This window comes from Oncorhynchus clarkii, chromosome 23, assembly GCF_045791955.1.
Source record: "Oncorhynchus clarkii lewisi isolate Uvic-CL-2024 chromosome 23, UVic_Ocla_1.0, whole genome shotgun sequence".
NCBI lineage: Eukaryota > Metazoa > Chordata > Actinopteri > Salmoniformes > Salmonidae > Oncorhynchus > Oncorhynchus clarkii.
The window spans coordinates 47,324,537-47,468,715 of record NC_092169.1 but is presented as its reverse complement, the minus strand read 5'-3'; the positions used below and the strand labels follow the sequence as shown (position 1 = coordinate 47,468,715).

At 43.6% G+C, this 144,179-nt stretch overlaps 1 protein-coding gene across 1 annotated transcript; it reads right to left on the bottom strand.

The window, feature by feature from the left end:
* Positions 1–75,286: 75,286 nt before the first annotated feature.
* Positions 75,287–131,693, bottom strand: LOC139381777 (potassium channel subfamily K member 12-like). Its single transcript, XM_071125528.1, has 4 exons — positions 131,354–131,693; positions 80,851–81,214; positions 75,966–76,113; positions 75,287–75,809 (listed from the first exon to the last, which is right to left on the bottom strand). The coding sequence occupies exons 1-4, from the start codon at positions 131,691–131,693 to the stop codon at positions 75,414–75,416; spliced, it is 1,248 nt and encodes a 415-aa protein (XP_070981629.1). The 3' UTR covers positions 75,287–75,413.
* Between the last annotated feature and the right edge of the window lie 12,486 nt (positions 131,694–144,179).

The window sequence follows — 144,179 nt, the reverse complement described above, 5'->3', positions numbered from 1 at the left end:
CACTTCCTTACATCTGAAACACAGGCTTCTAGTGAGGGGGATTTTGGGGCTTCACCATGTTTCATTGATATGTACAGCTGTGTGTCATCCGCATAACAGTGAAAGATAACATTATGTTTTTGAATGACATTCCCAAGAGTTAAAATATATAGTGAAAACAATAGTGGTCCTAAAACGGAACCTTGAGGAACACCGAAATTTACAGTTGATTTGTCAGAGGACAAACCATTCACAGAGACAAACTGATATCTTTCCGACAGATCTAAACCAGGCCAGAACTTGTCTGTGTATACCAATTTTGGTTTCCAATCTCTCCAAAAGAATGTGGTGATCAATGGTATCAAAAGCAGCACTAAGGTCTAGGAGCATGAGGACAGATGCAGAGCCTCGGTCTGATGCCATTAAAAGGTCATTTTCCACCTTCACAAGTGCAGTCTCAGTGCTATGATGGAGTCTAAAACCAGACTGAAGCATTTCATATACATTGTTTGTCTTCAGGGAGGCAGTGAGTTGCTGAGCAACAGCCTTTTCTATCATTTTTTAAAGGAATGGAAGATTCGATATAGGCCAATAGTTTTTTATATTTTCTCGGTCAACGTTTGTTTTTTTCAAGAGAACCTTTATCACTGCCACTTTTAGTGAGTTTGGTACACATTCGGTGGATAGAGATCCGTTTATTATGTTCAACATAGGAGGGCCAAGCACAGGAAACAGCTCTTTCAGTAGTTTTGTTGGAATAGGGTCCAGCATGCAGCTTGAAGGTTTAGAGGTCATGATTATTTTCATCATTGTGTCAAGGGATATAGTACTAAAACACTTGAGTGTCTCTCTTGATCTTAGGTCCTGACAGAGTTGTGCAGACTCAGGACAACTGAGCTTTGAAGGAATACACAGATTTAGTCCGTAATTTGCTTTCTAATAATCATGATCTTTTCTTCAAAGAAGTTCATGAATGTATTACTGCCTGAGTGAAAGCGATCCTCACTTGGGGAATGCTGCTTTTTAGTTACCTTTGCGACAGTATCAAAAATAAATTTCAGATTGTTCTTATTTTCCTCAATTAAGTTGGAAAAATAGGATGATCGAGCAGCAGTGAGGGCTCTTCAATACTGCACGGTACTGTCTTTTCAAGCTATTCGGAAGACTTTCAGTTTGTGTGGCGCCATTTCCGTTCCAATTTTCTGGAATTTTGCTTCAGAGCTCGGGTATTTTCTGTATACCAGGGAGCTAGTTTCTTATGAGAAATGTTTTTTTAGGGGTGCTACTGCATCTAGGCTATAGCGCAAGGTTAAATTGAGTTCCTCAGTTAGGTGGTTAACTGATTTTTGTCCTCTAACGTCCTTGGGTAGTCAGAGGGAGTCTGGATGGCATCAAGGAATCTTTGTGTTGTCTGTGAATTTATAGCACGACTTTTGATGCCCCTTGGTTGGGGTCTGAGCAGATTATTTGTTGCAATTGCAAACATAATAAAATGGTGGTCCGATAGTCCAGGATTATGAGGAAAAACATTAAGATCCACAACATTTATTCCATGGGACAAAACTAGGTCCAGAGTATGACTGTGACAGTGAGTAGGTCCAGAGACCTGTTGGACAAAACCCACTGAGTCGATGATGGCTCCGAAAGCCTTTTGGAGTGGGTCTGTGGACTTTTCCATGTGAATATTAAAGTCATCAAAAATTTTAATATTATCTGCTATGACTACAAGGTCCGATAGGAATTCAGAGAAATCAATGAGGAACGCTGTATATGCCCCAGGAGGCCTGTAAACAGTAGCAATAAAAAGTGATTGAGCAGGCTGCATAGATTTCATGACTCGAAGCTCAAAAGACAAAAACGTCTTTTTTTTTTAAATTGAAATTTGCTATCGTAAATGTCACTAGTGTAACCAGGAGGTGAGGCCTCATTTAACACAGTAAATTCATCAGGCTTAAGCCATATTTCAGTCAGGCCAATCACATCAAGATTATGATCAGTGAATTGTTCATTGACTATAATTGCCTTTGAAGTAAGGGATCTAACATTAAGTAGCCCTATTTTGAGATGTGAGGTATCACAATCTCTTTCAATAATGACAGGAATGGAGGTAGTCTTTATCCTAGTGAGATTGTTAAGGCGAACACCACCATGTTTAGTTTTGCCCAACCCAGGTCGAGGCACAGACACGGTCTCAATGGGGATAGCTGAGCTGACTACACTGACTGTGCTAGTGGCAGACTCCACTAAGCTGGCAGGCTGGCTAACAGCCTGCTGCCTGGCCTGCACCCTATTTCATTGTGGAGCTAGTGGAGATAGAGCCCTGTCTATGTTCGTAGATAAGATGAGAGCACCCCTCCAGCTAGGATGGAGTTCGTCACTCCTCAACAGGCCAGGCTTGGTCCTGTTTGTGGGTGAGTCCCAGAAAGAGGGCCAAATATCTACAAATTCTATCTTTTGGGAGGGGCAGAAAACAGTTTTCAACCAGCGATTGAGTTGTGACACTCTGCTGTAGAGCTCATCACTCCCCCTAACTTAGAGGGGGCCAGAGACAATAACTCGATGCTGACACTTCTTTTTAGCTGATTTACACGCTGAAGCTATGTTGCACTTGGTGACCTCTGACTGTTTCATCCTAACATCGTTGGTGCCGACGTGGATGACAATATCTCAAAATTCTCTCCACTCGCCAGTTTTAGCTTTAGCCAGCACCATATTCAGATTAGCCTTAACGTCGGTAGCCCTGCCCCCTGGTAAACAGTGTATGATCGCTGGATGATTCGTTTTAAGTCTAATACTGCGGGAAATGGAGTCTCCAATGACCAGGGTTTTCAATTTGTCAGAGCTATGGTGGGAAGCTTCGGCGTCTCAGACCCCGTAACGGGAGGAGTAGAGGCAAGAGAAGGCTCGGCCTCAGACTCCAACTCGCTGCTTAATGGGGAAAACCAGTTGAAAGTTTCTGTCGGCTGAATTGAGCTCCACTGGTTGAGGATTCCTACAGCAATTTCCTCCAGAAATCATGAGAAAGTTATCCGCCTCCGGGGACTGTGCCAGGGGATTTATACTAACGTTACTATCTGTACTTGTTGGTGGCACAGGCGCTGTTTCATCCTTTCCTACACTGAAATTATCCTAGACCTCAACAAGTCTGGTTCATCCTTGGGAGCAATTTCCAAACTCCTGAAGGTGCCACGTTCATCTCTACAAACAATAATACGCAATTATAAACACCATGGGACCACGCTGTCGTCATACCGCTCAGGAAGGAGATGCGTCTGTCTCCTAGAGATGAACGTACTTTGGTGCGAAAAGTGCAAATCGATTCCAGAACAACAGCAAAGGACCTTGTGAAGATGCTGGTTAGAGTCCCGCACCTTTTTTCCCCCTCTTTTGCACATTTAACATGTTGATAGAGATTTGGTAGAAGATATCCCGCTATGCCCTGCGACAAACCATCAAACAGGCAAAGCGTCAATACAGGGCTAAGATTGAATCGTACTACACCGGTTCCGACGCTTCTCAGGTGAAAATCATCACTCCCCAATCAGTCACCCACAATCATCAATCAGAAGACACACCTCCTCCTGTTTCCTACCCAATCACAGTTCCTTTCCTTTGGTTTAAAAACCCTGTCAGTTGTTTGCTCTAGAGCTCAATCTCTCTGTAAATGCCATATGTCTGTAGATCACTCTGTTTCATCCTCTCCTACTATGTCTCTATCTCTCTTTATGTATTGAGCTATCTTTTGTTTGAGCACCTCCATATCACTTTGTCCTAACCTGTGAGTATTGTTTTTGGTTATGGTGTTTGTTTGCTGGTGGGAAAAGGGGGAACCAAGACAAGTCGCCAATGGGCATACACTACCCGTAGGTAAACTTTGTTAAATACACTAGTTAGAACTGGGCAAACCACCCACTGTATTTTTGGTTAGTTTGTTAGCTGTTGTTGAAATAGGCTAGTCTAGCTTAGGAGTTATGTTACGGGTCTCATTACCATCCCCCCCTAGACTGTCGAGCCAAAAGGGATTCGTAACATAAGGCACGACTCCAACACCATCATTAAGTTTGCAGACGACACAACAGTGGTAGGCCTGATCACTGACAACGACGAGACACCCTATAGGGAGGAGGTCCGAGACCTGGCCAGGTGGTGCCAGAATAACAACCTATCCCTCAACGTAACCAAGACTAAGGAGATGATTGTGGACTACAGGAAAATGAGCACCGAGCACGTCCCCATTCTCATCAACGGGGCTGTAGTGGAGCAGGTTGAGAGCTTCAAATTCCTTGGTGTCCACATCACCATCAAACTACAATGGTCCAAACACACCAAGACAGTTGTGAATAGGGCACGCCAAAGCCTATTCCCCCCCCCCAGTAAACTAAAAAGATTTGGCATTGTTCCTGAGATCCTCAAAAGGTTCTACAGCTGCAACATCGAGAGCATCCTGACCGGTTGCATCACTGCCTGGTACGGCAATTGCTCGGCCTCTGACCGCAAGGCACTTCAGAGGGTAGTGTGTACGGCCCAGTACATCAATGGGGCTAAGCTGCCTGCCATCCAGAACCTTTACACCAGGCGGTGTCAGAGGAAGGCCATAAAAATGGTCAAAGACCCCAGCCACCCCAGTCCATAGACTGTTCTCTCTACGGTACCGGAGTGCCAAGTCTAGGACAAAAAGGCTTCTCAACAGTTTTTACCCCCAAGCCATAATACTCCTGAACAGGTAACCAAATGGCTACCCAGACTATTTGCATTCTGTGCCTCCCCCAACCGCTCTTTTACGCTGCTGCTGCTCTCTGTTTATCTTATGTGCATAGTCACTTTAACTATACATTCATGTACATACTACCTCAATTGGCCCGACCAACCAGTGCTCCCACACATTGGCTAACCAGGCTATCTGCATTGTGTCCCACCACCCACCAACCCCTCTTTTACTTTACTGCTACTCTCTGTTCATCATATATGCATAGTCACTTTAACCATACCTACATGTACATACTACCTAAATAAGCCTGACTAACCGGTGTCTGTATATAGCCTTGCTACTCTTATTTTCAAATGTCTTTTTACTGTTTTATTTCTTTACTTACCTACACACACACACACACACACACACCTTTTTTTCTTCGCAGTATTGGTTAGAGCCTGTAAGTAAGCATTTCACTGTAAGGTCTACTACACCTGTTGTATTCGGCGCACGTGACAAATAAACTTTGATTTGATTTTTAAAGTGATTAGTGTTCCATTCCTTAGTGGCCAGTGATTTCTAGTCAATGCCTATAGGCAGCAGCCTCTAATGTGCTAGTGATGTCTGTTTAACAGTCTGATGACCTTGAGAGAGAACATGTTTTTCAGTCTCTCTGTCCCAGCTTTGATGTACCTGTACTGACCTCGCCTTCTGGATGATAGCGGGGTGAACAGGCAGTGGCTCAGGTGGTTGATGTTCTTGATGTTTTTGGTCTTCCTTTGACATCGGGTGCTGTAGGTGTCCTGGAGGGCGGGTGGTTTGCCCCCGGTAATGCGTTGGGCAGACCGCACCACATTGTCTGTGTGGGTGGTCCATTTCAGTGTTCCCATATACGTGTGTGGGGGTCGCAAGCTTTGAACCACTGCTATTTGGGGGTCAAAGGTCATTACAGAAAATGCAGTAATTTGCTTTCTCATGGTAGGCATAACTTCCCTCTTTCTTTCTTTCTCTCCATTGTCTCTCCCACTCTCTTTCTGTTCTTCTCTCCCTCCTGAAAAATAAATGAAGCACTGTGGCTCGTTCTCTCCCTATTTTTAGGTTCTAGATCTTTCTCAATTTCTCACTATTTATAGTTTCTTTGTTACAATGCTCCCTACCTCTGCTGTTGAGCGATGGTGATTTCTGAACCTTCCTACTAAGTCTGGTTTCACTCTGATTTAGTTTATTTGACCGCTCCATAGAGCATGTGTGTTTAGCTTGATTATGTATTACATGATTTTAGAAGCTCTTACTGATTGCATGATAATTGAAGCTCTGCTATGCATGCATAAAATTGAGTGGAATGGAATGTATTTACGTTTTTCTGTAAACCCCTATATCTGGGAGGGATGATCGCCCATACCGTTTCTTGTGGAATTTGAACCTATTGAAATTGCTCTCAAGGATGAACCCGACTTGTTGAGGTCTTGGCTGATTTCTTTTGATTTTCCCATGATGTCAAGCAAAGAGGCAGTTAGTTTTTTTTAGGTAGGCCTTGAAATACATCTACAGGTACACCTCCAATTGACTCAAATGGTGTCAATTAGCCTATCAGAAGCTTCTAAAGCCATGACATTCTCTGGAATTTTCCAAGCTTTTGAAAGGCAGAATCAACCTAGTGTATGTAAACTTTCTGACCCACTGGAATTGTGATAGAGTGAAATATAAGTTAAATAACCTGTCTGTAAACAATTGTTGGAAAAATTGTGTCGTGCACAAAGTAGATGTCGTAACCAACTTGCCAAAAATACAGTTTGTTAACAAGACATTTGTGGAGTGGTTGAAAAACAGGTTTTAATGACTCCAACCTAAAGTTTAAGTAAACTTCAGCTGTACATATCTACTTCAAATACAGTGGCAAGAAAAAGTATGTGACTCTTTAGAATTGCCTGGATTTCTGCATAAATTGGTCACAAAATTGTATATGTTCTTCATCTTAGTCACAACAATTGGAAAACACAGTGTGCTTAAACTAATAACACACAAATTATTGTATTTTTCTTGTCTATATTGAATACATCATTTAAACTTTCCCAGTTTAGGTTGGAAAAAGTATGTGAACCACTAGGCTAATGACATCTCCAAAAGCTAATTGGAGTCGGGAGTCAGCTAACTTGGAGTCCAATCAATGAGACTAGAATGGAGATGTTGGTTATAGCTGCCCTGTCCTATAAAAAACATTCACAAAATTTGAGTTGCTATTGACAAGAAGCATTGCCTGATCTGAACCATCCCTCAAACAAAAGCGATCTCAGAAGACTTGCATAAAGCTGTAAATGGTTACAAGAGCATATCTAAACGCCTTGATGTTCATCAGTCCATGGAAGACAAATTGTCTATAAATGGAGAAAGTTCCGCACTGTTGCTACTCTCCCTAGGAGTGGCTGTCCTGCAAACATGACTGCAAGAGCACAGCGCAGAATGCTCAATGAGATTAAAAAGAATCCAGGAGTGTCAACTAATGACTTAAATCTCTGGAACATGCGAACATCTATGTTGACAAGTCTACGATAGGTAAAACACTAAACAAGAATGGTGTTCATGGGAGGACACCACAGAAGAATCCACTGCTGTCCAAAAATAAACTTTCTGCACGTCTGAAGTTCGCAAAAGAGCACCTGGATGTTCCACAGTGCTTCTAGCAAAATATTCTGTGGACAGATTAAACTAAAGTTGAGTTTTTTGGAAGGAACACACAACATTATGTGTGGAGAAAAAAAGGCACAGCACACCAACATCAAAACCTCATCGCAACTGTAAAGTATGGTGGAGGGAGCATCATGGTTTGGGGCTGCTTTGCTGCCTCAGGGCCTGGACAGCTTGCTATCATCGACGGAAAAATGAGTTTCCAAGTTAATCAAGACATTTTGCAGGAGAATGTAAGGCTATCTGTCCGCCATTTGAAGCTCAACAGAAGTTGGGTGATGCAACAGGACAACGACCCAAAACACAGAAGTAAATCAACAACAGAATGGCTTCAACAGAAGAAAATATGCATTCTGGAGTGGCCCAGTTAGTCCTGACCTCAACCCGATTGAGATGCTGTAGCATGACCTCAAGAGAGTGGTTCACACCAGACATCCCAAGAATATTGCTGAACTGAAACAGTTTTGTAAAGAGGAATGGTCCACAATTCCTCCTGACCGTTGTGCAGGTCTGATCTACAACTACAGAAAACATTTGGTTGAGGTTATTGCTGCCAAAGGAGGGTCAACCTGTTATTAAATCCAAGGGTTCACGTAGTTTTTGCATCTTGCACTGTGAATGTTTACATGCTGTGTTCAATAAAGACATAAAAATGTATAATTGTTTGTGTGTTATTAGTTTAGGCAGACTGTGTTTGTCTATTGTTGTGACTTAGATGAAGAGAATATCACATTTATGACCAATTATGCAGAAATCCAGGTAATTCCAAAGGGTTCACATACTTTATTATTCTCTATCCTGATGCCTCGTCACTTTACCCTACCTACATGTACATATCTACCTCAAATACCTTATTATTATCTATCCTGATGCCTAGTCACTTTACCCTGCCTACATGTACATATCTACCTCAAATACCTTATTATTATATATCCTGATGCCTAGTCACTTTACCCTGCCTTTATGTACATATCTACCTCAAATGTACCATGTATATTTATCTGGTACTCCCTGTATATAGCTCCACATTGATCTGGTACTCCCTGTATATAGCTCCACATTGATCTGGTACTCCCTGTATATAGCTCCACATTGATCTGGTACTGGTACTCCCTGTATATAGCTCCACATTGATCTGGTACTGGTACTCACTGTATATAGCTCCACATTGATCTGCTACTGGTACTCCCTGTATATAGCTCCACATTGATCTGGTACTGGTACTCCCTGTACATTGCATTCGGAAATGATTTCAGACCCCTTCACTTTTTCCACATGTTACGTCACAGCCTTAGTGTCTCCCTACCCCTCCTGTTTCAGCCTCAGGTATTTATGCTGCAATAGTTTGTGTAGGGGGGCTAGGGTCAGTCTGTTATATCTGGAGTATTTCTCCTGTCTTATCCGGTGTCCTGTGTGAATTTAAGTATGCTCTCTCTCTAATTTACTTTCTTTCTCTCGGAAGATCTGAGCCCAAGGACCATGCCTCGATTACCTGACCTGATGACTCCTTGCTGTCCCCAGTCCACCTGGTCGTGCTGCTGCTCCAGTTTCAACTGTTCTGCCTGCGGCTATGGAACACTGACCTGTTCACCGGACGTGCTACCTGTCCCAGATCTGCTGTTTTCAACTCTCTGGAGACAGCAGGCGCGGTAGAGATACTCTGAATGATCGGCTATGAAAAGTCAACTGACATTTACTCCTGAGGTGTTGACTTGTTGCACCCTCTTACATCCACTATGATTGTTATTATTTGACCCTGCTGGTCATCTATGAACATTTGAACATCTTGGCCATGTTCTCTTATATTCTCCACCTGGCACAGCCAGAAGAAGACCCGGTCACCCCTCATAGCCTGGTTCCTCTCTAGGTTTCTTCCTAGTTTCTGGCCTTTCTAGGGAGTTTTTCTTAGCCACCGTGCCTCTACACTTGCATTGCTTGTTGTTTGGGGGTTTTAGGCTGGGTTTCTGTACAGCACTTTGTGACATCAGCTGATGTAAGAAGGGCTTTATAAATACATTTGATTGATTATTATAAAATTAATTTAAAAAAATGTTTCCCTCATCAATCTACACACAATAACCCATAATGACAAAATGAAATTGTTTTCACAAGTATTCAGACCCTTTGCTATGAGACTCGAAAATGAACTCGGGTGCACTCTGTTTCCATTGATTATTCTTAATATGTTTCTACAAATTGATTGGACATGATTTGGAAAGGCACACACCTGTCTATATAATGTCCCACAATTAACAGTCCATGTCAGAGCAAAAACAAAGCCATGAGGTCAAAGGAATTGACCATAGCTCTCCGAGACAGGATTGTGTTGAGGAACAGATCTGGGGAATGGTGGCAAAAAAAATCTGCAGCAGTGAAGATCTCCAAGAACACAGTAGCCTCCATCATTCTTAAATGGAAGAAGTTTGGAACCACCAAGACTCTTCCTAGAGCTGTCCGCCCGGCCAAACTGAGCAATCGTGGGAGAAGGGCCTTGGTCAGGGAGGTGACCATGAACCCAACGGTCACTCTGACAGAGCTCTAGAGTTCTTCTGTGGAGTTGAGAGAACCTTCCAGAAGGACAATTATCTATGCAGAACTCCACCAACCAGGCCTTTGTGGTAGTGTGGCCAGATGGAAGCCACTCCTTAGGAAAAGGCACATGACAGCCCACTTGGAGTTTGCCAGAAGGCAACTAAACGACTCGTAGACCATAATAATCAATATTCTCCTGTCTGATGAAACCAAGATTGAACTCCTCCTTGGCCTAAATGCCAAGCATCATGTCTGGAGGAAACCTGGCACCATCCCTACGGTGAAAGATGGTGGTGGCATCATCATGCTGTGAGGGCTGGGAGACGAGTCAGGGTTGAGGGAAAGATTAACGGCACAAAGTACAGAAAGATGCTTAATGAAAACCTGCTATATATAGCTCCATTCTTGTGTATTTTGTTTACTATCTTTTCTTTTTTATTATAATCTTTTATCTCTGCATCGTTGGGAAGAGCTTGTAAGCAAGCATGAATATACATGAATATATTCGGCACATGTGACAAATATGATTTGATTTGATATGATTGATTTGATTTGAGAATTGGGTGCGATTTGGGACTCAACTTCAGACCAAAATAATTCTCACAATTAACATTTCTGCCAGAAGGGGCTCATAGCGCTCTGAATGAATATTTCTCTTTGATAATTACACCTAATTAGATCCAACCAAAGCCTGAATGCATGGATAGCAGCTCCCTTGTCCCTGGAGTACAGTGCATACAGTGCATAAAACCAGACCTGGGTTCAAATACCTATTTAAAATACTTTGAGCTTGCCTGTTGCAATGAAACCAATAGAAAAGCCCTAAAAGAGCAAACCCGACTAACCTGTCACTTCAGGTAGGCTAAACCAAATCATCAAAGTATTTTAAAGATTTCAAATAGTGTTTGAATCACAGTAGGTTAGTAGCACCTTAATTGGGGAGGACCTTCTTGTGGTAATGACTGGAGTGGAATGGTATAAAATAGATCAAACGCGTTTGCAATTCAATTCTCTTCGTTCAAGACATTATTATGAGCCATCCTCCCCTAATAAGCCTCCTGTGATTGTAACCCAGATCTGCATGAAACTAACTACGCCAACTTTGTAATGAGTCACCCTCATCACCTCAATTGAACAATGACTCATGAATACAATATATCTCTCTACCGTATAAAATATAACATGTGTAAATACCTGTTGTTAAATGGGAAACAGCACGTTAGTTGTGCAGGGCTTAACGGTATTGATGGCTGTCGATGGCAAAATCTGTAGCATGAAGACAACTGTGTTAGCAGTGGCTTATGTGACCATTAAATCGGTGTATGCTAGCTAACACACTTATTTACAGCAATCATATGCCAAAGCACATCCCAGAAAGCCCCTCAATCCCTAACAGGTACCATATACCCACACATGTATAAATCAGTAACGTACAGCAAACTTGTACACATTGTAAAATAGAAAACAGTATTCAGAACGTGACCTACCCCTTGCATCACATTTTCATACTGGGAAGACCTGACTTTCGCAATCTGCAATCGGGGCCAATCACAACACACCTTATTGTCATCAGAGTTTAACTAACCAATAAGAATGCTTGAACATTAAATACACATTTCTTTAGAGGCAAGTGGAAAAATAACCAACCCTGTTACACATGGAGGAGGAGGTGTGATGGTGTAGGTATGCTTCGCTGGTGAAACTGTCAGTGATTTGTTTAGAATTCAAAGCACACTTAACATAGCACTGAGACTGCACTTGTGAAGGTGGTAATTGACCTTTTAATGGCATCAGACCGAGGCTTTGCATCTGTCCTCGTGCTCCCAGACCTTAGTGCTGCTTTTGATACCATCGATCACCACAATCTTTTGGAAAGATTGGAAACCCAAATTGGTCCACACGTACAAGTTCTGGCCTGGTTTAGATCTTATCTGTCGGAAAGATATCAGTTTGTCTCTGTGAATGGTTTGTCCTCTGACAAATCAACTGTAAATTTCAGTGTTCCTCAAGGTTCCGTTTTAGGACCACTATTGTTTTCACTATATATTTTACCTCTTGGGGATGTCATTCGAAAACATAATGTTATCTTTCACTGTTATGCGGATGACACACAGCTGTACATATCAATGAAACATGGTGAAGCCCCAAAATTGCCCTCGCTAGAAGCCTGTGTTTCAGACATAAGGAAGTGGATGGCTGCAAACGTTCTACTTTTAAACTCGGACAAAACAGAGATGCTTGTTCTAGGTCCCAAGAAACAAAGAGATCTTTTGTTGAATCTGACAATTAATCTTAATGTTTGTACAGTCGTCTCAAATAAAACTGTGAAGGACCTCGGCGTTACTCTGGACCCTGATCTCTCTTTTGAAGAACATATCAAGACTATTTCAAGGACAGCTTTTTTCAATCTACGTAACATTGCAAAAATCAGAAACTTTCTGTCCAAAAATTATGCAGAAAAATTAATTCATGCTTTTGTTACTTCTAGGTTAGACTACTGCAATGCTCTACTTTCCGGCTACCCGGATAAAGCACTAAATAAACTTCAGTTAGTGCTAAATACGGCTGCTAGAATCCTGACTAGAACCAAAAAAATTGATCATATTAATCCAGTGCTAGCCTCCCTACACTGGCTTTCTGTAAAGGCAAGGGCTGATTTCAAGGTTTTACTGCTAACCTACAAAGCATTACATGGGCTTGCTCCTACCTATCGCTCTGATTTGGTCCTGCCGTACATACCTACACGTACGCTACGGTCACAAGACGCAGGCCTCCTAATTGTCCCTAGAATTTCTAAGCAAACAGCTGGAGGCAGGGCTTTCATCTATAAAGCTCAATTTTTATGGAATGGTCTGCCTACCCATGTGAGAGACGCAAACTCGGTCTCAACCTTTAAGTCTTTACTGAAGACTCATCTCTTCAGTGGGTCATATGATTGAGTGTAGTCTGGCCCAGGAGTGTGAAGGTGAACGGAAAGGCTCTGGAGCAACGAACCGCCCTTGCTGTCTCTGCCTGGCCGGTTCCCCTCTTTCCACTGGGATTCTCTGCCTCGAACTCTATTACTGGGGCTGAGTCACTGGCTTACTGGTGCTCTTTCATGCCGTCCCTAGGAGAGGTGCGTCACTTGAGTGGGTTGAGTCACTGATGTGATTTTCCTGTCTGGGTTGACGCCCCCCCTTGGATTGTGCCGTGGCGGAGATCTTTGTGGGCTATACTCGGTCTTGTCTCAGGATGGTAAGTTGGTGGTTGACGATATCCCTCTAGTGGTGTGGGGGCTGTGCTTTGGCAAAGTGGGTGGGGTTATATCCTTCCTGTTTGGCCCTGTCCGGGGGTGTCATCGGATGGGGCCACAGTGTCTCCTGACCCCTCCTGTCTCAGCCTCCAGTATTTATGCTGCAGTAGTTTATGTGTCGGGGGGCTAGGGTCAGTTTGTTATATCTGGAGTACTTCTCCTGTCTTATCCGGTGTTCTGTGTGAATTTAAGTATGCTCTCTCTAATTCTCTCTTTCTTTCTCTCTCTTGGAGGACCTGAGCCCTAGGACCATGCCTCAGGACAACCTGGCATGATGACTCCTTGCTGTCCCCAGTCCACCTGGCCGTGCTGCTGCTCCAGTTTCAACTGTTCTGCCTGCGGCTATGGAATCCTGACCTGTTCAACGGACGTGCTACCTGTCCCAGACCTATTATTTGACCATGCTGGTCATTTATGAACATTTGAACGTCTTGGCCATGTTCTGTTATAATCTCCACCTGGCACAGCCAGAAGAGGACTGGCCACCCCTCATTGCCTGGTTCCTCTCTTGGCTTCTTCCTAGGTTTTGGCCTTTCTATTGAGTTTTTCCTAGCCACCGTGCTTCTACACCTGCATTGCTTGCTGTTTGGGGTTTTAGGCTGGGTTTCTGTACAGCACTTTGAGATATCAGCTGATGTACGAAGGGCTATATAAATACATTTGATTTGAATTAACCAGCATGGCTACCATAGCATTCTGCAACAATACGCCATCCCATCTGGCTTGTGCTTAGTGGGGCTATCATTTGTTTTTAAACAGGACAATTAAAAAAAAAACATTTTTACAGTACATTTATTTAACTAGGCAAGTCAGTTCAGAACAAATTCTTATTTTCAATGATGGCCTAGGAACAGTGGGTTAACTGCCTTGTTCAGGGACAAAATTACAGATTTTTACCTTGTCTGCTCAGGGATTCAATCTTGCAACCTTTCGGTTACTAGTCCAACACTCTAACCTCTAGGCTACCTGCCACCCCAATGACCCAAAACACACCTCCAGGCTGTGGAAGGGTTATTTGACCAAGAAGGAGAGCGATAGATTGCTACATCAGATGACCTGGCCGCCACAATCACCCGACCTCAACCCATTTGAGATGGTTTGGGATTAGTTGGACCGCAGAGTGAAGGAAAAGCATCCAACAAGTGCTCAGCATATGTGGGAACTCCTTCAAGTCTGTTGGAAAAGCATTCCTCATAAAGCTGGTTGAGAGAATGCCAAGAGTGTGCAAAGCTGTCATTACGGCAAAGAGTGGCTACTTTGAAGAATCTAAAACATATTTTGATTTGGTGAACACTTTTTTGGTTACTACATGATTCCATGTGTTATTTCATAGTTTTGAAGTCTTCACTATTATTCTAGAACATAGAGAATAGTAAAAATAAAGAAAAACCCTTCAATTCTTTATTTTTTATTTTTTATTTCACCTTTATTTAACCAGGTAGGCTAGTTGAGAACAACTTCTCATTTGCAACTGCGACCTGGCCAAGATAAAGAATAGCAGTGTGAACAGACACCACAGAGTTACACATGGAGTAAACAATTAACAAGTCAACAACACAGTAGAAAAAAAGAGAGTCTATATACATTGTGTGCAAAAGGCATGAGGAGGTAGGCGAATAATTACAATTTTGCAGATTAACACTGGAGTGATAAATGATCAGATGGTCATGTACAGGTAGAGATATTGGTGTGCAAAAGAGCAGAAAATAAAATAAATATAAACAGTATGGGGATGAGGTAGGTAAATTGGGTGGGCTATTTACCGATGGACAATGTACAGCTGCAGCGATCAGATAGCTGCTCAGATAGCAGATGTTTGAAGTTGGTGAGGGAGATAAAAGTCTCCAACTTCAGCGATTTTTGCAATTCGTTCCAGTCACAGGCAGCAGAGAACTGTCTTTAGGGATGATCATTGAGATACACCTGCTGGAGCGCAGCAGGTGAGTAGGTGTGTCCAAACTTCTGACTGATACTGTACATATATACATAATACATGCATACATACATACTTACACACTGTACAAGTACACATACATACATATACAGATAAATAAATACAGATAAAAGAAACAGAAGGCACAAAGAGAAGATTCATGAAGGAGACAAGCCTGTACACAATCTATATATACACGTGCCATTTACCACATAGAAGATTCATGAAGGAGACAAGCCTATGCACAATCTATATATACACGTGCCATTTACCACATAGAAGATTCATGAAGGAGACAAGCCTATGCACAATCTATATATACACGTGCCATTTACCACATAGCTAAATATTTGTGTAATTCAATTATAGCTAGCCCTTTTTCTTTTATTCCAGGCTTTATCTAGATATTCCGCAAACGGATATGCACAGTGGACAAAAAACATTTCGGGTTCTCCTCATCGCTCAGCCACATAATGCTAGGGTATATCTAGTGTGCTGTCTGGAATAAGAGCGAGCGTATATCGTAGTAGAATGGGCAATAGAGGATAAAATGAGTTTCATTCTCTATTTCTTCAAGGTCACAATAGTGGAATAGTCTTTCCTCTTCCATTTTACCACAATACTGACCTGTTTCAATACTCAGAGGCAAAATTCCTGATCTTACCTGTTTCAATACGCAGAGGCAAAATCCCTGATCTTACCTGTTTCAATACGCAGAGGCAAAATCCCTGATCTTACCTGTTTCAATACGCAGAGGCAAAATTCCTGATCTTACCTGCTTCAATACGCAGAGGTAAAATCCCTGATCTTACCTGTTTCAATACGCAGAGGCAAAATCCCTGATCTTACCTGTTTCAATATGCAGAGGCAAAATCCCTGATCTTACCTGTTTCGATACGCAGAGGCAAAATCCCTGATCTTACCTGTTTCAATATGCAGAGGCAAAATCCCTGATCTTACCTGTTTCGATACGCAGAGGCAATATCTCTGATCTTACCTGTTTCAATACTCAGAGGCAATATCCCTGATCTTACCTATTTCAATACGCAGAGGCAATATCCCTGATCTTACCTGTTTCAATACGCAGAGGCAATATCCCTGATCTTACCTGTTTCAATACGCAGAGGCGATATCCCTGATCTTACCTGTGTACATAGATCTCTTGAGAACTCCCCCTTAATTAAGCAAAAGGTTCTCAATTTGGGTTTATGGTTAATCTCCACCACCCATTCTTTTTTCATATTGCATCAACAGTTGTTTTTTAATAATATCTATGTCTCCCTTAATTTGGTTTTCATCCAGATGTTCACAGATATAACTTTTATTTTTGGATTGACCTCTATACTATGTTGGGACAGCACTGCAAACTCCTGTCCACATTGAATGTCTTTCTGTCTGTCGTTCTTGAGTGTTCTGTGACTTCCTCTGATACCTCCACGACCAGAACAGTGTGTAAAAGAGAGGTTGCGGTGCGGTTCATTTTATGGACAGAGTTTGTTCAGCAGAATCCCAGGCAGCGTCCTCTTTTAATTGGCTTCAATTTAAATGTATGTTTATAGCAGACGGTGTGATAACAGGGAAATGTAACCAGAAGATTGTGTGTGTCTGTGTACAAGCATTAGCCCTCCCTCCCTCCCTCCCTCCCTCCCTCCCTCCCTCCCTCCCTTCCTTCACTCCTTTCTATCACTTCTCTCTCCCTAACTCCCCTCCTCCATCCCTCCCTCCTTTCCCTCCCTTCATCCCTCCTTCTCTCCCTCCTTTCCCTTCTCCCCCTTCCCTCTCTCAGTATGTAAATCATGTGTTTATCTCCCCCTGTAATTGTCTGTTCTAATCAAATCTTGTCAAATCAAGCAGTGCTTCCATGGCCCCATTTCTGAGTCATTATGGCTCAGAGGACAGGTGTGTGTGTGTGTGTGTGTGTGTGTGTGTGTGCGTGTGCGTATGTGTGTGTGTGTGTGTCTGCACTGCTTGTTGGGATAGTAGGTTATGGGTTCATTCTCTCTCATTTGGAACAACAGTTTGTATATTCCTGAGCAGATTGTTTTCATTATTCTGTCCCTGCCTCAGCACTTTCCTTCTGTAATATACTGCAGACTGGATGCACTTTGTCAACCAACACCTCCTATCATGAAAAAATCTTCTGGGAATTTGGCATATTGTATTATTATTTTTACTTCAGACTTATTTTGCCTATCAAATATTAGTGATTATTTCTATCATTACTATATGTTATTCTAGGAATTTGACATTTTGTTATTTTACAGACTGTTTAGTGTGTCTGTCGGTTGTGGACCTGATTATACATTTTCTTCTGGGTGTTTCTGTGACAGCGCAAACCCATGTTTCAGCCTTGATGGACACTTTCCACACTTTCACCTTATTCACTTCACTCTGATCGCATATACCCTGTCCTCCTCCTCCTCCACATATACCCTGTCCTCCTCCTCCTCCACATATACCCTGTCCTCCTCCTCCTCCACATATACCCTGTCCTCCTCCTCCTCCACATATACCCTGTCCTCCTCCTCCTCCACATATACCCTGTCCTCCTCCTCCTCCACATATACCCTGTCCTCCTCCTCCACATATACCCTGTCCTCCTCCTCCTCCACATATACCCTGTCCTCCTCCTCCTCCACATATACCCTGTCCTCCTCCTCCTCCACATATACCCTGTCCTCCTCCTCCACATATACCCTGTCGTCCTCCTCCTCCACATATACCCTGTCCTCCTCCTCCTCCACATATACCCTGTCCTCCTCCTCCACATATACCCTGTCCTCCTCCTCCTCCACATATACCCTGTCCTCCTCCTCCACATATACCCTGTCCTCCTCCTCCTCCACATACACTACCGGACACAAGTTTTAGAACACCTACTCATTCAAGGGTTTTTCTTCATTTTTACTATTTTCTATACTGTAGAATAATAGTGAAGACATAAAAACTATGAAATGGCACATATGGAATTGTGTACTAATCAAAAAGTGTAAACAAATCAAAATACATTTTATATTTGAGATTCTCAAAAAATAGATATATATTTATTTTATTTCACCTTTATTTAACCAGGTAGGCCAGTTGAGAAAAAGTTATCATTTACAACTGCGACCTGGCCAAGATAAAGCAAAACAGTGCGACACAAACAACAACACAGAGTTACACATGGAATAAACAAACGTACAGTCAATAACACAATAGAAAAATCTATATACGGTGTGAGCAAAAGAGGTAAGATTATGGAGGTAAGGCAATACATAGGTCGTAGTGGCGAAGTAATTACAATTTAGCAATTTAACACTGGAGTGATAGATGTGCAGAAGATGAATGTGCAAGTACAGATACGGTGGTGCAAAGGATAAAAAAATAAATAATAATAATAACAATATAGGGATGAGGTAGGTGAATGGGCTATTTACAGATGGGCTATGTACAGGTGCAGTGATCTGTGAGCTGCTCTGTCAGCTGATGCATAAAGTTAGTGAGGGAGATATGTCCAGCTCCAGCTTCAGTGATTTTTGCAATTCGTTCCAGTCATTGGCAGCAGAGAACTGGAAGGAAAGGCGGCCAAAGGAGGAATAGGCTTTGGGGGTGACCAGTGAATAGCCATCCTTTGCCTTGATGACAGCTTTGCACACTCTTCATGATTCCATATGTGTTATTTCATACTTTTGATGTATTCACTGTTATTCTAAAATGTTGATAATAGTAAAAATAATGAAAAACCCTTATATGAGTAGGTGTTCAAGAACTTTTGATCGGTAGTGTATAACTTGTCCTCCTCCTCCCCATATACCCTGTCCTCTTCCTCCTCCGCACATACCCTGTTTTCCTCCTCCTCCTCCATGTATACCGTGTTCTCCTCTTCCTCCTCCTCCTCCTCCACATATACCCTGTAATCCTCCTCCTCCTCCACATATACCCTGTCCCCCCATCCTCCACATATACCCTGTAATCCTCCTCCTCCTCCACATATACCCTGTCCCCCCCTCCTCCACATATACCCTGTCCTCCTCCTCCTCCACATATACCCTGTCCCCCCCTCCTCCACATATACCCTGTAATCCTCCTCCTCCTCCACATATACCCTGTCCCCCCCTCCTCCACATATACCCTGTAATCCTCCTCCTCCTCCACATATACCCTGTCCCCCCCTCCTCCACATATACCCTGTCCTCCTCCTCCTCCACATATACCCTGTCCCCCCCTCCTCCACATATACCCTGTAATCCTCCTCCTCCTCCTCCACATATACCCTGTCCCCCCTCCTCCACATATACCCTGTAATCCTCCTCCTCCTCCTCCTCCTCCTCCTCCACATATACCCTGTCCCCCCCTCCTCCACTACTACCCTGTAATCCTCCTCCTTCACATATACCCTGTCCCCGCCTCCTCCACATATACCCTGTAATCCTCCTCCTCCTCCTCCACATATACCCTGTCCCCCCTCCTCCACATATACCCTGTAATCCTCCTCCTCCTCCTCCTCCTCCACATATACCCTGTCCCCCCCTCCTCCACATATACCCTGTCCCCCCTCCTCCACATATACCCTGTAATCCTCCTCCTCCTCCTCCTCCTCCACATATACCCTGTCCCCCCTCCTCCAGATATACCCTGTAATCCTCCTCCTCCTCCACATATACCCTGTCCCCCCTCCTCCACATTTACCTTGTAATCCTCCTCCTCCTCCTACTCCTCCACATATACCCTGTCCCCCCCTCCTCCACATATACCCTGTCGCCCCTCCTCCACATATACCCTGTAATCCTCCTCCTCCTCCTCCACATATACCCTGTCCCCCCATCCTCCACATATACCCTGTAATCCTCCTCCTCCTCCACATATACCCTGTCCCCCCCTCCTCCACATATACCCTGTCCTCCTCCTCCACCCCATATACCCTGTCCCCCCCTCCTCCACATATACCCTGTAATCCTCCTCCTCCTCCACATATACCCTGTCCCCCCCTCCTCCACATATACCCTGTAATCCTCCTCCTCCTCCACATATACCCTGTCCCCCCCTCCTCCACATATACCCTGTCCTCCTCCTCCTCCACATATACCCTGTCCCCCCCTCCTCCACATATACCCTGTAATCCTCCTCCTCCTCCTCCACATATACCCTGTCCCCCCTCCTCCACATATACCCTGTAATCCTCCTCCTCCTCCTCCTCCTCCTCCTCCACATATACCCTGTCCCCCCCTCCTCCACAAATACCCTGTAATCCTCCTCCTTCACATATACCCTGTCCCCCCCTCCTCCACATATACCCTGTAATCCTCCTCCTCCTCCTCCACATATACCCTGTCCCCCCTCCTCCACATATACCCTGTAATCCTCCTCCTCCTCCTCCTCCTCCACATATACCCTGTCCCCCCCTCCTCCACATATACCCTGTCCCCCCTCCTCCACATATACCCTGTAATCCTCCTCCTCCTCCTCCTCCTCCACATATACCCTGTCCCCCCTCCTCCAGATATACCCTGTAATCCTCCTCCTCCTCCACATATACCCTGTCCCCCCTCCTCCACATTTACCTTGTAATCCTCCTCCTCCTCCTACTCCTCCACATATACCCTGTCCCCCCCTCCTCCACATATACCCTGTCGCCCCTCCTCCACATATACCCTGTAATCCTTCTCCTCCTTCTCCACATATACCCTGTCCTCCCCTCCTCCACATATACCCTGTAATCCTCCTCCTCCTCCTCCACATATACCCTGTAATCCTCCTCCTCCTCCTCCACATATACCCTGTCCTCCTCCTCCACATATACCCTGTCCCCCCTCCTCCAGATATACCCTGTAATCCTCCTCCTCCTCCTCCTCCTCCACATATACCCTGTCCCCCCCTCCTCCACATATACCCTGTAATCCTCCTCCTACTCCACATATACCCTGTCCCCCCCTCCTCCACATATACCCTGTCCCCCCTCCTCCAGATATACCCTGTAATCCTCCTCCTCCTCCTCCACATATACCCTGTCCCCCCCTCCTCCACATATACCCTGTAATCCTCCTCCTTCTCCACATATACCCTGTCCCCCCCTCCTCCACATATACCCTGTAATCCTCCTCCTCCTCCTCCTCCTCCACATATACCCTGTCCCCCCCTCCTCCACATATACCCTGAAATCCTCCCCCTCCTCCACATATACCCTGTCCCCCCTCATCCAGATATACCCTGTAATCCTCCTCCTCCTCCACATATACCCTGTGCCCCCCTCCTCCACATATACCCTTCCCCCCTCCTCCAGATATACCCTGTAATCCTCCTCCTCCACATATACCCTGTCCCCCCCTCCTCCACATATACCCTGTCCCCCCCTCCTCCACATATACCCTGTAATCCTCCTCCTCCTCCTCCACATATACCCTGTCCCTCCCTCCTCCACATATACCCTGTAATTCTCCTCCTCCTCCTCCACCATTACCCTGTCCCCCCTCCTCCACATATACCCTGTAATCCTCCTCCTCCTCCACATATACCCTGTCCCCCCTCCTCCACATATACCCTGTAATCCTCCTCCTCCTCCTCCTCCACATATACCCTGTCCCCCCCTCCTCCACATATACCCTGTAATCCTCCACCTCCTCCTCCTCCACATATACCCTGTCCCCCCCCCTCCTCCACATATACCCTGTCCCCCCCCTCCTCCACATAAACCCTGTCCCCCCTCCTCCACATATACCCTGTAATCCTCCTCCTCCACATATACCCTGTCCCCCCCCTCCTCCACATATACCCTGTCCCCCCCTCCTCCACATATACCCTGTAATCCTCCTCCTCCACCTCCACATATACCCTGTCCCCCCCTCCTCCACATATACCCTGTCCCCCCCTCCTCCAGATATACCCTGTAATCCTCCTCCTCCTCCACATATACCCTGTCCCCCCGTCCTCCACATATACCCTGTAATCCTCCTCCTCCTCCTCCACATATACCCTGTCCCCCCCTCCTCCACATATACCCTGTCCCCCCTCCTGCACATATACCCTGTAATCCTCCTCCTCCACATATACCCTGTCTCCCCCTCCTCCACATATACCCTGTAATCCACCTCCTCCTCCTCCACATATACCCTGTCCCCCCCCTCCACATATACCCTGTAATCCTCCTCCTCCTCCACATATACCCTGTCCCCCCCTCCTCCACATATACCCTGTCCTCCTCCTCCTCCACATATACCCTGTCCCCCCCTCCTCCACATATACCCTGTCCTCCTCCTCCACATATACCCTGTCCCCCCTCCTCCAGATATACCCTGTAATCCTCCTCCTCCTCCTCCTCCTCCACATATACCCTGTCCCCCCCTCCTCCACATATACCCTGTAATCCTCCTCCTACTCCACATATACCCTGTCCCCCCCTCCTCCACATATACCCTGTCCCCCCTCCTCCAGATATACCCTGTAATCCTCCTCCTCCTCCTCCACATATACCCTGCCCCCCCCTCCTCCACATATACCCTGTAATCCTCCTCCTTCTCCACATATACCCTGTCCCCCCCTTCTCCACATATACCCTGTAATCCTCCTCCTCCTCCTCCTCCACATATACCCTGTCCCCCCTCCTCCACATATACCCTGAAATCTTCCCCCTCCTCCACATATACCCTGTCCCCCCCTCCTACACACATACCCTGTCCCCCCTCATCCAGATATACCCTGTAATCCTCCTCCTCCTCCACATATACCCTGTGCCCCCCTCCTCCACATATACCCTTCCCCCCTCCTCCAGATATACCCTGTAATCCTCCTTCTCCACATATACCCTGTCAGCCCCTCCTCCACATATACCCTGTCCCCCCCTCCTCCACATATACCCTGTAATCCTCCTCCTCCTCCACCACATATACCCTGTCCCTCCCTCCTCCACATATACCCTGTAATCCTCCTCCTCCTCCTCCACCATTACCCTGTCCCCCCTCCTCCACATATACCCTGTAATCCTCCTCCTCCTCCTCCACATATACCCTGTCCCCCCTCCTCCACATATACCCTGTAATCCTCCTCCTCCTCCTCCTCCTCCTCCTCCTCCTCCACATATACCCTGCCCCCCCCTCCTCCACATATACCCTGTAATCCTCCACCTCCTCCTCCTCCACATATACCCTGTCCCCCCCCCCTCCTCCACATATACCCTGTCCCCCCCCTCCTCCACATAAACCCTGTCCCCCCTCCTCCACATATACCCTGTAATCCTCCTCCTCCACATATACCCTGTCCCCCCCTCCTCCACATATACCCTGTAATCCTCCTCCTCCTCCTCCACATATACCCTGTCCCCCCCTCCACATATACCCTGTAATCCTCCTCCTCCTCCACATATACCCTGTCCCCCCCTCCTCCACATATACCCTGTCCCCCCTCCTCCAGATATACCCTGTAATCCTCCTCCTCCTCCACATATACCCTGTCCCCCCCTCCTCCAGATATACCCTGTAATCCTCCTCCTCCTCCTCCACATATACCCTGTAATCCTCCTCCTCCTCCACATATACCCCGTCCCCCCCTCCTCCACATATACCCTGTAATCCTCCTCCTCCTCCTCCACATATACCCTGTCCCCCCCTCCTCCACATATACCCTTTCCCCCCCTCCTCCACATATACCCTGTCCCCCCCTCCTCCACATATACCCTGTCCCCCCTCCTCCACATATACCCTGTAATCCTCCTCCTCCACATATACCCTGTCCCCCCCTCCTCCACATATACCCTGTAATCCTCCTCCTCCTCCTCCACATATACCCTGTCCCCCCCCTCCACATATACCCTGTAATCCTCCGACTCCTCCACATATACCCTGTCCCCCCTCCTCCAGATATACCCTGTAATCCTCCTTCTCCTCCACATATACCCTGTCCCCCCCTCCTCCAGATATACCCCATAATCCTCCTCCTCCTCCTCCTCTACATATACCCTGTAATCCTCCTACTCCTCCACATATACCCCGTCCCCCCCTCCTCCACATATACCCTGTAATCCTCCTCCTCCTCCTCCACATATACCCTGTCCCCCCCTCCTCCACATATACCCTGTAATCCTCCTCCTCCTCCTCCACATATACCCTGTCCCCCCCTCCTCCAGATATACCCTGTAATCCTCCTCCTCCTCCACATATACCCTGTAATCCTCCTCCTCCTCCTCCACATATACCCTGTCCCCCCCTCATCCACATATACCCTGCCCCCCCCTCCTCCACATATACCCTGTAATCCTCCTCCTCCTCCTCCAAATATACCCTGTCCCCCCCTCCTCCACATATACCTCCCTCCACCACATATACCCTGTAATCCTCCTCCTCCTCCTCCACATATACCCTGTCCCCCCCTCCTCCACATAAACCCTGTAACCCTCCTCCTCCTCCACATATACCCTGTCCCCCCCCTCCTCCACATATACCCTGTCCCCCCCTCCTCCACATATACCCTGTCTATCACGTCTTAGGGAAGACCCAGATGCAGACAATGTTGAAGTAACAAAAGTGTATTACTAGAACAGGTGCATGCAAAATGACAGGCAGAGGTCAGTAATCCATATCAGAGTCAAAAGGTACAGAATGGCAGGAAGTCTCAGGGACAGGACAGGCAGAGGTCAATAATCCAGGGTGGTGTGACAAGTTACAGAATAGCAGGCAGGCTCAGGGTCCTGGCAGGCAGAATGGTCAAAACTGGGATAACTAGAAAACAGGAACTATAGAAAAGACAGTAAGGGTAAAACCTCTGGTAGGCTTGATGGACAAAACGAACTGGCAACAGACAAACAGAGAACACAGGTATAAATAGACTGGGGATAATGGGGAAGATGCGCGACACCAGGGGGGGGGGGGGGGGGGGGTGGAGACAAGCACAAAGACAAGTGAAACAGGTCAGGGTGTGACACTGTCCTCCTCTCCTCCTCCATCACCTCTCCAATCAACACATGTGCGAACACACACACACACACACACACACACACACACACACACACACACACACACACACACACACACACACACACACACACACACACCTCCCATCACCCCTTTCCTCCAGCTTGTTAGTCACAGTGTATAGTGTTGTCACTAAGAGACTCGCATGGCCTGACAGGTCATTGCCTTGACCGCATTGCATCCTGGATAAGAATTGCTGGAAACGGATGTGTGGACAGGAGAGGAGACCCTCTCCATCTTTGGCAGATTGGCTGAAAGACCTACTGCTGCTAGATGCTGCAGTAACAAAGAGTAATCTATGGTGAGTAACCTTGCCTCCTTCAGCCCCCCGGAAGGCAACATCTGCTTATGGAGCGACTGATGAATAAACAGCACCAGGAGTTGTTGTGAAGGAAGTTACATGTTTCTAGCTTGCCTCAGTTCCACTCTGGTTAGAGCTCAACAAGTGTATTTGCAGTTAATGTGACATATAAGCCTCAGGATTTAGACCTGTTTGCCCACTCTGTCCTCTGTGACTGGATCACTGTGGGTCTGTGTGTGTGTGTGTGTGTGTGTGTGTGTGTGTGTGTGTGTATTTCTCTCTCCTTGTACGTTTTAGTATATAATTGGGGGCTCACACTGGGGCCCCCCAGCGGTGTGTACTCCCTGTTCACCCACAACTGCGTGGCCAAACACGACTCCAACACCATCATTAAGTTTGCTGTCGACACAACAGTGGTAGGCCTGATCACCGACAATGATGAAACAGCCCATAGGGAGGAAGTCAGAGACCTGGCGGTGTGGTGCCGAGACAACAACCTCTCCCTCAATGTGAGCAAGACAAAGGAGCTGATCGTGGACTACAGGAAAAGGAGGGCCGAACAGGCCCCCATTAACATTAATGGGCTGTAGTGGAGCGGGTCGAGAGTTTCAAGTTCCATGGTGTCCACATCACCAACGATCTATCATGGTCCAAACACACCAAGACAGTCATGAAGAGGGCACGACAAAACCTTTTCCCCCTCAGAAGATTGAAAAGATTTGGCATGGTTTCCCAGATCCTCAAAAAGTTCTACAGCTGCACCATCGAGAGCATCCTGACCGGTTGCATCCCCGCCTGGTATTGCAACTGCTCAGCATCTGACTGTAAGGCACTACAGAGGGTTGTGCTTATGGCCCAGTACATCCCTGGGGCCAAGCTTCCTGCAATCCAGGACCAAAATAATAGGCAGTGTCAGAGGAAAGCCCATAAAATTGTCAGAGACTTCAGTCACCCAAGTCATAGACTGTTTTCTCTGCTACCGAACGGCAAGCGGTACCGGAGCGCCAAGTCTAGGACCAAAAGGCTCCTTAACAGCTTCTACCCCAAAGCCATAAGACTGCTGAACAACTAATCAAATGGCCAATGGACTATTACATTGACCCCCCTCCATTTTTTCTGTACACTTATGCTACTCGCTGTTTATTATCTATGCATAGTCACCCCTACCTACATGTACAAATTACCTCTGACCTGTACACCCCGCACACTGACTCGGTACCAGTACCTCCTGTATATAGCCTCGTTATTGTTATGTTATTGTTATGTTATTACCTTTTATTCTTTTTTTACTTTAGTTTGTTTGGTAAATATTTTCTTAACTCTTCTTGAACTGCACTGTTGGTTAAGGGCTTGTGAGTAAGCATTTCACAGTAAGGTCTACACTTGTTGTATTTGGCGCATGTGACAAACAAAGTTTGACTTGATCTATGTTAATGTCAATGTGAGGTAAAACAGAATGAACAGATGCAAGGTAACATTTGCCATCTTCAATTACCTCCTCCTCCCCCCTCTTCTCCTCCAATTTCAATTTTGTTACATGGCCCTCCATCTCACTGACAATAAATCATTTTCGCTAATGAATTTCAAGAGTGGAAACAGTCATTCACTGCATAGGATGTCGAGGAAGTGAATATAGTCATTCACTGAAAGAGGCTGTAACCAACCAACCATAGGAGGAGATACTGTTGGTCATGTAGTGTATGTGGATAACTGCTATTCAAACCTATCATTTCCAAATCATGAGCATTAATAAGGCAAATCAAGTTCTTCCACAACGATCTTGACAAACCATTTCTGTATGGACCTTGGCTTGTGCACGGGGGCATTGTCATGCTGAAACAGGAAAGGGCCTTCCCCAAAGTCTTGCCGCAAAGTTGGAAGCACAGAATCATCTAGAATGTCATTGTATACTGTAGGGTTAAGATTTTTCTTCACTGGTACTAAAGGGCATAGCACGGACCATGAAAAACAACCCCAGACCATTATTCCTCCTCATCCAAACTTAACACTATGCAATGGGGCAGGTAGCGCTCTCCTGGCATCCGACAAACCCAGATTTGTCAGTCGGACTGCGAGATTGTGAAGCGTGATTCATCACTCCAGAGAATCCGTTTCCACTGCAGTCCAATGGCGGCTAGCTTTACACCCCTCCAGCAGCCGCTTGGCATTGTGCATGGTGATCTTAGGCTTGTGTGCGGCTGCTCGGCCATGGAAACTAATTTCATGAAGCTTCCAATTAACAGTTATAGTTAACAAACTATAGTTTTGGCAAGTCGGTTACGACATCTACTTTGTGCATGACATAAGTCATTTTTCCAACAATTGTTTACAGACAGATGATTTCACATATAATTCACTGTATTACAAATCCGAGTGGGTCAGAAGTTTACATACACCAAGTTGACTGTGCCTTTAAACAGCTTGGACAATTCCAGAAAATTATGTCATGGCTTTAGAAGCTTCTGATAGGCTAATTGACATAATTTGAGTCAATTGGAGGTGCACCTGTGGATATATAGGCCTACCTTCAAACTCATTGTTTCTTTGCTTGCCATCATGGGAAAATCAAAAGAAATCAGCCAAGACCTCAGAAAAAAATTGTAGACCTCCACAACTTGGTTCATCCTTGAGAACAATTTCCAAATGCCTGAAGGTACCACGTTCATCTCTACAAACAATAGTACGCAAGTATAAACACCATGGGACCACGGTGTCGTCGTGCCGCTCTCAGGAAGGAGACGCGTTCTATCTCCTAGAGATGAACGTACTTTGGTGCGAAAAGTGCAAATCAATCCCAGAACAACCGTAAAGGACCTTGTGAAGATGCTAGAGGAAACAGGTACAAAAGTATCTACAGTGCCTTGCGAAAGTATTCGGCCCCCTTGAACTTTGCGACCTTTTGCCACATTTCAGGCTTCAAACATAAAGATATAAAACTGTATTTTTTTGTGAAGAATCAACAACAAGTGGGACACAATCATGAAGTGGAACGACATTTATTGGATATTTCAAACTTTTTTAACAAATCAAAAACTGAAAAATTCAAGTTCAAGGGGGCCGAATACTTTCGCAAGGCACTGTATATCCACAGTAAAACAAGTACTATATCGACATAACCTGAAAGGCCGCTCATCAAGGAACATGCCACTGCTCCAAAACCATACGGTTTGCAACTGCACATGGGGACAAAGATTGTACTTTTTGGAGAAATGTCCTCTGGTCTGATGAAGCAAAAAATTTAACTGTTTGGCCATAATGACCATTGTTGTGTTTGGAGGAAAAAGTGGGGGGGCTTGCAAGCCGAAGAACATCATCCCAACCGTGAAGCACGGGGGTGGCAGCATCATGTTGTGGGGGTGCTTTGCTGCAGGAAGGACTGGTGCACTTCACAAAATAGATGGCATCATGAGGAGGGAAATATATTGAAGCAACATCTCAAGACATCAGTCAGAAAGGTAAAGCTTGGTCGCAAATGGGTATTCCAAATGGACAATGACCCCCAAGCATACTTCCAAAGTTGTGGCAAAATGGCTTAAGGACAACAAAGTCAAGGTATTGGAGTGGCCATCACAAAGCCCTGACCTCAATCCTATAGAAAATTTGTGGGCAGAACTGAAAAAACGTGTGTGAGCAAGGAGGCCTACAAACCTGATTCAGTTACACGAGCTCTGTCAGGAGGAATGGGCCAAAATTCACCGAACTTATTGTGGGAAGCTTGTGGAAGGCTACTCAAAACATTTGACCCTCGTTAAACAATTTAAAGGCAATGCTACCAAATACTAATTGAGTGTATGTAAACGTCTGACCCATTAGGAATGTGATGACAGAAATAAAAGCTGAAATAAATCATTCTCTCTACTATTATTCTGACATTTCACATTCTTAAAATAAGGTGGTGATCCTAACTGACCTAAGACAGGGAATTTTTCCTACGATTAAATGTCAGGAATTCTGAAAAACTGAGTTTAAATGTATTTGGCTAAGGTGTATGTAGACTTCCGACTTCCGACTTCAACTGTATAGTGGATGTTCCCATTCTGTATCTATTACCCAAATTGCACCCTATTCCCTATATAGTGCACTACTTTTGACCAGAGCCCCATGGGACTCTAACGGCATTGGGTGTACTCTGGACAGAACACATCGTAGCTATGATTGATGGTGAACTGGGGGAGGCATGGGAGGAAATAAGAAAGGAATCAAGGAGACAAACCTAATGTTGTTTTTCTAACTTGATCACTATGAATCAGAATAATTCCAGAGTGCTCTTCTCAACCTTTTATGGCCTGATAAATCCTACCCCTGCAAACCTATATGACTTTTCCTCCACGTGAATGTGATGAGTTTGCGGCATATTTCAGAGATAAGATAACCAACATTAGGCTGGGTATCAGTCACACAAGACCTGATGAGAAATGTTATGTCATGTGCCCTAGTCTACCACGCAAAGGCACTAGGAATTTATTTTCCCTGGTTGACACAGACATGCTCAGGAAAGTGATATCACAACTTAAGCCTTCTACCTGCCTTCTCGATCCTATTCCCACCGCCTTCTTCAAAACTGTTTTTAATTGCATATTTGAAGAAATGCAAGCTATTCTTAATTACTCCCTGTTCACAAGCACTTTCCCCACTGCACTAAAAACTGCTATGGTGAAACCCCTTCTGAAGAAAGGTAATCTAGATTCTTCAGCTCTTTCAGCTCTTTCAGCTCAAATCTGACTGCCTGTAGCTCAGGCCCTAAAGCAAGGATGTCCATATTCTAGATACCATTTGAAAGGAAACACTTTTAAGTCTGTGGAAAGAAACGTAGGAGAATATAACACATTAGATCTAGTAAAAGATAATACAAAGAAAAACCTGACTTTTTTTGTATTTTTTTTGTACCATTGTCTTTGAAATGCAAAAGATAGGCCATAATGTATTATTCCAGCCCAGGTGCAATTTAGAGTTTGGCCACTAGATGGCAGCAGTGTATGTGCAAAGTTTAAGACTTATCCAATGAACCATTGCATTTCTGTTCAAAATGTTGTTTCAAGACTGCCCAAATGTGCCTAATTGGTTTATGAACTTTTCAAGTTCAAAACTATGCACTCTCCTCAAACAATGGCATGGCATTATTTCACTGTAATAGCTACTGTAAATTGGACAGTGCAGATAGATTAACAAGAATTTAAACTTTCTGCCAATGTCAGATATGTCTATGTCCTGGGAAATGTGCTTGTTACTTACAGCCTCATGCTAATCACATTTGCCTACGATAGCTCAACCGTCCCATGGGTGGGACACTGATCTGTAGAGATTCTTCTATTGGGTTTTAAATCAATCCACAATTGTGCACCCCAATACATGTCAGACATGCTTTTTTATACCCAGTAGGTCCCCCAGGTCCTCTGGCACTGGCCTTTTAACTATCCCAAAGCCTGGGACCAAGAGGCAGCCTTTAGTTATTATGCCCCAGCCTCTGGAATAGCCTGCCAGAGAACCTGAGGGGGGCCGAAACTGTGGACATATTTAAAAGAGATCTTAAAACATATTTTTAGCATTGCTTTTCCTCAGGGTGCTTTTTGGTTGTTCAGTTTGTCATTCATTTGTTTTTTATCTTATGTTTGTTGTGTAGTAAATACTTCAGATTTTATTTCCATCGTTTTTTCCCGTAAAGCACATTGCATTGCATTCCATGTCTGAAATGTGCAGGATAAATAAAGCTGGATTTGATTTGATCACTTGGCAGCCAGGGGTTGATGCACGCACGCACACACACCCACCTCTCCTTCTTCTCTGTTTCCTGTGTGATCGCTGACCGTGGGACCGTGGCGTTTCCAGTCTGGAGTCATCCTAATGATATGCAAATGAGCTGTCTCTGAGACACATTGCAGAGCTGATAGTGAGAATGTGTGTGTGAGAGAGAGAGATAGAGAGAGAGGTCATGAGCAGATGAGCTCCTGAATTGTTCAACATGTTTTTAGAAAAGATTTAGCTGGATAAACTTAGATTTTTATGACATAAACAGGATACTACCCTCCAAACCTACAATCTGATTTTGGACAAAATTTCCCGCAAGGATTCCTACGATCAAAGATTCTTATTCCCATGGACTATACAGCAAATGCACTGGTAAACCAACGACCAGCGAAAGAAGCACAACAGAAATCTGAAAATACCATCCAACCTGGAACTGAGTGAGTAATGTTAAGTCTGAAGCTACTTTTAAAGCCCGCCCCCAAAAAAATCAATTTTACGTTATATGGAGTGCTAAGTTAAGGCTACCGAGTTTGCTAGGTCAGAACAGATCCGTCTGCAACTTCAATTAGCACTGAGGTGTGAAGTGAGAGGTGTCAAAGCCCTTCGGCCCAAAAATGGCAGGAGAGTTTCACAGCCTCCCCCACCCAAATGCAGAGGCCTTTGAAGCCCCCTCCCTCTGTGCAGAGGTTATTACAATACATTAACCCTTTGATGTAAAAAAAAAATAAGAAGGTACGGAAAGAGTACAGAAATAATCTCCTTGTGGACAATCCAGAGACACTTTTTGCTGACTGCTACAGAAATGGGAACGTAAGCAACTTAATCTACCACACATACCATCCTCTGGCTTGGCGCAGTGCTATATTAACACACTACCTCTCTGTCAAGAGGGGGGGTGTTAGCAATGGGTGGAAACTCAGGATACTAGACAACAAGTGATTGAAAAGCTTCTTCTGCTTTCCCCAACGCACAAGTGGTTATCTCCACTTGTGACAGTGCCCACCACTCCACCCTGGACTTGAACAGTCTTTACGACCAGGTCCATCTATACAAGGCTGCAGTGCTGACCTTTGACAGGACCCTAAAGGACATCGCCCTCAACCGCAGCCCAACAACACACACAGCAGCAACAGATCAACAGACACCCCTCCCAGACCAGCGAGACACTCTTTCCCCCCAGACCTAGACATAGAGGATCCACGCCGAGAGGACCTACATCCAAACCACAGCAACACCAGCCACATCCACACCCTCACCCCAACCAATCAATACCCCCCCAAACCAACCATGCCCACATCCCATATAGGCCCCTCAGATCAGACCTATGCACCTCCTGCCCAACACATGCCCCCACTCCCACAAAGAGGGCCTCAACATGAAAGGCACACATACGCCCAGGCCATGAGCAGGCAAACAGACCCCCACTCTTACACTAGTGCAAACCAATGGCATGTACCAAATGCTCAACGGGTGCTGCTCACACTTACTGGTCTGAGGCCAAACCACACAACCAACAACATTGGCCACTTTATGGAACACAAAGCCTTCACTATCTCATCCTGGATTTATCCAAGGCCTGAGGTCATCAGGCTTTGGCCTAAAGAGCAGGAATCTGGACTTGACCAAAGAAGTCAGAAATACAGACATTGTAATCCTACAAGAAACATGGTATCGAGGAGATGGACCCTCTGGTTGCCCACCATGTTACAGAGAGCTGGTAGTCCTATCCACCAAACTACCAGTAAAACAGGGAAGGGACTCGGGAGGTATGCTAATTTGGTATAGAGAAGACATAACTAACTCTATTAAATTAATCAAAACAGGAACAATTACATTTGGCTAGAAATTTAAAAGGAAATGATCTCAACAGAGAAACATTTCCTCCTGTGTGCTACCAATATCCCCTCACTAGAATCCCCATATTTTAATGAAGACAGCTTCTATTAAGAAATGCTACAGCTGGAAGGAAAGTAGTGTAGAAACCTACCAAAAAACAATTAGGCAACAACAAATTCAATCCCTTTTAGACAACTTCCTGGACAAAAGGTTTCACTGTAATAGTGAAGGTGTAGACTTGGCAGTAGAACACCCAAACAGTATATTTGACCTCTTAGCTACCCTCTCAAATCTAAAAATGTCAAGCAGACAACCTAAGAAGATTAAAGAATGACAAATGGTTTGATGAAGAATGCAAAAACCGAAGAAAGAAATTGAGAAAACTATCTAACCAAAACCAGAGTCCCAGAAAACCTGAGCCTACGCCTTCACTATGGTGAATCACTAAAACAATACAGAAATACACTTTGGAAAAAGAAAGAACAGCACATCAGAAATCAGATCAATGTAATTGAATAACCCATAGAATCTAATCACTTCTGGGAAAACTGGAAAACTCCAAACAAACAACAACACAAAGACTTATCTATCCAAAATGGAGATGTATGGATAAACCACGTCTCCAATATTTTTGGCCTTATAACAAAGAACAAACAAATATACATGATAAAATACAAATCTTAGAATCAACTTTTAAAGACTACCAGAACCCACTGGATTCTCTAATTACATTGAATGAACTACAGGACAAAATACAAACCCTCCAACCCAAAAAGGCCTGTAGTGTTGATGGTATCCTACATGAAATTATAAAATATACAGAACACAAATTCCAATTGGCTGTACTTAAACTCTTTAACATCATCCTCAGCTCTGGCATCTTCCCCAATATTTGGAACCTAGGACTGATCACCCCAATCCACAAAAGTGGAGACAAATTTGACTCCAAATGCAAGGACCGACGCTGGAGACGAGAAGCAAATATAGGGAGTGAAAATTTAATGGAAAACAAACATCAAACAAAACAAGAGCAGCGAACAAAGCTACATGACGACAATAATGCTGACATAGGGATCTAACTGAGGAACAGACAGATATAGGAGAGACAATCAATAAAGATGAAGGATTCCAGTGAGTCCAATGAGCGCAGATGCGCGTAATGATGGTGACAGGTGTGCATAATAAAGGGCAGCCTGGCGCCCTCGATCACCAGTGAGCGGAAGCAGGAGCAGGCATGACACCAATAACTATCATGGGATATGCGTCAACAGCAACCTTGGGGAAATCCTCTGCATAATCATTAACAGCAGACTTGTACATTTCCTCAGTGAAAACAATGTACTGAGCAAATGCCAAATTGGCCTTTTACCAAATTACTGTACAACGACCACGTATTCACCCTGCACACCCTAATTTACAAAGAAACTAACAAAAACAAAGGCAACATCTTCTCATGCTTTGTTGATTTACTAAAAGCTTTTGACTCAATTTCACATGAGGGTCTGCTTTGCAAATTGATGGAAAGTAGTGTTGGCGGAAAAACGTACATTATAAAATCCATGTACACAAACAACAAGTGTGCAGTTAAAATTGGCAAAAAAACACACCCACACATTTCTTTTCTTTCCCCAGGGCCGTATATATCAACGAATTGTCGAGGGCACTACAACGGCCTCACTCTACTGGAATCTGAAGTCAAATGTCTACTGTTTGCTGATGATCTGGTGCTTTTGTCCCCAACCAAGGAGGGTCTACAGCAGCACCTAGATCTTCTGCACAGATTCTGTCAGACCTGGGCCCTTTCAGTAAAATCTCAGTAAGACGAAATAATTGTGTTCCAAAAAAGGTCCAGTTGCCAGGACCAGACAGATGAGCCTGGAGAAGAGTCCCCTAAGCAAGCTGGTACTGGGGGTCCGTTCACAAACACAAACAGACCCCACAGAACCCCAGGACAGCAACACAATTATACCCAACCAAATCATGAGAAAACAAATAGATAATTACTTGACACATTGGAAAGAATTTACAAAAAAACGGACAAAACAATAATGCTATTTGGCCCTAAACAGAGAGTACACAAATACCTGACCACTGTGACTGATGGTCAGTCTTTGCATCCATAGCTCTGTCTAGCTATGAATTTGAGAGTGGTTTGATGTCTTCAGCCCCATCCCTCAGCTGTTTACCAAAACAGAGGTGAGGTAGAGACTTTATTATTGTTTCAACTGCTGATTGCCTCTTGCTCAAGGGGACATCCCTCCCTTCCACTAATTGGATAAAAGTATCCAGGTCAGGATACAGTTGAAATGCAGAGGCTTGTATTGATACCGTTGAAAGGCAGAGGCTTGTATTGATACCGTTGAAAGGCAGAGGCTTGTATTGATATAGTTGAAAGCCAGAGGCTTGTATTGATACCGTTGAAAGGCAGAGGCTTGTATTGATACAGTTGAAAGGCAGAGGCTTGTATTGATACAGTTGAAAGGCAGAGGCTTGTATTGATACCGATGGCAGGCAGAGGCTTGTATTGATACAGTTGAAAGGCAGAGGCTTGTGTTGATACAGTTGAAAGGCAGAGGCTTGTGTTGATACAGTTGAAAGGCAGAGGCTTGTGTTGATATAGTTGAAAGCCAGAGGCTTGTATTGATACCGTTGAAAGGCAGAGGCTTGTATTGATACAATTGAAAGGCAGAGGCTTGTGTTGATACAGTTGAAAGGCAGAGGCTTGTGTTGATACAGTTGAAAGGCAGAGGCTTGTATTGATACAGTTGAAAGGCAGAGGCTTGTGTTGATACAGTTGAAAGCCAGAGGCTTGTATTGATACAGTTGAAAGGCAGAGGCTTGTATTGATACAATTGAAAGGCAGAGGCTTGTGTTGATACAGTTGAAAGGCAGAGGCTTGTATTGATACAGTTGAAAGGCAGAGGCTTGTGTTGATACAGTTGAAAGCCAGAGGCTTGTATTGATACAGTTGAAAGGCAGAGGCTTGTATTGATACAGTTGAAAGGCAGAGGCTTGTATTGATACAGTTGAAAGGCAGAGGCTTGTATTGATACAGTTGAAAGGCAGAGGCTTGTGTTGATACAGTTGAAAGCCAGAGGCTTGTATTGATACAGTTGAAAGGCAGAGGCTTGTATTGATACAATTGAAAGGCAGAGGCTTGTGTTGATACAGTTGAAAGGCAGAGGCTTGTGTTGATACAGTTGAAAGGCAGAGGCTTGTATTGATACAGTTGAAAGGCAGAGGCTTGTGTTGATACAGTTGAAAGCCAGAGGCTTGTATTGATACAGTTGAAAGGCAGAGGCTTGTATTGATACAGTTGAAAGGCAGAGGCTTGTATTGATACAGTTGAAAGGCAGAGGCTTGTATTGATACAGTTGAAAGGCAGAGGCTTGTATTGATACAGTTGAAAGCCAGAGGCTTGTATTGATACAGTTGAAAGGCAGAGGCTTGTATTGATACAGTTGAAAGGCAGAGGCTTGTATTGATACAGTTGAAAGGCAGAGGCTTGTATTGATACAGTTGCCGTATCAGTATGGTAGAGGTGTCACTACAGTATCTCATTCTCCTTATTGCATCTGTGGTGAATGTTACTGTGCTGCAAACAGTTTGCCTACTCCACTGTTCCTGTCTACAAGGACTCCAACTAGTGGTCCTTTGCTTCGTAAGCATGCGTGACCACCCTGCTTGACAATGTACTAACCAGTTGCACCACCGCCATTGGCAACATTTCAAGCTGTTTAGTGAGCCCACTGTTCTGATCTAACTCTGTTACACATGGTCACCATCTTTAATACCCCGTCTCTTCAACATCTGGGACATTTAGGTGGTGTATCCCATAGAGTTAAATTAAATATATAATGACCTCTGGTTTATTCCCACCTACATGGGAAATGTAATCGTCATGAAACATGTCATCTATATGCAACATGTTAGAACCTCCAGTTCAAAGGTTTGGAGTCACTTAGAAATGTCCTTGTTTTTGAAAGAAAAGCAAATTTTTTGTCCATTAAATTGATCAGAAATACAGTGTAGACATTGTTAATGTTAATGTTGTAAATGACTATTGTAGCAGGAAACGGCTGATGGAATATGGAATGGAATATCTACATAGGCGTACAGAGGCCCATTATCAGCAACCAACACTCCTGTGTTCCAATGGCACACCGTGTTAGCTAATCCAAGTTTATCATTTTAAAAGGCTAATTGATCATTAGAAAATCCTTTTGCAATTATGTTAGCATAGCTGAAAACTATTTTCCTGATTAAAGAAGAAATAAAACGATTGTTCTTTAGACTAGTTGAATATCGAGAGCATCAGAATTTGTGGATTTGATTACAGACTCAAATGGCCAGAAACAAGGATCTTTCTTCTGAAACTCATCAGTCTATTCTTGTTCTGAGAAATTAAGGATATTCCATGCGAGAAATTGCCAAGAAACTGAAGATCTCATACAACGCCGAGTACAGTACAACTCCCTTCACAGAACAGATAAAACTGGCAAACCAGAATAGAAAGAGGAGTGGGAGGCCCCACTGAATAGGAATATTTATATTTTTGCAGTGACATAAAAGAGAATGTATTCCAACTTCCGTGACAGGGATGTCAAACCATGCTCCTGAACTAGGCTGATACCCTTGAGTTCTAGAAAGAAAATGGAACCAAATGCACTACAGCCCAGAACAAAACTAAATCAGTTGCTCGACCCAGGGACATTCCTTCCAGGTGCTTCACCTGGTGACTATCCAGGAACATTAAGAAACAGGAGCACTCTGTTTCTGCATAAATCTGATCATTTAAACTGAACAAAAATGTAACATGCAACAATTTAAAAGATTTTGCTAAGTTATAGTCCATTTAAGGAAGCCAGTCAATTGAAATAAATTCATTAGGCCCTAATCTATGGATTTCACATGACTGGGAATACAGATATGCATCATTTGGTCACAGATATCTTTTTTTTAAAACTAGGTAGGAGCGTGGCACAGAAAATCTCTTCCGCATAGAGTTTATCAGGCTGGTGATTGTGGCCTGTGGAATGTTGTCCCACTCCTCTTCAATGGTTGTGCCGAGTTGCTGGATATTGGCGTGAACTTGAATAAGTTGTTGTACATGTCGATCCAGAGCATCCCAGACATGCTCAATGGGTGACATGTCTGGTGGTGAGAATGCAGGCCATGGAAGAACTGGAACATTTTCAGCTTACAGGAATCGTGTACAGATCCTTGCGACATGGGGCCGTGCATTATCATGCTGAAACATGAGGTGATGGCAGAGGATGAATGGCATGACAAAGGGCCTCAGGATCTCGTCACGGTATCTCTGTGTATTCAAATTTCCATCAATAAAATGCAATTGTGTTTGTTGTCCATAGCTTATCCCTGCCCATACCATAACCCCACCGCCACCATGGGGCACTCTGTTTATAACATTGACATCAGCGAACCGCTCGCCCAACTGCCCGGTACAGTTGAAACTGGAATTCATCCGTGAAGAGTACACTTCTTCAGCATGTATTTGACCATTGAAGGTGAGCATTTGCCCACTGAAGTCAGTTAAGACGCCAAACTGCAGTCAAGGTCAAGACCCTGGTGAGGACGACGAGCACGCAGATGACCTTCCCAGAGATGGTTTCTGACAGTTTGTGGAGAAATTCTTCTGTGTTTAAATGCACAGTTTCATCAGCTGTCCGGGTGGCTAGTCTCAGACGATACCCCAGGTGAAGAAGCCGAATGTGGAGGTCCTGGGCTGGCGTGGTTACACGTGGTCTGCGGTTATGAGGCCGGTTGGACGTACTGCCAAATTCTCTGAAATTACGTTAGAAGCGGCTTAGGTAGAAAAAATAACATTACATTTTCTGGCACAAGCTCTGGTGGACATTCCTACAGTCAGCATGCCAATTGCATGCTCCCTCAAAACTTGAGACATCTGTGGCATTGTGTTGTGTGTCAAAACTGTACATTTTAAAGTGGCCTTTTAATGTCTCCAGCACAAGGTGCACCTTGGTAATTCTCATGCTGTTTAATCATCTTTTGATATGCCAGACCTGTCAGGTGGATGTATTATCTTGGTAAAGGAGAAATGCTCAATAACTGGTATATAAACAAATGTATAGACAACATTTGAGAGAAATATGCTTTTTATGCTTATGGAAAAAGTCTGGGATCTTTTATTTCAGCTCATGAAACATGGGACCAACACTTTACATGTTGCGTTTATATTTTAGTTCAGTGAATTAAAAACCTCTAGAGGTGATGCACCAACGCATCACATGGTGATGTAATATTTAATATTCAATATCTCCCCATTTGTTTATGTTATAGATTTAACATGTATTGTAGTGCCTGCAACTTAGTCACCTCTTTCCGTCATTATAAAGTTAATGCCTATTCCATAACATGGGGCTTGTGAAAGCAGACTTTTTCTACACATGAGAGGATCCAGACAACCATGTGAGTTATCCACCATCAACAGATGAGACTCTCAGGAACACGAAAGCGTTGGTTGTTTGGCTCTACGAAATCCACAAGCTTTACAGTAGTCATCTGAACTCTCTGTCGCGGACTTCCTCATTTCGAAGAGGTCTTCTCACAAGACCGACTCTCCAGACAGAACTGTTGGAGCTACAAACCAATATCTGAAGAGGAGACTCTCAGGAAAGCTAATGTGTTGGTTGTTCTGCTCTATGACGCAGTAGGTAGTACCAGGCTGTAAAAATAACAAAAATTTCATAGGGGGAAAATTGTGACAAACATGAGTCAACAAAAAAAAAATATTTAAAAAAAATACATATATTTTTTTCTATAGTAGTAGCATATAGAAAAATGACTACAGGATGCATTTTATTACCATCTTAAAACAATTCCATAATGTTAGCTTAGTAGATGTTGTGATTCAAGGGCTTAGACTTAAAGGGTTAATTGGACAAACAAACCGGCTTACGTTTCAGTGTGGTTTGCCTTCATCATATTACCATCCTGTGTTATATTAAGGGTTTGGTATCACGACACGTTCCAGTTCAATAGAAATGATAACATGATGAAAAAATGTAAACTTACATGGAGTCTAAATTTACATAGAGTCTAAACTTATATGGAGCAAACTTGTCACGAATATCACCGAAGGTGGCTCCCCTTCCCATTCGGGTGGCACTCGGCGGTCGTCGTCGCCGGTCTACTAGCTGCCACCAATCCCTTTTTCCCCTTTACGTTTGGTTAGCCCGCCTGTGCCTGTGTTTGTGCAGGCTTGTTAGTGTTATGTAAAGAGGTGTTCCTGATTATTGTGGGTTTTTTCGCTGTCCGGTGAGATACCAGTTTGTACTAGAGTGTATTGGGTAGAGTGTATTGCGCCTGTGTTTGGCGTTATTCGTTGTACGTTTTTCTGTTGGACATTAAAGCGTGTTTTCCCGAATCCTCTGCTCTCTGCGCCTGACTCCACACCCATCACTCTTTGAGCGTTACAGAAGCCCGCACCTGAAAGTATGGAGTCAGCAGGAGCAGCGACCACCCCTCTCCCCACGATGGAGGAGCGTGTCCTTCATCACATGTCCATCCTCCATCACATCGGATTAGCGATGGATCAGATGATGGAGAGGATGGATCGCTGGGAGAGGAATGGTCTCCCTACTTCCCCTCCAACCCTCCCACCGGCAACGCTACCATCTCCTCCAGCGGGATCCGGTACCAGCACTCTGCATATTGCGCCTCCAAGGGAGTACGATGGAGTGGCGGCGGGGTGCCAGGGATTCGTGCTCCAACTCGAGCTTTACTAGGCCACCGTTCGGCCGGCTCCCTCGGACGAGGAGAGCGTGAGTGTCCTCGTCTCTTGCTTGACGGGTAGAGCCCTCGGCGAGGGGCCACTACTCGGAGTTCAGCCGCCGTTTTCGGGCCGTGTTCGATCACCCTCCAGAGGGCCGAGCGGCGGGTGAGAGATTGTTCCATCTCAGGCAGGGGACGAGGACTTCGCGCTGGAGTTCCGGACCTTGGCCGCTGGAGCGGGGTGGAACGACAGGGCCCTGATAGACCATGACAGGTGTAGCCTGAGAGAGGACGTCCACAGGGAGCTGGCTTATCGGGACACTACGCTCACCCTGGACGAGCTCATAGACATGTTGATCCGGCTAGACAATCTGCTGGCTGTTCGCGGATGTTCTGAAAGAGTCCTGTCTGTTCCACCTCCTGGCCCTCCCACTCCCATACCTATGGAGCTAGGGAGGGCTGCATCTAGGGAGACCGGAGGAGGAGGGTCCTCCTGTACCAGCTGTGGCCGGAGAGGGCACACTTCCGGTCGGTGCTGGAGGAGTCCATCTGGGAGTCGAGAGGGCAGGCAGAACACTTCTCGGTCACCCCAGGTGAGTCAGCACCACACTCACCCAGAGCTTCCTGTTGGTCACATGTTTTTATTAATTTGTTTCCTTAAGTTTTCTCCTTCTCTCCAGCATAAGGCGCTAGTTGATTCAGGCGCAGCTGGGAACTTTATAGATTGCGGACTCGCCCAGAGGTTGAGGATTCCGTTAGTACAGGTAGACCTCCCCTTCCCCGTACACTCCTTAGATAGTCGACCGTTAGGGTCAGGGCTGATCAGGGAGGCCACGGTTCCTCTGGAGATGATTATGCGGGGGGATCATAAGGAGCGGATTAGTCTGTTCCTTATCAATTCACCTGCGTTTCCGGTGGTGCTAGGGATCCCCTGGCTGGCTATTCACAATCCTAGGATTTCGTGGAGACAGGGAGCTCTCCAGGGGTGGTCTGATGAGTGTTCAGTCAGGTGTGTAGGAGTTTCCATCGGTGCGACGGTGGTGGAGAGTCCAGACCAGGTTTCCACCGTGCGCATTCCCGCTGAGTATGCCGATTTGGCTATCGTCTTCAGTAAAAAGAAGGCGACCCAATTACCACCCCATCGACAGGGGGATTGCGTGATAAACCTCCAGGTAAATGCTGCACTGCCCAGGAGTCACGTGTATCCTTTGTCCCAGGAGGAGACGTTGTCTATGGAGACATATGTCACGGAAGCTCTGGGACAGGGGTACATTCGGCCCTCCATGTCACCCGTCTCATCAAGTTTCTTTTTTGTGAAGAAAAAGGAGGGTGGTTTGCGTCCGTGCATTGATTATCGAGGTCTCAATTCCATCACGGTGGGTTTTAGTTACCCACTACCTCTCATTGCTACGGCTGTGGAATCATTTCACTGGGCGCGGTTCTTCACGAAACTGGACCTCAGGAACACGTATAATCTGGTGCGTATTCGGGAGGCAGATGAGTGGAAAATCGCGTTTAGTACCACATCTGGCCATTATGAGTATCTCGTCATGCCGTACGGGTTAAAGAATGCTCCAGCTGTCTTTCAATCCTTCGTTGACAAGATTCTCAGGGATCTGCATGGACAGGGTGTGGTGGTGTATATTGACGATATCTTGATCTACTCCGCCAAATCTTAAAAACACTTCCAGCTCTCCAGAACCAGGATTAGGAACCATATATTTTAAAAACATTGTCAAATAATATGAGAAATAAAAAACATTAGCTATAGCTCTAAAGGGAAATGTTCGCTCTCTCTCTCTTATCATTGGGGCGGCAGGGTAGCCTAGTGGTTAGAGCGCTGGACTTACAACCGGAAGGTTGCAAGCTCAAACCCATGTGTGGGCATGTGTTCCTGGTGCGTAAAAGGGTCTTGGGTGACTGCTGGAGAATGACCTGTTTGTGAAGACGGAGAAATGTGAGTTTTCCAAACGAGCCGAAGCTCCGCCCCTGTGCTTTTTTCCCCGAAGAAGCTCGGGCCGGTGGAGCAAAACTATGATGTGGGGGACAGGGAGTTGTTGGCTGTGGTTAAGGCCCTGAAGGTGTGGAGACACTGGCTCGAGGGGGCTAAGCACCCTTTCCTCATCTGGACTGACCACCATAACCTGGAGTATATCCGAGCAGCTAGGAGACTGAATATCGTCAGGCAAGGTGGGCCATGTATTTCACCAGATTTAAATTCACAATCTCGTATAGACCAGGTTCCCTCAACACTAAGGCAGACGCGCTGTCCCTTCTCTATGACACCGAGGACCGGTCCATCGATCCTACTCCAATCATTCCGGCGGATAGGCTGGTGGCACCGGTAGTATGGGAGGACATCGAGTGGGTGCTAAGGGAGGAACCTGCGCCTCCACAGTGCCCGGAGGGTCGTAGGTACGTTCCGCTCGCTGTTTGTGATCAATTGATTCGGTGGGCTCATAGTCTACCCTCGTCGGGTCACCCTGGTATTTCGAGGACAGTGCGGGGTCTTAGGGGGAAGTACTGGTGGCCCACCTTAGTCAAGGACGTGCGAGGTGCCCGAGGACATCATTTCTGATCAGGGTCCCCAGTTTACATCCCGAGTGTGGAAGGCGTTTATGGAACGTCTGGGGGTCTCGGTCAGCCTGACCTCGGGATATCACCCGGAGAGTAATGGGCAGGTGGAGAGAGTGAACCAGGAGTTGGGTAGGTGTCTGCGGTTGTATTGCCAGGACCGGCCGGGGGATTGGCCCAGAACTCACTACGCCACTCTTCTACCAACATGTCACCGTTTCAGTGCGTGTTGAGTTACCAGCCGGTCCTGGCACCATGGCATCAGAGCGAGACCGAGGCTCCTGCGGTGGAGTAGTGGGTGCAGCGCTCTAAGGAGACCTGGAGGGCCGTCCAGGAATCACTACGTCAGGCGAGTGGACGGCAGAAGAGGAGCGCTGACCGTCACCGCAGTGAGGCCCCCATGTACGCACCGGGGGACAGGGTCTGGCTCTCGACCCGAAACCTGCCCCTTCGCCTGCCCTGCCGGAAGCTGGGTCCGCAGTGTGTGGGGCCATTCAAAGTCCTGAGGAGAATAAACGAGGTGTGTTATCGATTACTACTTCCTTCGTATTATTGTATTAACCCCTCGTTTCATGTGTCTCTCCTCAGGCCGGTGGTAGCTGGTCCCCTGTAGGAAGGTGAGGTTCCGGAGGTCCCTCCGCCCCCTCTGGACATCGAGGTGTCCCCGGCGTACACAATACGGGCCATTCTGGACTCGAGACACCAGGTGAGGGGCCAGTAGTACCTCGTGGGCTGGGAGGGGTACGGGCCGGAGGAGAGGTGCTGGGTCCCGGTGGGGGACATATTGGATCCATCTATGCTGAGGGAGTTCCATCGCCTCCATCCGGATCGCCCTGCGCCTCGCCCTCCGGGTCGTCCTTGAGGTCGGTGTCAGCGCGCTGCAGGAGCCGTGCGTCGAGGGGGGGGGGGGGGGGGGGGGGTACTGTCACCGATCCCTTTTTCCCTTTTCGTTTGGTTTTGTCTAATTGGTTTCACCTGTTCCTTGTTGGGGTTTTTGGGTTGGGGTTATTTAAGTTTGGTTAGCCCGCCTATGTTTGTTCCTGATTATTGTGGGTTTTTTCGCTGTCCGGTGAGATACCAGTTTGTACTTGGGTAGAGTGTATTGCGCCTGTTTTCGGCATTACCCGTTGCACGTTTTCTGTTGGACATTAAAGCGTGTTTTCCCAAATCCTCTGCTCTCTGCGCCTGACTCCACACCCAACACTCTTTGAGCGTTTCAAAACTCTTATAGTGTCTAAACGTGTATAGAGTCCAAACTTATATAGAGAGCAAACTTCCATAGAGTCTAAACCTATATAGAGTAAACTTGTATAGAGTCTAAACCTATATAGAGTAAACTTGTATAGAGTCTAAACCTATATAGAGTAAACCTGTATAGAGCCTAAAGTTATAGAGAGTTAACTAATATAGAGTCTAAACTTGCATACGTGTATTTACAGTGTACACGTGGAGTGGCAGCCCAAAGACATCTACATTGGACAGTGTTATGGAAACCCCAATGTCAGCCCTGGTATTCAATCCCCATGACGGTCACCTGGGTTGTGCCCACCAAACCAGTTGGCTCTGACTGTAGATGAGGTCCCCTCAAGTACAGGTTTGGCATCCATGATGGACTCATTGGGTAAAAGAGGGACCATGGTCAATGAGCCAGTCTTACAAGCAACTACACTTCTAGGCCACCTCTCCTTCCCCACGTTAGTGTCTACAGAGCACTCTCCCGTCCTCTTTCTCTCTCTCTCTCCCTCTCTCTCTTTTTCTCTCTCCCTCTCATGCGTCTTTCTCTCCCTATCTCCCCTAACTCGCCTCTACTCTCACGCTTTCCCTATTTTCCTTAGTCCCTCCCTCTCCAAGTGTAGTGCCTTGGTGCAATGCTGTGTTGCAATATGTGCTGGACTAAGCAATAATGAGAAGGAGCTACCTCTCCAAGTGTAGTGCCTTGGTGCAATGCTGTGTTGCTACGTGTGCTGCACTAAGCAATAATGAGGAGGAGCTACCTCCCTCTCTCTCCTCATCAAGCTCCTCGTCCACTCAATTAGTCAGACATAGTTTCTTTCCTCACTGCTTGAGGATGAAGATCAACCTGAAGTCCTCCCCTCCATTATTTCATCCCTCCCTCCTCAAAAGCAGTGCACTATATAGGAAGTAGGGTGCCATTTGAGACTAGAGACATACCCCTGGGCACAGACATCTATTCCACGTTGGTTCAACATAATTTAATTGAAACAACTTTGATTCAACCAGTATGTGCACTGTGGGATTGCATTGTTTTGCTGCCTGTACTCTGCTCTACACAGTTGTAATCTGTTCAGCATGAGGAGTTGATTCTGCCAGCTAAATGAATCGGATATAAACAACAGAGCTCATGTTGCTAAGCTGTCAAACGAAACAACAACAGATGAGATTAGATAGATTACATAATGCATTTACAGGAAATCAGATCAGGGTAGTTTTTGTCCAGTTATTGGGCTTAATACTGTTCTATAGGGCTAAATACTGTTCTATAGGGCTAAATACTGTTCTATAGGGCTAAATACTGTGCTTCTTTGGCTTTGTTGTTGTCTGAGCTGCAGATTGCCCCGTAAGCATAGTTTGACACATTTTGACACATGGAATGATAAATCAATGAATAAATTGTGTTACTAAGACCAGGATAGAATTGGATCGGTTACATGAAGCTTATCATTTTGTAATGCAAAAGATTTCCTCCAAAATAAGCATTTCCCCCAGAGCCAAACAACTGATGGAAATCAAAGATGCTGGCTGTGTGAATGGCTCTTCATATAATTTCCCTTTATCAAGCTCTGGTACTCAAGGTCTGGGATTTGCCTCATAAAACATGTTGGTGGGGTTGTTGAGACAGGGTTAGTTTTAATAATATCCCCCCATTCTCAGCCACTTCTATCAATGTACTAATAAAATATCAAAAGACATCTGATCTTTCAGTCCTGCTTTGGTAAAAGGAAAGCAAATTGTCTCCAAAATGGCTCAATCACTCCTCAAACTGCAGCTGATCGGTCCACAGGCCTTAGTGATTTCCTTGGATGAGATGTGCCGCTTCAAGCTCCCCCCCCCTTCCCCCTCTCTCTCTCTCTGTGTGAGTGTGTCAGATAAACTGTGCACTTTCCCGTTTGATCCATTCCACTTGTGTTTGAGAGAGGAATAGAACATGACAGAAGGGAAACCAAGAGGAAAGACTAGGAAATAGCTCCAGTTACGGCCAGTTCTTGACAAATTGATGGGGAGCAAAATAATGTTTCTGCTCCAGTGAAGACTGTCTTGGGTTAGCATGGCTCTGTCATGAGTCAAAGCTCTGAAGAGAGGGATGGGAGGAGAGGGGAGTACAGGGGAGAGGTGTTTGTGTGTGTGTGTTTATGTCCACAGTGTTTGTGTGTGTCTGTTCTGCAGTGTGGTTTACAGCTAGAATTTGCCCTAGCGATCTCTTTAAGAACACAAAAAGCCTCTCCTCTCTGTGGTGTGTGCATGTGTGTGTGTGTACACATGTTACCATAGTTGTGAGTACCAGAAATCCTAGTAAACCAACTAAAATTCAGAGAAGTGAAGACATTTTTCCTGTCCTCACTTGAAAAAAGGCTATTTTAGGCTTATGGGTTAGGTTTAGGTTTGGGGGTTAGGGATAGGATTATAGTTAAGCGTTTTGGTTAGGGTAAAGGTTTAGGTTATGGTTATGGTTATGGTTAGCGTAAAGGATTAAGGGTTAGGGAAAATAGGTTTTTGAATGGGAATCAATTGTTGGTCCCCAAAAAGTCCTCAAGTATAGTAAGACATAGGTGTGGGTGTCTGCGTACGTGCTGATGTGATGTCACCATTATGGAAGTACTTGTACAGCTGGCAGGTGGAAAAGTTGGCAGGTGGAAAAGTTGGCAGGTGGAGTTAATGTAACCTTCATTGACCAACATCCTGATCCAAGGACTCTGTGTCCTAGAGTGACTTATTGTGTGTTATCATTAGGAACAAGTCATTTTACTTGCCTGGTGATGTTCTTCATCAGTATTATTCAAGAACATGCAATTCTATCTGCATCACATGCTCCTATTGTTGATGTAAATCCTATTGAGAAAAAGCAGTCTGATCTGTTCCAATTTAGAAACAGCAGTCTGATCTGTTCCCATTTAGAAACAACAGTCTGATTTGTTCCCATTTAGAAACAGCAGTCTGATCTGTTCCCATTTAGAAACAGCAGTCTGATCTGTTCCCATTTAGAAACAGCAGTCTGATCGGTTCCCATTTAGAAACAGCAGTCTGATCGGTTCCCATTTAGAAACAGCAGTCTGATCGGTTCCCATTTAGAAACAGCAGTCTGATCGGTTCCCATTTAGAAACAGCAGTCTGATCTGTTCCCATTTAGAAAGAGAAGTCTGATTGGTTCCATTTAGAAACAGCAGTCTGATCTGTTCCCATTTAGAAACAGCAGTCTGATCTGTTCCCATTTAGAAACAGCAGTGTGATCTGTTCCCTTTCTCCCAGTCTACTTCTCTTGGGAAAACAGGAGGGATAAGAATGGGCAGAAAACTCACATAGATGACGTCTGCTTGCCTGTGAGGAGAAACCTGATAGAGAAACTGAGATGGTGAGATGATGAGGTCCTTTGCTTCCAAAGAGTGCCAATCTCTTTCATAAGTTCTCTAACCAATAAAAGCTTATTTGCCCCCCAAAATTAAAATTGATATGGAGTTTTGGAATGACTGTCCAGGTTTTTGCAGAACTGTACTATACTGTACGTCAGTCACAATGCCAGAGAAGGAACAACATTAGGGGTGTTTCTCGATATGCACACTACCGTCTTCCACTAACAGTAGAGCACAGGCTCCTCCATTACCCTGCTCCTCCACTACTGTGCTCATCCATTACTGTGCTTCACTACCGTGCTTCACTACCGTGCTCCTCCACTACCGTGCTCATCCATTACTGTGCTCCACTACCTTTCTTCACTACCGTGCTTCACTACCGTGCTCCTCCACTACTGTGCTCCTTCACTACCGTGCTCCTCCACTACCGTGCTCATCCATTACTGTGCTCCACTACCTTTCTTCACTACCGTGCTTCACTACCGTGCTCCTTCACTACTGTGCTCATCCATTACTGTGCTCCACTACCTTTCTTCACTACCGTGCTCCTCCACCTCGTGCTCCTCCACTTCTGTGCTCCTCCACCTCCATGCTCCTCCACTACCGTGCTCCTCCACTACCGTGCTCCTCCACTACCGTGCTCCTCCACTTCTGTGCTCCTCCACCTCCATGCTCCTCCACTACCGTGCTCCTCCACTACCGTGCTCCTCCACTTCTGTGCTTCTCCACCTCCGTGCTCCTCCACTTCTGTGCTCCTCCACCACCGTTCTTCACTACCGTGCTCCTCCACCTCCGTGCTCCTCCACCTCCGTGCTCCTCCACTACTGTGCTCATCCATTACTGTGCTCCACTACCGTTCTTCACTACCGTGCTCCTCCACTACAGTGCTCCACTACAGTGCTCCACTACAGTGCTCCACTACAGTGTTTTTCCCTAGTTCCCAGTTATCTTGAACTCACTAGTCAGATTTTGCAGTTCCGAGTTAACAGTTGTTTTGAGCGTGGCACAAATCATGCTTCATTGACAGCATGGCCAACGTTTGTATTTTTTTTATTTGTATTTGTATTTATTATGGATCCTCTTCCTGGTGTCCATCAAAATTAAGGCAGTTTATACCATTTTAAAAATATTACAATACATTCACATATTTCACAACACACTGTGTAGCCTCAGGCCCCTACTCCACCAGTACCACATATATACATTGCAAATCCATGTGTACGTGTGTGTACAGTGCGTATGCTATCGTGTGTGTAATGGTTTTCCTCCTCTTCCTCTGAAGAGGAGAGGCGAGAAGGATCGGAGGACCAATATGCGGCGTGGTAAGTGTCCATATCGTTTTTAATAACAAAAACACTAAACACTATGAAATACAAAAACAATAAACAAATATGTGAAATGACAAAACCGAACCGTACCGTGTGGTGAAAAACACAGACACGAAAACAAACACCTACAAACAAACATTGAAACCCAGGCTACCTAAGTATGATTCTCAATCAGAGACAACTAATGACCTGCCTCTGATTGAGAACCATACTAGGCCGAAACATAGAAATTTCCAAATCATAGAAAAACAAACAGACTGCCCTCCCCAGCTCACGCCCTGACCATACTAAATAACGACAAAACAAAGGAAATAAAGGTCCGAATGTGAGAGTGTGTGTGTATACGCATATGTTTGTGTTGCTTCACAGTCCCCGCTGTTCCATAAGGTATTTTTTTAAGTCTGTTTTTTAAATCTAATTTTACTGCTTGCATGATTTACTTGATGTGGAATAGATTTCCATGTAGTCATGGCTCTATGTAGTACTGTGCGCCTTCCGTAGTCTGTTCTGGACTTGGGGACTGTAAAGAGACCTCTTGTGGCATGTCTTGTGGGGTATGCATGGGTGTCCGAGCTGTGTGCCAGTAGTTTAGACAGACAGCTCGGTGCATTCAACATGTCAATACCTCTCATAAATAAAAGTAGTGATGAAGTCAATCTCTCCTCCACTTTCAGCCAGGAGAGATTGACATGCATATTATTAATATTAGCTCTCTGTGTACATCCAAGGGCCAGCAGTGCTTCCCTGTTCTGAGCCAATTGCAATTTTCCTAAGTCCTTGTTTGTGGCACCCGACCATACGGCTGAACAGTAGTCCAGGTGCGACAAAACTAGGGCCTGTAGGACCTGTTAATAGTGCTGTTAAGAAGGTAGAGCAGCTCTTTTTTATGGGCAGACTTCTCCGCATCTTAGCTACTGTTGTATAAATGTGTTTTGACCATGACAGTTTACAATCCAGGGTTACTCCAAGCAGTTGCTCAACTTGCTCAACTTGCTCAACTTGCTCAATATCCACATGATTTATTACAGGATTTAGTTGAGGTTTAGGGTTTAGTGAGTGTCTTGTCCCAAATACAATGCTTTTAGATTTAGATATATTTAGGGCTAATTTATTCCTTGCCATCCACTCTGAAACTAACTGCAACTCTTTGTTAGGTGTTTCAGTCATTTCAGTCACTGTAGTAGCTGACATGTATATTGTTGAAGCATCCACATACATTCTAGCTTTCCTCAAAGCCAGTGGCAATTAATTAATAAAGATTGAAAAAATGAATGGGCGTAGACAGAAATCCTGATTCTACTTGGATTATGTTGGAGAGGCTTCCATTAAAGAACACCCTCTGTGTTCTGTTAGACAGGTAACTCTTTATCCACAATATAGCAGGGGTTGTAAAGCCATAACACAAGTTGTTCCAGCAGCATACTATGATCGATAATGTCAAAGGCCGCACTGAAGTCTAAAAAAAACATCCCCCACAATCTTTTTATCATCAATTTCTCTCAGCAAATCATCAGTCATTTGTGTAAGTGCTGTGCTTGTTGAATGTCCTTCTCTATAAGCATGATGAAAGTTTGTTGCCAATTTGTTTACTGTAAAATAGCATTGTATCTGGTCAAACACAATTTTTTCCAAAAGATTACTAAGGGTTGGTAACAGGCTGATTGGTCAGCTATTTGAGCCAGTAAAGGGGGCTTTACTATTCTTAGGTAGCGGAATGACTTTAGCTTCCTGTTAGTGTAATTTAATTATGCCAATGTGCTTTCATCAATTGAAAACCCTTAATCTATTTTATGAGAATTTCTAAGATTTCTTGTTTGCATAAAATAAACGCAGACCAGTCTTTCAATAATAGGTAATAGAATTTATTCTCGGAGCGCACTCCCACTTAATCACGAGCAGCAGTTTATATACAGATCATGACGTCATTTCATTGCTTTAACAGAATCCCCTCCTCTCGACCGGGACAAAGTGAGGTGAAAAGTTCATTCTAACTTACTAACACACTCCCAGATAACTTTTGACCCCTCAACATCATCGATCACCACTGAACTGACAGTTCTAATGAACAGAAAACGTAGGAATGCACTCACTGTCTTATCTAAAAACCCCAGAGCTAAGTTTCTGTAGGGTCAACCATAGGCTAACAATCTTATTTGTTTACTCAGTCCCCAACCCATTTGTTTCTTCCTAGTTGGAATGGTGTTCATTAACTTTAATTACTCCTTGTCCGTGTCACACAATCCCTTCTTATGAACTCATATTGTTAATCAGATATAATAAAACAGAGTATAAGTTTACTTAGTTACAATTCTTATTTGAAATGATTTGTTCAGTCATTTAATCATAATTTTCCCATCACTTCCCTCCAAGCCTGAGGGCACACACTTTCTGGTAGGCTTAAATTGAAGATATGGCAAATAGGAATGGCAATATCGTCCGCTATTATCCTCAGTCATTTTTCATCCAAGTTGTCAGACCCCTGTGGCTTGTCATTGTTGATAGACAAAAAATGTTCACCTCTTCCACAATAACGTTACGGAATTTAAAATTACAATGCTTGTCTTTCATAATTTTGTCAGATATACTTGGATATCTAGTGTCAGCATTTGTTGCTGGCATGTTACGCCTAAGTTTGCTAATCTTCCCAATGAAAAGGTCATTCAAGTTGTTGGCAATAACAGTTGGTTTTCTGATGAATGAGCCATCTGTTTCAATGAATGATGGAGTCGAGTTTTTTTCCCAGAATTTAATTTAAGATGCTCCAAAGCTTTTTACTATCATTCTTTATTTCATTTATCTTGGTTCATAGTGTAGTTTCTTCTTCTTTCTATTCAGTTTAGTCACATGATTTATACATTTGCATTAAGTTTGCCAATCGGTTGTGCAGCAATACCTATTTGCCATTCATTTTGCCTCATCACTCTCAACCATACCATTTTTCAATTCCTCAGCTGTCCACGGGGATTTAACATTTTTACAGTCATTTTCTTAATGGGTGCATGCTTGTTAGCAACTGGAATAATCCATTTTATAAATGTGTTAAGTGCAGTGTCTGTTTGCTGCTCATTACACACCACGGACCAACAGATATTCTTTACATCAATAACACAGGAATCACCACAAAACGTCTTGTATGACCTCTAATACACTATATTAGGCCCAGCCTTTGGAACTTTGGTTTTCCTACATACGGCTACTACATATTGTGATCACTACATCTGATGGATCTAGATTCTGCTTTCAAGCTCATTTCTGCAGCATCAATACATGTTGGTGTTTTCATTCCTGTGCTGTTTGTAATGACCGTGGTAGGTTGACTGATATCCTGAACCAAGTTGCAGGCATTGGTTACAGTTTGAAGTTTTTCTTGAGTGGGCAGCTTGATGAAAGACAGTTCATATTTAAATTACCCAGAAAATATACCTCTCTGTTGATATCACATACATTATCAAGCATTTCACACGTTATCCAGACACTGACTGTTAGCACTTGGTGGTCAATAGCAGCTTCCCACAAGAATGGGCTTTTGGTGAGGCAGATTAACCTGTAGCCATTTTACTTCAACAGTATTTAACATGAGATCCTCTCTAATCTTTACAGGAATGTGGTTCTGAATATAAACAGCAACACCTCCACCTCCACTGCTATTTAGAGCAATTTTCTTCCGGTATGCTTACTTGCTATCATTGCTTTACTGGGTGGCTTAGCAGTAGTAGATGTGCTCATGTTCTTTATGTTAGTGCAGGGTGAGTTTCTCACAGTGGACTTCCTACTGGGGCACACCGGCTTAGTGCTAACAGTATAAATCTGGTTCATAGGCACATGATAACTGCATAAAATAGCTGTAGGATCAGCAGAGGCATTCAGGGCAGTTAAAGGGACATAAATTAGGTTACTTATATTGTGACTACTGATGTCCCTGGTGTAATGTACATTTGCTGAAGCATTATGACAACTCAGTGTCACAATAGTAGGGATTAACTGAGCTGGGCTTGGGTCATTGATAAGTCATTGTCTCAATGCAGCCTTATAATGCTGTGAAAGGATACAAGAACCCAAATGATTTGGTTTGGATCCCACCCTTTTTACAAAATGTATTCTTCTTTCGAAATTGTCAACAAAAGTTACACCTGTTGTGCTGCAATAATCACGTAGCCAGTTGTGAAGAGAAAGAATCCTGCTAAAGCATTCAATGCCACGATTCAGAGATGGCAGAGGGCCAGATATGATGGGTTTTGTTAGTGTTTAACGGAGAGTTAATCAGATCTTTAAAATCCAGTTTCCGCTGTTCAGAGCTGCCCTTCATAATGTCATTAAAACCCACATGGACTGCGATAAAATCAATAAACCTGGGAATATTTCAGTTGAAACTTGCATTGATACATACTTGAAAGGTGTACAAACAAAGTACTCATACTCCGACCATTCCATGCTCCAATTTGTATTCTCGGAGCACGTACAGGTGTAGGATCTTAATTTCATCACTCTTTTGTTGCAGAGAATTTTACTGCAAAGCATGAAATGTAAACTGTCATGAATTAGAGTTTTAAAAGGCTTCTAAAGTTTGTAATTTCCATGTTGAGACTTTACAATTTCAGACTTGATTTGCACTAACAAAAAAATATATCAACCCCTGCAAATATTTCCATTAATTATAATCCACATAATAATGTTTCCTGTTGCTGCAGGATTATTTTCCTTCTGTAGCAAACTGGCTCAAATTAAGATCCTACATCTGTAGTAGTTATGCTAAATTATGCTGAGAAGTTGTATTTTTGTGTGCTTCTTATTGATGTTACAGTATTTGGCTGGATGTGGTATGGTAGTGCATCTGCATCCTCCCAGACACAGTCACAGGTCAATGTTATCACCAGCTTCAGATGGGCTGCCGCCGCTGAACCACATCGAAGGAACGTACAATGAAGAGAGAGATGGAGAATGGAGAGAGAGAGAGAGAAACAGAGAATGGAGAAAGACTGCAGGCAGGTTTCCTTTGACCCAGGTTCAATAGACAAAAGCAATGTTGCAAATAAAAGAAACGGCAGATATAGAAGAAATGTTCTAAAGATTGACAAAATGTGTCCGTTCTATAGGGGTGGATTTTCTTGTGTCAAACTTTCTTTATTGCGAAAAAATGATGATGGAAATGATTATTAACAAATAATTTTGAAGGCACGCCCGGCACATGATCATCACATAGCCTAACTATAAAACTCTACTCCACATGTCATTCTTTTTTAATGTAACCTTTATTTAACTAGACAAGTCAGTTAAGAACAAATTCTTATTTACAGTGACGGCCTACTGGGGAACAGTGGGTTAAATGCCTTGTTCAGGGACAGAATGACAGATTAGCAGCAGTAGATGTGCTCATGTTCTTTATGTTAGTGCAGGGTGAACTGCTGACAGTGGAGCGATAAACAGAGAGAGAGAGAAGGGAGAGAGAGATAGTATAGGGAGAGATAAACAGAGAGAGAAGGGAGAGAGATATACTACAGGGAGAGATAAACATAGAGAGAGAGAAGGGAGAGAGATATACTACAAGGAGAGAGAGAACGGAGAGAGAGATACTACAGGGAGAGAAACACAGAGAGAGAATGTAGGGAGAGAGAAACATAGAGAACAGAGAGAGAGGGAGAGAGAAACTGAGAAAGCACATGCTTTCTCTGTTTATCACAATGAATGTTTTCTTCTGTAATATGTGACTCCTTTTTTGTTTTAGTATAGGTTTAGAGTTTTGAATTACATCAAAATAAAAAGTACAATCATTGGTATAAATGTGCAACAATATGGAGACATAGGGAGGGACATGGACCAAGGTGTGGAATGATGATGATGATGATGATGATGAGAACAGGGTGGCAACTTATGTAAAGACTGACTTGACAGCGCATGCATCCTAACTTCCACTTAAGTAAAATTATCACTTATTAATTTATTAATGTCAATGGGAGACTGGGTGACAATTTGGCTTGAGGATTGACCCCTTAGTTTATACATGGTCTAACCGGAGGTGGCATTAGTTTTACATGACACTAAGTTCCTCGACTGACAGTCAGTGCAGATGGAGCCAAACTATCTGACCTAAGACCATTCAAACGTATATATTTGAAATCGGAGACTCAAGTACTATTCTACATTTCAAATGAGTCATTGTATTTGTGACTAAAGCTTTGGGCTGGTGGACCAGCAGAGCTCCTTACCCTGTGGATGCAGGAAAAACAAGCGTTGGATCAATTACTTCTTCTAACAGCCCTGCTGACTAGTAGAGCGAACAATCATCTCTCTGCTGGAGTTCTTACTTAGAGTCTGTATCACCAATGGCACACTATTCTCTATATAGTGCACTACTTTCGACCAGAGACTCGGTTTAGTCTGGTATAAAGGGGATAGGGTATCATTTGGGAGTCACACAGTGACTCAGCTGTTACAGTCACCCCTGACAGGCTAGTTTAAACAGCCTGTTGCAGTCTAAAACCGCACACCTTTTGCGGTTACTTAAAGCCTGTAGCTATAACGCATCACAAGTTGTTCTCAGCATGTAAGAGCCATTATAAGATATTATAATAATGTCTTATGTCTTTCAAATGGACTTTGTTCAGGAACATCCAACAGTCACAGAGAAAAGACCAGTTGATAACAGTTATGTTACACACACAGATTGCTTAGAAATTAAATAATGTCTGTGTGTGTTTGTCATGATTGAGGGAGCCTCACTGTTACTTAACAAAATATATGACTATCATATAAACTGACTGACCAAATGATAATTACACTGCTGGACCATTAAACATGAATCCCCCTCTGCTTTTTATTACCAACACATACAGTGCCTTGCGAAAGTATTCGGCCCCCTTGAACTTTGCGACCTTTTGCCACATTTCAGGCTTCAAACATAAAGATATAAAACTGTATTTTTTTGTGAAGAATCAACAACAAGTGGGACACAATCATGAAGTGGAACGACATTTATTGGATATTTCAAACTTTTTTAACAAATCAAAAACTGAAAAATTGGGCGTGCAAAATTATTCAGCCCCTTTACTTTCAGTGCAGCAAACTCTCTCCAGAAGTTCAGTGAGGATCTCTGAATCATCCAATGTTGACCAAAATGACTAATGATGATAAATACAATCCACCTGTGTGTAATCAAGTCTCCGTATAAATGCACCTGCACTGTGATGGTCTCAGAGGTCCGTCAAAAGCGCAGAGAGCATCATGAAGAACAAGGAACACACCACCACATCCCAAGGAGCACTGTGCAAGCGATAATATTGAAATGGAAGGAGTATCAGACCACTGCAAATCTACCAAGACCTGGCCGTCCCTCTAAACTTTCAGCTCATACAAGGAGAAGACTGATCAGAGATGCAGCCAAGAGGCCCATGATCACTCTGGATGAACTGCAGAGATCTACAGCTGAGGTGGGAGACTCTGTCCATAGGACAACAATCAGTCGTATATTGCACAAATCTGGCCTTTATGGAAGAGTGGCAAGAAGAAAGCCATTTCTTAAAGATATCCATAAAAAGTGTTGTTTAAAGTTTGCCACAAGCCACCTGGGAGACACACCAAACATGTGGAAGAAGGTGCTCTGGTCAGATGAAACCAAAATTGAATTTTTTTGTCAACAATGCAAAACGTTATGTTTTGCGTAAAAGCAACACAGCTCATCACCCTGAACACACCATCTCCACTGTCAAACATGGTGGTGGCAGCATCATGGTTTGGGCCTGCTTTTCTTCAGCAGGGACAGGGAAGATGGTTAAAATTGATGGGAAGATGGATGGAGCCAAATACAGGACCATTCTGGAAGAAAACCTGATGAAGTCTGCAAAAGACCTGCGACTGGGACGGAGATTTGTCTTCCAACAAGACAATGATCCAAAACATAAAGCAAAATCTACAATGGAATGGTTAAAAAATAAACATATCCAGGTGTTAGAATGGCCAAGTCAAAGTCCAGACCTGAATCCAATCGAGAATCTGTGGAAAGAACTGAAAACTGCTGTTCACAAATGCTCTCCATCCAACCTCACTGAGCTCGAGCTGTTTTGCAAGGAGGAATGGGAAAAATGTCAGTCTCTCGATGTGCAAAACTGATAGAGACATACCCCAAGCGACTTACAGCTGTAATCGCAGCAAAAGGTGGCGCTACAAAGTATTAACTTAAGGGGGCTGAATAATTTTGCACGCCCAATTTTTCAGTTTTTGATTTGTTAAAAAAGTTTGAAATATCCAATAAATGTCGTTCCACTTCATGATTGTGTCCCACTTGTTGTTGATTCTTCACAAAAAAATACAGTTTTATATCTTTATGTTTGAAGCCTGAAATGTGGCAAAAGGTCGCAAAGTTCAAGGGGGCCGAATACTTTCGCAAGGCACTGTACTGTCAACAAAACTGTAGGAAGGGTGCTTCTCAATCTGTCTTGACAGACTTAACATGCCAGATGTGGTTCTGTTTTCAAGATTAGGTTGAGCTAAAAAGCCAAGTTTTAGCCAATACTATTGAATCCCTTAGAGAGAAGACCAGTCTTTGTTAACAGCCCTGTAAGACTACAGTATAAGTCACAGGGTTTATGATCATTATCACTGATGTGTGGCTGCTTCTCATGTGTGGCTGCTTCCCTTTATACCATAGTTCCTATATTTATGGGCCTTTGAGAAGTGTGGAAGACATGGGTTGTTACTCAAATGGCACTCTATTCCCTACATAGTGCACTTCTTTTGACCAGAGCCCTCAGAGTCCTCAGAGCCCTCAGAGTCCTGGTCAAAATAAGTAGTACACTATATAGGCAATAGGGTGCCATTTGATTTATTTAATTGAACCTTTATTTAACTAGGCAAGTCAGTTAAGAACAAATTCTTATTTACAATTTACTGATCTTATATGATCCTTAAGTTAATGAACCCAGTGTCACAGACTGGTCAATTACACTGTGATGATCTTTGTTCCACTCCTGCATTTTGTAATGGTCATCCCAGTCATATTACGTTACACTGATCCATCACTGTGTTTTGTTATGATCATCCCAGTCATATTACATTACACTGATCCATCACTGTGTTTTGTTATGATCATCCCAGTCATATTACATTACACCGATCCACCACTGTGTTTTGTTATGATCATCCCAGTCATATTACATTACACTGATCCATCACTGTGTTTTGTTATGATCATCCCAGTCATATTACATTACACTGATCCATCACTGTGTTTTGTTATGATCATCCCAGTCATATTACATTACACTGATCAACCACTGTGTTTTGTTATGATCATCCCAGTCATATTACATTACACTGATCAACCACTATGCTTTGTTATGATCATCCCAGTCATATTACATTACACTGATCAACCACTGTGTTTTGTTATGATCATCCCAGTCATATTACATTACACTGATCCATCACTGTGTTTTGTTATGATCATCCCAGTCATATTACATTACACTGATCAACCACTGTGTTTTGTTATGATCATCCCAGTCATATTACATTACACTGATCAACCACTGTGTTTTGTTATGATCATCCCAGTCATATTACATTACACTGATCAACCACTGTGTTTTGTTATGATCATCCCAGTCATATTACATTACACTGATCCACCACTGTGTTTTGTTATGATCATCCCAGTCATATTACATTACACTGATCCATCACTGTGTTTTGTTATGATCATCCCAGTCATATTACATTACACTGATCAACCACTGTGCTTTGTTATGGTCATCCCAGTCATATTACATTACACTGATCCATCACTGTGTTTTGTTATGATCATCCCAGTCATATTACATTACACTGATCAACCACTGTGTTTTGTTATGATCATCCCAGTCATATTACATTACACTGATCCATCACTGTGTTTTGTTATGATCATCCCAGTCATATTACATTACACTGATCAACCACTGTGTTTTGTTATGATCATCCCAGTCATATTACATTACACTGATCCATCACTGTGTTTTGTTATGATCATCCCAGTCATATTACATTACACTGATCCATCACTGTGTTTTGTTATGATCATCCCAGTCATATTACATTACACTGATCTACCACTGTGTTTTGTTATGATCATCCCAGTCATATTACATTACACTGATCTACCACTGTGTTTTGTTATGATCATCCCAGTCATATTACATTACACTGATCCATCACTGTGTTTTGTTATGATCATCCCAGTCATATTACATTACACTGATCAACCACTGTGTTTTGTTATGATCATCCCAGTCATATTACATTACACTGATCCATCACTGTGTTTTGTTATGATCATCCCAGTCATATTACATTACACTGATCAACCACTGTGTTTTGTTATGATCATCCCAGTCATATTACATTACACTGATCCATCACTGTGTTTTGTTATGATCATCCCAGTCATATTACATTACACTGATCAACCACTGTGTTTTGTTATGATCATCCCAGTCATATTACATTACACCGATCAACCACTGTGTTTTGTTATGATCATCCCAGTCATATTACATTACACCGATCCATCACTGTGTTTTGTTATGATCATCCCAGTCATATTACATTACACTGATCCATCACTGTGTTTTGTTATGATCATCCCAGTCATATTACATTACACTGATCCATCACTGTGTTTTGTTATGATCATCCCAGTCATATTACATTACACTGATCCATCACTGTGTTTTGTTATGATCATCCCAGTCATATTACATTACACTGATCCACCACTGTGTTTTGTTATGATCATCCCAGTCATATTACATTACACTGATCCACCACTGTGTTTTGTTATGATCATCCCAGTCATATTACATTACACTGATCCATCACTGTGTTTTGTTATGGTCATCCCAGTCATATTACATTACACTGATCCATCACTGTGTTTTGTTATGATCATCCCAGTCATATTACATTACACTGATCCATCACTGTGTTTTGTTATGATCATCCCAGTCATTTAACATTACACTGATCCATCACTGTGTTTTGTTATGATCATCCCAGTCATATTACATTACACTGATCCATCACTGTGTTTTGTTATGATCATCCCAGTCATATTACATTACACTGATCCATCACTGTGTTTTGTTATGATCATCCCAGTCATTTAACATTACACTGATCCATAGAACAGTATGTACAAACAGTGTCATCTTGAAAAATGTGGCTACATTAGTAATCATTTCTTTGACAACTTTAAGAAATATCTCAGACTGGTTTGGTTTTTATATTGTGGAACAGATGATCACATGAGAATAAATCAATTCCATTAAAGTACTGATGTAAAACTAATAGATATGTCACCTTTCAGTAAGCATTGATGATGCTGTTGACAAGCAATATATGTGTGTCCCTAGCGGCACCCTATTCCCTATAGAGTGCACTACTTTTGGCCTTATGCGCCCTGGTCAAAAGTAGTGCACTAAATAACAAATTGGGTGCCATTTGGGATGCAGGCTACATTTCCCTAGACAGACCTCCTGTCTCGCGTCTCCTGTCTCCTCTCAGAAGATACAGAGTGCATCAGGACAGATAGATCCAATGACATCAATGGAGTTTCATTTTGCAAAATGCAAAAGGATTGTGTTGTACAATATAGAAGCTGTACATACATACATTGGGACATGTAATGTTTTAATATGCAAGGACAAAGGTAAGGCAGTTGAATTCATGCATACATTTGTAAGTGAGCAAACCTTACTCTAAATATAATATTTATTTATATCTCTAATGTTGTAAAAGCTTGATGCATCATCACTCAGCCTCACGTAAAATACATGTTATTATTGGATGTTTGATCTAATTATAATCTAGAGGCATTTGCAGGATCAATACTAGCAGATGTCATCAATTTAAAGACTTGCAATACATCTCTCTCTAAACACATACAGGTGCATGCACGCACATGAGGGCATGCAAATGCAAACACACACACAAACGCTCACACGCAAACACAAATACACACACATACAGGTTTCCTGCTCCCGGAGAGGTAAAGAGTATTCATTTTATGTCCTTCTCCCCTAGCCCCTATGTCCCAAAGGGGAAGCAGTCAGTCAGTAAGTGCGATGTCTCCAGCAGTTCTGTACCCAGGATACACCCCTCTTCTTCCAGAGGGACCAGGACAGATTGATATTATACTGTAGGAGAGACTGCATCAAAGGAATTGTAGAATATATATAATAAACTTCTAGAATGTATGTCATAAGTTTCTAGAATGTCCTGTACATAGTGTCCCTCTCTGGTGGAATCTGTGGTTTTGAACACTGTTTTAGGCTCAGGGAGACACACTACACACCTTCACATTGCTACAATGACTTGCTATTCCTATTAGCTGAATCTAGGTGTTTAATTTGCTCTGTGTTCTGTTGGGTAATAGAATCGTGTGCTATTGAAATGCTACACTCCATAGTCCAAACTTCTTATTTTTACCAATCCATTATGGCCAGCCACAAATGAATATCCAACCCTGAGCACTTTCTTTGTCATGGAAATATAGTATATTGTAGCAGCTGCTTGTGCTCACTACATTTGCCATTCAGTGTCAATTGTGTCATTATAAAGCAGCTCAGGAAAGAAATGGTCCTGGATACAACCATTCGTCTTCTATTTTATCTGTTATGTTACAGCTATAGAAAAATATATTTCAAAGAGTAATCTATGTTTTATATACAACGATCTCATATGGCTTCACCATAATGGCATGCAGTTAACTACAACAAGCCTGAAGTCTCAACTACCTGAGTAATTTTGTCTAGTTCTTTTTTAACCCGAGGACAGAGCAATGGAAACATTCCAACTTATAGATACTGCATCTATCTGTAAAAAGTAATGGCATGTGTCCCACATGACACCTTATTCCCTATATAGTGCACTACTTAGGACCAGAGCTCTATGAGCCTGGGTTCAAAGTTGTGCATCTAGGGATTAGGGATTCTACATTGTAGAATAATAGTGAAGACATCAAAACTGTGAAATAAAACACATGGAATCATGTAGTAACCCACATATTTTTTAGCAAATCAAAATATATTTGAGATTTTAGCGTCTTCAAAGTAGCCACCCTTTGCCTTGATGATAGCTTTGCACACGCTTGGCATTCTCTCAACCAGCTTCATGATGTAGTCACCTGGAATGCATTTGAATTCATTTGTGAGATTTCTTTCCTTCTTAATACATTTGAGCCAATCAGTTGTGTTGTGACAAGGTAGGGGTGGTATACAGAAGACAGCCCTATTTAGAAAAAGACCATGTCCATATTATGGGAAGAACGGCTCAAATAAGCAAAGAGAAACGACAGTCCATCATTACTTTAAGTTAAGACATTTAAGTTAAGTCAATCTAGAAAATTTCAAGAACTTTGAAAGTTTCTTCAAGTGCCATTGCAAAAACTATGTAGCTTCACGATGGAACTGGCTCTCATAAGGATCGCCACAAGAAAGGAAGACCCAGAGTTACCTCTGCTGCAGAGGATACGTTCGTTAGAGTTACCAGCCTCAGAAATTGCAGCCCAAATAAATGCTTCACAGAGTTCAAGTAACAGACCCATCTCAGAATCAACGGTTCAGAGGAGACTGCATGAATCAGGCCTTCATGGTCGAATTGCTGCAAAGAACCCACTACTAAAGGACACCAATAATAAGAAGAGACTTGCTTGGGCCAAGAAATACGAGGAATGGACATTAGACAGGTGGAAATCTGTCAGTGATATATTTAGAATTCAAGGCATACTTAACCAGCATGGCTACCACAGCATTCAGCATCGATAGTGAGACTATCATTTGTTTTTCAACAGGACAATGACCCAACACACCTCCAGGCTGTGTAAGGGCTATTTCACCAAGAAGGAGAGTGATGGATTGCTGTATCAGATGACCTGGCCTCCACAATCACCCGACCTCAACCCAGTTGAGATGATTTGGGATGAGTTGGACTACAGAGTGAAGGAAAAGAAGCCAACAAGTGCACAGCATATGTGGGACTCCTTCAAGGCCGTTGGAAAAGCATTCCAGGTGAAGCTGGTTGAGAGAATGCCAAGATTGTGCAATCCTGTCATCAATGCAAAGGATGGCTACTATTTTGATTTTTACAACACTCTTTTGGTTACTACATGTTTCCATATGTGTTATTTTATGGTTTTAATGTCTTCACTATTATTCTACAATGTAGAAAATAGCAAAAATAAAGAAAAACCCTTGAATGAGTAGGTGTGTCCAAACTTTTGACTGGTACTGTACAGTATATGGAATACCTTATTTACATAAGTATTCAGACCCTTTGCTATGAGACTCAACATTTTGACAGGATTGTGTCGAGGTGGAGATCTGGGGAAGGGTACCAGAATTGAAGGTCCCCAAGAACACAGTGGCCTTCATATTCTTAAATGGAAGAAGTTTGGAACCACCAAGATTCTTCCTAGAGCTGGCCGCCCGGCCAAACTGAGCAATCGGGGGAGAGGGCCTTGGTCAGGGAGGTTTGCATCGCCCCCTGGAACGGCAACTCAGCCACCCAAGTCATGGCCTGTTCACCCCGCTACCATCTAGAAGGAGGATACAGTACAGGTGCATCAAAGCTGGGACCAAAAGAGTGAAAAACAGCATCTATCTCCAGGCCATCAGAATGTTATACAGCTTCTATCTCCAGGCCATCCAACTATTAAACAGCTTCTATCTCCAGACCATAATACTGTTCAAAAGCTTCTATCTCCAGACCATAAGACTGTTCAACAGCTTCTATCTCCAGACCATCATACTGTTCAACAGCTTCTATCTCCAGACCATCAGACTGTTCAACAACTTCTATCTCCAGGCCATCAGACTGTTGGATAGTGTCACAGTTTCTGTGTTATTTCATTGTTGTTTCCACAGGTTACCGCTGGAGGGCACCCTTTCTAGTTTCCAGGTTACCTTGATTATTGCTTATTGGATTCACCTGTGATTAATTACCTTCTATGTTCACCTGGTTGCCTTGTTATTTAGGTTCCTCAGTTGGCCTGTAACTTTGCTTAGGTCTCATGTTTTATTAGTGTGCTCTTATGCGGTTTCCGTGTTTCTGTTAAGACTCTCAGTAAAAGTTCTGGATTTACCCTTACCTCTGCTTGCTGTGTTTCTCTGTGCCTGGGTTCGAGTTCTTACTAGCATTATTGTTATAGTAGACCTAAGCCTACAATGGATCCAGCAGAGATTTCTCAGTTGTCCGAGGAACATTCAGGACTCGACCATTTACAGTCGGCTCTCACCCACCATGGAACTGTGATTGGTCGCCATGAGGCGCGGCTGCAGAAATTGTCGGATGAATTAAGAACTCTTGTGTCCGCTCTGCAGACAAGACAGACGGGAGCAACGGCTGCTGCACCTGTGGCTGTTCTTAATCCTCCACTCCCTACCAGCTCAGCGTCTTCCTCCCATCGGGAGCCTCATCTCCCGGCACCAGAGCACTATGAGGGGCATCCTGGGAGGTGTTGTGGGTTCCTGCTCCTTGCTCTCAAGGTGGGCTCTGGCCTGGGCCACAGCCATATGGGAGCAGCAATCAGACATTTGTTTTAATTTGCAAAGCTTCACCCAGGAGATGAAGAGGGTTTTTGATCACTCCACCAGGGGCAGGAACACTGCTCAAAGACATATTGCACTTCTGCAGGGCAGCTGGAGCTTAGCTGATTATGCCATTGACTTTCGGACGCTCGCCACTGAGAGCGGTTGGAATACAGAGGCACTTCACTCGGATTCAGCAAGGTTCTCAAGGCTTCCCTGGACAACCCTGACACTCTCGATGAGCTTATCGCTCTGGCCATCTGGATTGACAACTGGCTTCTGGAACGTCGTCGTGAGAGGATGGAGGGGTTCCGAGTTGTTGCCAGTTTTTCGGGTTCCGCTGATTCTTTGTTTGTTCCACATGCTGCGTTTGAGTTTGCTTGTCCGGTACCCCGTCAGAGTTCTCAATTCGGCTCTGGTTCTCCTTCATATAATTCAGAGGAAACAAGGACATTGGGATGCACAAGACTTTCCACTCTGGAGAGATGGTGCAGGATTAACGAGCAACGTTGTCTTTCCTGTGGACAGTCTGGACGTTTCCGTACCTCCTGTCCCGAGCTGACGGAAAACTGAATGAGTCGTCAGTAGACAGGAGACTGTTGGAAAGTCAGATAAAGTCTCCAGCTGCCGACACGGTACGCACCTTGCTTCCGGCCACTCAAATTGACTGGCCCTCAGTAAGAGTTATTGGATGGAATCCTTCATGCCAGTCCACCTGCCAGCAACTCTCTCCACATCTTTCTGGCCCTGCTCGTCTGGAGGCTTCCGATTTTCCTGTTCCCCCGGCTGGGGATGACAAGCCTGATCTTTCCCGCATACCTCGGGATTACTGGGATCTGGGTCAGGTCTTCAGCAACGAAGGGCCAGCGAACTTCCTCCTTACAGGTCCTACGATTGTGCCGTCGACCTCCTGCCTGGCACCACTCCTTGAAGAGGAGGGCTATTTTCTCTCTCAGGTCCGGAGACTGCAGCCATGAACAGTTCAATCGAGGAGGCACTGGTGGCTGGTTTTAATCGGCCATCCACTGCACCTGCTGGAGCGGGTTTATTCTTTGTTGGAAAGAGAGATGGGGGATTACGTCCTTGTGCTGATTACCTGGTTTAAATAACATTACCATAAAGAACCTTTACCCTCTTCGTTCTTATTTCCTCAGCCTTTTGAGAGACTCCAGTGAGCAACAGTTTTCTCAATATTGGATTTATGGAACGCGTACAATCTGGTGCGCATCAGACAGGGAGACTAGTGGAAGACAGCATTCAACACCCCAAATGGACATTATGAGTACCGTGTCATGCCGTTTGGACTTACAAATGCTTCTGCCATTTTCCAGACCCTGGTTATTGATGTGCTGCGCAACTTCTTTCAACAGGTCATGTTTGTGTACCTGGATGTCATCCTCATCTTCTCCAGGTCCATGGTTGAACACATCCAACATGTTCACCAGCTTCTTCAAAGACTTCTCTCTCACCAGTTGTTCGTGAAGGCCGAAAAGTGTGAGCTTCACGTTCCTCAGATCTCATTCCTGAGGTACATCGTGTTACGGACTCCCAAAAGGTAGAAGCGGTGGTCAATTGGCCGCGGCCCAGCACAGTCAAGCAAGTCCAGCGTTTTTTGGGGGTTTTGCTAATTTCTACCGGAGATTTGTGAGAGACTTTAGTTTGGTGGCTACGCCATTGACAGCACTCACCAAGTGCTGGGCATGTAAGCTGGACCCCTGCTGATGAGAAGGCGTTCCAGGACCTGAAACGTCGGTTTTCTTCTGCACACATTCTAGTTCATGCGGATTCTTCTCTTCCCTTCATGGTAGAGGTAGATACCTCTGACGTTGGCTTGAGTGCAGTTCTGTCTCAGTGCTCCGCTAAAGACCGAAAGCTTCATCCCTGTGCATTCTTTTCCATGCGTCTCACTCCAGCAGAGAGGAACTATGATGTTGGTAACCGGTGGCGGCACGGTTGGAGGGTTCGGAACATTCCTTTAAGGTTTGGACTGACCACACGAACCTGGCCTACATCCAGGAGGTTAAACGCCTCAATCCCCGACAGGCTCGTTGGGCTCTTTTCTTCACTCGGTTCAGATTCACGTTATCTCATCCGGGGTCTAAGAACGTGAAGCCGGATAACCTTTCTCACCAGTTCCCCAGCTCCAGTGGGGATCGGCCGCTTGGAACCATCATCCCTAGGTTGCTCATCCTCGTGCCGGTCTCCTGGGGTATAGAGACTGTAGTGAGTGAGGCGCAAGGTAGGAAGGCAGTTCCTGACGGCTGTCCATCTAACAGACCTTTTGTTCCTCACGGTCCAAGGTACGTCAGTGGGCTCACTCGTTGCATCTCCCCTCTCATACAGGAGGGAAGCGAACGCTAAAGTTTTTGAGGAGGAGGTTTTGGTGGCCCTCGGCGGAGGCGAACAGTCGGACCTTTGTGGCTACTTGTTCAACATGCTCCCGGAACAAGACTCCTTGTCAGCAGCCTCTGGTGCTTCTTCATCTGCTCCCAACACCTTCTCGACCCTGGTCTCATCTCTATGGATTTCATCATGGGTCTTCCATCCTCAGAGGGTCACACTGTCATCCTGGTTATTGTGGACCGCTTTTCCAAGGCGGCACATTTCATTCCGCTGCCTAAGCTTCCATCTGTCCGTGAGACTGCTCAGGTAATCATTCAGTATGTTTTCTGCCTTCACGGACGTCCTCTGGACATCGTCTCCGACCGGCGCCCCCAGTTTTCCTCCAATATCTGGAGGGAGTTCTGTACTCTTCTGGGGTCATTGGCCAGTTTGTCCTCTGGCTATTACCCTCAGTCCAACGGTCAAACGGAGCAGGTGAACCAGGATCAGGAGACTGCCTTATGGTGCTTTTTGTCCCCCGCCACTTGGAGTCAGCATCTTCCCTTGGTGGTGTAGTCACACAACACTCTCCAGTGTTCCTCCACCGGCCTGTCACCATTCCAGGTTTTGTACGAATAGCCTCCTCTGTTTCCAGATCAGGAGATTGAAGTGCCGGTTCCATCCGCTCAATGTCTCATCTCTCGTTGCCGTCGGACCTGGAAGAGGGTTCGGTCAGCACTCCTGAGGCCCTCAGCTTGTGTTCAGCGACAGGCCAACCGTCATCGCCGTTCGAGTCCACTCCTGCGTTCCGGCCAGATGGTCTGTTTGTCTACTAGGCATCTGCCTCTGTGCTTGTAATCAAGGAAGTCGGCACCCCGGTATGTTGGGCCATTCAAAGTTCTATGGCACATTAATCCAGTGACCTATCATCTTCTCCGATCCAAAAGGGTTCATCCCACCTTCCACATCTCCAGACCCAAGCCTGTGGTGTTCAGTCCTCTGGTTCCGGCCACTCGGCCTCCACCTCCGCCTCGCATGATAGAGGGACAGCTAGTCTACACTGTGTGATGCATCCTCTCCAGTCGCCATTTCTGACTTGGGACTCAATATATCGTGGGTTCCGGATTGGGACATTCTGGACCCCGGGCTCATTTGGGATTTCCGTCGCCGTTCAGCTACCCCTGGTGGAACATCAGGAGCCGTTCCTTGATTCCTTAGGTTACCGCTGAAGGGCACCCTTACCCTGTTTTCTAGTTTCCAGGTTACCTTGATTATTACTTATTGGATTTACCTGTGTATAATTACATTCCATGTTCACCTGGTTGCCTTGTTATTTAGGTTCCTCAGGTGGCCTGTATCTTCGCTTAGGTCTCATGTTTTATTAGTGTGCTGTTGCCATGTTTCTGCTTGCTGTGTTTCTCTGCGCCTGGGTTCGAGTTCGTACTAGAATTATTGTTATAGATAGCGTCTATCTCCAGACCATCAGACAGTTAAACAGCTTCTATCTCCAGACCATCAGACTGTTGAACAGCTTCTATCTCCAGACCATCAGACTGTTAAACAGCTTCTATCTCCAGACCATCAGACTGTTAAACAGCTTCTATCGCCAGACCATCAGACTGTTAAACAGCTTCTATCGCCAGACCATCAGACTGTTAAACAGCTTCTATCGCCAGACCATCAGACTGTTAAACAGCTTCTATCTCCAGACCATCAGACTGTTGAACAGCTTCTATCTCCAGACCATCAGACTGTTGAACAGTGTCTATCTCCAGACCATCAGACTGTTGAACAGCTTCTATCTCCAGACCATCAGACTGTTGAACAGCTTCTATCTCCAGACCATCAGACTGTTAAATAGTTATCGCACCATCTTCTGTAATAAGAGACAAAGACTCTCTCACACAAGCTCTCACACACACACCTCATACACACGCAAACTCTTGTACTCACATATACACTCACAAACATGCATACTCCAATACTCACAAACACACGTACACACAAACACAACTCTGCTGTCCCATGTGTATATACTGTAGAGACATTAAACATGGGATAGTTTCTTAATGTTTTCTAACTGTGTATTCATGCACTGGATTCTCCACATGGCTCATTCTAATATATGCTACCACTGTACATTTTATTTAGTTCCACTGTTAATTTATACTCTGAATTCTCAACATCGCTCTCTGTAATATATCTACTGCTGTACATATCATTCTAAGTATATCTTGTTGGAGTATATAAACATAGATTGCATTTGGATTACTGATACAGTGATGTTTGGGTTGTTAACGGGACTCGTTCTGACATTCCTGATTTCTTGTTTTATTATTATTTGTGTACTTGTTTGACATTTTTGCTGCACGGTTAGGAGCTAGTAACATAAGCAATTCGCTGCACCTGCTACAACATCTGATGAACTGTGTACGCAACCAAACCCTTTGATTTGCATTATTTCCAGTCATGGTGTTATATGCACAGTGTGCTGGCTGACTGATAAGAAAGACAAACCTAGCAGGATGGTCGGAGAGGGTACGGTGTGTGTGTGACTGTGCTGAATGCAGAGATAGCAGAGCCTGCTAGCAGTAGTAGGCATTGGTGGACTAGAGAGAGAGAGATGCTAACGACGGATGCCAGACTGAGTTAAGCTCCTGGCTGTTCTGTGTATCTGGGAGGGTGTCTCTCTCTCTTTCTCTCTCTCTCCCCCAATATATCCAAACAGCAGTGTTCCATTTTCCTTTCTGTTCCTCATAGTGTGTACTTCCTATGACCTTCTCTACCCAAACAGTGCACTTATAGTAAAAGCTGTCTTTGAGACCATTAGCCTGAAAGATACAGGGTTTCATAATGACATCTGGGAGGTTTGACCTGTTGAGCATGTCTGTCTTTTCTCTATAGTGGATCAGAGGGCTCTTTGTCTCCAGAAAAAAGACCAAATCTATGTTCCAAATGGAACCCTATTCCCAATGTAGTGCTCTCTATGGGGCCTAGTCAAAAGTAGTGCACTATATAGGAAATAGGGTGTCATTTGGAATGCACTCAAATACTCTCCCTCCTGAAGACAATGCTGTCAGATGGACAGGACCTGGTATTCTGTTCTCTTTCTTTCTCTCTGTCTTTCTCTGTCTCCTCCTCCCTCCTCAAGACTGTCAGATGGACAGGACCTGGTATTCTGTTCTCTTTCTTTCTCTCTGTCTTTCTCTGTCTCCTCCTCCCTCCTCAAGACTGTCAGATGGACAGGACCTGGTATTCTGTTCTCTTTCTTTCTCTCTGTCTTTCTCTGTCTCCTCCTCCCTCCTCAAGACTGTCAGATGGACAGGACCTGGTATTCTGTTCTCTTTCTTTCTCTCTTTCTTTCTCTGTCTCCTCCTCCCTCCTCAAGACTGTCAGATGGACAGGACCTGGTATTCTGTTCTCTTTCTTTCTCTCTGTCTTTCTCTGTCTCCTCCTCCCTCCTCAAGACTGTCAGATGGACAGGACCTGGTATTCTGTTCTCTTTCTTTCTCTCTGTCTTTCTCTGTCTCCTCCTCCCTCCTCAAGACTGTCAGATGGACAGGACCTGGTATTCTGTTCTCTTTCTTTCTCTCTGTCTTTCTCTGTCTCCTCCTCCCTCCTCAAGACTGTCAGATGGACAGGACCTGGTATTCTGTTCTCTTTCTTTCTCTCTGTCTTTCTCTGTCTCCTCCTCCCTCCTCAAGACTGTCAGATGGACAGGACCTGGTATTCTGTTCTCTTTCTTTCTCTCTTTCTTTCTCTGTCTCCTCCTCCCTCCTCAAGACTGTCAGATGGACAGGACCTGGTATTCTGTTCTCTTTCTTTCTCTCTGTCTTTCTCTGTCTCCTCCTCCCTCCTCAAGACTGTCAGATGGACAGGACCTGGTATTCTGTTCTCTTTCTTTCTCTCTGTCTTTCTCTGTCTCCTCCTCCCTCCTCAAGACTGTCAGATGGACAGGACCTGGTATTCTGTTCTCTTTCTTTCTCTCTTTTTCTCTTTCTCAGAAACAATGACAGTGAAGTGTGAGAATCCTTTTTGATGAAAGGCTACAAGACAAATGTGCCTCTTTAAGTAACTCTCCTTCTCCCAGAGTTTCTCCATTTAAAATGTTAAAGTATCTGTATAGAAGGTTACCCCAACTGGCGGCCCGCGGATCCTGTTGGATATAAAAAACACCAGGAAATTAGCTCCAAGTGATTTTAATTTAAGAAATTGGCTCCCAAGTTTTCCCACCCATACCAGAGAGATACGACGTGATTGTATACAAATGTACGTTTTAAAATGATTACGTTTTAGTCAAACATTATATCTGTTTGGGCTTCTTGTGGTCAATTTTTAGTCTACAAATGATTTGTAATTACGTTCCGGGAAAAAAATCAGCCCGCGGCTGAATCTAGTTGATGATCCCAGTTGATGATCCCTGTTGTATAGGATCCACTTATTCACTACAGTAGCTACACCTTGCTCTGGCTATGAGCCTCTTCTTCATTAGTCATTTTACAGAAATACATCTTATTTAATGTTCACTGTAATTATCAGGTTGCACACTTTTAGCCATTGTTCTTTTTCCTGTCTTTTTTCTCTTTCTTACAGGTAAGAGGAGGAGAGGAGGAGAAGAGGAGGGGAGGGGGAGAAGAGGAGGAAGAGGAGAAGGAGAGGAGAAGCGGGGGACAGGAGAAGAGGAGGGGAAGAGGAGGAGAAGAGAAGGGGGGGAAGAGAAGGAGAGGATAAGAGGGGAACAGGAGAAGATGAGGGGAGGAGAAGAAGAAAAGAGGGGAAGAGAAGGAGAGGAGAAGAGGAGAAAAGAGGCACAGGAGAGGAGGAGGGGGATGAGAAGTGGGGAAGAGAAGGAGAGGAGAAGAGGGGAACAGGAGAGGAGGAGGGGAGGAGGAGAAGAGAAGAGGGGAAGAGAAGGAGAGGAGAAGAGAGGAACAGGAGAGGAGGGGGAGGAGAAGAGGGGAAGAGAAGGAGAGGAGAAGAGGGGAACAGGAGAAGAGGAGAAGAAGAGAAGGGGAGAAGAGGGGAAGAGAAGGAGAAGGGAAGAGGGGGACAGGAGAAGAGGAGAAGAGAGGAACAGGAGAGGAGGAGGGGGATGAGAAGTGGGGAAGAGAAGGAGAGGAGAAGAGGGGGACAGGAGAGGAGGAGGGGAGGAGGAGAAGAGAAGAGGGGAAGAGAAGGAGAGGAGAAGAGAGGAACAGGAGAGGAGGAGGGGGGAGGAGAAGAGGGGAAGAGAAGGAGAGGAGAAGAGGGGAACAGGAGAAGAGGAGGGGAGGAGGAGAAGAGAAGGAGAAGGGAAGAGGGGGACAGGACAAGAGGAGGAGAAGAGAAGGGGAGAAGAGGGGAAGAGAAGGAGAAGGGAAGAGGGGGACAGGAGAAGAGGAGAAGAGGAGGAGAAGAGAAGGGGTGAAGAGGGGAAGAGATGGAGAAGGGAAGAGGGGGACAGGAGAAGAGGAGGGGAGAGGAGGAGGAGAGGAGGATAAGAGGGGAACAGGAGGGGAGGAGGAGAAGAGAAGAGGGGAAAAGAAGGAGAGGAGAAGAGGGGGACAGGAGGAGGGAGAAGGGGAGAAGAGGAGAAGGAGAGGGGAACAGGAGAAGTGGAGGGGAAGAGAAGAGAAGAAGAGGGGAACAGGAGGAGGAGAGGAGGAGAGGAGTTCTAGCCTGCAGACATACATAAAGTAAGTAGAATGCTCTTTGACCTGAAACATGATCTGAGCTCGCTGCACAAATCCATCTTGAGAAAAGGAAATGACTGTTTGAAGACCTGCACTCAGGCTCAGTTACGGAATATCTTACTAGGAGTTCACTGAACTGACTGACATAGAGCTGGTCTTTAGGCTACATCACAGTACAGCAGTAGCATGAACCCCATACGAAAACATCAGCCAGTCTGAATGATTTGTTTTACCCTTCCCGTTGGCCCTAAATTGGCAGATCTGAAGGGTTTGGATAGGTATCAACAGTGAAGTGTTGGAGCTTCCACCATATTGCTTCTACCTTACAGATTGTTAAACATCAAAGCGCTAGGGCCAGAGGGAAGGGTTGTGGGGTGATTAGGGGCGTGCTGAACCTGTCTCCTCTTCCCAAACAGAATCAGTCACCTGAGCTTAAGATTAGACTAGTATCAAGATGATTGCTTGAGACCATAGAAATATAATGATTTCTTGCTTGTACTTCCTCGCATGGGTACAATCCATATGGTCGCCGGCCCACCCATCACAGAACATTGACATGAATGGCTAGACTCTCCATTCAATAGTTGAGACTAGGTTTGCCATCCCTACGGTTATTCTCTCTATGGTTCAGCTTCCATACTTCAGGACAGGTCTGTAAGGTTAGTCTCTCAATGGTTCAGCTTCCATACTTCAGGACAGGTCTGTAAGGTTAGTCGCTCTATGGTTCAGCTTCCATACTTCAGGACAGGTCTGTAAGGTTAGTCACTCTATGGTTCAGCTTCCGTACTTCAGGACAGGTCTGTAAGGTTAGTCTCTCTATGGTTCAGCTTCCATACTTCAGGACAGGTCTGTAAGGTTAGTATCTCTATGGTTCAGCTTCCATACTTCAGGACAGGTCTGTAAGGTTAGTCTCTCTATGGTTCAGCTTCCATACTTCAGGACAGATCTGTAAGGTTAGTCTCTCTATGGTTCAGCTTCCATACTTCAGGACAGATCTGTAAGGTTAGTCTCTCTATGGTTCAGCTTCCATACTTCAGGACAGGTCTGTATGGTTATTTATTCTCTACCGTTCAGCTTCCATACTTCAGGACAGGTCTGTAAGGTTAGTCGCTCTATGGTTCAGCTTCCATACTTCAGGACAGGTCTGTAAGGTTAGTCTCTCTATGGTTCAGCTTCCATACTTCAGGACAGGTCTGTAAGGTTAGTCTCTCTATGGTTCAGCCTCCGTAATTCAGGTCAGGTCTGTAAGCTTAGTCTCTATATTGTTCAGCTTCCATACTTCAGGACAGATCTGTAAGGTTAGTCTTTCTATGGTTCAGCTTCCATACTTCAGGACAGGTCTGTATGGTTATTTATTCTCTACCGTTCAGCTTCCATACTTCAGGACAGGTCTGTAAGGTTAGTCGCTCTATGGTTCAGCTTCCATACTTCAGGACAGGTCTGTAAGGTTAGTCTCTCTATGGTTCAACTTCCATACTTCAGGACAGGTCTGTAAGGTTAGTCTCTCTATGGTTCAGCCTCCGTAATTCAGGTCAGGTCTGTAAGCTTAGTCTCTATATTGTTCAGCTTCCATACTTCAGGACAGATCTGTAAGGTTAGTCTTTCTATGGTTCAGCTTCCATACTTCAGGACAGGTCTGTAAGGTTAGTCTCTCTATGGTTCAGCTTCCATACTTCAGGACAGGTCTGTAAGGTTATTCTCTCTATGGTTCAGCTTCCATACTTCAGGTCAGGTCTGTAAGCTTAGTCTCTCTATGGTTCAGCTTCCATACTTCAGGACAGGTCTGTACGTGTATCTGATATGTAGATGAGTTCCTATTGTTCTCCACCATGAGACATGGAATGCATAGTTATACCATACAGAAATGACAGCTACAGTACCAACTCAACCGTTACATTCAAATCTACTTATAAATGCCATACTTATTGAAAAAGCTCAGAAGCGATAATGATGTAGCCTAATAATAATCACACAGAGTTGCCTCTTCCAGTACAGTACACTGTAGAAGTCAAAATGTATCAAGTCTCAGAGGAGGAGTGCTGATCTAGGATCTATCTCACTTTCTGTCTCTCTGTATCTAAGACGCATGATACATACAGCCTCAGAGATCTCCTCAGGTATGGCTAACTAATTATCCTGAAGAATACCACTGCTATATCCGTGAAAATGTTCTCCGGTTGCTTTGAGTCAGAGAGCAAAATGTAAGGTTATAGCCTCATGGTATTCGCAAGTGTTTTGACCTTCCAAAGTTCAGTTACAAGAAGGTTACTTTCCTTCCCACAGTATCACTACAACTGTCCATCATCATCATCATCATCATAATCATCAATCATCACAGGATGTTGATTACATCCCTAAAAATGTCATGCATATCATCATGCTCTTCCAACGAAGGACCAGACATAATCAAGCATGACAAGAGTGATAGCAAGTATAGTTCATCACATGAAACCTTGCAGAATCTTTAAGCGCCTCTGTTTCTCTCCATCAGTATGTCTTCTTAAGCACATTCTCCTGCAGGGTTCTCTCCAGTGTGTCTCAACCTTTTCATTAAGACAAGCAGTCTATGGTCTTTACTCCTTGAGGGAGCGCTTAAATTATGTCAGCTACTCATCTCTCGGACTGAAAGTCTCATCCCACAGACCAGCGCCTGTCCACGGACTAGAAGTCGAGAAACACTGCTCAGTTCTACCTGGAGTTGCTGGTCTCTGCCAGCCTGTTGTTCATGATCCCCAGAGCGCCCACTCCTCCAGAGAACCCGTTATGTCTCGAGCCGCCACACACCGTCCTGGGATAACCGTTAGCGGACTCTGATAACTGCTTCTGCATGAGTGCCAGTGAGACCTTATTCGAGGCCGTCAGGTCCTTCATTGAAATCATCTCTCCCGAGAGTCTGCGTCCTCCTCCCTCCATGTCGCTTTCGCAGGGTCCCGAATCCCCCGAGTCCGGCGTGCGTTTGATTCGGAAGCGACCTTTACGGATTCTCGAACCAGGCCGGATGGCGTTGCGGCGACCCAATGGGAAAGAGTTGGACTTGAATTTACACCGCTGGCAGCATAAGTTCTGAAGCATCCAGTTGAGCACCTGAATGAAAGAAGCATGGAGGGAATTTGATTTGACATTTAAAATACAGATAGAGTTGCCTGAGCCATTTGTGTACAACAATGCATACATACAAAATGATGGAGGATTAAAAATACAATATTGTCAACAGACTCATTTCCAATGTTCAACATCTACCTGTTTGATGACGATGGAGATGACATTGAACAGAGAGTAGATGCAACACACGCCCATAAGGATGAACAGGCAGTTGGCTAGACGGTACAGTGGCTGGTACTCATAGTCTGCTCTCTGGCTCGACACCAGGTCCCCAAAGCCGATGGTACTGGAGGAGGAGGAGGAAGAAAAAGAAGAAGAGTATGCCTTTATTGCCTGTATTTATCCACCTGAGACCTCCCAATTCCAGGAATCGGTAGCACTTTATGACAACTCCACTTAATAAAGCATCGATAATGGATTATTAAAGAGTTTATTATTAATTGATGAATCATTACTCCATTCATAAGGTGTTTAATATATGTCTTTATTAAACCATTTCCTAATCATTAGTTAAGTATTTTTGCAGGGCCTCATCTAAAGTGTGGGCTCTTTATACTTTATAAATGTTTTGTGTGACCAATGTAATTTTTCACTAAAATATGGACATGCTCCTTATGTCCCCTAGAACACAGAGGATGTTTAAGTTAAGAAAAGTTCAGAAAATATATAGAAAATGTGCATTTATTGGAAGTGAGTTTTCTACTGAAACTAAAGTGAATGTAAACAGTCACTCTAGCCTCTTGAAACTAGGGGGCACTATTTTTATTTTTGGAAAAATAACGTTCCCAAAGTAAACCGCCTATTTCTCAGGACCAGATGCTAGAATATGCATATAATTGACAGCTTAGGATAGAAAACACTCTAAAGTTTCCAAAACGTAAAAAATATTGTATGTGAGTATAACAGAACTGATAGTGCAGGCAAAATCCTGAGAAAAATCCAATCAGGAAGTAACTCTTATTTTGAAACCCCTGTCTTTCTATGCATCCCTGTTGCCCATTGAAAGGGATATCAACCAGATTCCTTTTTCTGTGGCTTCCCTAAGGTGTCTACAGCCTTTAGACGTAGTTTCAGGCCTTTATTTTGAAGAATGAGCGTAAACGACTACATTGCGTAAGTGGCCAGCTGAGGGCTCTCAGAGTGATTCTTGCGTAAAAGACAGAGGTAGTCATTTTTCCTCTCGCTCGAACTGAAAAGCCAATTGTCCCGGATAGAACTGAAAAGCCAATTGTCCCGGTTGATATATTATCGAATAGATATTTGAAAAACACCTTCCTTCCTGCTGCTAGCTGGACATAATGCTATGCTAGGCTATCGATAAACTTACACAAACGCTTGTGTAAATCTGAGATAACAGGGTGATTAATTAAAGGCTAAACTGTGTTTCACTATATTTCACTTGTGATTTCATGAATATGAATATTTTCTAGTAATATCTTTTGACCGTTACGCTATGCTAATTAGTGTAGTTGATGACAATTCTCCCGGATCCAGGATGGGTAGTTCCAAGAGGCTAGGCTGTGTTGTGTTTCTTGGCAGTGACTTTTCTACCCCCAAAAAAGCATTTGCGAGGTGTGGATTGCAGTCTCCTTAGAGATGTGTTTTTTCTACAATATTTTTTTCGTTGTGTCGCACTCCAGGAAGGGGATCCTAATAAAAATCATAAAAAATCTGTATAATCTCGGTAAACCAGAACTGTTAGAAATTGGGAGTTCCGGTTTGCGAAGTCTCCAAATTTGATCACCCAACTCTCAGCCAATGAATACACTACAAGCAGGAAATGTCCTGCAACATTGAATTTAGATCCTACATCTGTAACATTTTTCCCTGCAAATCATACATTTCTTTTTTTTGTTGTTGAATTTTACACCCTTTCTCCCCAATTTCGTGATATCCAATTGTTAGTAGTTACTATCTTGTCTCATCGCTACAACTCCCGTACGTCGAAAGCCATGCGTCCTCCAGAACACAACCCAACCAAGCCGCACTGCTTCTTAACACAGCGCGCATCCAACCCAGAAGCATCCAACCCGCACCAAGTGGGACTGTCGGTCTGGCCAGCTGTTGTGTGTAGGTTACATCTCCCTGATTTAGGATTAGTTTGCGTTTGCGAGGTTGACAACATCAGCAAATCATTCACATTATAACTCTTCCTCAAGTCTTTGCAACAGTTGTTTCACAAGGAAATACAGTTGCTTGTGAAAGTATTCACCCCCTTGGCATTTGTCCTATTTTGTTGCCTTACAACCTGGAATTAAAATTGAATTTTGGTGAGGTTTTTATCATTTGATTTACACAACATGCCTACCACTTTGAATATTGTGATACAAACAAGTAATAAGACAAAAAAGAAACTTGAGCGTGCATAACTATTCACCCCCCCCAATGTCAATGCTTTGTAGAGCCACCTTTTGCAGCAACTACAGCTGCAAGTCCCTTGGGGTATATCTTTATAAGCTTGGCACATCTAGCCACTGGGATTTTTTTCCCATTCTTCAAGGCAAAACTGCTCCAGCGCCTTCAAGTTGGATAGGTTCTGCTGGTGTACAGCAATTCTTAGAGCCAGGGTCTGTTTCCTGAATTTCCGCCTAACTGACATGCCCAAAGTAAACTACCTGTTACTCAGACCCAGAAGTCAGGATATGCATATAATGGTGAGCCGGCTTCATGGCACCTGGCTCGATGCCCACTCTAGCCCGGCCGATACGAGGCGCTGCTATGTACCGCACCGGGTTATGCCTGCGCACCGGGGACACCGTGCGCCTCACGGCATAACACGGTGCCTGCCAGGTCCCCCTCTCTCCACGGTAAGCACGGGGAGTTGGCTCAGGTCTCCTACCTGACTTAGCCACACTCCTCGTGTGCCCCCCCCAAGAAATTGTTGGGGCTGCCTCTCGGGCTTCCAACCGCGCTGCCGTGCTGCCTCCTCATACCACCGCTTCTCGGCTTTCGCTGCCTCCAGCTCTGCCTTGGGGCGGCGATATTCTCCCGGCTGTGCCTAGGGTCCCTTGCCATCCAAGATCTCCTCCCATGTCCAGCAGTCTGGAGATCGCTGCTGCTGCCCGTTACCACGCTGCTTGGTCCTTTGGTGGTGGGTGAATCTGTAACGGTCGTCGTATGAAGGAGAAGAGGAGGACCAATGCGCAGCGTGGTAAGTGTCCATATTGATAATTTATTATCACGAGAACACTAAACAAAATAACAAAGGAGAATGAACGAAACGAAACAGTCCTTTCTGGTGTAGACACAAAACAGAAAACAATCACCACAAGTCAAGGGTGAAAAACAGGCTACCTAAGTATGGTTCTCAATCAGGAGCAACGATTGACAGCTGCCTCTGATTGAGAACCATACCAGGCCAAACACAGAAATACCAAATCATAGAAAAACTAACATAGACAACCCACCCAACTCACACCCTGACCATACTAAAACAAAGACATAACAAAAGAACTAAGGTCAGAACGTGACACATATTCTTTCAATTTTTTTATAATGGATTTAATGGTGCTCTGTGGGATGTTCAAACTTTCTGATATTTTTTAATAACCCAACCCTGATCTTTACTTCTCCACAACTTTGTCCCTGACCTGTTTGGAGAGCTCCTTGGTCTTCATGGTGCTGCTTGCTTGGTGGTGCCCCTTGCTGAGTGGTGTTGCAGACTCTGGGGCCTTTCAGAACAAGTGTATATATACTGAGATCATGTGACATATCATGTGACACTTAGATTGCACACAGGTGGACTTTATTTAACTAATGATGTAACTTCTGAAGGTAATTGGTTGCACCAGATCTTATTTAGGGGCTTCATAGCAAAGAGGGTGAAAACATATGCGTTGCACACACCACTTGTGTGGTTTTAATTTTTTATCATTTTTTGAAACAAGTAATTTTTTTTCATTTCACTTCACCAATTTGCACTATTCTGTGTATATCCATTACATGAAATCCAAATAAAATTCAATTTAAATTACAGGTTCTAATGCAACAAAATAGGAAAGATGCCAAGGGGATGAATACTTTTGCAAGGAACTTTATATTGTCTAATAAAAATCATGAGCTGGCGCACACTCCATATGTATAACCTCCCAGTAATTTATTGGGTAAAAAAATACTTTAGTCAGCACCTCTACATTAAAATAATTTTCTCTGGGTGTGCTCCAGCTCATGATTTTATTAGAAAATATTTTTAGTTTAACATCCTGTGCATTTGTAATTATTATTTAACCATTGATATGTACTAGGGTCTAAGTGTGACTGTTTACATGCACTTTAGTTTCAGTAGAAAACTCACTTCCAAAAAATGCAAATTTTCTATATATTTTCTTAACTTAACATCCTATGTGTTCTAGGGGACATTTTGAGACCTAGTGCGTAATGGGACAAGGACATCCCTGCCAGCCAAACCTTCCCCTAACTCGCTGGGCCAATTGTGCACCGCCCCATGGGTCTTCCGGTCAGGGCCGGCTGCGACAGAACCTCTCTTTTGGTGAGAAATTACACTTTTCACTCGAGACATTTATATTTATAAAGTAAAAATAGCCCACACTTTAGATGAGGCTACGCAAAAATACTTGAATAACGATTAGGAAATGGTTTATAAGGACCTATATTAAATATCTTATGAATGATCTTATACATCATTATTAAATACTTTAAAAGTGGTTTACAAATGTGTGAATAACTAGGTTACTATCACTTACAAATGTGAAAGTAATGATTAATAACGATTTAGTAATCCATTATGAATCCTTCATTATGTGGAGTTATTATAAAGTTCCACCCAGGAATCTTCCAACCGGGATTTCTGGAAAACCAGATAAGTTTAGGGAAGAGACATACACACACACAAAAGAAGAGGTTGAAGAACAGGGCCAGCCACAGTGCAGTGCCTTGATCAAGGGAAAAACGACACGATATTTACTCTACCCACTAGATTTTCCCTTCAGTCAGACTCAAGATTCGTAAAGAGAACCCTCCAGCCAGTTACTGTCTGGCCCACCTCTCCGAGCTCCGACCTTACCTGAATGTGACGAAGCAGAAGTAGAGTGAGTCCAGGTAGGCCCATCCCTCCACGGGGGTGTACATGGCTGAGGCGCAGCAGGAGATGATGATGGCGGATAGCCCCAGGATCAACATGACGTGGTAGACAGACGGCTTCCACCCTGGGAAAGAACACGCTGAGAAGTCATGGCGGATACCCGGCGGGAGGAGGCCGGAGTTCCGAATGCGCCGTTCCCTCACGGCCTTCATGACCACAGCCAGGAGGGTGATAATACGTTCCAGGAAGAGGTTAAAGAACAAGATGGTGGCGGCGCAGCCGAGGAGACCGTAGAAGATCAGGAACACCTTCCCTGCTACCGTCACTGGAGTGGACATCCCGAAACCTACAGGTGGCGACAGAGAGATGGGGTTAGGGTAATGGATTGCTTAATTGATTGAGTGGTTGATTGATTGACTGGATGATTGGTTGATTGATTGATGAAAGAAGATTATACTACTTAAGGCCCAGAGGAAGGCATTTTACATACAATGTAAGTCTGTTTGTCTGTTCCGAATAATTCTCAGGTCATTGCAGGTATCTGAATGCCTCATTTCCTTCTTCTGTGGTAGACACTAAGGCTGCGTTTACACAGTCAGCCCAATTCTGATATGTTTTTCAGTAATTGGTCTTTTGACCAATCAGATCAGCTCAAAAAAATCTGATGTGTAAAGATAGGATTTGGGCTCCATGTGTAAATGCAACCCAAGCGAGTCCTGGCCTGGGGTAAGATGTTTTAGACTCTACTCCGTACATACCAACATGTATATTAACAGCACTGTACCAGCATTGGATGAGTTAAATAAAGTGAGTGATATTTTGCAACTGAAATATCCGGCAACATTCTATTAGCATTAGATGTGGCACGTCTTTCTGCTTCCTCTGAAGACAAGGCCATCAGTATTTGGGAGGGTGTGTGAGTAACACAGTAATGAAGCTAAGCTCTGTAAATGATTGACCTTTCTGCTGTAGATGCATGATCTGGCCCTTTGTTCCGTCAACTCATTTCCTGGTCAATTAGGTGTTCTAGATAAGTGAGGAAGTTGTGAGTGGTGACGAAAGATGAGGATTAGATGTGTGTGTGTGTGTGTGTGTGGCATTTGTTGAGTTATATAGGAACAAAACAAGGACACTTCCTATGTTGGGAGGTCAGAGGTCAGAGACAGACTTTGCAGCTGGCACACATCTATGCTCACCAGCCAAAGTGTATAGTAGTTGTGGCCACTCAATTCTACCATTTTTTGGGTACTATTTCTTTCCACCCAGGGCTTAGTAGCTGTTCCATCTCTTTAATAACTACAGTAATAAATTATACTAATGTGATGAGCTCCCTTTATGACTCACAATGTTATATTTACCTCGTCGTTCAAATTGGAAACCACTCAAATATGATCGTTATTAATAGAGCAAACACACACTCATGGAAGAAGGCAGAAACACACATCGAGATAATTGAGGTAATATACAAGCCTTTCGCTACACTCGCATTAACATCTGCTAACCAGGTGTATGTGACCAACAACATGTGATTTGATTTGATGTACATGTAGGTAATAAAGTTATTAAAGTGACTATGCATAAATAATAACAGAGTAGCAGCAGAGGGGGTCGGGGGGGGGGGGGGGTTTGCAAATAGTCTGGGTAGCCATTTGATTAGCTGTCCAGGAGTCTTATGGCTTGAGGGTAGAAGCTGTTTAGAAGCCTCTTGGACCTAGACTTGGCGCTCCGGAACAACTTGCCGTGCGGTAGCAGAGAGAAAAGTCTATGACTAGGGTGGCTGGAGTCCTTGACTCCAGATGCATGGAGAAAAACTGTACTGGTTTGAAAAGAAACTCTAGCACACTGATGATCTTTATGCTTCGCAAAAAGTAGTGGAGTTCCACAGGGCAGTGGTGTGGTTGTAGTAGTGGAGTTCTATAGGACAGTGGTGTGGTTGTAGTAGTGGAGTTCCACAGGGAAGTGTTGTGGTTGTAGTAGTGTAGTTCTACAGGACAGTGGTGTGGTTGTAGTAGTGGAGTTCTACAGGACAGTGGTGTGGTTGTAGTAGTGGAGTTCTACAGGACAGTGATGTGGTTGTAGTAGTGGAGTTCTACAGGACAGTGGTGTGGTTGTAGTTGTGGAGTTCTACAGGACAGTGGTGTGGTTGTAGTAGTGGAATTCCACAGGGCAGTGGTGTGGTTGTAGTAGTGTAGTTCTACAGGACAGTGGTGTGGTTGTAGTAGTGGAGTTCTACAGGACAGTGGTGTGGTTGTAGTAGTGGAGTTCCACAGGGCAGTGGTGTGGTTGTAGTAGTGTAGTTCTACAGGACAGTGGTGTGGTTGTAGTAGTGGAGTTCTACAGGACAGTGGTGTGGTTGTAGTAGTGGAGTTCCACAGGGCAGTGGTGTGGTTGTAGTAGTGTAGTTCTACAGGACAGTGGTGTGGTTGTAGTAGTGGAGTTCTACAGGACAGTGGTGTGGTTGTAGTAGTGGAGTTCTACAGGAGAGTGGTGTGGTTGTAGTAGTGGAGTTCTATAGGACAGTGGTGTGGTTGTAGTAGTGGAGTTCTACAGGACAGTGGTGTGGTTGTAGTAGTGGAGTTCGACAGGACAGTGGTGTGTTTGTAGTAGTGGAGTTCTACAGGACAGTGGTGTGGTTGTAGTAGTGTAGTTCTACAGGACAGTGGTGTGGTTGTAGTAGTGGAGTTCTACACAACAGTGGTGTGGTTGTGAACTGAGGGAAGAGGGTGAGTTGCTAGAGAGTAGAGGGGCAGCCCAAATTAAAAGATTCAATGAAGTGTCTGAGTGTCTCAGTGTTTCGTTGTTAATTAATTGTCTCTCTCCTCCTGGACCTGAAGAAGCTCCAAAGGAAACCAGATTAAATCTCTCCTCTCCCTTTTGCTCCAGCTGTCATTACTAACTAATTGACCTGAGAGAGGAGAATAGCCTCTCTATGGCATTGATTCAGGATGCGTCCCGAATGGCAGCCTATTCCCTATATGGTGCATGCACTATGGACTCGTGTGGCTCAGTTGGTGGTGCATGGCGCTTGCAGGGTTTTGGTTTCGATTCCCACGGGGGACCAGTACAAAAATGTATGCACACGAAAATGTAAGTCGTTCTGGATAAGAGCATCTGCTAAATAGGAAGGGACGTCAGGTGGCCTAGTGGTTAGAGCGTTGGACTAGTAACCGAAAGGTTGCAAGATCGAATCCCCGGGCTAACAAGGTAAAAATATGTCGTTCTGCCCCTGAACAAGGCAGTTTAACCCACTGTTCGTTCCTGGGACGTCAATGAAAATAATAATTTGTTCTTAACTGATTTGCCTAGTTAAATAAAAGTTAAAAAATACTAAAATCTAAAAACTATTGGCCCTGATTAGAAAGTAGTGCACTATATAGGGAATAAGGGGTGCTGTTTCAGAGCCATTATTCCAGACCATGGTATCAAGATGCATGGCTGTTCTTGCTCTGTTGGATGATAGCTGATCTTTCCTTGCTCTGTTGGATGATGGCTGATCTTTCCTTTCTCTGTTGGATGATAGCTGATCTTTCCTTTCTCTGTTGGATGACAGCTGATCTTTCCTTGCTCTGTTGGATGATAGCTGATCTTTCCTTTCTCTGTTGGATGACAGCTGATCTTTCCTTGCTCTGTTGGATGATGGCTGATCTTGCTCTGTTGGATGATAGCATGGACCCCACAAGATGTCTTAAGCGTTCCACAGGGATGCTGGACCATGTTGACTCCAATGCTTCCCACAGGTGTGTCAAGTTGGCTGGATATCATTTGGGTGGTGGACCATTCTTGAAAAACGGGAAACTGTTGAGCGTGAAAAACCCAGTAGCGTTGCAGTTCTTGACACACTCAAACCGGTGCGCCTGGCACCCAATACCATACCCCATTCAAAGACACTTCAATCTTTTGTCTTACCCATTCACCCTCTGAATGGCGCACATCCACAATCCATGTCTCAATTGTATCAAGGCTTACAAATCCTTATTTAACCTGTCCCCTCCCCTTCATCTACATATTTGAAGTGGATTTAACAAGTGACATCAATAAGTGATCATAGTTTTCACCTGGATTCACCTGGTTATAGAAAGAGCAGGTGTTCTTAATGTTTTGTATACAAAAGTCTGACAACAATTTATATTTATCAATGGTTATTGACACACACAGGTTGAATCAACGTTGTTTCCACGTCATTTCATTGAAATTACGTTGAACTATCGTGGAATAGACGTTGAATTGACGTCAGTGTCCACTGGGTTACCCCTTGTCGTTCTGAAGGAGTTCCAACCCCAACAGAAATGAACAGCTCTCATTGTGCCCCAATTACATATCAGCACATCTCATTAAGCGGAGTAGGGCCGGCGGGCGGGCGGGCGGGCGGGCGGGCGGGCGGGCAGGCAGGCAGGCAGGCAGGCAGGCAGGCTCCACGAGGCAGAAACACACTCCCCCAAGCTCTGGGACAGTGCTGGTCAGAAACACACTTCCCCAAGCTCTGGGACAGTGATGGTCAGAAACACACTTCCCCAAGCTCTGGGACAGTGCTGGTCAGAAACACACTCCCCCAAGCTCTGGGACAGTGCTGGTCAGAAACGCACTTCCCCAAGCTCTGGGACAGTGCTCGTCATACAAAAGCTTAGCTACCTCATGGATGCAAACATTTTTCTCCCCCAAAAACGTAGCTAGCTAGGTGCATCATCTAAAATACCTCAAATATGACTGTTTTCGTATTTGGTTGATGATGGTCAACCTGGTTCGGTCAAGCTACACTAGCCAGATTAAGCTAATTGCTTATAATGTTAGCTTGGGGCCACAGGGCTAGGTAGCTGGCTAGCTTTTTTTGTTTGTTTTCTAGCTAGCTAGTTATTTTCATGTACTGAAGTTCGATTTCAATAGGAGAACATCAAGTGTCTGCCTTAATACTTAGTCACATTGATTCCTAAATCATTGCTAAGAATATTGAAATTATTGCAGTTTCTGGTCAAGCTAAAGCTTGGTCCCCAAAACTGTCCCCAGAAGTTGCTAATAACATCTGTATCAAAGACATTTGTGAGTTACTTTGTCATCCTGCAAACGTAGTACATAGTAGGGGAACAGCTTACCTCCAGTTTGCAAAGACCCAAACACCATTCCATACAGAGCGGACAACTTGATTTAATACACCATTCACTTATGCATCCTGTTGCCTTTTCTGTTATTCTATAATTCTTAAATAAAACTAGCTGAGTAATCATCTGATAGAGTGCTTCACTCTTTGAGCCTTTACAAGAAAGCTAACAGATGAAAAGAGCCTACAGAAGTGCCTGGGGTATGAGAAGTGTACACGATGTGAAGTTACTATATAGGTCAGAGTTATTCAACGACCAGCCTTCGAGGGCTGAAATACTACTCCTTTACTTTTACACCTGCCAGTTAATGAATCAATTAATGAATGTGATTAGCCAGAGAGTCCACTCACCTAGAATGCCAGTTCAGTTTAATTACTGAATGGAAGGAAATAATAGAAACTTCCGGAACATTTCATACATCCCTGGGACTGTAGTTCAATGGCCTTTTGATGTACTTACTATATTTTCCAGTAAACTTCCGTAATCTAATTGGAACATTTCTTCTGGCATGATATATTGAACATGATATACTGAATCATATTACTCTATAGTGCATAGGCACACATACAAAACAATAGGGCAATAGAAAATGTCAACAGCTGGGCACATCAAAGTACTATACAATAGCATTAGTATTGACCAAAGTTGGCCTATATTCTAGGGCAGAGACGCAGCTTGGAATGAAAACAGCATAGGATAGAGGATGTGAGGATGCATTCCTCACAGAGAGAAAGGGCCTTGCAGCAAACTAGCTTGGAGACAAACCTGAGAGTTGACCATAAACTTCCCCCACCTATACAGTATGCCAAAGCCAGACAGTGTGAAGATGAGGAGAGAGAGAGCAAGAGAGAGAGAGAGAGAGAGCGAGAGAGCAAGAGAGCGACTTGGTATATTTTAAGAGTGTATAACTGAGCACACTGTATATCAGGTGCAGATTTTCCACACCTGTCCAAAGACTAAACCACTTCATAAACTCAGTAGTTTATCTGCTAAATCAGTGCTAATAATTAAAGACAGGTGCAAAACCTGGCCAAAAGAGCACTCTTCTTTGGCTAAATGGAGAAATCTGGAAATTGATGAAAGAACGAGATTATGCTCTAAAAATAGCCCTAAAATCTAAATTAGAGCATGACAGACGTAGGTTTACCATGTTGAGAAATAAGGTGATGAAAGAAATCAGACAGGCCGAGGCAAACTTTTTTATTAACATAATTGGTGAAGCAAAGGGAAATTCTAAATTGATATGGGAGAATCTAAAAAAGTTAACAGGGAAAGACCGTAGTAACACTGCAAAAAGACTAGAAATCATGGTGAATAACAATCTAACACAAGATGCAGTCGAAATAGCAATAGCCTTCAATTCCTACTTTATTGACTCTGTCAGGGTACTGACACAGAACCCCTCCACTTGTTTCTTGGGCTCAGTGCTAGTGAATGACATTCAACCTGTCTTCATCATAAGGGAGGTTTCTGAGTCAAAGGTGAACAAGGTGATTAGCTCACTAAAGAACTCTAAAGCCAAAGATGTGTTTGGGATGGACTCTACCTTTCTTAAAAACTACAAAGAGTCACTCATTGGCCCCATTACTAAGGTCACCAACACATCTATTGGTCTCGGTGTGTTTCCAAGGGTATGGAAGTCGGCCATAATAACGGCCATCTTTAAATCAGGCGACCCTGCTGACGTGAGTAACTACAGGCCCATTAGTATACTACCTGTGGTGTCAAAGGTTGTTGAAAAGTGTGTAGCAGAACAACTGATTGCCCACCTCAACAACAGCCCCTTCACATTACACTCCATGCAGTTTGGCTTCAGAGCGAAACACTCCACAGAAACGGCCAACTGCTTTCTTCTGGAAAATGTGAAGTCCAAGATGGACAAAGGGGGTGCTGTTGGGGCTGTGTTTCTGGACCTAATGAAGGCTTTTGATACTGTTAACCATGAGATTCTCATCACAAAATTGTCCAAGTTCAACTTTTCCCCTGATGCCTTGAGATGGATGAAATCATACCTTGAAGGCAGAACTCAGTGTGTCAGAGTGAGCAATGAGCTGTCGCCCACTCGTAGCTATGATGTGGGCGTGCCCCAAGGGTCAATACTGGGGCCCCTCCTGTTCAGCCTGTACATTAATGATCTGCCTTCTGTCTGTACTGGGTCTGAAGTTCAAATGTATGCAGATGATACAGTGATATATGTGCATGCAAAGAGCAAACAACAAGCTGCACAAGAACTCACTACTGTAATGGTCCAGGTTACAAAGTGGCTCAGTGACTCGTGTTTGCATCTCAATGTGAAAAAAACTGTTTGCATGTTCTTCACAAAGAGGGCAACAGATGCTACTGAGCCAGATGTCTATGTGTCAGGTGGTATCCGATTTTAAGTACCTTGGCAGCATACTTGATTCCAACCTCTCTTTTAAAAAGCATGTGAAAAAGGTAATTCAAATAACCAAATTCAACCTAGTTAATTTCCGATTTATACGAAATTGTTTGACTACAGAGGTAGCAAAACTGTACTTCAAATCTATGATACTCCCCCACTTAACATACTGCTTGACTAGTTGGGCCCAAGCTTGCTGTACAACATTAAAACCTATTCAGTCTGTCTACAAACAGGCTCTCAAAGTGCTTGATAGGAAGCCCAATAGCCATCATCATTGTCACATCCTTAGAAAGCATGAGCTCTTGAGTTGGGAAAATCTTGTGCAATACACCGACGCATGTCTTGTATTCAAGATCCTTAATGGCCTGGCTCCCCCTCCACTCAATATTTGTGTTAAACAGAAAACCCAGACATATGGCAGCAGATCCACAAGGTCTGCCATGAGAGGTGACTGTATAGTTCCCCTAAGGAAAAGCACCTTTAGTAAATCTGCATTCTCTGTGAGAGCTTCCCATGTCTGGAATACACTGCCATCAGACACACATAACTGCACCACATATCACACTTTCACAAAATGCTTGAAGACATGGCTAAAGGTCAATCAGATTTGTGAACATGGTCCCTAGCTGTGTGTTGCCGCTTTTCATGTTGTCTGTTGTCTGTAGCTTGTGAGGTGTGGAAACACTTTGTTGCTTTTATGAATTTTGTCTTGCTGCTTTTTGTTTTATGTTGCTCTGTCTGTATGCTACGTCTTGCTTGTCCTATGTTGCTCTGTCTGTATGCTATGTCTTGCTTGTCCTATGTTGCTATGTCTTGCTTGTTCTATGCTGCTATTGTCTATATTGTAATTGTTTTTAATAACCTGCCCAGGGACTGCGGTTGAAAATTAGCCGGCTGGCTAAAACCGGCACTTTTACTGAAACGTAGATTAATGTGCACTGTCCCTGTAAAAATAAAAAATAAACAAAACAAACAAAGTGTGAGTACAAGACAGACAAGTAGAGAACAGAATACCAGGTTCTGTCCATCTGACAGCTCTGTCCTCAGGAGTGAGAGTCTTTGAGTGCATTCCAAATGACACCCTATTTCCTATATAGTGCACTACTTTTGACTAGGCCCCATAGAGAGCACTACATTGGGAATAGGGTTCCATTTGGGACATAGATTTGGTCTTTGTTCTGGAGACAAAGAGCACTCTGATCCACTATAGAGAAAAGACAGACATGCTCAACAGGTCAAACCTCCCAGATGTCATTATGAAACCCTGTATCTTTCAGGCTAATGGTCTCAAAGACAGCTTTTACTATAAGTGCACTGTTTGGGCAGAGAAGGTCATAGGAAGTACACACTATGAGGAACAGAAAGGAAAATGGAACACTGCTGTTTGGATATAATGAGAGCAAGGTCAGTCAGTGTAGAGGAAGCTAACTGATGTCTGTGAGGAGGAACAAGTGTCTGTTCTCTCTCTCGTGTGTGTGGGTGTGTAACTAAGTGTGTGTGTAAGTAAGTGTGCGTGTGTGTGTGTGTGTGTGTGTGTGTGTGTGTGTGTAGAGGAGACATTGTTTCCCTCTACAATATGAACACCAATAGGACTACTATAACATTTAAAACACTACAGTATGACACAGAGAGCAACAGGAGGGTTGAGAGGACTGGCAACAGCAATGGGAAGTATGTGAACATTTGTCCTTCTAGTGGTGGGTCAGTACAGCATGAGACGGAGAGTACACACACACAAGGACAGCGTCTGGACAGGGAAAACATAACGACAATAATGCTGACACGGGGAACAAACTGAGGAGCAGACAGATATAGAGGGCCAATCAACAAGGTAATGGAGTCCAGTTGAGTCCAGTATTGCTCATATGCGCATATGGAGCTCATATGGGGCGGCAGGGTACCCTAGTGATTAGAGCGTTGGACTAGTAACCGGAAGGTTGCAAGTTCAAACCCCCGAGCTGACAAGTTACAAATCTGTCGTTCTGCCCCTGAACAGGCAGTTAACCCACTGTTCCTAGGCCGTCATTGAAAATAAGAATTTGTTCTTAACTGACTTGCCTAGTTAAATAAAGGTCAATTAAATACAAAAGTAATGATGGTGACAGGTGTGTGTAATGATGGGCCGCCTGGCGCCCGCAAAGAGGGGGAACAGGAGCAGGCGTGACACACAGCTCTCTGACTGAACAGCAACCCCATACTATACACAAACCTGTCAACCCATCTCAAATACACACATCAACAATAACCCTGTCATTATAAAACATTTCCAGGCCAATGAGCCCCAATGAGCCCCAAATGGCACCCTGTTCCCTACATACTGTTGTGACCATGCCATAAGGGCCATGTGGGCCTCAAACAGGGGCTGTTATTTCACCAGGCTTCGGGCCAGCTCCAGTGGAATAGGAATGGCACTCCAGGCTGACAGTAAAAATGGCAAAGCACATGTACACACGTGTTTTGGGATTTAGAGATATCTATTATCTATTATTATGAATGCATAATAACAAAAGTAATTCATATATTTTGTAGATCAATAAAAACCAAATACTTTTTAAAAACTAGAATAATGTGTCACTCAGTTCATGTAATTGCTGTTACTGCCTTAAATATCACTGATTAGAAAAATATTCAAGGACCTTGAGCATTCCCTCCAGTGGCAAACTATTATTGGGGGAGAGGGTCGAGATTAAAGAAGATTATTAGCTAATCCCACCATTTTAGATGTCAGAGCCGTGATGTTTCCATTGATCATGTGGTGTGTCAATCCAAGGTGTCATGTGGTGTTAGTCCATTTAAGTGAAGATAAATTACATTGTGGCAAAAATTATTAGTCATACCACTTTAGAAAATTAATTTTAAAGGATTGATCACCTTAGATTTTGACCACAAATTTACCTAAAATGTTAAATCTTTACTACTGCTGGTTCCTACTAGTGGCACAATGTTATTATTAAGGTACACCATATTTTAATTCATTAAGCTGCCATATTAGGTGATTGAGATTGGGAAGATGTTCCCAAATACATTTGAATGTAAAATGAATCTAGAAAAAGGCAGTCAATATTTTCCAAAAATGCTAAGGCCCAAATGCCACCGTAATTCTAGAGCGACCCCTCTTTGATGTCTCTGTGAGGACCAGGAAATTATTAGTCAGAGTGACTTGGAGAGGGTATGGAGACATCTGAGCTGAGGATGCAGAAACATGGACAAGCACACGTACGCACGCACACTCACAAACGCATACACACACACACACACACACACACACATACACACACACACACACACACACACACACACACACACACACACACACACACACACACACACACACACACACACACACACAGAGATCATCATAATCTTAATCATCAGCATCATCTGCCGAGTAGCATCCTGGATTACAGCAGACTGACTGGAGACAACACAGGGTCATAATAGCAGACTGACTGGAGACAACACAGGGTCATAATAGCAGACTGACTGGAGACAACACAGGGTCATAATAGCAGACTGACTGGAGACAACACAGGGTCATAATAGCAGACTGACTGGAGACAACACAGGATCATAATAGTAGACTGACTGGAGACAACACAGGATCATAATAGCAGACTGACTGGAGACAACACAGGATCATAATAGCAGACTGACTGGAGACAACACAGGGTCATAATAGCAGACTGACTGGAGACAACACAGGGTCATAATAGCAGACTGACTGGAGACAACACAGGATCATAATAGTAGACTGACTGGAGACAACACAGGATCATAATAGCAGACTGACTGGAGACAACACAGGATCATAATAGCAGACTGACTGGAGACAACACAGGATCATAATAGCAGACTGACTGGAGACAACACAGGATCATAATAGCAGACTGACTGGAGACAACACAGGATCGTAATAGCAGACTGACTGGAGACAACACAGGGTCATAATAGCAGACTGACTGGAGACAACACAGGATCATAATAGCAGACTGACTGGAGACAACACAGGGTCATAATAGCAGACTGACTGGAGACAACACAGGATCATAATAGCAGACTGACTGGAGACAACACAGAGTCATAATAGACAGCAGCAGTGTGTGATCTTTCTATCTGTGTGTGTGTGTGTGTGTGTGTGTGTGCGTCTGTGTGTGTTTGTGTGTGTGTGTTTTGATTCATACTGTCAACACTGCACAGCATTAACTAGTTTAGATAATATAATACTCACAGAGCTGCAGCATATCGTTTTATATTTAGAGGTGCTAATGCTTGTATAGGACAAGCAGGCAGTTCACACACACACACACACACACACACACACACACACACACACACACACACACACACACAGGGATTGAGGTAGGAGCCATGAAATGAATAGCGTTGTTGGTCTACTAGTCTGTCAGTGACTGCAGAAACGGAATCAGAGTACAACAAAACCATGAATGTTGCCTAGAAAACAACTACTGTAGAGAATAAACACATGCATGCTGACCTGTGTTACACACGCACACACACAGAGAAACAACATTTTTATTCATTTAACCTTTATGTAACCATGTAAATCATATTTTCTTTCTTAATAACGAAGGAACAGAAATAGGACAGCACTCCGGTAAACAAACTTAAATTAAGAAATCAAGAACGTTTTGGGTATGAGCCCTTCTTCAGTGGTCAAGGCAATGGCAATCAATGTCACAACAACCAACCTCGCAGGTGGGCATCATGATACATTCCCAGTAAGTACTGGCCCAGTCAATAGATACCAGCAGAGGGAGCCGTGGGGAAACATAACAATCAAATCTGTATTTGTATTTGTTTTGGATCCCCATTAGCTGTGGATCCCCATTAGCTGTAGCTCTTCCTGTGTTCCAGTGAAATAAAGGCAATTCATAAAATGTTAAAAACATTACAATACATTCACAGATTTCACAACACACTGTGTGCCCTCAGGCCCCTACTCCACCACTACAACATCTCTACAGTACTAAATCCATGTGTATGGGTGTGTATACTGCGTATGTTATCATGTGAGTGTGTATGCATGTCTGTGCCAATGTTTGTGTTGCTTGACAGTCCCCGCTGTTCCATAAGGTGTTTATTATCTGTTTTTTAAATCTAATTTTACTGCTTGCATCAGTTACCTGATGTGGAATAGAGTTCCATGTAGTCATGGCTCTATGTAGTACTGTGTGCCTCCCATAGTCTGTTCTGGACTTAGGGACTGTGAAGAGACCTCTGGTGGCATGTCTTGTGGGATATGCATGGGTGTCCGAGCTGTGTGCCAGTAGTTCAAACAGACAGCTTGGTGCATGCATATCATTAATGTTACCTCTCTGTGTACTTTTAAGGGCCAGTTGTCCTGACAATTGTAATTTTTCCCTCTTTGTGGCACCTGACCACACGGCTGAACAGTAGTCCAGGTGAGACAAATCTAGGACCTGTTGGACCTGCCTTGTTGATAGTGTTGTTAAGAAGGCAGAGCAGCGCTTTATTATGGACAGACAGTATTTATTACAAGATTTAGTTGAGGTTTAGGTTTAATTTATTATTATTATTTTAACCTTTATTTAACTAGGAATGTCAGTTAAGAACAAATTCTTATTTTCAATGACGGTCTAGGAACAGTGGGTTAACTGCCTTGTTCAGGGGCAGAACGACATATTTTTACCTTGTCAGCTCGGTGACTCAATCTGAACCTTTCAGTTACAAGTTCAACGCTCTGTCAACTAGGCTACCTGCCGCCCCAGAGGTTTAGGGTTTAGTGAATGATTTGTCCCAAATACAATGCTTTTAGTTTTAGAAATGTTTAGGGCTAACTTATTCCTTCCCACCCACTCTGAAACAAACTGTAGCTCTTTGTTAACCTCTTTGATCTCTAGGGGCGCTATTTCATTTTTGGATAAAAAACGTTCCCGTTTTAAGCGCGATATTTTGTCACGAAAAGATGCTCGACTATGCATATTCTTGACAGTTTTTGAAAGAAAACACTCTGAAGTTTCAGAATCTGCAAAGATATTGTCTGTAAGTGCCCCAGAACTCATTCTACAGGCGAAACCAAGATGATGCGTCAACCAGGAAATGAGCAGATTTCTGAAGCTCTGTTTTCCATTGTCTCCTTATATGGCTGTGATTGCGCAAGGAATGAGCCTACACTTTCTGTCGTTCTCCCAAGGCGTTAGCAGCATTGTGACGTATTTGTAGGCATATCATTGGAAGATTGACCATAAGAGACTACATTTTCCAAGTGTCCGCCTGGTGTCCCTGCGTCGAAATTGGAGCGTAAAGCCAGGTGCAATTATTTTTCCATTTGAGAGCAAGGAGAAACCAGGCTTCCAGGAAGGATATATCATTGAAGAGATATGTGGAAAAACACCTTGAGGATTGATTCTAAACCACGTTTGCCATGTTTCAGTCGATATTATGGAGTTAATTTGGAAAAAAGTTCGCGTTTTGAGGGCTGAATTTTCGTTTTTTTTTTTTTTTTTTTTTTTTGGTAGCCAAATGTGATGTACAAAACGGAGCTATTTCTAATACACAAAGAATCTTTTTGGAAAAACTGAGCATCTGCTATCTAACTGAGAGTCTCCTCATTGAAAACATCAGAAGTTCTTCAAAGGTAAGTTATTTTATTTGAAGGCTTTACTTGTTTTTGTGATAGTTGCCTGCTAAATGCTAACGCTAATGCTAACGCTAAATGCTACGCTAGCTAGCTACTGTTACACAAATGATTGTTTTCCTATGGTTGAAAAGCATATTTTGAAAATCTGAGATGACAGTGTTGTTAACAAAAGGCTAAGCTTGAGAGATAGCATATTTATTTCATTTCATTTGCGATTTTCATGAATAGTTAACGTTGCGTTATGGTAATGAGCTTAGGTCTATAAATAGAATCCCGGATCCGGGTTTGGTCGTCGCAACAGGTTAAGTGTTGCAGTCATTTCAGTCACTGTAGTAGCTAACGTGTATAGTGTTGAGTCATCGGCATACATAGACACTCTGGCTTTACTCAAAGTCAGTGGCATGTCGTTAGTAAAGATTTTAAAAAGCAAGGGGCCTAAACAGCTACCCTGGGGAATTCCTATTTCTACCTTTATTATGTTTAAGAGGCTTTCATTAAAGATGTCATGACTGTCTTGATCAGGTCAGGTTACAGAAGACCACAACCCTACAGATTATCTCTCTCAACCACAACAGAGGAAGAGAGATCTGTGGGTCTGAAGACATGGGGGGTTTTATTGCCCCCACGCCCCTTGTAAATCTCAGGCCACAGACAAATTCCTTTGTCCTGTCACCATGGAGAACCAACCTCAGAACATTAAACATGAAATAAAGGGACTTTAGAACAATGTTTCCGTCAGCCACAATGGTGGTCATGACGATAGGTGGACTATGAAAATATATGTCAAGTTTGTTTTGTTATTAAAGGTTAATAGATGACGTTATGACGAAAACATTGTAATGTGAAGGGTTTTCCTAATACATGTTTGATGTTTACACATTGTACGTTGTATGGAAAATATCCAAATCAAAGAGAATGTTTTGGGGAAGATGAAATGTTAAGTTAGTTGTCTAAAATGGAATTTGAGAAAATCTAGCCTTGCCTCATTAACTTGGTACGCCCAGAGAATTGCCCTAAAGGCAGTTACGCCCACTTCTGACTCAAGGGTATAAAACCTGTGAGTATAGAATTTACGACAAGACTACGTGACCCCAGCTGCAGCAGGGTCTGAAAAGTCAAACAACCCAAAACGCAACGCAAGTTCGAGGACAAAGAAATCCTTTTCTACCCAAGCTACGGATGAGTAGCTGTGTCTAAGCGGGTGAATTCAAGTCGAACCACCTAGCCTCCATCTCCCATCGAATTGTGATATCTAAAGGGTTTCATTCCTATGCTGTGAGCTCTGAGCTACAGAGCTGTCTGTCCTCAGAAGACCCCTTCCAGAGAAAGGGGTGAGGTAACAGACTCCTAAGCCACAAAGGACATGGATACCGGGAGGACGAGCAACAAGTTGCGCAGGAGAAGTGCGTCATCGAACAACGGAACGGTCCACGCAGAGAATCCCCGGAGATCACCTCCCACGTAATTACATCATTATACATTCTGACCAATGAGGGCGGCAGTTTGAGTCAAGGCTAGGGTTAGAATAGCATAGTTGACAAAAATGTTGTTGCAAAATCAATATTCTGATATTCTTTGAGTTAATTTGGGAAATAGAAACTCAATAAAAACTAGTTTTCCCATGGTGCCCCAGGTTAATGAGTTAATAATAGCTAGATTCAGTTAATAACGTAATTAGAAACTTATAATCATTTGATGAGCAACAGTCGTCACATTAACCAATACAACGTCACGTGTTAGACAAGTAACTCTATCCACATTATAGCAGGAGGTGTAAAGTCATAACACATACGATTTTTCAGCAGCAGACTATGATCGATAATGTCAAAAGCTGCACTGAAGTCTGACAAGACTGCCCCCACAATCATTTTATCATCAATTTCTCTCAGCCAATAATCAGTCATTTTTGTAAGTGCTGTGCTTGTTGAGTGTCCTTTCCTAGAAGTGTGCTGAAAGTCTGTTGTCAATTTGTTTTCTGTGAAATAGCATTGTATCTGGTCAAACACATTTTTTCCCAGAAGTTTACTAAGGGTTGGTAACAGGCTGGTCGGCTATTTGAGACAGTAAAGGGGGCTTTACTATTCTTGGGTAGCGGAATGACTTTAGCTTCCCTCCAAGCCTGAGGGCACACCCTTTCTAGTAGGCTTAAATTGAAGATGTGGCAAATAGGAGTGACAATATCATCTGTTATTATCCTCAGTAATTTCCCATCCAGATTGTCAGACCCCGGTGGCTTGTTATTGTTGATAGAAAATAATACTTTTTTCACCTCTTCCACATTTACTTACTTAATTTACTTACCGAATTCAAAAGTACAATTCTTGTCTTTCATGATTTGGTCAAATATACTTGGATGTGTTGTGTCAGCGTTTGCAGCTGGCATGTCATCCTTAAATTTGCTTATCTTGCCAATGAAAAAGTCATTAAGATAAAGATAGACACACAATACAAATACACAATGATGGCATTACCTAATTGTTTGGCTGAATTAGAACCTCCTACAACACACAAGAAAAATACAATTCGTCATTAAGGCCTGCTGGGGCAAGTGGCCAAGTGGTCTGTCCAAAACGTCTCTCTTTGGAGAAGTAATCTCTCTTTGGAGATACTTATCTCCTCCCCTACGTTGCTCCTTCACCAATCCAATGCCCATATAACATAAGTGTCACATTCTGACCTTTGTTTCCTTTGTTTTGTATTTATTTAGTATGGTCAGGGCGTGAGTTGGGGTGGGCAGTCTATGTTTGTTTTTCTATGATTTGGGGATTTGTACGTTTCGGCCTAGTATGGTTCTCAATCAGAGGCAGGTCTCATTAGTTGTCTCTGATTGAGAATCATACTTAGGTAGCCTGGGTTTCACTGTTTGTTTGTGGGTGTTTGTTTCCGTGTCTGTGTTTTTCACCACACGGTACTGTTTTAGGTTTCGTTCATTCCACGTTTATTGTTTTTTGTATTCAGTTGTTCATGTGTACTATTTCTTATTAAAAGAACCATGGACACTTACCACGCCGCATATTGGTCCTCCGATCCTTCTCGCCTCTCCTCTTCGGAGGAAGAGGAGGAAATCCCTTACAATAAGTTACTTAGTTCATAATAACAACCTGACCTAGACAGGGCAATATTGCTGCTGCAAAGCAGACAATTGACAACATACAGACAAGCAGACTTTTCTTAAAAACAGAAATAGAAAAATCCACTTTTACAACACCTGTCATTAAAAGACAGGGGACACTAGTAGCTAGCTACTGGCTCTAATAGCAGTCCCAGTGGTGGATAACCAGGTCATATCAGCCCCAGTGGTGGATAACCAGGTCATATCAGTCCCAGTGGTGGATAACCAGGTCATATCTGTCCCAGTGGTGGATAACCAGGTCATATCAGTCCCAGTGGTGGATAACCAGGTTATATCAGCCACAGTGGTGGCTAACCAGGTCATATCAGTCCCAGTGGTGGCTAACCAGGTCATATCAGCCCCAGTGGTGGATAACCAGGTCATATCAGCCCCAGTGGTGGCTAACCAGGTCATATCAGTCCCAGTGGTGGCTAACCAGGTCATATCAGCCCCAGTGGTGGCTAACCAGGTCATATCTGTCCCAGTGGTGGATAACCAGGTCATATCAGTCCCAGTGGTGGCTAACCAGGTCATATCAGCCCCAGTGGTGGCTAACCAGGTCAAATCTGTACCAGTGGTGGATAACCAGGTCATATCTGTCCCAGTGGTGGCTAACCAGGTCATATCAGTCCCAGTGGTGGATAACCAGGTCAAATCTGTACCAGTGGTGGATAACCAGGTCATATCAGCCCCAGTGGTGGCTAACCAGGTCAAATCTGTACCAGTGGTGGATAACCAGGTCATATCAGTCCCAGTAGTGGATAACCAGTTCATTTCAGCCCCAGTGGTGGATAACCAGGTCATTTAAACTGGTAATGCAACTAGGGATGAAGACAAATTGTTTGAGATTTAAATCCTGTTGGAGTTTGTTTCAGTCAGTAGAAGCAGTGTTGAAATGTTTTGGAGCCAGATTTGGGGCAGGATGTGGGAACAGACAGGGAGCTTAGTTAGTGAAACGTAGGCTGTAGGAGTACTGGGAGAAGGAGAGGGGTTTAGAGAGGTAGAGTGGGGCTTTGCTAGTAAGGGTTTTGTAAATGAGTGTGAACCAGTGAATTTGTTGCCTGCTTGTGAGGGATGGTGGGCCAAAGTGCTCGTAGAGGGAACAGCACATGCCCACACACACACGCACACACACACACACACACACACACACACACACACACACACAGACACACACACACACACACACACACACACACACTACAACAGCACGACGATCAATTACAGTTTGCACAAAAAAGCAACGATAAATGATCTTTCTCTCTCTGTACATATATATTTTGGCTCTCCTGTTATTGAATGTCCGGGTCATGCATCTAGCATGCAGTCCAATCCAGTGTTTGCAATTGTTTGCTGTATTTAATTCACTGCTAGAGAGAAGCCGGCTCCAAACAGTATACAATCAGTATACAGTATACAAACAGTATACAATCAGTATACAGTATACAAACAGTATACAATCAGTATACAGTATACAAAAGTATACAATCAGTATACAGTATACAAACAGTATACAATCAGTATACAGTATACAAACAGTATACAATCAGTATACAGTATACAAACAGTATACAATCAGTATACAGTATACAAACAGTATACAATCAGTATACAGTATACAAACAGTATACAATCAATACCACTGCCAGCCTCTACATTGATTTATTGTCAAGAAGATGTTGCTGCTTCGCCTCAGAATCTATCTTGGCGTTCATTTATTTTATTTTGTCTGTGGACAACTCTGTGACTTTTGAGAAGTTTAACTTGGTCAACATTCTCTCATAAAGAGCACGTGTTCAACTTTATTAAAAAATATGTTTTTCCATATCATAAGGTTAAATAAAAATGGCTTTTTAGTGCCAAATCAAGTAACAAGGTTGACTGTAATCAGCCATAAATCTCCTAGTGACAGGGGGAATGGAAACCTAAACCCTAAACCTCAACTAAATATTTTAATGAATAATGTGGAAATTGATTAAGTTGAGATGACTAAACTGCTTGGAGTAATCCTGGATTGTAAACTGTCATGGTCAAAACATATTGATACAACAGAAGCTAAGATGGGGAGAAGTCTGTCCATAATAAAGCGCTGCTCTGCCTTCTTAACAAAACTATCAACAAGGCAGGTCCTACGCCCCTGGTTTTGTCGCATCTAGACTACTGTTCAGTCGTGTGGTCAGGTGCCACAAAGAGGGACTTAGGAAAATTAACAATTGTCTCAGAACAGGTCAGTATGACTGGCCCTTAAAAGTACACAGAGAGCTAACATTACAGTTTTTTTCGATTGCTAAACGACAGAGGGCACAACTGGAGTCACATGTGCAAAACTCTAACTACAGTCTGCACTACCAACAGTCACCTGAGCTAAACAGTTCACATCACCTGAAAAACTCATTCCAAGCAACACAACTCTTAACACATGGCTCAAAACACGCTCAGTGCAGTCAAACACTATGCACAACCCTCACTGAGATAACACACACTGTCACTCAGAACACACTGAGAGTAAAAACACTAGCATCAAACACCAATACAGAAAACTTTTCATCTTTACAGTTTGAACAATTTCAGTGACTTCATTCAAAGTAATATTTTCTTCAAAGAAAATAGTGACATTCTTTCACATGATTTATTAAAATTTTTAGAACATAACAATTCTTTAAGGTAAATGAAAATTAGCAGTTTGCTTCAACAGTCTGTAGTAATTTACGAAATTACAGTAATGAGAAAAAAAAGGTAGAAACTAAAAGTACATACTGTAATTCGAACAAATAATTGAGGGGCTAATCCTGCCTCTCTCTAGCATCAGGCCACAGGTTTTCTTCAACATCACATCTAATGTTTTCTCTTGCCATGCACCTGGGGAAGAACCTTCTGGAGTGCCTTATCCATCCCTGGCAGTCCTCTGGACTCGTGTCCTCACATCCGGCACGCATGGCTTCCAAAAGAGACATTTGGTCATGTGGGTGGTGACCAAACACTTTCCACCTCCAGGCAGAGAAAAACTCCTCTATTGGGTTGAGGAAGGGTGAATATGCAGGCAGGTACAAAACCATAAATCTGTGATGTGCTGTAAACCAATCTGTGACAGCTGCAGAGTGGTGAAAAGCAACGTTATCGCAAACTATGACAAAAACTAAATATTTTGTATAGCTGTGTACGTAACCTCAGACGTCTTACCTGGACATATTGGTATCTTTGCTCTTTTACCCGTTCACTGTTTCTCTCGAACGGTACAGTGTATAACTGTTTCATTGTAACTTAGTGTTTCTTTAGGACTCGAGCAATAGTTGTGCTGACAGAATTAACATTTTCAAATATATCATTATCAGCCAGCACTCTATCTTGAATCTCCCGCAGTTTTATTGCATTGTTGACAACAACCATGTCAACAATAGCATTTTCCTACGCATCTGAAAATATTTTTCCTCTTCCCCCTGTTGGGGGCAGCCTTTGGGTCCTGTTGTAAAAATAATATATTTTACAGTCAAACTTACTGTAATATATCTCTGTGTAAATATTCTATAATTGCAATACAAAATAGATTCCTGTAATGTTTTCATTTACTGTAAGGATGTAACTCTCACCTGTTTGCATGATGGAAAATTCGCATTACAGATGCCACTGGGGATCTTTGCAGATTGGGTTGCACCCTCAACCCTGCCTCTCTCAATGAGAGACCATGGTTCACGACATGGTCTATAAGTGTAGCCCTTATTTCTTTGTCTTCCTCCACGCATCCGCCCTCTCCCTGCCACCCTTCTCCCTCCACGAACACATCTTCCTTGTTCCATTTCCAAAATGAGTCTTTCTGAGCTCTACCTATATATACTGTAATATGTGTGTGTGTTCACTAACAAGTCTAAAACAAGACACCTGCTTAGCCTTTCAGCTGAAATTGCAATCAGCAGTGTTTGAAAGGCACAAGGCTGAAATCTATTCCGTTTTGAATGTGTGGTTCACAGTTTTGACAGCAGTGTGTTAGCATTTGAACAAAGTGCTGTAAATCCACAGTGTTGTGCAGGTTGTGGTTAAAGTCATGGGATAAGTGTGTAGAGTTTTGAAAACTGTGTTCAAGCAATGAAAAACGAACTAGAGTTTGGTCCACATGAACTGCTGCTGTGCAGACTGTAGTTAGAGTTTTGCACATGTGACTCCAGTTGTGTCCACTGTCGTTTAGCAATCAAAAAAAAACTGTAATGATATGCATGTCAATCTCTCATGGCTCAAAGTGGAGGAGAGATTGACTTCATCACTGATTGTATTTATGGGAGGTATTGACATGTTGAATGTACTGAGCTGTCTGTTTAAATGACTAGCACACAGCTCGGACACCCATACATACACCACAAGACATGCCACAAAGAGGTCTCTTCACTGTCCCCAAGTCCAGAACAGACTATGGGAGGCACACAGTACTACATAGAGCCATGACTACATGGAACTCTATTCCACATCAGGTAACTGATGCAAGCAGTGGAATCACCTTATGGAACAGCAGGGACTGTGAAGAGACACACACAAATACAGACACATGCATACGCACACAAACGCTAGCACACACGCACATTGTAATATTGTTGTATGGTGGTATTATACATTTTGTATAGTAGATATTTAGTGCTGTAACAATGTTATGTAATGTACTGTTTTGTCTTTTGTTTTATATGTAATATAAGTGCCTTAATGTGTTTGTACCCCAGGAAGAACTAATGGGGATCCATAATAATTACAAATTCAAATGGAAGCTTGTTGTGAGGAGTGGCAATGGAATTCAAACTTCGTCGAAGTCACAGAGGCTGCATGGACGGACATGTCAAAATGCTGCATTTTGGAAACAATTTCAACTTGAAATATCCAACGACGAAAAAGGCACTCTTTTCGTGGATATGCTTGACATCGGCAAAGACTAGGACGTTTTTCAGGATAAAAGTAAATGGGATGGACTAAGCATGAGCAAAACTCCAGAGGAAAACATGCTTCAGTCTGCTTTCCACCAGATACTTGAAGAGAAATTCACCTTTCAGCAGGACAATAACCTACAACACAAGGCCAAATCTACATTGGAGTTGATTACCAAGAAGACAGTGAATGTTCCTGAGTGGCCAAGTTACGTTTTGACTTACATCTGCTTGAAAATCTATTGCAAGACTTAAAAATTGCTGTCCAGCCATGATCCCCAACAGCTTGACAAAGCTTGAATAATTTTGAAAAGAATAATGGGAAAATATTACACAATCCAGGTTCAAACACTTAGAGACTCACGGCTGTAATTAGAAAGGTGTTTCTGACAGTGGCTTCATAAGTATTCACACCCCTTGACTTTCTCCAAATGTTGTTGTTTTACTACCTGAATTTAAAAAGGACTCAATAGATAGTGTGTCACTGACCTACACACTCCACACCATAATGTCGAAGTGGAATTGTTTTTAGACATTTTTACAAATAAATAAAAAATGAAAAGCTGAAATGCCTTGAGTCAATAAGGATTCAACCCCTTTGTTATGGCAAGCCTAAATAAGTTTAGGAGTAAAACATTTCTTAAAGTCGCGTAATAAATTGCATGGGCTAACTCTGCGTGCAAAAATAATGTTTAACATCATTTTTGAATGACTACCTCATCTCTGTACCCCACACATTCAATTGTCTATAAGGTCCTTAAGTCAAACAGTGAATTCAACCACAAAGACCAGGGAGATTTTCCAATGCCTTGCAAAGAAGGGCACCTATTAGTAGATGGGTAAAAAAACCCAGAGATTGAATATCCCTTTGAGCATGGTGAAGTTATTAATTACACTTTGAATGGTGTATCAATACACCCAGTCACTACAAAGATACAGGCGTCCTTCCTAACTCAGTTGCTGGAGAGGAAGGACACCGCTCAGGGATTTCACCATGAGGCCAATGGTGATTTTAAAACAGTTATAGAGTTTAATGGCTGTAATAGGAGAAAACTGAGGATGGATCCACAACATGATAGTTATTTCATAATGCCAACCTAAATGACAGAGCCAAAATAGGAAGCCTGTACAGAATAGAAATATTCCAAAACATGCATCCTGTTTGCAATAAGGCACTAAAGTGAAACTGAAAAAAATGTGGCAAAGAAATTAACCTCATGTCCTGAATACATAGTGTTATGTTTGGGGCAAATCCAACACAACACATCACCGAGTACCACTCTTCATATTTTCAAGCATGGTGCTTGCCGCATCATGTTATGGGAATGATTGTCATCAGCAAGGACTAGGGAGTTTTTATGATAAAAAATAAACGGAATAGAGCTAAGCACAGGCAAAATCCTAGAGGAAAGCCTTGTTCAGCCTGCTTTTCAAAAGACATTGGGAGGCAAATTCACTATTCAGCAAGACAATAGCCTAAAAGTTACTTACCAAGATGACATTGAATTTTCCTGAGAGGCCGAGTTACAGTTTTGACTTAAATCGTCTTGAAAATGTCTGTCTAGCAATAATCAACAACCAACTCGGCAGAGATTTCAAAATTTTTAACAGAATAATGTGCAAATATTGTACATTCCAGGTGTGTGAAGCTCTTAGAGACTTACACAGATAGGCTCACAGCTGTAGTTACTCCCGAAGGTGATTCTAACATGCATTGACTCAGGGGTGTGAATACTTATGTAAATTAGATATTTCTGTACAATATTTTTAATACATTTGTCTTTGTCATTATGGAGTATTGTATGTGACTTGGGTGACTGGAGTCTTTGACAATTTTGGGGCCTTCCTCTGACACCGCCTAGTATACAGGTCCTGGATGGCAGGAAGCTTGGCCCCAGTGATGTACTTGGCCATATGCACTGCCCTCTATCATACCATATCCATCACATAATATCCATCATATCACATAATACCTATCATATCATAATTATCATATCTATCCTATCCTATCCATCCTATCATATCTATAATATCATATCAGTCATGTCATATATATCATATCAATCATATATATTGTATCATATCCATCATGTCACATAGTATCTATTATTTAATATCTATAATATCATACAGTGGCTTGAGAAAGTATTCACCCCCTTGGCATTTTCCTATTTTCTCGCCTTACAACCTGGAATTATTATATTTTTTTTTGGGGGGGGGGGGTTTGTATCATTTGATTTGCACAACATGCTAAATATTTTTTATTATGAAACAAACAAGAAAAAGACAAAAAACAGAAGACTTGAGTGTGCATAACTATTCACCCCCCCCCCTCCCTAGTCAATACTTTGCAGAGCCACCTTTTGCAGCAAATACAGCTGCAAGTCTCTTGGGGAATGTCTCTATAAGCTTGGCACATCTTGCCACTGGGATTTTTGCCCATTCTTCAAGGCAAAACTGCTCCAGCTCCTTCAAGTTGGATGGGTTCCGCTGGTGTACAGCAATCTTTAAGTCATACCACATATTCTCAATTGGATTGAGGTCTGGGATTTGACTAGGCCATTCCAAGACATTTAAATGTATCCCCTTAAACCACTCAAGTATTGCTTTAGCAGTATGCTTAGGGTCATTGTCCTGGTGGAAGGTGAACCTCCGTCCCAGTCTCAAATCTCTGGAAGACTGAAACAGGTTTCCCTCAAGAACTTCCCTGTATTTAGTGCCATCCATCATTCCTTCAATTCTGACCAGTTTCCCAGTCCGTGCCGATGAAAAACATCCCCACAGCATGATGCTGCCACCACCTTGCTTCACTGGGGGGATGGTGTTCTCTGGTTGATGAGAGGTGTTGGGTTTGCGCCAGACATAGCGTTTTCTTTGATGGCCAAAAAGCTCAATTTTAGTCTCATCTGGCCAGAGCACCTTCTTCCATATGTTTGGGGAGTCTCCCACATGCCTTTTGGTGAACATCAAACACGTTTGCTATCTTTTTTCTTTAAGCAATGAATTTTTTTCTGGACTCTCTTCCGTAATGCCCAGCTCTGTGGAGTGTACAGCTTAAAGTGGTCCCATGGACAGATACTCCAATCTCAGCTGTGGAGCTTTGTAGCTCCTTCAGGGTATCTTTGGTGTCTTTGTTGCCTCTCTGATTAATGCCCTCCTTGCCTGGTCCATGAGTTTTGGTGGGTGGCCCTCTCTTGGCAGGTCTGTTGTGGTGCCATATTATTTCATTTTTTTTAAATAATGGATTTAATGGTGCTCCGTGGATGTTCAAGGTTTCGGATATTTCTTTGTAACCCAACCCTGATCTTTAATTCTCCACAACTTTGACCCTGACCTGTTTGGAGTGCTCCTTGGCCTTAATGGTGACATTGGCTTGGTGGTGCACCTTGCTTAGTGGTGTTGCAGACTCTGGGACCATTCTGGACAGGTATATACATATGCACTCACCACTTTTTAGTTGAAAATTATTTGAAACAAGCAATTTAAAAAAAAAATCACTTCACCAATTTGGACTATTTTGTGTATGTCCATTACATTAAATCCAAATAAAAATATATTTGTAATGAACACAAGGGGAGACAGAGAGCTGGTTTCAAGCGCAGGGTGCAGCAGGTGTTTATTGCAAAGGACCACAGGAAAGCGGCAGGTAGCTGGGTCCAAGGGCAGGCAGAAGGTCATACACAGGGGGTCCAAAAGGGCAACAGTACAGGCAGGGAAAAGGCTAGTAACGTAGTCCGGGAGATCAGGTAATTGGTGGATAACAGGAAATCCGATTGGAAATCCGATCGTTTGTGAGGCAGGCAAAAACTATCAAACACGAGAGGTGTAAATCACGGGAAACCCCACAGCTCAGAAAGACGTGTTACAACACAAATAATACCTCACAGTGATGGGGTGCAAGGAACTGAATTAAATAGTGTGTGATTATGACATACAGGTGTGTGAACAGGTGATTAGAATTCAGGTGATTGGGATCTGGAGAGTGAGCTGTGTTCAGGGGATCTATGTGTTTGAGTGTGAGCTGGAAAGTGGGCTGGAAAGTGAGCTGCGTTCAGGGGATCTAGGTTTTGATAGTGTGAACTGGAAAGTGGGCTGGAAAGTGAGCTGCGTTCAGGGGATCTACGTGTTTGAGGGTGTGAGTTGGAAGCAGACGTTACACCATTTAAATTACAGGTTGTAATACAACAAAATAGGAAAAATGCCAAGGGGGATGACAAATTTTGCAAGGCACTGTATCTATCATATAATATCCATCATATAATATACATCATATCATATCTATCATATCATATCTATCACATCATATATATCATATCATATAATATCATATCTATCATATCATATCTATAATATCATATCTATTATATCATATAATATCTATCATATCATGTCTATCATATTCTTGTCTTCCTGAGGACAGAAGCAGACCAGGGTTCAAATACTGTTTGAAATCATTTAAAATACTTTATATAGGCTTGCTTGAGCTTTCCTGATGCAATGGAACCAATAGATAGTCATGAAAACTGCAAACCCCGTCCATCTGGTACTCTAGGTACCCCGCCCATCTGGTACACCGCCCATCTGGTACTCTAACGCAAAACTTTTTGAAATATTTCAAATATATTTGAACCCATGTCCAGACAGAGGTAACCATGAATATTTGAAAAAAATATTTGTTGGTCTGATGTGATTAATAAGGAGCTTGAATTTTGTAAAGTTAGCGTGGGAGAGTTGAAAAATGATTGTTATTGATCAATAACTGTAACGACGTTCGTCTGTAGAAGGAGAAGCGGACCAAAAAGCAGCGTGGTGGTTACTCATGTTTCTTTAATGGAAAATGAACGATACATGAAATAACTTAAATCTACAAAACAACAAACGGAACGTGAAAAACCTATACAGCCTATCCTGTGACAACAAACACAGAGACAGGAACAATCACCCACCAACACACAGTGAAACCCAGGCTACCTAAGTATGATTCTCAATCAGAGACAACTAATGACACCTGCCTCTGATTGAGAACCATACTAGGCCGAAACATAGAAATACCCAAATCATAGAAAAACAAACATAGACTGCCCACCCAACTCACGCCCTGACCATACTAAATAATGACAAAACAAAGGAAATAAAGGTCAGAACGTGACAATAACGACAAACCTCCTGGCATTGAAAACGTAGATGGAAAGCTACTGAGGATGGTAGCTGACTGACTCCTATCTGTCATATCTTTAATCTGAGCTTAGAGAAAGTATTTGTCCTCAGGCATTGAGGGAAGTCAAAGTAATTCACCTACCAAAGAGTGGTAAAGTGGCCTTTACTTGTTCTAACAGCAAACCTATAAACTTGCTGCCAGGTCTTACCAAACTTTTGAAAAAGATGGTGTTTGACCAAATACAATGCTATTTCTCTGTAAACAACAGACTCAGCATGCTTATAGAGAGGAACTCAACATGTACTGTACTGACACAAATTACTGCTGATTGGTTGAAATAAATTGATAATAAGAAGATTGTGTGAGCTGCACTGTTAGATTTCAGTGCAGCCTTTGATATGATTGATCATAACCTGTTGTTGAAAAAAAACTTGTGTTATGGCTTTTCAACCTCTGCCATATTGTGGATTCAGCGCTATCTATCTAATAGAACTCAAAGGCTTTTCTTTAATGGAAGCTTCTCTAATGTCAAACATGTAAAGTGTGGTGTACCACAGGGCAGCTCTCTAGGCCCTCTACTCTTTTACATTTTTACCAATGACATGCCACTGGCAATAAACAAAGCATGTGTGTCCATGTATGCTGATGATTCAACCATATACGCATCAGCGACCACAGCTAATGAAGTACCCGAAACCCTTAACAAAGAGTTGCAGTCTGTTTTGGAATTGGTGGTCAGTAATGAACTGGTCCTGAACATCTCTAAAACTAAGAGCATTGCATTTGATACAACTCATTCCCTAAGTTCTAGACCTCACTGAAGCTGGAGACTCATATCTCCCTCACTAGCTTTAAGCACCAGCTGTCAGAGCAGCTCACAGATCACTGCACCTGTACATAGCCAATCTGTAAATATCCCATCCAACTACCTCATCACCATATTGTTATTTTTATTTTTATTTTGCTCCATTGCACCCCAGTATCGCTACTTGAACACTCATCTTCTGCATATCTATCACCCCAGTGTTTAATTTGCCATACTGTAATAATGTCATCACTATGGCCTATTTATTGCCTCACCCCCCTTATCCAACCTCATTTGCACACACTGTATATAGACTTTCTCTATTGTATTATTGACTGTATGTTTGTTTATTCCATGTGTAACTCTGTGTTGTTGTTTGTGTTATTGTTGTTTGTGTTGCACTGCTTTGCTTTACCTTGGCCAGGTCTCAGTTGTAAATGAGAACTTGTTCTCAACTACCTGGTTAAATAAAGGTGAAATAACAAATAAAATAAATAAAAAATAAAAATGGTAAACTGTCATGGTCAAAACATATAGATTCAATGGTTGTAAAGATGGGGAGAGGTTGTGGCAAAATCGTGCACGAAACCTTCACTGTGTGCAGCCACTGGAAGAATGCATCAGCAGTCAGGAAGGAGGAAATAAATATAGCTCTTCAGGCTCTCTATGTGGAGATCTCGGTTGGCGCGGAAGTTTGACATGTTTTTTCAGCGTGCTTAGTTGTAAAGTGTTTAAGTCGATCGCCATTGTTACCTCTCTAGGTAGTGGTTGTAATCTTTTGGGACCGCTCCTGTCATTGTTTGCATGGAGTAGTAGCAACATTCTTGTCAGTTGCTTCTATGATGTTGCCGTTAAATTGCTCTGCCATTATTATTGTATGAGGTATTATTGGTTGGGTTACCCCTGTGCTGTGACGTGTGTTTAATATGGTTTGTCTTATCATTTCTCTCCACTGGCTATTTGGCAAACAGGCTTACACTCCAGGGAGTCTCTTTTGCTGATCAGCGTCCAGATAGTTGTACTCTATCTATCCTACTCTTTCCCTTTCGGCAGGGTTAACCTCTCTTGGATAGGGGGCAGTATTTTCACATCCGGATGAAAAGCGTGCCCAAAGTAAACTGCCTGTTATTCAGGCCCAGAAGCTAGGATATGCATATACTGGTAGATTTGGATAGAAAACACTCTAATGTTTCTAAAACTAAAATTCTAAAATTATGTCTGTGAGTATAACAGAATTAATATTGCAGGCAAAACCCCGATGACAAACCATCCCAACAAAATGTGCAGCCTACTACTGTTTTCAATGGCTGTCACTTTTATTAAAAGGCGAAAACCTCCCCGATTGCAGTTCCTAGGGATTCCACTAGATGTCAAGTCTTTAGAAAGAGTTTCATGCTGGTTTTAGGAAAAATTAGCGAGAAAATGTAGTTTTTCTAGGTGGCTCCCATTTTGGCTGTAGTGTTTCCAAGCGCGTGAAAGAGCGCATTCTTTGGTATTTTTCTCCGGTAATGATTCTCCATCTTAACTTTTATTGTTTATTTAAGTATGAGGGTACCTAAGGTTAGATTATAAACATTGTTTGACTTGTTTGGAAAAGTTTATTAGTAACATATGGGATTCATTTTGTATGCATTTTGATGGAGGGAAACTGGGTTATTATTGACTGAAGTGTGTCAAATAAACTGAGTTTTTATGGATATAAAGAAGGACATTATCGAACAAAAATACCATTTGTGATGTAACTGGAACATTTTGGAGTGCCAGAAGAAGATCATCAAAAGGTAAAGCATTTATTATATCGCTATTTCTGACTTTCGTGGCGAACCTGCCTGAAATATGTTTTTCATGCTTTTGTATGCGGGGCGCTGTCCTCAGATAATCGCATGATGTGCTTTCGCCTTAAAGCCTTTTTGAAATCTGACACAGCGGCTGGATTAAGCTTTATTTGGATATATTTACACTTGTGATTTTATGAAAGGTAAATATTTATAATTCTGTAGTTAGAATTTTGTGCTCTGCAATTTTACCAGATGTTGGCCAGGTGGGATGCTACCGTCCCACCTGCCCTTAAGACATTTTAATACCTACCTGGCACCCCAACTAAATGATTGTCCAGTCATGTGGTCGAGTGCTGCAAGGAAAGACCTAGTTAAGCAGCAGCTGGCCCAGAACAGAGCGTCACGTCTTGCTCTTCATTGTAATCAGATGGCTGATATAAATACTATGCATGCCACTCTCTCTTGGTTAAGAGTTGAGGAGAGACTGACTGCATCACTTCTTTTCATAAGAAACATTACTATGTTGAACATCCCAAATGTTTTGCATAGTCAATTTACACACAGCTCTGACACACACAATTACCCCACGAGACATGCCTCCAGGGGTCTTTTCACTGTCCCCAAATCCAGAACAAATTCAAGAAAGTTTACAGTATTATATAGAGCCATTATTGCATGGAACTCCGTTCCATCTCATATTTCTCAAATGAACAGCAAACATGGTTTAAAAAAACTGACCTATTTGACCTAGATAGTTTGTGTGAATGTATTGATATGTAGGCTATGTGTAAGTTTTGTATAAAAAAATGTTTTGAAGTAGTTCTGTCCTTGAGCTTTTGTCTATTAATGTTTTATATTAGCAAGATGGTGCCAACAGAGGTGATCGCCACACTTCAAGTCCTGAGGAGGTGCAGGTTTTAGTTTTTTATGTATTATTTCTTACATTGTTAGCCCAGAAAATCTTCTTAAGTGTTATTGCATACAGCCGGGAAGAACTATTGGAAATAAGAGCGACTTCAACTTACCAACATTACGACTAGGAATGTGACTATCCCGAAGCGGATCCTTTGTTCGGACCACCACCCAGGACAGTGGATCTAATCCCAGAAGCCGACCCAAATCAATGGCATGCACACTGTCCACCGCTTCCGAGTATACTACTCGCCAATGTCCAGTCTCTTGACAACAAGGTAGATGAAATTAGAGAAAGGGTTGCCTTCCAGAGAGACATCAGAGATTGTAACATTCTCTGTTTCACAGGAACATGGCTCTCTCGGGATACGTTGTTGGAGTCAGTTCAGCCACCGGGCTTCTTCATGAGTCACGCCGACAGCGATAAACACCTCTCTGTGAACAGGAAGGGCAGGGTTGGAGGCTTCATGATTAACGACTCATGGTGTAATCATGAAAACATATATGAACTCAAGTCCTTCTGGTCACCCAACCTAGAATTCCTTACAATCAAATGCCGGCCATATTATCTCCAAGAAAATTCTTGTCAGTTATATTCAGAGCTGTGTATATACCCCCTGTTAGAAATTTATGTTATTCTTCAATAGCACAAACTTCAAAGCAAATCTGGGGAGATTTTTGTTTTTGTTTTGAGAAGGACAAATCAAGGTGTTATGTTGGGAGGTAGATGTTCAGTCTCCACTGTCCTCAGCTTTTCTCCACTGAACAAAGGAACATGATGTTATTTATCCCCCACCCTAGCCTGGGGATGACCAAACAGAAGTCCTTGCAGTACAACTTGACCAATGACTAAATAACAAGTATCCTGCTCCCGACTCAATGTACAGAACATAGCAAAAGTAGCTCTGAGTTCAGGAGTGACATATCACATATTCTAAACAGCTGTTGAACTGAAACCCAACTCCTATTGACAATTCCCTATTGACCATTAGGACTCTGTTTTTAGTACTCTCGTCCTCTCATCCTCTGCGTTGTGTATTTATCTTCAAAATATTATTATACCCCTCAAGCAGACACCACAATGGCCCTCAAGGAACTTCACTGGACTGTATGCAAACTGGAAACCATATATCCTGAGGCTGCATTTATTATAGCTGTGGATTTGAACCTCTCTGGGATAGGTGGGACAGTCGCGTCCCACTTGGCCAATTGCCAGGGAAAATGCAGAGCACCAAATTCAAATGCTATAAAAATCAAACTTTCATTAAATCACACATGTAAGATACCAAATTAAAGCTACACTCTTTGTGAATCCAGCCAACATGTCAGATTTCAAAAAGGCTTTTTGGCGAAAGAATAAGAAGCTATTATCTGATGATAGCACAACAGTAAACAAAGAGAGAATAGCATATTTCAACCCTGCAGGCACCACACAAAACGCAGAAATAAAATATAAATAATGCCTTACCTTTGACGAGCTTCTTTTGTTGGCACTCCAATATGTCCCATAAACATCACAAATGGTCCTTTTGTTCGATTAATTCCGTTGATATATATCCAAAATGTCCAGTATTTGGTGCGTTTGATCCAGAAAAACACCGGTTCCAACTTGCGCAACATCACTACAAAATATCTCAAAAGTTACCTGTAAACTTTCCCAAAACATTTCAAACTACTTTTGTAATACAACTTTAGGTATTTTTAAACGTTAATAATCGATCAAATTGTAGACGGGACAATCTGTGTTCAATACAAGAAGACAACAAACTCACACTACTTTTCTAGTCATGCGCCTTCTCAAAAAGTACACTCCAAATGACACACATTCAAAATGGCCGTACTTCTCCATTACACAAAGGAATAAACTCAACCAATTTCTAAAGACTGGTGATATCCAGTGGAAGCGGTATGAAATGCAAACAAGTCCCTTAGAAATCTAGTTTCCCAATGAAACCTCATTGAATAGACAGTGACCTCAAAAAACTAAATCTGAATGCTTTGTCCTCTGAGTTTTGCCTGCTACATAAGATCTGTTATACTCACAGACGTGAAGTTTTAGAAACTTCAGAGTGTTTTCTAACCATATCTACTAATAATATGCATATCTTATATTCTGGAGATGAGCAGCAGGAAGTTGAATTTTGGCACTCTATTTATCCAAAAGTGAAAATGCTGCCCCCTATCCCAAAGAAGTTTTAACAAAGCAAATTTGAGAACAAGGCAACCTAAATTCTATGAGCATATTGATTGCAGTACTCGCACGGGCAATACACTCGATCTACTCTAACTTCTCCGATTTATACAAGGCCCTCCCTCGCCCTCCCTTTGATTTTTCCGACCATGACTCCATCTTGCTTATATAGTCTTATATGCAGAACGCTGGTCTGACCAATCGGAATCCACATTTCAAGATTGTTTTGATCACGCGGACTGGGATATGTTCCAGACAGCCTCAGAGAACAACATCGATCTATACGTTGACTCGGTGAGTGAGTTTATAAGGAAGTGCATTGAAGATGTTGTACCCACTGTGACTATTAAACCCTACCCTAACCTAAAACCGTGGATGGATGGCGGCATTCGCGCAAAACTAAAGCGCGAACCATTGCATTTAACCATGGAAAGACGACTGGGAATATGGCAGAATATAAACAGTGTAGTTATTCCCTCTGCAAGACAATCAAACAAGAGAAATGTTGGTTTATGGGACAAAGTGGAGTCTCAATATAATGGCTCAAACACTGGACGTATTTGGCAGGTTCTACAGGAAATAACAGACTACAAAAAGAAAACCAGCCACGTTACGGACACCGACGTCTCAATTCCAGACATACTAAACACCTTCTTTGCCTGTTTTGAGGAAAATACAGTGCCACCGTCGCGACCCGCTAACAAAGATTGCAGGCAACCCGCTCTCTTTTTCTGTGGCTGACGTGAGAAAGACATTTAAACATGTTAACCTCACTAGGGCAGGGGGCACTATTTTCACCTCCGGATGAAAAACGTGCCCAAAGTAAACTGCCTGCTACTCAGGCCCAGAAACTAGGATATGCAAATAATTAGTCGATATTGATAGAAAACACTCCAAAGTTTCTAAAACTGTTAAAATAATGTCTGTGAGTATAACAGAACTGAAATGGCAGGTGAAAACCTGAGAAAATTCCATCCAGGAAGTGGGATTTTTTAATGTTTGTAGTTTTCCATTGACTGCCTATACAGATCCCATTGATTTAGGACTAAAATTGCACTTCCTATGTCTTCCACAGATGTCAACAGTCTTTAGAAATTGTTTCAGTCTTGTATTCTGAAAAATGAGGGCGTAAGACCACTCTGAATGAGTGGACACTGCAGTGCCCCAGAGGTATTTAATGCGTGTGACCGAGAGCACGCCTTTCTTGTTTTCCTTTTATATTGATGAAGCTGTTGTCCGATTGAAATATTATTGAATATTATGACTAAAAACAACCTGAGGATTGATTATAAACATCGTTTGACATGTTTCTGCGAGCTTTACTCGCAGGCCTACAAGCCCTCAATCCAGCCTCTCTCAGCCTATTGCGGACAGTCTGAGCACTGACGGAGGGATTGTGCGTTCCTGGAGTAACTCCGGCAGTTGTTGTTGCCATCCTGTACTTGTCCCACAGGTGTGATGTTCCGATGTACCGATCCTGTGCAGGTGTTATTAAACGTGTTCTGCCACTGCGAGGACGATTAGCTGTCCATCTTGTCTCCCTCTAGCAATGTCTTAGGCGTCTCCCAGTACAGACATTGCAATTTATTGCCCTGGCCACATCTTTAGTCCTCGTGCCTCGTTGCAGCATGCCTAAGGCACGTTCATGCAGATGAGCAGGGACCCTGGGCATCTTTCTTTTGGTGTTTTTCAGAGTCAGTAGAAAGGCCTCTTTAGTGTTCTGTTTTCATAACTGTGGCCTTAAATTCCTACTGTCTGTAAGCTGTTAGTGTCTTAACGACCGTTCCACAGGTGCATGTTGATTCATTGTTTATGGTTCATTGAACAAGCATGGGAAACAGTGTTTAAACCCTTTACAATGAAGATCTGTGAAGTTATTTGGATTTTTTACAAATGATATTTGAAAGACAGGGTCCTGAAAAAGGGACGTTTCATTTTTTGCTGAGTTTATATACTGTACCTTATACCATCTATTGCACCATGCCTATGCCACTCATCCATATATTTACATGTACATATTCTTATTCCTCTCTTTACATGTGTGTATCAAATCAAATCTTATTGTTCACATACACATGGTTACCAGATGTTATTGCGAGTGTAGTGAAATGCGTATGCTTCTAGATCCGACAGTGCAGCAGGATATAACAGGTAATATCTAACAATTCTACAACAACCTGATACACACAATCTAGTAAAGGGATAAGAATATATAAGTATAAAATATATGAATGAGCAGTGACAGAGTGGCTAAGATGCAGTAGATAGTGGAGAATAGATAGTGTAGTATACAGAATACATTATACACATATGAGATGAGTAATACGAGATATGTAAACATTATTAAAGTGCCATTACTAAAGTGATCCATTTATTCAATTGGCCAATGATTTCAAGTCTGAGGTAGGCAGCCGCCTCTCTGTGCTCGTGGTGGCTTTTTAACAATCTGATGGCCTTGAGATAGAAGCTGTTTTTCAGTCGCTCGGTCCCAGCTTTGATGCACCTGTACTGACCTCGCCTTCTGGATGGAAGCAGGGTGAACAGGCAGTGGCTTGGGTGGTTATTGTCCTTGATGGTCTTTTTTGCCTTCCTGTGACATTGAGTGTTTTAGGTGTCCTGGAGGGCAGGTAGTTTGCCCCCTGTGATGCGTTGTGCAGACCGCACCACCCTCTGGAGAGCCTTGTGGTTGTGGGCAGTGCAGTTGCCATACCAGGCGATGATACAGCTGGACAGGATGCTCTCAATTGTGTACCTGTAAAAGTCATTTTTTCAGAATCCTGAGGTTGAAGAGGCGCTGTTGCGCCTTCTTCACCACACTGTCTGTGTACGTGGACCATTTAAGTTTGTCGGTGAGATATACACAGAGGAACTCAAAACTTCCACGATCATCTCTTTGTTTTGCTGACATTGAGTGAGAGGTTATTTTCCTGACACCACACTCCGAGGGCCCTCATCTCCTCCCTTTAGGCTGTCTCATTGTTGTTGCTAATCAAGCCTACCACTGTTGTCTCGTCTGCAAACTTGATGATTGAGTTGGAGGCGTGCATGGCCATGCAGTCGTGGGTGAATAGGGAGTACAGGAGGGGTCTGAGAAAGCACCCTTGTGGGGCCCCAGTGTTGAGGATCAGCGGAGTGGAGATGTTGTTTCCTACCTTCACCACCTGGGGTCGGCTCATCAGGATGTCCAGGACCCAGTTGCACAGGACGGGGTTGAGACCCAGGGTCTCAAGCTTATTATTGAGTCTGGAGGGTTCTATGGTGTTGAATTCTTAGCTGTAGTCAATGAACAGCATTCTTACATTGATATTCCTCTTGTCAAGATGGGATAGGGCAGTGTGCAGTGTGATGGCGATTGCATCGTCTGTGGACCAATTAGGGGCAGTGAGCAAATTGAAGTGGGTCTAGGGTGACAGGTAGGATGTAGGTGATATGATCCTTGACTAGTCTCTCAAAGCACTTCATGATGACAGAAGTGAGTGCTATTGTCGAGTAATTTAGTTCAGTTACCTTAGCTTTCTTGGGAACAGGATCAATGGTGGCCATCTTGAAGCATGTGGGGACAGCAGACTGGGATAGGGATTGATTGAACATGTCCGAAAAAACATCCGCCAGCTGGTCTGTGCATGCTCTGAGTACGCTCTGAGTACGCAAGGTTGCTGTCTGTGCCAGCAGCCCTGCGAGGGTTAACACGTTTAAATGTTTGATTCACGTCAGCCACGGAGAATGAGAGCCCACAGTCTTTGGTAGCAGGCCACGTCGGTGGCACTGTGCTGTCCTCAAAGAAGGTGTTTAATTTGTCTGGAAGCAAGACGCTGATGTCCGCGACGGGGATGGATTTATTTTTGTAATCCATGATTGTCTGTAGACCCTGCCACATACGTCTCGTGTTTGAGCTGTTGAATTGCAACTCCACTTTGTCTCCATACTGACGCTTTGCTTGTTTGATTGCCTTGATGTTACGAATCCCTTTTGGCCCGACAGTCTAGGGGGGATGGTAATGAGATCCGTAACATAACTCATGCAAATTATAATAGTGACAAAGTAAAAGTGTGAACGTAATAACCAGGACAACTGAAATCTACCGTCAAACTCAGGGTTTATTGTAAAACACACGGTAATGGGGGGGAGCGGGAAAAGGGGCTGAGCTGGACCCAAGGAAAGAAACAATAAGTATACAAAAACACCCCTAAGCTAGACTAGCCTACTTTAACAGCTAACTAACTAACCAAAAATACAGTGGGTGGTCCGCCCAGTTCTAACTAGTGTATTTAACAAAGTCTACCTACGGGTAGTGTATGCCCATGGGCGACTTGTCTTGTTTTCCCCTTTTCCCACCAGCAACAAAGAAACACCATAACCAAAACAATACTCACAGGTGATGAAAAAGTGCTATGGAGGTGCTTAAACAAAAGAGAGGTTAATACACAAAGAGAGCGTGAAACACAGCGATCTACAGACATGGCATTTACAGAGAGATTGAGCTCTAGAGCAAACAACTGATGGGGTTTTTAAACCATGGGGAAGGAACTGTGATAGGATAGGAAACAGGAGGAGGTGTGTCTTCTGATTGAGAATTGATTGTTGACTGATTGGGGAGTGATGATTTTCACCTGTGAGGGGAGAAGGAGAGAAAAGAAACACACACACACACAGGATACACACACAGGATAATGGTATCCGTAACACTTGAGGAGGGAATAACTACACTGTTTGTATTCTGCCATATTTCCAGTCGTCTTGGCATGGTTAAAAGCGATTGTTTGCGCTTTCAGTTTTGCACGAAGGCTGCAAACAATCCACGGTTTCTGGTTAGGGAAGGTTTTAATAGTTACAGTGGGTACAACATCTCATATACACTTCCTAATAAACTTGCTCACCGAGTCAGCATATACGTCAGTGGTATTATCTGAGGCTACCCAGAACATATCCCAGTCCACGTGATCGATGCAATCTTGAAGCGTGGAATCTGATTGGTCAGACCAACGTTAGATAGACCTAAGCACGGGCGCTTCCTGTTTTAGTTTCTGCGTATAGGAAGGGAGCAACAAGATGGAGTCATGGTTAGATTTGCCGAAGGGAGGGCGGGGAAGGGCCTTGTATGCGTCGCGGAATTGCGCACAAGCCTCACTAGAAGACCGCTCTGGCACCCTCTCCTCTGGCTGCGTTGTTTTGGGTCGGAATCAGTTCAAATGCCCTGGGAGGTGCAGACAAAGGGTCCGCTCGTATTCTTAGTCGTAGTGCTGGTTATATGTAATAACACTTAAGGTTTTCTGGGCTAACAATGTAAGAAATAATTCATAAAAAAACAAAATGCTGCACAGTGTCCTAAGGACTAGAAGAGAAGTTGCCATCTCTATCGGCGTCGTTTTCCTTCAACTATTAGGTAGTTTTTGGGGAATTGTTAGATTACTTGTTAGATGTTACTGCACTGTCGGAACTAGAAGCACAAGTATTTCGCTACACTCACATTAACATCTGCTAACCATGTGTATGTGACTAATAATATTTGATTTGATTTATTTTGTCATGTTTTGTGTGGACCTCGGGAGGAGTAGGGGATCCTGATAAAATACAACAACAAAAATTGATCAGAGGCTTGCCTTGCAGAACTTGATACTCAGTTGAGTCAACAGCCTATCTGTCTGATGATTGTTTATCATGCCTAATGTGTGAGTAGAGGGCCCTGAAATGTGACTGTGCAAACCCAATCTCTTTCATGGCCTGCTAGGCTGCTGGCAGCACTAATAATGATCCTGTCTCATCATACACAAACCAGGGCCAGCCGGCTGTCACAGGGAATAGGGAAGGCATTTCAACACTCCTAACAATGCTCTCTCGTTCACAGATAAACCAAGTCTACTTCCCAAATGGCCCCTTCTTCCCTATATGGTGTACTACGTTTGACCAGAGTTCTATGTGGCTTTTCTATTTAGTAGCAGCCCAAGTCTGGTGTGAGTTTCTCACCTCAGCTACCTTCTTCTACTCTCAGGGCCTCCCAGAGACTTTGAAACAACCTTGGAAAGGAAACTGCAAAGGTTGATAGTATAGATCACACAGGGGAACTTTGTAAGGTTTTTATTCTCGCAGACTTAATCTATTCAGACACACAGTGCTATAGCATGCTGTAGTGTTTGTCAGAACCTTTGAGTGTTCCAGAACCTATGAGTGTTCCAAAACCTATGAGTGCTCCAGAACCTAGTGCTCCAGAACCTATGAGTGCTCCAGAACCTATGAGTGCTCCAGAACCTATGAGTGCTCCAGAACCTATGAGTGTTTGAGAATCTTTGCTTGTTTGTCAGAATCTCTGTGTTCCAGAAACAGTGATTTTGGATAAATGTGGCTTAGTGAAAAACTTCCCCTGTCCTGACCTACATTGCATGTTTTTACTTTAAAATTGACTACAGTACACTAAATGTTCCAATTAAAAAGAGTAAGAAAGAACTGTGTGGGGAAAATGTCTGATATTGTAGAAATACAATATACCATTGTTGTGGTGATATAAAGATAACAGGCTCTAATTCAGTTTCTATTTACCCACAGATGTGCTAAATAGCTGTGAGGCATCTTTACACCCACAATCCTCTGTCAGCTATTCTTCCTGACTGTTAAAGCTTGCGTCCCAAATGACACCCTATTTCCTACATAGTGAAATACTATTTACCAGGGCCCATAGGGCTTTGATTCAAAAGTAATGCACTATATAGATAAAAGGGAGAGAGAGACACGGCAAGAAAAAGAGTATGTCTCAACCCTTTCTCCCTGGTTGTTAGTTACAGAAGTAGAGATTGAGAGAATGATGGGGAGAGAGAAAGAGAGAGAGAGGTAGAGAAAGAGAACACATGGTTGTCAGTTATGGAGGTAGAATGCGGCCATTCTGTGTGTGTGTGTGTGTGTGTGTGTGTGTGTGTGTGTGTGTGTGTGTGTGTGTGTGTGTGTGTGAAAATATCTAAATTCTAGTTTAGACCTTTTTCAGCTTATTTTAGAAGAAAGAGTGAATAAAAAAAGAATGTGCAACATTTACAATATAGTAGAGTGCATCTGCATATTTATTATGTTTATAGTTACATCTTAAAATGTTTCTACCTTTCAGATTTATAGGATCCTCTAAGATCGACAGGAATCTCTAGTGACTAGGAAATATGGTTCTGTTTGGAATTTAGCCTGCGTAGACAAGATTGTCTAACCTCAGCTCAGACATGAACACTGGGATAGAGGTTGGCTGACAACAGTGATACATGATCCAATCAAATAGTTGTGTTTGGGTTCACCAGGCCTTAACAGGCCATCTACTGTACAGACACCATTGGAAAAGTGGAGAGACAGAGTTGGCATGAGAGAGGTGAAGACAGAATGGGGGAGACTGCATGTTGAAGAAAAGCGACAGACACTGCAGTGCTAACTCCTCCAACAACAGATTGTGAGTATTTCACACCCACCTCCAAGAGATTGAGAGTATTTCACACCCACCTCCAAGAGATTGAGAGTATTTCACACCCTCCTCCTCAGAGAGTATTTCACACCCTCCTCCTCAGAGAGTATTTCACACCCTCCTCCTCAGAGAGTATTTCACACCCTCCTCCTCAGAGAGTATTTCACACCCTCCTCCTCAGAGAGTATTTCACACCCACCTCAGAGAGTATTTCACACCCACCTCCTCAGAGAGTATTTCACACCCTCCTCCTCAGAGAGTATTTCACACCCTCCTCCTCAGAGAGTATTTCACACCCACCTCCTCAGAGAGTATTTCACACCCTCCTCCTCAGAGAGTATTTCACACCCTACTCCTCAGAGAGTATTTCACACCCTCCTCCTCAGAGAATATTTCACACCCACCTCCAAGAGATTGAGAGTATTTCACACAGTCCTCCTCAGAGAGTATTTCACACCCTCCTCCTCAGAGAGTATTTCACACCCACCTCCAAGAGATTGAGTGTATTTCACACAGTCCTCCTCAGAGAGTATTTCACACCCACTCCTCAGAGTATTTCACACCCACCACCTCAGAGTATTTCACACCCACCACCTCAGAGTATTTCACATCCACCACCTCAGAGTATTTCACACCCACCCATCTCCTCCGAGTATTTCACACCCAACTCCTCAGAGAGTATTTCACACCCACCTCCTGAGAGAGTATTTCACACCCAACTCCTCAGAGTATTTCACACCCACCTCCTCAGAGTATTTCACACTCACATCTTCAGAGTATTTCACACCCACCTCCTCAGAGAGTATTTCACACCCAACTCCTCAGAGTATTTCACACCCAACTCCTCAGAGTATTTCACACTCACATCTTCAGAGTATTTCACACCCACCACCTCAGAGTATTTCACACCCACCACCTCAGAGTATTTCACACCCACCACCTCAGAGTATTTCACACCCAACTCCTCAGAGTATTTCACACCCACCTCCTCAGAGTATTTCACACCCAACTCCTCAGAGTATTTCACACTCACATCTTCAGAGTATTTCACACCCACCTCCTCAGAGTATTTCACACCCAACTCCTCAGAGTATTTCACACTCACATCTTCAGAGTATTTCACACCCACCTCCTCAGAGTATTTCACACCCAACTCCTCAGAGTATTTCACACTCACATCTTCAGAGTATTTCACACCCACCACCTCAGAGTATTTCACACCCACCACTTCAGAGTATTTCACACTCACATCTTCAGAGTATTTCACACCCACCACCTCAGAGTATTTCACACCCACCACCTCAGAGTATTTCACACCCAACCCCTCAGAGTATTTCACACCCAACTCCTCAGAGTATTTCACACCCACCTCCTCAGAGTATTTCACACCCAACTCCTCAGAGTATTTCACACTCACATCTTCAGAGTATTTCACACCCACCTCCTCAGAGTATTTCACACCCAACTCCTCAGAGTATTTCACACTCACATCTTCAGAGTATTTCACACCCACCTCCTCAGAGTATTTCACACCCAACTCCTCAGAGTATTTCACACTCACATCTTCAGAGTATTTCACACCCACCACCTCAGAGTATTTCACACCCACCACTTCAGAGTATTTCACACCCATCTCCTCCGAGTATTTCACACCCCTCCTCAGAGTATTTCACACTCACATCTTCAGAGTATTTCACACCCACCACCTCAGAGTATTTCACACCCACCACCTCAGAGTATTTCAAATCCATCTCCTCAGAGTATTTCACACTCACATCTTCAGGGATTGAGAGAATTTCACACCCACCTCTTCAGGGATTGAGAGTACTTTACACCCAACTCCTCTGACTCCTTTCTCTATCTCAGCAACAATTACAACAACACGGATGGTTTGACCCAGCCCAGCAGGCTATCACTTTATCAAACACCTCGGAGCAGCACAGCAGGCTATCACTTTATCAAACACCTCGGAGCAGCACAGCAGGCTATCACTTTATCAAACACCTCGGTGCAGCACAGCAGGCTATCACTTTATCAAACACCTCGGAGCAGCACAGCAGGCTATCACTTTATCAAACACCTCGGAGCAGCACAGCAGAATAGCACTTTGTCAAACACCTCAGAACAGCCAAATAATACATAAAAATACAGTATACCCTCTGGCAGTGAATGTCACAGATTTGACAGGCTTCATGTGACTTTTACAACACGGAACGTAGACAGAAATAAATTCCAAAATCCAGAGGTTCAATATCTGCCAGGTTGAGAAGTTGACATCTGACATTTTTCAGTCTTGTAAAGCCTCATAGACTCCTGGATTGCTTGTTGCCGCCCAGCAGTGGCCAGTACACACACACACATGCACGCACAACACACACACGCCCAGTACACAGAGCCAATCTAATATGCAATAGTAATGGAGTCTTTTTATAGGCACTAACTCGACCATGGTTTGTTGGCCAAAGTCTATGGAGAAATGAACAGAGTTTCTGTAGGGTTTTGGGATAAACACTGATCTACACTGGTCTATGATAATCACAGGCTTAGGAGATCTTATACGTTTTGTTCCATGAGATATTCTTCATAAGCTAATGTCACTTTTTGAGTTTAAGCCTAACCCTAGGTATTTATGGAATTTATACATGCACATAAAGGCTTCATAATAATGAAGGTCATGTTAACTGACTGATATTATCTCAGAGAACAAAATGTATTAGATCTCCTTATTTTTGGCGTTCCCCCACAAAACCCTGTTATTTCCCCAATTCACTTTCCCATAGGAATGTCTGAGCGAACCAGAGGTAATTCATTCCTGTTTTGTAGGACTACATGCTGGCAAGCTCTATAGGGCCTCAGTTTGTACTGTTGCTGCTGCAACTAACTGGGGAAGGAGAGGAGATAGGAGGGGAGTGGTGACTGGACAAGAGGGGAGGGGAGGAGATTGGAGAGGGGTGGAGTGGAGTCGAGAGGAGTGGAGTGGAGAGGACAAGAGGGGAAGAGATTGGAGAGGGGTGGAGTGGAGTGGAGAAGACAATAGTGGAGTCAGGAATGGAGGAGATTTGAGAGGGCAAGAGAGGGGAGGGGCTCCATATAACTACTGCTTACTAATGGAGGAGAGGAGAGGAAAGGGGACAGGTGGAGAGGACAAGAGGGGAGAGGAGAGGGGCTCTATATCACTACTGTTTACTAATGGAGGAGAGGTGAGGAAAGGGGACGGGTGGAGAGGACAAGAGGGGAGAGGAGAGGGGAGGGGCTCTATATCACTACTGCTTACTAATGGAGGAGAGGAGAGGAGAGGAGAGGAGAGGAGAGGAGAGGAGAGGAGAGGAGAGGAGAGGAGATTCATATCACTGCTGCTTACTAATGGAGGAGAGGAGAGGAGAGGAGAGGAGAGGAGAGGAGAGGAGAGGAGAGGAGAGGAGTGGAGTGGAGTGGAGTGGAGTGGAGTGGAGTGGAGTGGAGTGGAGTGGAGTGGAGAGGGGAGAGGAGGGAGGAAAGAGGGGCTGTATTGCATTAATGCTTACTAAGAGAGGACAGGAGAGGAATCAGGGAGCTCTATCATCCCAACCCATTCCACAGCTCTATAAACCTGGGGTTAAGGGGCTCCATAACGCCTCCATAAACCTGGGGTTAAGGGACTCCATAATGCCTCCATAAACCTGGGGTTAAGGGGCTCCATAATGCCTCCATAAACCTGGGTTTAAGGGGCTCCATAATGCCTCCATAAACCTGGGGTTAAGGGGCTCCATAATGCCTCCATAAACCTGGGGTTAAGGGGCTCCATAATGCCTCCATAAACCTGGGGTTAAGGGGTTCCATAATGCCTCCATAAACCTGGGGTTAAGGGGCTCCATAATGCCTCCATAAACCTGGGGTTAAGGGGCTCCATAATGCCTCCATAAACCTGGGGTTAAGGAGCTCCATAACGCCTCCATAAACCTGGGGTTAAGGGGTTCCATAATGCCTCCATAAACCTGGGGTTAAGGGGCTCCATAATGCCTCCATAAACCTGGGGTTAAGGGGCTCCATAATGCCTCCATAAACCTGGGGTTAAGGTGCTCCATAATGCCTCCATAAACCTGGGGTTAAGGGGCTCCATAATGCCTCCATAAACCTGGGGTTAAGGGGCTCCATAATGCCTCCATAAACCTGGGGTTAAGGGGCTCCATAATGCCTCCATAAACCTGGGGTTAAGGGGCTCCATAACACCTCCATAAACCTGGGGTTAAGGGGCTCCATAATGCCTCCATAAACCTGGGGTTAAGGGGCTCCATAACGTCTCCATAAACCTGGGGTTAAGGGGTTCCATAATGCCTCCATAAACCTGGGGTTAAGGGGTTCCATAATGCCTCCATAAACCTGGGGTTAAGGGGCTCCATAATGCCTCCATAAACCTGGGGTTAAGGGGCTCCATAATGCCTCCATAAACCTGGGGTTAAGGGGCTCCATAATGCCTCCATAAACCTGGGGTTAAGGGGCTCCATAATGCCTCCATAAACCTGGGGTTAAGGGGCTCCATAATGCCTCCATAAACCTGGGGTTAAGGGGCTCCATAATGCCTCCATAAACCTGGGGTTAAGGGGAAGACAAGCTAGCTTTCCTTCCCTTTTCCATTCTTAGTCCGCCCTCATCTAAACTCCACCATTTACCTTGATTGACATTGACTCTGCCTGGGGAAACAAGCATGGTTGTAAATGTGCAAGGCTAGCAGAAGTTCCTTAGTTTGGCTGCTCAGCCTACCTACCCATCACCCACCATAGCCCAACCAATCAGAGTGCTTGGAAATTTGCATCTGGACACTACACCCGCCCACTCAGGTGTGTTATCGTTGTCATAAGCGAGAAGACGCATGTTTCTGAGGACTTTTTATTGTCGACAGTAACACAGAGACTTATTCCTTCTGATTACATGAATCAGCGCCGAGAGTCGATGTATTTTCCTTTTCCAAACTTTGACCTAAATCTAATGATGGTTCAAATTTGTGTTGATTTCACTTTGAGTTAACGTTAGTTGACAACTCAATCAAAACTAGACATTGAACTGACGTCTGTGCCCAGTGGGTTGGCACTTTAATCCACTGCACGTGTTGATTTTACGAATACTAATGTATATTCAAATGAACTTCCACTGTGCTCCAAAAATTGCTGAATATTGTCCTTATCTCCAGTTTGATTATTTGGTCATGCACCTTGGAGGAAGGTGACATATGGGCAATGATTTTTTCCTTTCTAACTATAGGTCTTAACTGTGCTCAGTCCAAAGGCCCTTACTCAAACCTCCAGTAAACACACTTTATGGTCCATTTGAGTCCCTGTGAGTTTGTTTATGCCAATGTCAATATTTTCCCGTCATTACTTGCCTGCCACCACAGCACCGCACCACTGCAACTTAATGGCACACACACACACATACAAACACACACATGCATGCATGCATGCATGCACACACACACACATACAAACACACACATGCATGCATGCACACAGTACTGCTGCACTGCAACTTAATGGCACTTACAACAAGACAACCAACTATTTAGTGATGGACTGACGGTCAGTGAACAGACTCAGAAAAATTGTCCCAATTACCTGTAGTTAACAATCAACCAATGTGGGCTCTATTGACGGACACACACACACACACACACACACACACACACACACACACACACACACACACACACACACACACACACACACACACACTGTGGTTAATTATTTACGGCTCTGTTGGCCATAAACTACATTTATATTATTAGCGACTTAGTCAGTCTGTTTGTAAACCAAGTCACCTTGGAAATGGGCCAACCAGAGAGCTTAGAGGCTCTTCTACAGGGGTGTCTCAATTATCAGCGTGTGTGTGACTGTCTGGTCTGTCTGGTCTGGTCTGCTCTGTTAACTCCTAAAATTAATGTTTGAGTGCACTGACTCCATGTGCATTGACTTTCCAGAAGATTCCTCCTGATTCCATTTCAATTCAGTAAGTAAACTGAAATGACTGAAGTGAAATGGAAGTGAAATGGAACTGACCCAACACTGCTAAAGACTATTCTTGGAATGGCCAAACCTACCCCATCTGAGCTTTAGGCAGGAAAAATCTATTGGGGTTGAAAACCTATTTTCCGAAAGAGGCCTGGGAGACCTGGCAAGAAAGTTCTTGAGACACTGTGAGAGTACTTGAGACAGAGAGAGAGTACTTGAGACACTGAGAGAGTACTTGAGACACTGAGAGAGTTCTTGAGACACTGAGAGAGTTCTTGAGACACTGTGAGAGTACTTGAGACAGAGAGAGAGTACTTGAGACACTGAGAGAGTACTTGAGACAGAGAGAGAGTACTTGAGACACTGAGAGAGTACTTGAGACACTGAGAGAGTACTTGAGACACTGAGAGAGTACTTGAGACAGAGAGAGAGTACTTGAGACAGAGAGATAGTACTTGAGAGAGTACTTGAGAGTTTTCAAAGGGGTAGGTTAAACAGGTGGGAGATTAGTTTTGGTTCTTGACTGAGTGTTACTATAAATGTCAGTCTCTGTATCTATCTCACTGTGTATCTATGTAGAATCTTAGAGAGCTCTTCTACAGGGGTTTCTCAAGCAGCAGGGTGTTTGGGGAAACCCAAAAACCCCTTTGATCACCATCCTTCTCTCCCATGATGTGAGCAGTACAGACATAGAGCTCAGTGCAGAACTTCTGACTTTATGCTCTCTACTGAGACAGACTGAGTCTGTATGTGTGTGAGAGAGAAATGCCACCTCCTCCTCTAAACCAATTAATGGGATATGTCATGGCTCTCTCATAGCGCTGGGTATAGATATAGACATACAGAAAATGCTTTCACACACACTGAGCTCCTGTGGGGCCTGAGAACACCAGCTTCTTTAGAGTCAGAACCTTGGAGAGCTCACTCTCTTGGCTTGTCTCTCTCTCTCGCTCTCGCTTTCTCGCTCTCTCGCTCTCTCTCACTCTCTTTCTCTCTCTCTCTATTATTCCTCTCTATCTCTCTTCACTCTCTCTCTCTCTCTCTTTCTCTCTTTCTCTCTCTCTTTCTCTATTGCTCCTTTCTCTCTCGCACTCTTTACTCTCTTTCTCTCTCCCTCTCTCTCTTTCTCTATCGCTTCTCTCTCTCTCTTCCTCTCTCTCTCTCCACTCTCTTCCACTTTCTGTCTCTCTCTCTCTCTCTCTCTCTTTCTCTCTCTCCACTCTCTTCTATTTCTCTGTCTCTCTCGCTCTCTCCCACTTTCTGTCTGTTTCTCTCTCTCTCTTGATCTCTCTCTCTTTCTATCACTCCTCTCTATCTTTCACTTTTGCTCCACTCTCTCTCTTCCTCTCTTGCTCTCCGCTCTCTCTCTTCCTCTCTCGCTCTCCATCTTCCTCTCTCGCTCTCCGCTCTCTCTCTTCTTCTCTCGTTCTCCGCTCTCTTCGCTCTCTTATTTTGGTTTGGTCAGGGTGTGATTTGGGTGGGCATTCTATATGTTCATTTGTCTAGGTTTTGTATTTCTTTGTTTTGGAAGGGTATGGTTCTCAATCAGGGACAGCTGTCTATCGTTGTCTCTGATTGGGAACCATACTTAGGTAGCCTTTTCCCACCTGTGTTTTGTGGGTAGTTGTTTTCTGTTTTGTGTCTCCACCAGACAGAACTGTTTCGTTTTGTTCCACTTTGTGTCAGTGTTTAGTTTGAATAAATTATCTTGAACACGTACCACGCTGCGCTTCGGTCCTCTTCTTCAGACGAGCGTTACAAAAATATTAAATTACACAGTATTTATACAAATATTCAAATACTCCCATGCATTTGAACAAGGGCTGGTATTTAAAATAAATACTTTAAAAAAGTAAGCTATGTATTTGGAAATGATTTTAAAATACTTCCAATAGAAGTCGTTGATTCAGACACCATTATTTGAAAATAATCAAATACACAGAAAATAAGTATTTATCACACACACACACACACACACACACACTCATGAAGAGCCCAAGAATGTGCACTGGAGCAGAACGAGGACAGTATGAATTGGGATTGGACAGGTTGTATGAAGAAGTGTTGTTAACATCTTTTTGAGCAACCAGAAAAATACATTACCTGACCAGATAACAACCAAAATATGATGTCATGATCTCATCGTGAAAAATGGCATAATTTCTGAAAACCGGTTGATTACATTCTTAATAAATGACTTTTTTCTGAACCAGAAAAACTGTTTAAAAACCAGAGAAGAATGTCATTAGGACATCCTGTGCCACATGTTTCCCACTGGACCTCATCTTTGACACACAGACTGTTAGGCCTCAGGGTACACACACACACACGCACACGCACGCACACACACACACACACACACACACACACACACACACACACACACACACACACACACACACACACACACACACACACACACACACACACATCAGACCTCAGTCACCATCAGCTTTGCCACACAGCCGTCACTAACCCTCAGGCTGTACTGGGGGGACAGTTGCTCTTTAGTGACCTATCAGGAGGAAATGTTAAATGAGGGGGAGCAGAGGGGGATTCTCATTAACATTCTTTTTCCTATTGCTCAAAATGTTCCTGAAACGCACCCGAGAGTCCTGTCCTATACAGATTTACGTGCTTTGCCTCTCAGAATGGAAAATGGAGAGCTAGCTGAATGGAGAGCAGAGCTAGCTGAGCCAAGCCAAATGGCAGAGAAATAGGATGTCGCCTGCGTGCCAAAGACTCCTCCACAGCTAAGATGTAACACATGAATGGAAAAATTGCTAATCTGGTGTTCTGGGTGAAAGCCAGTGGAAAAAATAGGATTGTGAGGTTGAAGGAAGATGATGATGCAGCCATTTTACATGGAGGAGGAGTTGTGAATCATATTATACTTTACCGGCCTGGTTTCCAGATTTGTGTGTGTGTGTGTGTGTGTGTGTGTGTGTGTGTGTGTGTGTGTGTGTGTGTGTGTGTGTGTGTGTGTGTGTGTGTGTGTGTGTGTGTGTGTGTGTGTGTGTGTGTGTGTGTGTACCAGCCTGCATGCCAGATGTACAGAAGGTGAAGTCTGGCATGACAATATGAGGCTGATGATATGGTGAATTTACAGACAACTATGAAGCACTATATAGTTGTAGTAGGCCTATGACAATGTTCAGGCTACAAGCCAATGGAAAAACAGGATTCTGAGCCAGATTGTGATGATGCAGTCATTTTACTGTGTAAGGAGGAGTATCATTGAGGGTCTAGCAATAATATCTGGAGAAAGCATTCTGAGGCTGAGGTGGTGCAGGATCAGTGTTGATACATCCCTTTTTACAGTAGGTCTAGTAAATGATGATATAATTATAGAGTTGGTCTATTATGACAACGTCCTAAGGAAAGCCAGATGAACAATCGGAGTCTGAAGCTATCATGAGGGCTTCTGTCTCTACATATTGAGTTTTTGTCTTTTTGGACAAGATAACAGCCGTTTAAATCTGTGTTATAAGAGTTCTATGGCAATATGATGTCACCCTTTTCTGGGTGAGGACAACCCTCCATGGTTCATCCCTTACTGCCACCCTTGCCATTTTAGACGTCATCATCTCTCTATGTTTAACGGACACATGCAATGCTGAAGCACTCTCACACATCTCACTATTCAGCACACATACATTGTTTATGGAGATATGAAGATGGTTCCTACAAAGTCAGTGAAATCTTAAACACTGAAACTTAGAGCAATGCATTAATGCAATATGGTGGCTAACTGTACTGTAAACAAAACAGAACGATTTGGAGAACATCTGTGGACACTGTCCATGCATAGATAATAGCAACATTAGATGTTGCATTACATTAAACCGTAAATAAAATGTACATCAATCATTGAATATCTAAAGACTGGAAGAATATGTTGCCATAGTCAGTACAGCAAATTCCCGAAGAGTAGTGTGATATTGTACACACTCTCTTGTGAGCAAAGCAGGATCATGTCTACAGTTTTAGCGTATTCATTAATTAATTTAGACTGACGCTCGCATATGTTTGTTTGTTCCTCATGTTCCTCGTGCCATCACTTTGTGTCTGAATGACAGGAATGCATTACATCACTGATAAGATTGCTTCTTATACTCACCAATAGTTGACACCACAGTCCCAACAAAATAAAAAGCACCTGTAAAATCCCATCGCGGCCTGAGAGCATCAGCTCGGATCCCCGCGGCAATAGCAGTCTCATACTCCCGTAGGAAAGAGTTCAGATCCTCCAAACTGATTTTGAACGTCTCGCTGAAGTTGAAAAGTGTTATGTTCCATTTGCCGTGCGCCTGCACCTCCGAAGGACGCTCTATAGCAGAAAACACCACGGCACCGCACAGCAGATACAAAACGATCAGGATGGCTAGTAGCAAGAAGCGCCCGTTGTCTTCGTTTAAGTGGAGGGAGCGGCAGCCTTGCAGTCGCCGAACAGGCATCATCCAGACTTCAGCACCACTAGCTCAACGGACAGCGACCCACTCCGTGTCGGATGGCGACCCCCTCCCTCCCCGTCGGACAGCAACCCGCCCGCGACAGACAGTGCATCCAATTACTTTATGGTCCTACTTTAGAATCTTTAGAATATCTCAACTGATATTGCCACGGGCTCAGAGCTCATTCCAAAAACGTTCTAGGACATTTACACAAGTCAATCTCCCTTCTTATTAATTATATAGGCTAACCTGGACAACTGAGAAGAACCAACCCACTTAGCTAGAACCTTATTATTATTTCTTCGTTTGGGACCGACGACTTTTTGGGCGGTATCCAGAGCATACCACGCCAGTGCAATAGGGTACTCATCAACCCCCAATCCAAAAACAATCGAATTATCTTTACATTACGTAGTGGTAATGCAACAAAACCAATCTAATCATCCGTACGGCTATTCCTGTCCCCCTTGTCCATTGTGGAATCTATAGAAGCGGATATGTGAGTCCTCCGCTGGGTAGCTGCACCAAACCGCTCATCGCGGTGGGCTATTATATCACTTTCTGTCACTACCATTTGACATGGTCGAATTACTACACATAGAAAGAAGTCTGCGGGCGCATCTCCTTCATCTCCCTCCCCCTCTTTCCCTTACCCTACTCAGCTCCTCAATCTATCTTCCCATGACAGGCTATCTGATGCTGGTCTAACGTGGAGCTGCAGCCCTAATGAGCCAGTGATAGTCGAGAACAGACACTGGCAGCACATCGCATCGGATCTGTGGACCAGTGCTGAGATCATGCTGTACTATGCTATCCTGGAGAATATAGTGTCCCATGCAGCATAGCTAGCAGCAACGTCCACGTAGGATACAGCCGATGAGAGGAGAGCCTGAAGAGGACACCACAGTTGAAAAATAATATTCACTGACGAAACATCAGCAGTCAAACTTGAGGTGATATTCTGTTATGAGACATTCGTGGGCGGTTTAGTTGATGGCAGTTGAACGGATACGTCCTTTATAGTTTAGTCTATGGCCCTATGAGCACAAACCAACTTTAGGTTTATCTTTTTTTCTTGACTATAGTTTGACTAAAACCCATGGATACATAGGGTCCCGAGACATGATTCATAGTAACTCTCAGTGGTCTTTCTCTTCAATGCATCTTCAGTACATGTGTTTATGGAGAGCGACACTGGAGAGTTGCCGGTGCTTAACGCATGAATCCCCACTAGCAACAATTAGCCAGCACTCTGCGACGAGCAACACTTTTAAAGTAGGCTACTGTGTCTTTCCAAAGTCTCTGACACAGATAAATATCAGCAATCGTTCAAGAAAAACATATACTGTAATATCGACTGTCAATTAAAAATGAAAATAACGTCCGATAATATAGGCTCCATGAAACACCAAATCAGATACACCCTGTCGCCGACTTGGCTTCTGCCGCGCATCATGTGCGGCAGGCGTTCCCGAATGCTCAAAAAAGAAAGGATGCGGGGAGATGCATCCAATAAGCTCCAGCTCCAAACAACCTCACTGCGCGCGTCATCGTAGAGTCATGTCATGTGCGGATTGAAACATCATTATATTCCAATCCAATATTATTCTGTTCCAACTATGTTCAACTGTAGTATATTATGACATCATTATGTGGTATTGGGTTATACATTGAATATACCAAACAGTAAGAATACGTCCTAATATTCAGTTGCACCCTGCCTTTTGCCCTAAGAACAGGCTCAATTTGTCGGGGCATGGACTGTACAAGGTGTGGAAAGCGTTCCACAGGGATGCTGGCTCATGTTGACTCCCAATGTTTCCCACAGTTGTATTTGATGGTATGAATCGTTCTATATCCAATAGGCCAAGTTGCCTAATGTGGAGAAACATTTTCATCTCCTGCTGCGGGCAATCCCTATAGATAGATGTCTTTTAAAGGACTGACATTACATTTACCTTTAGGTCATTGAGCAGAATCTCTGATCTAGAGCGACTTCAGCCCTCTCATTAATCGTATAGGTCTGCATTTAAAGTTACTTGTGTAACAGAGTTGAGAATGTGCTAGCTTGAAATGTCGTCAATGGATCTATCGACTGAGATCCTTTTCTATAGCTCAATTAGTTTGCATGTTGTCAAGCGGGAAATCACGTGTGTTCTTGAGGTAGAGGACAGCCCTATATAGGGAGGCAACGTTATATGATGAGCTAGCACAGTGACTCCAGTTATACTGGACTGGAGCTCATTCACCCCTGTAGGTTGCATAATAATAAGGAATATGAATGATACTATCTCTAATCCAATTAGGGAATAAAGATTGAGATAGAATGCAGAGCAAAAAACTTGAGACCAATTATCCAGTTATCTAAGCTCCCTGAATAGCTCTATGTTGTTCTTCTCAGGATGCTGTCTCTGACACAGGAGGAAGGAGACATCCGTGTGATACAGGAAGAAGGGATGAGGGAGGTGAGGGATGAAAAGTAAGCCTCACATAACAGATATATACACTGAGTATAGAACACATTAGGAACACCTTCCTAACATTGAGTTGGGGGGGTTGCAACCCCCTTGCTTTCCCTTAAAGGGGCCGCCTGTCCATATCAGTGCCTTTCCTTGCCTTTTCCTTTAACTACAAATCAAACTAACCAATTACTCTGAGTCCTACCTCTCTTATCTTCTCTCCTCTCATCTCTCCTTCCTGTGTGCAGGTGTCTCCTCCACCCTCTCACTGTCCCCTCAGCGCATGCGCCAAATCTGCCTCTTGGAATTAAAATACACAAATAAAGCCTATCTCGAAATATACTGTAAAAACATACCCTATTGTGTCTACTAAATCTACTGACATAAAATATTATTACATTCTGTTTAGCGCGGGTGAAACCACAGATTGAAATGACGTCCATACACTGTTGTAGGTGAGAAAATCAATGACCTTTCCTGCTGCTGGATCAGCCAACCTGTGCATGGCAGTAATGATGGATTTTATTGGAGGTGCAGAAGAGGTGGATTTGCGCCTATGCACTTGATTAAAAATAATACTTAAATTCTTTCTAGGCATTTTTACAGTTGCAGGTAACTTTTTAATTATAACTTTTTTGGAAGTACACACCAGCCGTAACGTTAGTAATGAGGATAGCTGCTCAGCAAAACTTTGTTCTTTGTGAAGAACCAAATGTATTTTTTATTATTAAGCTTGAAAATATGGTGAATGGCAAGTCGAATGGCTGCTTCCTGGGCTTAAAGGAGAATTGCCATATTCAACGTCTCCTGAAAGCCCAGATTCTGGTTCAGGGGATCCCCGGCCAGTAAGCCCTGCACCATTAGCTTAACTAATCAAAGTAAACAGAAACTTAATTATCACACACTCATGCACAGACACACACAATAATAATGACGAGGAGGAGAAAGGGGAGGAGGAGAATGATGGTAATGGTGATGAAGAGGAGGGAGAATGTGAAGGAGAATGATGATGATGATGATGATGAGGAGGAGGAGGAGGAGGGAGAATGAGAAGGAGAATAGTGATGAAGAGGAGGAGGAGGTTAGAACAAGAAGAAGAATTATGATGGTGATGAGGAAGAGGAAGAACGAAAAGGAGAATGATGATATGAATAATGATGAGAGATGTTAAATAGTGAGATCATGTGCTGCAGTGCTGTCATTACTGTAAGTGCTGTGAGAGTGTGCTAAGGTGAAAGGGCCATATACCTTACCCTGACTCACTGTCTGTACCTTTAATGGCACCCTATTCTTTAAATAGTGCACTACTTTTTACCATGGTCTATAGGGCTCTGGTCTAAAGTAATGTACTATATAGGGAATAGGGTGCCATTTGGGATGCAACCCTGACTCACTGTCACTCTGTCACCGGTCTGCCCTGCCTGTCCTGCAAGGAGGGTGGAGGAACCTGTACACAGGAAGGAGAGGTGAGAGGAGAGAGGAAGGAGAGGAGAGGAAGGGAGGGGAAGGAAATGTGAGGAGAGGAAGGGAGAGGAAAGAGAGGATTGGAGGGGAGGTGAGGGGAGGGGAGGTAGAGGAGATGCGAGGAAAGAGAGGAGAGGAGAGGAAAGAGAGGAGCACACACATTACAAGACAGGGAGAAAGGGAGGCAGGGGAGAGAATGAAGAAGATGGTGTCAGAGAAGAAGGTAGTTGTTGTCTGTGCCCCCAGCCGATTGTGTTTATTTGCGTTGTTTCTAACTTATTTTTTTACTTATTTTGTACATGATGTTGCCGCAACCGTCTCTTATGACCGAAAATAACTTCTAGACATTAGGACTGTGATTACTCACCATGGACTAGCAGAATCCTTTTTTTCCTTTCACGACTCTGACGAACCTGACGTGAAGGATATACTGCTTCTTTTGGAACTGGCCCAGATCCCCTTGATCTGCACGAAGAGGAGGTGGAGAAAGAGGGGCCGAAGGGCGGACTGTCTTCTGAGAATTCGTAGGCGAGGCGATCTAATATATCCCCACTTCCCTCCATTCTGCTAGCAAACATGCAATCTTTGGAGAATAAAATCGTCGAGTTACACGGAAGATTAAACTACCAAAGTGACATTCAAAACTGAAACATCTTATGCTTCACGCAGTCGTGGCTGAATGACGACCATATCAGCATACAGCTGGCTGGCTATACACTGTATCGGAAGGATAGAACAGCGGCGTCTGGTAAGACAAGGGGCGGCGGACTATGTATTTTTGTAAATAACAGCTGTTGCACGATATCTAAGGAAGTCTCGAGCTATTGCTCGCCTGAGGTAGAGTATCTCCTGATAAGCTGAGGACCACATAACCTACCGAGAGAGTTTTCATCTGTATTCTTCATAGCTGTTTACATACCACCACAGTCAGAGGCTGGCACTACAACAGCATTGAATGAGCTGTATTCTGCCATAAGCAAACAAGAAAACGTTCACCCAGAGGTGGCGCTCCTAGTAGTCGGGGACTTTAATGCTGGGAAACTTAAATCCATTTGTACCAACACTTCTGTTAAATGTGCAACCAGAGGGGGAAAAAACTCTAGACCACCTTTACTCCACACAGAGACGCATACAATGCTCTCCCTCACCCTCCATTTGGCAAATCTAACCATAATTCTATCCTCCGGATTCCTGCTCACAAAAGAAAATTAAAGCAGGAAGCACCAGTGACTAGATCAATAAAAAAGTGGTCAGATGAAGCAAATGCTAAGCTACAGGACTGTTTTGCTATCACAGACTGGAATATGTTCCGGGATTCTGCCGATGGCATTGAGGAGTACACCACGTCAGTCTTTGACTTCATCAATAAGTGCATCGATGACATCATCCCCACAGTGATCGTACGTACATACCCCAACCAGAAGCCATGGATTAGAGGCAGCATTCGCACTGAGCTAAAGGCTAGAGCTGCCGCTTTCAAGGAGCGGAACTCTAACCCGGAAGCTTATAAGAAATCCCTCTATGCCCTCCGACGAACAATCAAACAGGCAAAGCATCAACACATGACTAAGATCGAATCGTACTACACCAGCTCTGACGCTTGTCGGATCTGGCAGGGCTTGCCAACCATTACAGACTACAAAGGCAAGCACAGCCGAGAGCTGCCCAGTGACACAAGACCACCAAAAGAGCTAAACTACTTCTATGCTCGCTTCGAGGCAAATAACATTGAAACATTCATGAGATAGCAGCTGTTCCGGAGGACTGTGTGATCACACTCTGCTCAGCAGACGTGAGTAAGACCTTTAGACAGGTCAACATTCACAAGGTCGCAGGGCCAGAAAGATTACCAGGATGTGTACTGCGAGCATGTTCAACTGGCAAGTGTCTTCACTGACATTTTCATCCTCTCCCTGTCTGAGTCTGTAATACCAACATGTTTTAAGCAGACCACCATAGTGCCTGTGCCCAACAACACTAAGGTAACCTGCCTAAATGACTACCGACCCGTAGCACTCACGACTGTAGCCATGAAGTGCTTTGAAAGACTGGTCATGGCTCACATCAACACCATCATCCCAGAAAACCTAGACCCACTCTAATTTGCATACCTCCCAACAGATCCACAGATGACGCAATCTATATTGTACTCCACACTGCCCCTTCCCTCCTGGACAAAAGGAATACATAGGTGAGAATGCTATTTAATGACTACAGCTCAGCTTTCAACACAATAGTGCCCTGAAAGCTCATCAGTAAGCTAAAGTACCTGGGACTAAACACCTCCCTCTGCAACTGGATCCAGGACTTCCTGACGGGCCACCCCTAGGTGGTAAGGGTAGGTAACAGCACATCCGCCACACTGATCCTCAACACAGGGGACCCTCAGGGGTGCGTGCTCAGTCCCCTCCTGTACTCCCTGTTCACTCGTGACTGCATGGCCAGGCACAACTCCAACACCATCATTACATTTGCCAATTACACAACAGTGGTAGGCCTGATCACCGACAACGACGAGATAGGCTATAAGGAGGAGGTCAGAGACCTGGCCGTGTGATGCCAGGACAACAACCACTCCCTCAAAGTGATCAAGAGAAAGGAGATGATTGTGGACTACAGGAAAAAGAGGACAGAGTATTCCCCCATTCTCATCGAAGGGGCTGCAGTGGAGAAGGTTGAGAGCTTCAAATTCCTTGGTGTCCACATCACCAACAAACTAACATGATCCAAGCACACTAAGACAGTTGTGAAGAGGGCACGACAAAACCTATTCCCCCTCAGGAGACTGAAAAGAATTGGCTTGTGTCCTCAGATCCTCAAAAGGTTCTACAGCTGCACCATCGAAAGCATGGTTGCATCACTGCCTGGTATGGCAACTGCTCGGCCTCCGACTGCAAGGCACTACAGAAGGTAGTGCGAACGGCCCAGTACATCACCGGGACCAAGCTTCCTGTCATCCAGAACCTCTATACCAGGCGGTGCCAGAGGAAGGCCCTAAACTTTGTCAGACTCCAGCCACCCTAGTCATAGACTTTTCTCTATGCTATCTCTGTTGCCAGAGTGCCAAGTCTAGGTCCAAGAGGCTTCTAAAACAGCTTCGACCCCCAAGCCTTAAGACTCCTGAACATCTAGTCAAATGCCTACCCGGACTATTTGCATTACCCCCCACCCCCCCCAACCCTCTTTACACCACTGCTACTCTCTGTTGTCATCTTTGCATAGCCACTTTAATAACTCTACCTACATGTGCATACTACCTTAACTAACCGGTGCCCCCGCACGTTGACTCTGTATCGGTACCCCCTTGTATATAGTCTCACTATTGTTATTTTACTGCTGATCCTTAATTACTTGTTACTTTTATCTCTTTATTCTTATCCATATTTATTTTTAAACTGCATTGTTGGTTAGGGGCTCGTAAGTAAGCATTTCACTGTAAGGTCCTGTTGTATTCGGCGCATGTGACTAATACAATTTGATTTGATGATGGGGACTGTTGCTGAGATAGTTTGTCATCCAGTGTGAGAACATATGGTGACATCAATCATCGTCTCATATTATGTCACTTTCATAATAACTTTAATTGGGCATTTACATTCCAAATTTCAATACAAAGCCTGTCCCAAGTCTTGCCCTGGAGCACATCAGTCAGGTTATAATGACTGGCGAAGCGTGGGAGGGTGGTATGAGGCTAGGATAGGAATATTCATCATGATCTAATTTGATTAGAATGATGGTGTAGAAAATGGCCCACGGAGATAATCTGGAATCTCATTTGTCATTCTGGTGCTCTGAGAGCCAATTATGTGGAAAGGCAACATTTAAACATCAGGGTCAAGGGTAGATTCAGTAAAATGTGTGTCAATAATAGTCTGTTCAGCCACTGTGAAAACCAAAAACTGTGCCTAATTATCTGAATTCATAACCATTAGTAAACTGTGCCTAATTAAATTAATTCATAACCTTTCGAAAAAATGTAGCATTTTGCCCTTCTCTCTCTTTCTTCCCTCTTCCTATACCTAGTATAACTACGGAATCTGTTTAACACGTGAGATCAAGGTGTTACAAATATTACCAGTAATAACGGCATCTTGATCCCATTTAATAGTATTCCCACCAGTTTAAACTGAAACGACGCAACATGTTATTCATATTCTATAACATCAAACCGTGGATCATCTATGTTGAAAGGTTCTCATCAATAATCCATGTTTTAAATATCTCGTCCAGAATACAAATGGAAGAGTATTACGTAGTCTACTGAAAAAGTATCCTTCTTACAGGTTCCGTTCTTTACCGTGTCTTTTATCTTTTACAGTCAAGTCGGGTCATGTATTTTTCCATCGAACGAAGTGCAGTGACAGTGGAAAGGGGGTTGTTTGCCGTCGCACACGGTCTGTGGTGCTGTAACCGATTATAACCGATTATAACCGATTTATTTGGGCTGGCGAAAAGCTTTTTTTTTTTCTTCCACAGAAAGGAAAGGGATTTACCCTCCAAGAAGTCAATTAGATTTGTAAGCTCGTTAGGGAATGAATCGTGGAACTGGTCTGATAATATTTAGGAGTTGGGAGGTAGGGAAGGTTTTGTAGTTAGGAGGTAGGGAAGGTTTTGGAGTTAGGAGGTAGGGAAGGTTTTGGAGTTAGGAGGTAGGGAATGTTTTGGAGTTAGGAGGTAGGGAAGGTTTTGAAGTTAGGAGGTAGGGGAGGTTTTGGAGTTAGGAGGTAGGGAAGGTTTTGGAGTTAGGAGGTAGGGAAGGTTTTGGAGTTAGGAGGTAGGGAAGGTTTTGGAGTTAGGAGGTAGGGAAGGTTTTGGAGTTGGGAGGTAGGGAAGGTTTTGGAGTTAGAAGGTAGGGAAGGTTTTGGAGTTAGGAGGTAGGGAAGGTTTTGAAGTTAGGAGGTAGGGAAGGTTTTGAAGTTAGGAGGTAGGGAAGGTTTTGAAGTTAGGAGGTAGGGAAGGTTTTGAAGTTAGGAGGTAGGGAAGGTTTCCATCAGTTCTATTGTGTCAAGATGACGTCACTGCGTCCAAAGTTCAAGTTCATCCAAAGTTCAAGTTCATCCAAAGTTTCTACCGTTAACTGTATAGGCGAGTGTGTAGAAAGGCGAAGCAAAAAATCGAAAGGTCAATTATTATCTTGTAGGCCTATATTCAGTCTATCCTGTCAAAAATACATATACTTTGTTCAGATACGTAAATATTTATATTTTAACATAATACTTTCATCTTAAGCGGCGGGATTCATTTATTTGGTCCACTGGGAAAATGAAAATGAGAAATGAAATTAGACTACATTGGTAACTAATGGCCACATCATCCACTGCACAGTTGAGCATCAGATTGCTTATTGTATGATATAGTTAGCTAATATGTTAACTCCTATCCAGGCGTGAGATCTAGAAAGAGTCTGCAACGAGTTCAGCTTGAAACATGGCCACTTCCTTGCCTGACAACAACTCACATACTGGCCTGACAACAACTCACTTACTTGCCTGGCAACTCACTTACTGGCCTGACAACTCACTTACTTGCCTGACAACTCACTTACTGGCCTGACAACAACTCACTTACTGGCCTGACAACAACTCACTTACTGGCCTGACAACAACTCACTTACTGGCCTGACAACAACTCACTTACTGGCCTGACAACTCACTTACTGGCCTGACAACAGCTCAACAGACAGCAAGTGGAACTGGAACTCACGGAATTCATCCCAGCAACTGATTACATTGTCTGCATCTCAAATGGCACCCTATTCCCCATATAGTGCAATACTTTTTGACCCACAGCACATTTCTCGCCATGGAGCAGTTCTGAAAATAGTCCAATCATAACTTGGCATCATGTCAGAAGTCCAGACTAATGAACTCTCCAAGGTGGCTGGTTTATTACAGTTAGTGTTTGGTGATTTACAGTCTAGCTACACACATTACACACTAACACACTAACACACACACACACACACACACACACACACACACACACACACACACACACACACACACACACACACACACACACATGCCTAGCGCACCTGCCAGATTTACTTTCCTACTTCAAAACTCCCCAGCCCACTCCCAGGGGACCCCGTGTGGCTCAGCCCAGTCCCAGGGGACCCGTGTGGCCCAGCCCAGTCTCAGGGAACCCTGTGTGGCTCAGCCCAGTCCCAGGGGACCCGTGTGGCCCAGCCCAGTCTCAGGGAACCCTGTGTGGCTCAGCCCAGTCCCAGGGAACCCTGTGTGGCCCAGCCCAGTCTCAGGGAACCCTGTGTGGCTCAGCCCAGTCCCAGGGAAACCCGTATGGCTCAACCCAGTCCCAGGGGACCCAGTGTAGCTCAGACCAGTGCCACGGGACCCCATGTTTTCGCTTTCTCATTATGGGGTATTTTGTGGAGATTGATGAGGAAAAATGTATTTGATCAATTTTGGAACAAGGCTGTAATGTAACAACATGTGGAAAAAGCAAAGGGGTCGGAATATACTGAACATATAAATGAAAGGAATTATAAACACACAAAGCATTTATTTCTCCGAAGATAAGCCAAATGCTATCCACAGGACACACATACCATCAGGCTGTACACATCTCATGGGTGTTTATGTTGAAATAGTGCCAGTTCTTTTAAGTCTCACTCTCTCCTGATCAAACAATCCCGAAATGAAGGGATGAGGGATGCAAGTAAGGGGAGAGGGAGAGGGAGTGGGAGAGGCAGTGAGAGAGGGAGAGGCAGTGGGAGAGGCAGTGAGAGAGGGAGAGGCAGTGGGAGAGGGAGAGGAAGTGGGAGAGGCAGTGGGAGAGGCAGTGGGAGAGGGAGAAGCAGTGAGAGAGGCAGTGGGAGAGGGAGAGGGAGTGGGAGAGGCAGTGGGAGAGGGAGAGGCAGTGGGAGAGGGAGAGGGAGTGGGAGAGGCAGTGGGAGAGGGAGAGGCAGTGGGAGAGGCAGTGGGAGAGGGATAGGCAGTGGGAGAGGGAGTGGGAGAGGCAGTGGGAGAGGGAGAGGCAGTGGGAGAGGCAGTAGGAGAGGCACTGAGAGAGGCAGTGGGAGAGGCAGTGGGAGAGGGAGTGGGAGAGAGAGTGGGGGTGACTGCCAGTGTGTGTGTGTACCCTGAGGCCTAACGGTCTGTTTGTCAAAGATGAGGCCCAGTAAAACATTTGGCACAGGATGTCCTAATGACATTGTGCTATGGTTTTAAACAGTTTTTCTGGTTCAGAAAAAGTAATTTATTAAGAATGTAATCAACCGGTTTTCAGTAATTATGTCATTTTTCACGATGAGATCAAGGCGTCCTATTTTGGTTGTTGTTTAGGCAAGCAGTAAAACAGCTCAGATATAAATATTTATATTTTTTACGTAAGAGTTTCATCTTAAGATGCAAGATTCCTTTATTTTGTGCTTTGGGAAATAGCTTGAAATGACTTGGAAATGATGTCTAACCCTTGCCTGCTCTGTCATCTGAAATTGCAACATCAGCCTGCCTGTCAGAATTACAATAATTGACAGTTATTATAATTAGGAGAATCTACAAAGGAAATGACAAACAAAAAACAGATAGGGTGCCTCCAAAATAGTACTTTTGGGGGGGAAAAGTTGAGCACTATACAGGGAACAGGGTGCCATTTGGGATGCTGACAAAGTCAGGAGTATAGGACTACTCCATTCTTAATCATCTCAAATGTTTAATCAAGTCAAACATAGGAAAATATACAACACTACCTAATGTCCTCCAAAAAACGAACAACGGTTTTGGACAGTAAAAAGGGTGCACTCAGTTAAAGCGTGAGGAGAGAGCGAGACAGAGATGGCCCTAAACAGAGAGAGATGGCCCTAAACAGAGAGAGAGATGGCCCTAAACAGAGAGAGAGAGATGGTCCTAAACAGAGAGAGAGATGGCCCTAAACAGAGAGAGAGATAACCCTAAACAGAGAGAGAGATGGTCCTAAACAGAGAGAGAGATGGCCCTAAACAGAGAGAGAGATGGCCCTAAACAGAGAGAGAGATGGCCCTGAACAGAGAGAGAGATGGCCCTAAACAGAGAGAGAGATGGCCCTAAACAGAGAGAGAGATGGCCCTAAACAGCGAGAGAGATGGCCCTAAACAGAGAGTACACAGTGGCAGAATACCTGAATACTAATATATTTATGTTTATTTTTTTCCCTTTTGTACTGTAACCATTTGAATATCGGTACAACACTGTATATATATATATAATATGACATTTGTAATGTCTTTATTTTTTGGGAACTTCTGTGAGTAATGTTTACTGTTCATTTTTATTGTTTATTGTTTTTATTGTTATTTCACTTTTGTATATTATCACCTTCACTTGCTTTGGCAATGTTAACATGTGTTTCCCATGCCAATAAAGCCCCTTGAACTGAATTGAGAGAGAGAGATGGCTGTCTAGAGAGAGGGAGAAAGATGGCTAGAGAGAGGGAGATGGCTTGAGAGAGCGAAATGGCTAAAGAGAGAGAGAGATGGCTAGAGAGAGAGAGAGAGATGGCTAGAGAGATAGAAATGGCTAAAGAGAGAGAGATGGCTAGAGAGAGAGAGAGATGGCTAAAGAGAGAGAGA

What these genes read in the sequence shown, in the direction of transcription:
- LOC139381777 (XM_071125528.1), bottom strand. Translation starts at nt 131,693, where the DNA reads ATGATGCCTGTTCGGCGACTGCAAGGCTGCCGCTCCCTCCACTTAAAC. An exon ending in GACTGTGGTGTCAACTATTG is followed by an intron (nt 81,215 to 131,353) that starts GTGAGTATAAGA and finishes CGCCACCTGTAG; the next exon opens with GTTTCGGGATGTCCACTCCA. An exon ending in TCTCCATCGTCATCAAACAG is followed by an intron (nt 75,810 to 75,965) that starts GTAGATGTTGAA and finishes TCTTTCATTCAG; the next exon opens with GTGCTCAACTGGATGCTTCA.